We start from the raw sequence: 124808 nt of genomic DNA, 5'->3' as shown, positions 1-124808 counted from the left end.
CATTGTTTTATTATTGTTTCATTGTTGTTTGTAACTTACAGTACCTTATGCCTCTGAATCTATGCCCATGCCTACCCTCATATCAATATCAAATTTATTTCTAGAACACAGTTCCAGTAGTGGGATTGAATATGAGATTGAATAAGTGCACTCAATAACGTTCACAATGGTTTCAGACACCTAAATGGTTGTTCCCTCAAATAGTGCCCTATATTTAAAGTGTTTTGGCTTTTAGTATGAATATGTTACCCTTACTGTTATCTATAAGATAGTGTGCTCCAAAACAATGACAAAATTCACATTTAGAAGACCAAACCCAACCTTGAAAATGAAAATCAGGTTGATGTCATAACGCCAAACGCCATCTCCAATGTTGGACAGACATTATTGAAAACCAACATCAGTCGGGTTCTGACGTCAACCCGACTTTCATTTCCAACCAAAATCTAACGTCTGTCCGACGTAGGATGTTGATGTCAATGAGATGTCGGGTTCTGACTTTATTTTCCAACCAAAATGCAACCTATGCAACCAAAATCATCCCCTGACTGACGTTACTACTTTCTCCTAGTGGAATAAAAAGTGTGACATTTGTCTTTCAAATGTAGTGAAGTTAAAGTAAAACGTTTCAAGAAAAAATAAGACTCAAGTAAAGTACAGATACTCAAAAAGTGTACTAATACTCAAGTAAATGTACTTTGTCACTGCACCTCTGGATATTAAAGGCAAAGGAGACATCTCACATTTCAAACCACCTGTGATTTGAATCAGATTTTGTTTTGTTGTTTTTTGCTGTCCAGACTTTAAAAAATCCATTTGGATAAAATCTGGATATGCAAAAAATCGGATTTTAGCCGGCAGTCGATTTCCATGATGTTTTTGATTACTTTAATAGATAATTTCATATCAACCATGACACAAACCACTAGGTGGCAGTAGGTTGATACAGAACAGATGCATGCTCTCTCTCTCTCTCTCTCTCTCTCTCTCTCTCTCTCTCTCTCTCTCTCTCGTTAAGAATTCTGTAGCTTTAGATGCAGATGTTTGGAAAATGTACCTGATATTTTATACGAATCAAATGAAACAGTTAACCTGGCTTGTATAATTTCTTATTAATGATTAATACATGTTATGGGATTATGTGCTGCTTATTATAAATATGACCTTTGAGGTGCGAAAAGACTAGGAGCAGATATAGTTCCATAAATGAGTAACATCGCAACATATGGTTACTGTTAATTGGTGAGCAAAAAAAAACATATTTTCCAAAGTTCACTAATATTGTTGTTTGGCAGCTTTTTCAACTTTGGACAGTTTAGATTTCCTCTTTGTCCTTTAGAGAGTGCAGCTGGTTAGAGTTCAGATAATTGCCTATTGTTAAGTGATGATGATCCAGCTGTAAGCAGTGCTGTGTGTGATATTATTCTGCAGAACAGAAGGGACACATTAAATTAGGGATCCATAAAAGCAGTGCAGGCATAGAGGGCTGGGAACAGATGTCTGCCTTTTTCCTGAGATAAAAAAAGCGTTGCTGTTCCATTGTGTTGATACTGATGAATGCCACACAGGTGGGTTTATTGTGAGAGCTCTGCACAGAGAAGAGGAGCCAGTAGTTGACTTTCAACAGCTGCAGATAGAATATTTTTGGACATTTTAGCACATAGAGGATTTGAAGTGACGCTCAAGTGCTCTCACTATGTGTTTTGTGTGAAAGTGTGCGCGCGTTTTCATTGACATTAATGACCTCAATGATATAATGGGCGCAGGCAGATAGTTTTGTGAAATTCAATTTTTTAAGGTTTACAAGCGCTTTTATTAGATTATTATATGGGTTCTTTTAAAATGTCTAGTTAAAAGTTCTTGTAGATTTGCTTTTTGTATTCATGTTGGTTTTATGTGTTTTTTTTCTATACCATTTTCAAAAAAATAAAATAAAATTGTAATGACCAAAAATTCCATGTGGTGTAACCGAAGTAAAAAGTATAACATATTTCCTTATATAAATACACATGATTGTACATATTTTAATAACTTTTTTTTAAAAGTAAAACACGTAAATTAAGTTTTAAAATATATTTGCATTTATAATATAAATGCATTTTTAATATATTTTTACCCATATTGTTTAAAATTTACCCATATTGTTAAATGGTTAAAAAAAGTTTTTTTTTTTTGTTTTTTTTGCTCCTAATATACAAAACTGAACTTTGTTGTCAGTTTATCTTGACTAGCCGGGTTCAGATCGTAACTTCTGTTATCTTAAAAGCCCCACATTTCAACCAATTTATCCAATAAAATAGTCTGTTTGTCTTTGATAAACCCGTTAATCCTTCTTTGCATGGATGTGCTCTTTGTTTCCAATTCTTAAAAGAAAAAAAATCCACTAGCATCTTCTTTTACTAAAAGCTGCCTGTGTGAGTCCCATAGGGCTTTTTTTTTGTATCTCCCCCCAGACTTCCAAATGCCTTGGCTTGATTTTATCCTGATAAGTACAAAAGCAGCTTTTGTGAAGAAAGCAGTGCGATAAACAGCGAGCAAGAGAGAGAGAGAGAGAGAGAGAGAGAGAGAGAGAGAGAGAGAGAGAGAGAGAGAGAGAGAGAGAGAGAGAGAGATTTGTCTTCCACCACAAGGCCACCGAAACTTAATCCCAGATTTTTGTTGTTTTTTCCTGAAATGCTTTGGATTATGGAGAAATCGGAATGCAAGAACAGCCGCTGCATGCCACTATCCGGAGAACAAGAGAAGGATTAGGTAAACACATAGAATGAGAGGATAAGGAAAAGAAGGAAGGATGCAGCGATGGAAGAATGAGACAATAGAAGGATGGATGGATGAAAGGGGCAATAACAGGAGCTTAGTCTCTAAATGAAAATCATTTCGGAGTGGAAAGCCTGTGAGATGCAGGGATCATGACTAGGAAAATGTGTCGTTCCAATTGCAGAATCCTAAACCTGCATTTGAGCTAAACAGTCATCTTCATGAGGCTGTTTAACAGTCTCAGATCAATCATTTCAATTTATTACATAACTGAGCCATGTCACTCTCGGATGACCTTTCACATTCCAAGCCTTCTGTAAATTGGGTGTTCACTCAGATTGTAACGCCGCAGAGGAAACCTTTCTTCTCCTCTAATAAGCTGCTGTGCATTTGTTCTGTACAGAGAACTTCTTTTCCAAATACGCCACGGCCTCATTGTCTGCTTTTCTCTCTCTCTCCCTTTCCCTCTCTTACTTCCTGCCTGATTAATACTTCTAAAAAGGTAGAAACATTTGGAAAATGTCTTGAATTTTTAACAGTCCGTCTGTCTGTCTGTCTGTCTTCTTGTTTTCTGATTATCTTTGCCTCTGGTTCTCTGCAGACCACCACAGTAGTGACCCACAGCTCATCTCTGCCACAGCACCACCTACTTACACATTCAGAGTATAACTGCGAGTGTGTGTGTGTGAGAGAAAAAGAGAGAGGCTGGGTGAATATAAAGAGGTCTGTGTTTGACAGTGTTGAGATAGTTGACTGAGAGAGAGTGATTGTGGGTAACGGTGAAGCAGTGCTGCATGGGCAACAGTGTAACAGGGAAGAGAAGAGTGAGTTTGTGTATGCGTGTGTGATGTTTTAAATAGATTTGGAATTTTATAAATAATTTTATAATAATATACATGTATATACAATACCATTCAAAAGTTTGGGGTCAGTAAGAGTTTTTATATGTTTATGAATTAGTCTCTTCTGCTCGCCAAGGCTGCATTTATTTGGTCAAAAACACAGCAAAACAGTAATATTTTGAGTTATACAGTGCTATGCATAAGTTTAGACACCCATGCTAAAGTTGACTAAAAAGAGGAATAAAAAATCATCTTTTGGAAATTGAACTTAATGCCTTAATTTAAAAAAATTAGGAAAAATCCAACCTTTAAGGACACCAATTTTCTTTGTGAATGAATAATGTATCGTAAATAAATAAATGTTCTTCCTTAAAATACAGGGTGCATAAGTTTGGACACCCCTATGTTAAATTCCCATAGAGGCAGGCAGATTTTTATTTTTAAAGGCCAGTTACTTCATGGATCCAGGATACTATGCATCCTGATAAAGTTCCCTCGGCCTTTGGAATTAAAATAGCCCCACATCATCACTTAGCCTTCACCATACTTGGCATGGGGTACTTTCCATAAGATCATCTCTCAATGCAAATCAAACTAGCTATTAGGCTAACTGAAATAAAACCATGCCAATCTCCAGGTATGGTGAAGGCTATGATGTGGGGCTATTTTAATTCCAAAGGCCAAGGGAACTTTATCAGGATGCATAGTATCCTGGATCCATGAAGTAACTGGCCTTTAAAAATAAAAATCTGCCTGCCTCTATGGGAATTTAACATAGGGGTGTCCAAACTTATGCACCCTGTATTTTAAGGAAGAACATTTATTTATTTACGATACATTATTCATTCACAAAGAAAATTGGTGTCCTTAAAGGCATTAAGTTCAGTTTCCAAAAGATGATTTTTTATTCCTCTTTTTAGTCAACTTTAGTATGGGTGTCTAAACTTATGCATAGCACTGTAATTACAATTTAAAATAACTGTTTTTTATTGTAATATATTTTAAAATAATATAGTTTAGTCCTGTGATGGCAAAGCTGAATTTTCAGCATCATTACTCCAGTCTTCAGTGTTACGTGATCCTTCAGAAATCATTATAATATGATGATTTGGTGCTCAAGAAACATTTCTTAATATTATCAGTGTTGAAAACAATTGTGCTGCAATAGATTTTCGAAGGTCTTATGTATATATTTTTTATAATTCCTTGATGAATAGAAAGTTCAAAAGAGCAGCATTTATTTTATTTATTTATTTATTTTAAATAGAAATCTTTTTTTCACATAAATGTCTTTATGTCAATCATTATCAATTTAATGTATCCTTGCTGAATAAAATATATATATTTTTTCTTTTCAAAGTAAACATCTTAATAACCCCAAACTTTTTAGCAGTAGTGTATACATACAATAATAATTAATTTTTTTAGAATACTATATTTACAAAACAATATTTTCTTATAATATAATAAAATATGACACTAACATATGTATTTGATTTTTACCTTTAATATTAAATAATATTCCATAAAACAATTTATCTATAAATATAATTATAATTTATAAAAAAATGTATATATATATGTATGTTTTTGTAATTAGTTAAAAAAAATATTTAAATAAACTTTATGATATTATATTAAATTTGAGACTATGGAATATTTGTGACCTGCCAATGAGCCACTTTAATCCAGAAACACATTTTCAGTCATCCTTTAAAGGACCATTTCTCGCCAACAAGTTGGATTAGAAATAAAGTAATGCAAAGACTGAGACTTTCCTTTTTATTGGTGAATAAAACTCATGTGTTTCTGGGTCAAAGTGACTCAAAATAATGGAGCAGGTCATATTTGTGTATATTTCAAAAATCTATTTGTCACATCGTAACTACAAAAATATGCTTACAACTTTGAAAACATTATGACCAGCTATAACAAAAACCTGAGCACCATGCCAACACTGCAGGCTCCTCCTAGAGAGTTTCAGCACCACTGTACAGAGGACAGCTCCAGCTTCTGACTCAGGAACGCATGAATTGACATGATCCCGATGCCAGAATAATTGGACATAAGCCTGGTTCGCTGATGAATGTCTATCCTCCACAAATGCCCTTTTGTCAGGCAGATGTTGGCATGGTTAATATGTGTGTGTGAGGGAGCGGCTTTTGAGGAGTCCCGGAGGACATCACCTTTAGCTCACTGTGACTCATACGCAGCCATGTTCAGCCCAGAGTAGAATATCACTACACAAATGCTGTGTCTCATACAGCAAACCGCCGTACACAACGCAGACACAAACAGACACGCAGATGCAGCTTTCATATGCTAATGCTGGTATTTTAGCAGTGCCAGTCTCCCCCTCTCGCTCTGTCTGTCTCTCTCTGTATGTGTGTGTAAGAATGCCATTATGTCAGTTTTTGGAGGCGGTTTGTTGAATATCAAACAACGTGAGTCATATAAATGGAGAGAAAGATCTTTTTTCTGTTTGTTAGAGCAGAAAGGAGCCATCATACATACACAATGATAGACTTTCAGACCTCCTTTTAAATTGTCACACCTTGTTGCATCATAACATATAAATGTGCGAAGGCGACGATATGAGATAGGATATCAGCATGAATAAATCTGCTGAAAGCATCATCAGAAACGACGAAATTCATAAATATCCTTACTTTTCTTATTGAGTTATGCTGCTCTGTAAATGTTCTCGTGGATTGGGGTTTATAAAGCTGTGTGTTCATCACTGGGCTTTACACGGCTGTTTTATAATGGTGTGGTTTATCTTGACATGCACATGGTGACTGTCGTCAGGAGCTGGTGAACGTTGCTAATGAGAGATGAGTGAAAGTCAGTGAACTCATAAGTTAAAAATATGCTACCTGTAACTGATTTGATGCATTAATGATCAGTTATCAGACAGAAACACACATAGGCTTTTAATCTCATTCCTGATACAATCTGTGACATTAATGAAACAGTTACAATATCAGACTGTCGGTGTGTGTGTGTGTGTGTGTGCGTGTGTATGTGTGTGTGTGTGTATGATATGCTGTTTATCTTGGCAGGCAACTGGTAAAGTAGATCCGTCGGAGCATCACATCAAATTATTCCTTTATAAAACACCCATCTGCACTTGCCACACGTAGATCTGTTTGGAGAGAACAGAACTGCTTTCAGTGTGTGTGTGTGTGTGTGTGGTTTTGCCCACACTGTGGGTACCAAATATCTGCACAAGTAGAGTTAAGCCTGAAATAACCCGCCATCCTACAGTCCTCAGAGGAAAACTGCTTAATAAGGGCATTAAATAACATCTTAATGAAAATGTACTAGAGCAATAAAGTAGTTTTACATTTAGTAAATAAATAGACCCGATCGTAAAACATCAGATGTGGAAAGGATGCAGAATATTCTGCATGATGGTTGTTGTGTTCTTCTCCATCCCTGAGATATAGCTACAGTATTCTTTATTTCTATATTTCTATAAAATAAAATTAAAAAAATCAATTGTTTTAAAGGCACAATATGTAACTTTTTTGCTTTAAAAATAGCAAAAATCACTATGTTATATATTTTTTTTAGTTGTGTACTTACATTATCCCGACTGTTTTCAACAACTTTCAAACCAGGAGAAATTTTTATTTAATTCGAAGACACGTCCCTTTTCTTTATTTCCGTTTTGTCGCCGTCAATGGCGTCATATCCGCGTTGTCCCTGGTTTCCGCTCGTACTGCCATAGTAACCAGAGCTATGAACCAGAGCCCTCTGATAGTAACCAAAGCGACTGATGTGGACCACTGTGTAGTTCGCAATGTCTATTTGCACGCTGTTGTTGTTTCGTTCAAACATTATGGACCATGGCAAGCAGACTTTGGATAAAAAATGAGAACTAAAACGAGAATCAATATCAGCACTGTGTTTTCGAGATGCCTAGCTCCCATAGACAGTATATAAACGAGAGCTCCACGTCCGAGACTTCGACCGCTCCTACATGTACTTTATTAAACAGGTGAGCACATTTACATAAAACTAATCAATGTTATATAGTTCAACAATGATAAAATGTTATAATATGATCTGTATGTTATTCTAATGTTGATCTAGCTTACTGCTAGTCTCATACAGACAAACTAACACATAGGCCTACATTTCAACACATTTAAATGCAGTTTAGTGTGCTAGTGTAATGTTAGACCAAGTGAAACAGCGCTGCGTTACCTCACAAGTTTGATTTGTCTAATAAACTGACCTGTGAGTTGTAATTCTGCACGTGTAGTTCGGTAGAGTGAAATGTCCATATTCCTTTTATATCCGCGGGACTCGCGTCGCGTGTGGAGCTGAGAGCTGTCTCTTAGCAATCCCGAACTGCTTCATATCACAGTCATGATAAAAACATCGATGTATTCAGTCATCCATAAACATTATTAGATCGGTCGGCTTGACGTTGACGACAACATCCATAATTCTTAGCAAATGTTGCGTCATCAAACTACGCCTTTGTTATTGTAAGAGGTTAGCGACCCCTAGCGGCGAAAAAAATTACATAGTGTACGTTTAAAAGAAAACTTGGCATAATTGCTTTAAAGTTATTTTACATGTTGCTCACAATTGTGTATACCTGCACATAAACGTTATTTCACAATATTTTGTTCTTAAAAAAAAAAAAAAAAAACTGACCCTGACCTTTTAAACAGTTGTGTATCATTTACTCTCCCTCATATTGTTCCAAACCTGCGGAACAACACTGTTTATGTCCATGAAACAATGGAAATCATTGGAGTCCAAAGACAACATTGGACCCAATCATTGTATTGAGAAAAAAAAAAAAAAACTAATAAATCTTATTTTATGTTCCACATAAAGTCATATAGGTTTGGAATTGACATGAGGGCGATTTCTGTTGCCACTCAGCCTATCACACACACACACACACACACACACACACACACACACACACACACACACACACACACACACACACACACACACACACACAATATTCAGATATGAACAGCACCCATAAGTCAAGTTTTATTTCTATAGCACTTTTCACAAGTCATATTGTTTGTAAGCAGCTTTACAGAAAATAGTGCCTTTATCTTCAGTGAGCAAACCAAATGTGGCTGTAGTATGGAAAATAAATCACATGTAAACCACATGGTATGTAAATATTATTATTTATGTTCCAAAATGTCAGTTTCTTTCTTCCACTCTCTCTTTGTGTGTGAGAGGAGGAGGGTAAGACAGATGGCAGAACGGCATGTACTGAGGTTTGTTAAATTGTTCATGTCAACACTGAATTATTTTGGGCTGGAGCTGCTAACACTAACAAAGGTAAATTGCTAAACAATCGCAAACAATCTGTCTCGAAGCTCCTGTTTGAAAATAACTAGGTATTAAAAGAATGTCTAGAATTAAAAACAAAAAAGTCTTGAGCAAGCACAGAAACTTTTCCCTTATCGTGTCTTTTGATATGATTTGAGACATTGAGACACATAACAGCAGGATATTGGAATCTAGAAAACCTTCATTGTGAACAGTTCACTGTTGAACTAAAAGGTAACATTTACAAGATCAAGAGACTTTTCTGCTTTCAGTTTTAGCTTAAAGGGATACTCCACCGTTTTTTCATATTAAACTATGTTATTCCCTTAACTAAGATGAGTTGATACATACCTCTCTCGTCTCTGTGCGTGCACTAAATCGCTCTGTCTTGCGGCGAAACTTTGTTAGCCCAGTTCATTCAATATGTGCCAAGCAGAGAAGCTACCAAACACCTCCACGTTTTTCCTATTTAAATACAGTTACTCGCGTAGTGTAACTCGACCTAGGACGGTGACACAAAACAAAACATTGCGCTTTTCTAAGCGTGTAAAATGGATAACTATATTGTATGGCGGAATACCATAGCAAGTGCTTGGAAGCACTTCGACTTCGGCGCAGTAATATCTTCACTAGAGGGAGCGGGGGCCGGTGAGAGGATTTTTCACGAGTGAAGATATTACTGCGCCGAAGTCGAAGTGCTTCCAAGCACTTGCTATGGTATTCCGCCATACAATATAGTTATCCATTTTACACGCTTAGAAAAGCGCAATGTTTTGTTTTGTGTCACCGTCCTAGGTCGAGTTACACAACTGTATTTAAATAGGAAAAACGTGGAGGTGTTTGGTAGCTTCTCTGCTTGGCACATATTGAATTAACTGGGCTAACAAAGTTTCGCCGCAAGACAGAGCGATTTAGTGCACGCACAGAGACGAGAGAGGTATGTATCAACTCGTCTTAGTTAAGGGAATAACATAGTTTAATATGAAAAAACGGTGGAGTATCCCTTTAAGGGTTGATGCTGCTTGACTGAGGTGATGTTAAAGTAATTACAATCAAAGCTTACAGTTTTTCTACAAAGCAATGCCATTAAAAAGCTATATGGAGCTCTTTTTTGATTGGACACCATCTCCTATTTATACATTATGTTCTTATTTATGTAAATGTGGAACCTTGACTTACTGACAGAACAGCATGCTCATTACTAATGAACAATCCAATGTATGAAGTGCATTATAAATGCAGTATAAAGAATAAAACCATGCATACCAGCCTCCTACTTTTCTGCCGCTGCCTTAAGATTCGCAGGGGTCAGTCCAACTGACAGAGGAACTCTAGTACTGAACCAACTGGGAAGTCAACTGGGTTAAGAGGGTGTTGCTGACACCATGATGGAAATAAATGCCATTTAAGAGCATACAGCTTTCTGGCAGAAGAAGCCCTAGCACTCAGAATGGTATTGATAACTTCAGTAGAGAGACCAGAATCTATGAGCTGGTATCCCCTCAGGAGCCAGACCCACAGTTTCTAAATCTCTGGACGGGGTTGAAAGATTGTTCCCCGAACCTAGGACAGAAGGTCTCTCCTGGTCAGAATCTCCCAAGGAGAGCCTTCCAGGAGAGACACAAGGACAGCAAACCATACTTGGGCCGGCCAGAATGAGGCTACCAATATATATAAAAAAAAAGCCCCAGAGGAGCTGGTGGATAGAGAGAAAACTACAGGGGATAGTGGGTTGACTCCTCAAAAGGGCAAACAAGTCCACTTTCGTTGAACAATTGCTAACAATTGCCGTTGAAACGTGGCGTACTATACTTAAACTGAATCCTTTAAACATGTTCTATTGTTCAACTGAATTAGCTCTATCTCTCTCTCCTCTCCACCTATAGCTGGTGCCATTGTACTGTGGTTGCCGTCGTATCATCCAAGTGGATGCTGCACACTGTTGGTGGTTGAAGGGAGACCCCCTGATTTGATTGTAAAGCACATTAGGTATACAGCTCATTCATTCATCATTCATTCATTCAGTCATTCAATAATTCATTCAAAGTACCCACTGAGAGACATTTGGCAGAAGTTTCCATGCTACCAACTTGTCCGAAAGGGAAACTAATTTTACAAAGGAACAAACTCTGTGCCCTGAAACAGCATGCTAACAGAGACGAAAGAACATTTGTTATGAGCGGAGATGGGCCAGGAACCCCACCAAGAACTCCTGCTCCCCGAAACACCAGGCAAATAGATTCCTGGAAGGGGATGGGGAAGAGAGTTGGCATGATGGAGATAATCCATTCTGACCTCTCCCTTCCCCTAAGGGGTAGGACTGAGAGCGTCACGAGGACTCCCAATCCCTATGAGGAAGGCCATGAGTCGCAGCTGTTGACAACTATTCTGACAGCGTCGCCGAACAGGCCAGATGTCAAGACCGGGGCTTCCAGCAGGAACTATTTTTCTTTTTCCCCAAAAGGTTGAGCAGAGAGACAAATCTGTGGCCCTGTGGAGTTCTTTTACCACTTCAGGGCCAAGGCCCTCGCCACAGTCGAGTTATTAGAGCAGGTCAGGCTACCAGGCTTCACAAACCTTGTTCAACAATGAAAATGTGATCCAGGGTCTCGTGGGCAAAGCTGGCCTCTTTAATGATGAAGCTGAAGCAAGAGAGAGATAGGCCACAAGCATCTCTTCTACCCAAGGCAATGACTTATAATTATGTTCATTGAACCCAATGATGGTCAATTAATCTGATGTCGCTGGGTTATGAACATGCGAGGAATATGGGGCTTTCCACGACTTTCAGAGTGAAGATTGGGAAAGAAGGGGAAGTTACGCTTAGGTGGCTGGGTCCAACTGCTGGTAAGGAAGTGCTCATACAGCTTACTATGAGGCGCTTCCCTTGTTGCCAGATTTATTTAAGCCACCACACAAGTGACAACCTCCAGCAGCTCCTAGTATGATCTAGAGGACGATAGAGACTTCCTCCGGGTCCTCGTCCGGAGAGGAAGAAAACGCAGAGTGAGCTTCCATATCCAGAATGGGACCCTCGGAGTCCATTGACAGAGTGAGAGAAAGGGCTATCTGTGAGCCCCATGGGTAAGTCGATGGGCTGTCTCTATAGCCGTGGGACCCGACCCACGAGGTGCAGAAATAAAAGTCCCCTGATCATCAAAGAGGATGAGGCGGGAGCGGAGCTTTCTCATATTAAAATGCTCGCAGTGCTCACAATCAGCTCCCTCGAGTGCTGATCGAGCATGCTCCGCTCCTAAACAAAGAACACACAGCTCGTGTCCTTCGTCCCCAGGAATGGAACGGGGCACGGCGAAATACATCCCCTAAACTTTGACATTGTTCTTTTTTTTTTCAACTCCTGGTCTAAAGACGAAGAAGAAAATAAGCTGGTGACGCTCTCGCGCAGGTGTTCTTTATAGAATTAATCGTGCACTGCGTTGAGTCACCTGACTTTGTCCTAGACCAATGTTTTGCCGTGTACTACACCTGACCCAGACACCGGCACGCTCTAAAGGCATTCCCATTCCCAACACCATGATGCGGCTTATGAGCTGGAACACAGACCAGGTGGCACTCCTGAACCTGTTAAGCGTATAGTGGGTGGAGCAAAAGGGGAACACAAAGAGAATACACAGACAAGCACCACATCTTACCCCAGCAACAAAAATAAGCATACGTCCCTATGGACATAACAAGAACATGTAAGTCATCAAATTACTGTAATTAAACTTTTTGAAACTGAGATCACAAACACAGCTTTACTCTGATGACCCCTTTCAGACCTGTGAAATATACAAGGGCAGAATGTTGGCTCAGATTAATTGTTTGGTCAATTAATTGTGTGTATAGTTCATGTTTAGAAGTGTGTTAGACACAGAGGTGTTGAGGTTTTTGTGTTGTGGAAGGAGCCATTGACTTGATGAGTGCTGACAGATGAGTTGACACACCACCAACACCACCATCCTTTCCTGTCTCTAGGGCTAAAACTGTCTACTGACATTTTCACTCTCTATTTGCTCTTATGTTTAAATCAGAGGTCTTAAACAGAGTGTCTACCAGTGTTTTCTTTTTTTTTTTTTCTTTTTTGGAAAAATGAAAATATGCTTTAAACAAAAAATTCAATCTAAGCTAAGTTAAGGAGCTAAAATTACACATTTGTTTATTAAAATGTAAATGCAATGTACATTATATAGCATAAGTGTACATCAATAATAATGATTTTAATGGTTTTGCAATATAAGGATCATAACAAAGTTCAGTTAACAGAAAAAATCATTACATAACTCTCTGGAATATTCAGCTGATCAGTCACAATATTCAGCAGGGGGACCAGCCGTGTTTATCTTATACAAAACAATTGGCCTAGCAACATTAAAATGACAGTTTAAGTTAAAATTATTGCACACAATTTTTTTTGTTTGCATTTTTTTACCGAAACACTGAAACTGAAATTAAAGTTTCTGTAATTAAAGGTATAGTGGAGGATTTTTTACTTCCGGGTGGATCATCTATACTATTGGTCCTCCTAATTGTCAATCATTCTGGTGAATCAATCAAACTTATTAAAAAAGTGGAGAGGGCGGGTCTTATCTAAAATTCAGAAAGATCCTCCACTATACCTTTAAATATGGGTAATTAAACTTTTTATGCTGTTCAAGGAAGGTGTCATTTTCTCACATGATAAATTAAACCAGTCATAGTAAAGTTCTTTGGCAACAAGCTGCCTCTAGCTTAATTTTTGGTCACGGTGAAGTGCGTTCACATGTTGATGTTTACCTGTTGTTGCGCATTCACATTGTGTGACACAGTCACTGACACTGTCAAAATGCATCATCGGAGAAGCACTAATTAGTTGCCACTATTTCGGTCAGTGATTATGTCCCTCCAAAAAGTTAGGGTTAGGGTTAGGCTTTACTATTAAAAAAACAAAAAAAAACAAACAATTATAGGCCTAATAATTAAGAAAAAAAGAATTATAAAATAATTTCAACTTTATAATTTCTAATTGTTCATGTCCATGTATACATTAATATAATATAATATAATATAATATAATATAATATAATATAATATAATATAATATAATATAATATAATATAATATAATATAATATAATATAATATAATATAAAATGTAAAATACAAATTAATCTTTGGCCTAGTTTAAATGCTTCTGTATTTTAGATCTGCTTTACATCATTGATCATTATTTTCCTGTTTATCACTGCAAAGCTGCTTTGAAACAATCTGTATTGTATAAAGCGCTATAAAAATAAAGGTGACTTGACAATACATATTTGTACAAATTTTGCTATTTTTTAAACTGCCTTCTTTGCTCATATTACTGCACTGCATTGTTTCAAATCAGCTTTTCAGAAAATGCAAGTTTCAATGTTCCAGTCAGCATGTATTCTGTTATCAGTCTGAGATGAGTGTGTTAATGTCCATACACGTAGCAGTAATATACAGCTATAAGATAGATAACACAAGTAATGTGGTTAGTAAACATACAGTAATGTATTCAGATACAATGAACATTTTAGGCAATGATTACAGCTTTGTCACACGCATTCATTGTTTGTTCTTACTTTCGCCAGTCATCGGTTGCATGGACACTCATTAGATCATCACACATGTTCGTTATCTTGCAACACATTCTCACCCCAAAGCGTCACTTTCAAACATGCTTCAATATCCGACGCACAAAGCACCCTTTAGCGTCCATATGTGACGCTTCGGTTATGGGTAGGTTTAGGCGTCATGTAACTGACGCTTTCGAAAGTTCGTCAATATCCGACGCACAAAGCACCCTTAGCGTCAATATGAGACGCTTCGGTTATGGGTAGGTTTAGGTCTGTGGTAGGGTTATGCGTCTCATATGGACGCTAAAGGGTGCTTTGAGCGTCAGATATTGAAGAAATTTTGAAAGCGTCAGTTTATGACGACTTGGGTATCTTCTCATTATCACTGTGTATTTAAGTTGTTCTGTTTCATCCTTCAGTTGTCGGTTGTGTTGGACACACTGTTACGCCTGATTACCTGCTTACTTATTAAAATATTTGAAAGTTTAGTGTGTCAATCCAAAGATGGCATCAGTCACTCGTCATTTTTATGCTTCTACTGTATGTCTCTCTTTCTGACACAGCTGTTAACCCAGCACGCCCCCCCCCTGTTAGCCTTTAGCCCAGTTGTGTCTGTCTAGTAGCACTCCTGCTGTGAAAGGGTCTAATGCAGAGCAAACAAACATGTCAACAGTACATTGACTCTGTCACACACACGCACACACATATCGGTCTGAATGATAGGAGATGCCACTCACATAAGATATCAGCAGTAAAAATAGAGATCTGTTTTGGTCTGAATCACATGTGGGACATTGCTGAGGTTTATAAGCTTTAAACAATGGCTGACACTCATATTCAGGTATTCTCAGTGGCTCAACATGACAGACCAGCCCATAAAACCCACTTTGACCCAACAGATGGCTTTGATTTTATTGCTGTTCTGAGATCTTCCGGCCTCATCTAATGCTGTTACAGGAAGTGCATGCTCAACTGATCTTAGATCAGACCAAAGACACACTCCACCAAAGACTCTGGGGAAGAGAAAGAGTGAGAGCAGAGATGGTAAGATGTCTCTGAAAAGCTTGGCTTTGAAATGTAATGGAAAGCATTAGTTACTTTCAGGTCTAATAAACTTAAGCCAAATGTATCGACAAAAGCAAATGCCTTCTGAAAGGCTTTTAACAATGTCTACCAATTGTCTTTTTCTCCTTCTCTCTTTCTCAGTTCGTTCTTCTTTCTTTCTGTTCATCTCTTTGCCCCATCTCTTTATCCCTCATAACTCGTTCATTCTCTCACCAAACATCTCTAGTGGCAACTTGTCCACCCTACACACAGTGAGTGTTATAAATCACTTAAGTCCAACACGTATGTATCATTCTTTGTGACTTCTATTGAATTTCAGCTGTGGGAGAGGCACTCAGACGATAGAGCCAAGAGTGCTCAATCTTCATCTACTGAGGGGGGCTCATTTTGTCAAATGCCTCCTTGGTGCCAAAATGAGACCCAGGTGCAATGGACATTTCACTTGATTCAGTGGCAATCATTTCAAATTGTACATTTGGTTGAAGTAATCAATAAGGCAGTCATGTACCTCTGTGACCCTCAATATAGTTTGGGCTTTTATGTTCCCATAATCCCAGTCAATAATGATCTCCAACACAGTATAATGGACTTTTTTTGGATAGCTAAAATAACTTGAATCAGCTGAAAGCTGACCGGAAGTCAAGATACAGTAAAAAAAAATTAAAAAATTGGCTGTGCCCGCTCTTAAATTAAAAATAAGGTGGATACTATGGCTGATCATTTCTGAATTGGTGTTTATTCTTCATTTAGCCCAATTGCGTAATTTTTTATATAGAAATAAATAACAACAATATAATCTTCACTTCATTAAATATTAGAATTGAACAACTGAGGTGTCAGGAGCTTAAAAATATCTTCAGATTTTGCATTTGTGCCACATACTTTTATGTTGATTTACATTTAATTTATCTATGACTTATTTTTTGAAGGCCATGACAAATTTACAAATACTAATTTTCAATAATCAAAACAAAACCAGCCTTGTCTATTTAATATGCTGTACGTTGGACAATGCTAGCAAAAAAATAAGATGAAGTAATTAAAATAAGGGGACACAAACCTGTAATTATGACAGATATGGAATTGTATGTCATTTTAATAAGGATAAGTTACCATTTTAACAGGGTTAACACATCCTGGTCACACAACTTTATGTATTTTTAATCAAATATGTAAACTTAAGTATAAAAATAATAAAAAAAAATGAAATAAAAAAATAAAATTCTCGTGGAGAAATAGTTTCTGAATTTTGGTAACACTTTAGTTTAGAGTCAACACTCACTTTTAACTTGCTTAACATGCATATTACTAGGATATTGGCTTTTTATTAATACTTATAAAGCACATAATAATATGTGCATTCTACATCCCTATTCCTAAACTTAACAACTACCTTACTAACTATTAATAAGCAGTAATTAGGAGTTTACTGAGGCAAAGTCCTAGTTAATAGTGAGAAATGGACCCTAAACTAATGTGTGACCTGAATGTTTGTTAATGTGTTAAGAAAAGTTTCACTATTTAACACATTGTAGTTGATGTCAGCTTTTTCTTGTTAAATGTAGTAGTTGTATGTAGTTATCAGGTGCGTTTAAATAGCAGGTTTAGCTAAGTCTAATGCCACTCAGATGAACCTGTAAAATATTCAAAAAGAACAGATAAAGGAACCGGTTGGCAGGATAGCTGTCACACACGCCGCTGTGTGGCGCTGATTCACTGTGCGTTGGGTTACTTCTGACATCCCTGGAGAGCACGCAGGGATCGAGTCGGCGCAGCACAGCGCTCCAGACCTTTGCCTTCAGCACCGGCAGATCCTGCACAGAGCGTGCACCGTCTCCATGCGCGGACAAACACCGTGAAAACAAGCCCAACAGGACACTACGTGGGGTGATGGCTCCGTTAGAAACATCTCTGTGCTTTTTAAACCAGAAGCTAAAGCTCTGATGTGAAGTTTCACACCGCTCTCCGTTTAGTTGAGATGAAGATCTGAGACGCTGCGAGAGAAGGAACTTTGCGTCTCCGCGCACCCGGACGCCCTGCAGGGACATCGGGCGCTTCTGTGATCAGAGGACTGAACTTCTTTTCTGTATTTGTGGGTTTCTGACACTCTCTGACATAGTAGATATAGGAGGGATCCTTTGGTGCGGATTGTTGAAGCCTCTCCGGTTCGTGGATGGAATAACTCATAATGGAAGGGCAATGAGACCCCTCTCTCCTGCTGGGCAATAATCCGGACCACCGCACTAACAGGTATGCAGCTTTCATTATTTATTTTGTTTTGACAGAAATTGACACTTAGATTTGCTTAAATGTTTTTTTCCCCCTCACAAGATGTCCACAAAGAAGAATAAGGTTGTGTTTAGTATTCCACTGAGTTAAAAATCATTGATCAATTGAGTAAAATAAACGGGTATTGCCTGTTTTAGTGATCCATGACAATTGCTTCAGTGAGTCATGCATTCGGATCGTGACCGGACGCGGGTCACTGAAACTTAATAGGTAGGCTATAGTCTGTGTGTAAACCCGAGAATCGCCCTTGGAGCTTTAAAGCTGGACTATTTTGTGTCAAGCGTGGTTAAGAAGTAATACTATAGAGTAAAAAGGGCAACTCAGCTTGATGAGTTTGCGTGTGCGCGCGCGGGAGAGCGAGGGTGTGTGTGTTGACGGTGCTTGTCTTCTTACCGCATTAACAGTATATGCCATGTAAAAGTCAGGCTTACCCCAGTAAATCAGCTTACCCTGGTTGGGAACAGAGTAAAGGTCTCCGGTCCCAGTACACGGAGCCTGGCAGGGCACGCGCATCTAGATGCGCCGTCACGCACATACGGCCACCAACTCACTCAAGTAATCTACTGATGGCAAGTCCGTATCATTTTGTCCATCATTTCCTTTCAAATAAACAGTTTGAAACGATTCAGCTATCATTAATGACAAAACACGTACACTTCTGTGCAAAAGTCTTAGTCACGTTAGTATTTTCACCCCCACAAAAATGGTTTTAAGTCAGTTATTTATATATTTTGCTGTAGTGTGTCAGTAGGAAATATCAGTTTACATTTTCAAACATTGCTTTTGCCATTAATTGTAATAATCCAGTGAGATTTTTGTATGCACAAGGAGTCTTACAACAGCTGGCACTCCACATTGAGATATGATCTCACCATCATCAAGTCTGTATGGGATTACATGAAGAAACAGAAAAAAACGAGACAGACTAAATCCAGAAGAACTGTGGCAACGTTTCCAAGATGCTTGAACAAACCTACATGCTAAAATACTAACGTGCCTAAGACTTTTGCACAGTACTGTATATCGTATATATAGAGTCGTATTTCCAGTACTTCTTTTTAAATTGTTTTTGCAGTAAATTGCACCAATTAAGATAAAGTGTTTTATAAATCATCCACATCACTTTGGAAAAGATAAAAGAAAGGGGAAAACATGAATACTGCTGAATATGGCCATATGAATTTGTAGTTGGAACTATAATTTGCGCAGTAATTGCATTGCCTTGGCTGATGTGGTTGGCTGATATATCTCCCTTTAGGCCACAGTGCGCATTTATTCTCCTCTAACAGAGCTGGTTATGTGTTTGCTGTGAGGGAGGATGTTGTCGGGAGCAAAAGGCTTAGGAACACACAGATGCCCCGCTGATACTGGCTGCTGAAATAATCCTTTGTGAATCACAGCTGAATGTAGAAGTTTATTTGATTTTGCTCTGTTGTGTGCAGGTCCTGGATCTACTGTTAGTGTGAGAGTGTTTCAACCCGAGCACTTCATGCGGGACAGGCCTTGCTATGCTGATAAACTCATTCTCACTCACAGGATGGATGTGAAAGACGTTGCCAATGGTTGAAAAGGGGCAATGGCGGTGTGTGTCTGTCAAATGCAGTGATCTGCCAGTCCTGACACCCAGAGCAAGTTTAATTAGCCTGTTGATTGACAGGAAAGAGAAAGACATCATAGAGAGGGAGGGGCAGAGAAAGAGAGAGAATGTGCTAATTACATTTGACTTCCATCTGAGGTGGAACATTTGGAGACCTTTAAGAGCCTGGTGTAGTTTTAATGCCCTAAACCTGGTTTGAAATATTTATTTCCATTCATAATCATTCTCTTTTTCTTAATTATGTTTATCTTTCTTGCCAAGAATTTGTTTGTAATGCTAATGTTTTGGTTAGCTGCTAGTTGTTGCTTATTTTTCTCTCATTATCTCATTACTGCACGTGCATTGTGTGTGTGTTTGTGTTTATTAAGATGTCTGGCTGCATTATTGTGTGTGTTTTCACAGGCTATTAACTGTGACAAATAACTGTTACTTGTTGGAATGGCTGATGTCTGGGTCAGAGCGGGAATCTCGGGTTTCTGCAGCTGGTTTGGGTTTCAGTTAAAATGATTTGAGTGTAGTCAGCTGACCAGACCCTTTTCGTTCAGTCCCACTAATTTATCGAGTGAGGTGTGAATAATTCATCAAAGCCTTCACAGAGAACCAGTGTGTGTAATTATATGTTTGTGCCATTGTGCTTGTGTGACTATCCACTCACAGCAGCAGAACACAGTTGTCAGTCCAGTTTTAAAGTGCTAAAATAAGTTACATTTACATTTGTAAAAAATTATATGATCAACAAGTTATGACAACATATTTTCTTACATTGCTTTAACTCATCAAAATAAGTTAAGCAATTTTCAACTTTTTTTCAGAAATTATAATCATTTTTAAAATCAGTTAATCTTGTCATTTAAGTTGAATTACAAGTTGATTGTACTTAAAAAAATTAATGAGTTTTTGCACCTGTTCTCCTCTCATAAAGTGATGAAATACTATATAACATTTCTTTGATGTGTTTGGAGTGCAATGAAAAATGAAGAAAATGATTACTTGATTTTTTACTTTATGGCATCAGCGTCTGAATAGGAAGTTATATAAAATGAATGACTATCAACTATTAAATAAACATGACAATGCTGTCAAAACGTTGGCAGAACAGTCTGTTGTGGATCTGCAGTTACTTGAGTGTGATGACTGTAGGTAGAATTGAGGAAGTGTTCAGTTTATTTGGCAGATATGGTCTATAGTTGTAATGAGGTCAATTTTTTATGCATTAGTTTTCAAATTTTCCGTAAATGGTGAATTTGCAAGTTTATATACATTGATATGCCTTCATAAAATGGGTTGTAAATGGATTGATTAAACAGAATTATTTATACAAAATGTGTTGTTTAGAAGGTAATTTCGCAATTTGGAAGAAAGAATGGAGAAGTTCGAAACTTCTGAATATTTATGCATGAAGGTTTCATGGCTCTCATATTGGGGATTGGTTATTTTCAGTAAATTGCTTTGTGTGCAGCTGAGCCGTCTGCCAAAGTGTTGATTAATGAGAGAATAACAAAACACCAGACAGATGAAATCTGCACCTTTCACAAAAACAAACACTCTCTGCGTCAAACCTCATCCTACATTATGATCCCATCATGTGGAATCACACGGAGATGATTTCCCAATGAGAAACTAAGGGCAGGGATGACCACAGCTTCACTCTTCACCTCAGAGTTTACCAGACCTTGGCTGAGAGACAGAGAGATAGAGAGCACTTTATTACTGCAGTCTCGCCCTCCTTTCTTTCATTCGGTCATCATTTCTGTCTCACAGGACAAGATTAACATTACTGTCATGACACAGCCTCTGCAGGAATCAAGAGATAGAGAGAAAGAAAGTAATAGAGAGTAAGTGACCCCCAGTGTTTCCCGAGGTGAAGCGTATACATTAAATGGATGACTTGCTCAGTCACAGGGTGAGCTGGGTGGAGAGGTTGTGTGTTAGCACGTGTGTGTGTGTTTGTAGGTTGAAGTATTTATTGGTTGAAAGAATCTTTATTTTTTACAGTGAGCGACTGCTAAAATAACTGCCTAAAAAAAAGAACAGGTAAACAAACAAAACAGAAATAACCAAAGGAGAATGCTACTCTTTTATGCTCAGGAGACTTGATGGAGTTATCAGTTATGCTTCATTTAAGTTTCAACTTTATCCAAAGTGTTTCTCCTGAAACAAAAACAAAACTAGACGCAGATGCGGCATACATGTATAGTAAGAGCATAGAACTTTAAAATGAAAGAGTATATAGCATCCCAAAAACATTTGGTCTTGGGAGAATTCAATGATGAATAATTGTGTTCATACTGAAATATCAGACATTTCATTGCAGATTTTGGTATGTTTGGCACAGTGATGTGAAGTTGTGTGAGTCTTTTTCTCGGGAGAGAAATTAGAAGCAGGAGATGTCAGCAAAGTCTGCATTTGATCTCCGCTTAATCACATTGCTGCTGTTTTTTATAGTAAATGTTAATGTTATAAAATTGAAGTCGACTATAAAGTGAATGAGAATCTAATTTAAATTCAACATATAATACATTTTTTAGTATTAACAGGTCATTTTGAGTGGAAATGGACGCTACTTAACATTTAACAAAATAACTGTGCAAATAAATGGACATACAGTGAAAACTTGGAAACTTATTAACTATGCATACCCAGTGCATGCTGGGAACACCAGCATTGTAAACATAATCACTTCATTTTATACCATTAAAATGTATTCAGATATAAATAAATACTACGAGGCATTTCTATTTTGTGATTGATACTTGAAATTTTAACAAACAACTTATTATCTACCTTTAAATATACTTTAATGTTTTTGAAAGAAGTCTCTGTTCTTTATTGTGTTTGAAAGATGTTCACCAAGGCTGCATTTATTTGATCAGCATTACAGTACAGTAAGGTTGTGAAATATTATTACAATTTAAAATAACTGTTTACTATTTTAATATATTTTAAAATGTAATTCATTCTTGTTTTGGCAAAAGCTGAATTCTCAGCTGCCATTACACCAGTCTTTAGTGTCACATGATCCTTCAGAAATCATTCTAATACGCTGATCTTCTGCCCAAGAATCATTCATTATTACTATCAATGTTGAAAACATTTGTTGTGCTGCTTAAGCTTTTTGTGAAAAACATGGAAATTCTTTTCAGGATTCTCTGATGAACAGTATTTATATAAAAAAAAGAAATCTTCTGTAACATTACAAATGTCTTTACTGTAACATTTGATCATTTTAATTCTTGCTGAATAAAGGTACATTTTTTTCTGTAACTGTATAGCGCTCATTTATACGTATGACCTATTTCTATTTATTATTAAGTTAAAGCTTTAACTTACTGTAAACTAAATTATTTATTGTAGAAATCCAAAATAAAATTATTTTTATTTCACAAGGAAAACATTTTTTTTTTTCATTATAGCCATTCACTGTTGCTGTTGCTGTTGCTGTTTGAGTGATGTTCAGATCAGCACACCTTATGTATGGCCGCTCTGTCCCTTTATCTGTCAAGTGTGTTATAACTGGATACATCTATACACTTGTGTTCTAGTTTGAATATCATAGTGGGTTTGTATATGGTGCTTCTGGCTGAGTTTCACTCTATAGGTCCCTGATGCTGTGGCTACTGATCTTGTTTGCCAGAATTCAGGCAAAACAAGCACCTCTGAGCCTAATTACAGCAAACCCACTGTCTGATGTGAATTTTCACTTAAAGGGGTCATAGATTGAGAATTCAAATGTTCCTTGATCCTTTGACAGTTAAAGGGATACTTCACCTCTGGAAAGATGAATGTGTATTTAAAATAGGTCATTTATGTAGAAGAAATGTGAAGAAATTTTTACATTTGGAGCTTTCTAGACTGAGAAAAGCCAGAAAATGTATTTTTGGCTCATGTGGATGAAAGACAACAACTCCCAGAATGCACTTGCTTCGCTGCCCTAGGAGGCCACGCCTACTGGTAAGAGAGCGCAGTTTAAAACAAGGTTAGGCTACCAGTGAGTCTCCGTGACGAATCTGCCTGGGATTTCGGGATTGCCCAAAATGTCCGGGATTCGGCTTTTGCGTTCTACAGTCGCCATTCATCATGTTTACTGTGGCGAGCAGGACGAGGCTGACAGCCGCGGGAGAACGGCGCGAGGCCGGTGGCGTCATTACTGAGACGCGCCGGTCTCGCAACGGAGGTGCGGGAATTTTCTTAGCAATGTTAAAACGCACATCAACCGATCACTTGTTTAGCGTTCATGTAAACACTACATTCAGATTCACCAATCGGAATGAATTCAGTTAGATTGAAACAAGAGGTGTGCATGTATGAATGGCGACCGCAGAAAGCAAAAGCCGAATCCCGGACATTTTGAACCATCTCGCCCGCCGGACAAGTCAGGGAAAAAGAGGATGGTAACCCCTACTTTCTCAGCTTTCTCCTAATACTCAGCTTTCTCCTACTATTCAGCTTTCTCCACAGAACAAGAGCCTGCTAGCTTAGCTTCCAAAGAAAGACGGCTGACTGTGTGTACATTCTGTGAGTGAGATCCCACCCTGTATGGGCGGGCTGAAAACATGCGGAACAGCTCCTTCTACTGGCTGTAGTCTTTAGCCTCTGGACAGAAAATCCTCCGATGACGCAAAATGACGATTTTTGCGTCATCGGAGGATTTTTTCCAGACAAAAAATACATAAATCTCTTGTCTCAGGGGGATATGAGGGTGGAAAGCATGGTAATTCGAAAATACTACAGGTTTTCTACTAATACAAAGCTTAATGCTAAATCCTGAAGTATCCCTTTAAGAGTTCATTATACTATAAAAATACCCTGTAAGTTTCAAAACTCAAAACTTTCTTGTTATTCCAAAAACAATGGTTTTTATTGAAACCATGGCCAGCAAAGGACAGGATCTAAAAAGTGGAGACTTGTGACGTCACACTTCAGCTTTGGCCCCGCCCACTGGAGCGATAGTGAACAGTGACATGAGAACGAGAAAAGATCGATACAGGATCAATAATACCATTCCCTTCCAAACGATCTTAATGCTAGGATATTGGGTTGTTTTTTCCCAACAATGTGAATGTCTCAACAGTGCATTATTTGTTTGTATTCAGTGTATTTCAATGTGGATTATTTGGTAAATTTCGGCGCAGGCTTTGCAATGATATGGATTCGTCATTCACGCTAAACAAGTGATCGGTTGATGTGCGTTTTAACATTGCTAAGAAAATTCCCGCTCCTCCGTGAGAGATACGAGACCGGTGCGTCTCACAGGTGTCGCTCATCAGTAATCACGCCACTGGCCTCTCATCGTTCTCCCACAGCCCTCAGTCTCGTCCTGCTCGCCACAGTAAACATAATGAATGGCGACTGTAGAACACAAAAGCCGAATCCCGGACATTTTGGGCGATCTCAAAATCCCGGGGAGACTCGTCACGGAGACTCACTAGTAGCCTAGCGCTCTCTTACCGGTAGGCGTGCCTTGGGAGTGGCCTCCTAGGGCAGCGAAGCAAGTGCATTCTGGGAGTTGTTGTCTTTCATCCACATGAGCCAAAAATACATTTTCTGGCTTTTCTCAGTCTAGAAAGCTCCAAATTCAAAAATAATTTCACATTTCTTCTACATAAATGACCCATTTTAAATACACATTCATCTTTACAGAGGTGAAGTATCCCTTTAATCTCGATAGCTGTAATAGTAAAAATGTAGTAAAAGTTTTAGAGCGAGTTCCACATGTAATACTAGCTATTTCATATGCAAACATGTCAGCCAATCACAGCAGTGGGCGTTTACACTGAAGTCTCACAACAGACACGCCCCTTAAAACAGAGCTTTCAAATCAGAGGCTAAAATCAGGCTTGTAAAAATGGCTTTTATTTATAAATTATGACATTTTTTGATGTTAAAATCATACTAACATTATAAGGGCACCCCAGGAAACATAAAATAATAAAATAATCCAGTCTATGACCCCTTTAAGGGGTGGTTGATTACTTTTCTATCTTTAGTGTAATGTTGTTGTTTGAGCATAAACAACATCTGCAAAGTTACAATGCTCAAAGTTCAAAGCAAAGAGAGATATTTGCTTTTAAAGAAATAGCTTTTTAAGGACTACAACAAACGGCTGGTAGGGACTACACAACATTCCTCCCGGGTTAGTGACATCACCAACCCTAGAATTTACATAAACCCTGACTCCTGGAACACGATTTATAAATTATCAAGACAGAATATGCTAATCGATGACTAGAAGATAACTGTACATAAGCTACATAAATTCATCAACTAACCATTCAGAAATGTTGTCTACATGTTGTCACTTCTTCTCGAGTCTCTCCATCATTGTCTGACTAAGGTTTGAACATAAAAGGCCAAATGTTTTTGAAATTTTCAGTGCATGTCTGTGTGAGTGCAAGCTGTTGAAGCTCCGCCCTCTGTGATGGGAACAGCAGGTCATTTGCATTTAAAGGAACAGACACAAAACGGTGCGTTTTTGCATTTTTCCATATAAAAATATCTGTGGGGTATTTTGAGCTAAAACTTCACATACACACTCTGGGGACATCAGAGACTTATTTTACATCTTGTGAAAGGGGCATTACACCACCCCTTTAACACACATAAACGGATCAGCCAGAATTAAATCAAACAGTGGTGAAGGCTTGCTGAAGGATGATGCTTAAGAATGGATCCACTTTGAGGTTTATTTTAGGACAAACACGTGTGTGACGGCCATCAATCATTCAGTTTGAGGTTTTCACTGGACTTACCTAGACTCAGTCAAGCTGTAACAAATAGCAAACTAGCTAACAGGGAACAACTCTGAACTCTGAACCCAGCTGAACTCTGGCTTACATTCTGGCAAGGTTCTCTCAAGGTTATGAGCAAACATTCCTCCAGTAACATTAATAGAATATTGATTTATTTGATCTGAGGTTCTAAAAATTTTAAAACATTAAATAAAACATTATTTATACATTGTTCATGGAATGCTTTTTTTCTGAAACATTTTAGTTGCACATTTTGTCTAACATTTTTTTAATGTTACTACTTATCAGAATTAGAGATACACTGATATAAAATTTTTGCCCGATATTGATAACCGATAATTCTTTATATTTGAAAGCTGATAACTGATATATTGGCCAATAAATCTAAATCCAAATTGTATATAGTTTTTGGAAGCTTTACTAAAGCAAAAGACTCACCATTAAAAGCTATGTCCCAAGCACACAATTATAATGTTTTCATTATAATTTTATGTAGCCTATATGGCAGACTTAACTGTATTTTCCGTTTTTGAAGTGATTCCAAATGTTTCAAGCAATTCAAAACCATATGGCTATGTGTTATGGCGCATCTGAAGTCTCTCATCGGAATGAAATAATCCATTATTTATCGGATTTAATATAACAGCCAAATGAACCGATACCGATATGGTGGCTGATAAATCGTGAATCCCTAATCAGAATGCTCAGAGAACATTAAAAAGTAAAGTTCCCATTTTTTTTTTTACATGTTTCAAACTTTTTGAATGTTCAGAGAACATTCAGAAAAATAACATTTCCATAAATAAATGGCAATATCAAAATGTTTTTAGAAATGATTTGTGTCAGCTGCAATTAAGCGTCGCACTGTACCTCTCTTTCTTAATTGTTATTTTGCTATAATACTTCATTGTTTCATTCTGTCTGTTTTCCCTATTTTCTTTCTTATCTTTCTCCCAATCCTTTTCTCTCCTCTCATGTATTTTGGTAAGATGCAGCTTTCATTCAGAACAATTTGTTTTCAGTGAACCACTAGGTTTTTCTCTTTGTCTCTTACTGTGTCTAGTTTTTCATTTTCTCTCTCTCTGTCTTTTCTCTGTTGTGAGGGTGTTATGGGAATTCATGCTGGAAAGACGACTTTCTGCTTCAGGGCTGAAAAAACAATGAATATCATCTTTTTTTTCCCTCACCTTCTTTTTTTCCCCTTTACATTGAGTGTATTTTTCCACTCTTTTTTTCTTGTGTGTGCATAATTCCAAATGAATAATTTGATCATTTTTAGCTATATCAGTAGTAACATCACTGCATGCTTGGGTCATTTTAGTTAAGTGAATTCTGGCATTTCAGTTCATTAATTACAAACACACAATTGCTTTAATCTCATGATCTGGTCTTAATTAACAAATCACTTGATTTATTGTTTGATGCCTGTCTCTTTCAAAGTGACTCACAGTACATCTAATGCCGATGGGGTTAGGGTTCTTACTTAAGGGCATAATGGTGATAAACTTTGGGCTTGAACCCTCATAGATCCTCAACCATTCGGCTTCCAACATCCTTTCCTCAGAACTCAAAGCTCTAGTAATTTAGCTCGTCTATCATTCTGATCTCATAAGAGTTGTAGACGTGACTAAATATTATTAGTATTAGTATGAGTATTATTAGTATATTAGTATTTGAGTTCAGATGACTTCATTATTTCTCATTGAGAGGTCTCTGAATGCATGTAGATGTCCTATAACATTATGGGGTTGAATGACTCAAGCTCTGGGTCGTTCCGCAGAGAGTTCTCATGATTACCAGCCCATAATTACGCTGATGAGAGACCGTTATTAACAGCACATTCGTTCACCCGTCTCATCATTGCGGACCTAACAGATTACACAGTTACCAGCTTGGTGGACGATGCTGGGAATCAAAAGTATCTGCTAATGCCCAGCTGCCTAAAATAATTAAAAGACATTTTATTTTATTTTGCTTCCTTTTTGTGTATTTCATATTTTGCTACTTTTTTGTTTTGTTTTAGCAGTAATTTTGAGGATTTTTTGTGTGTGTGCCATATCTGTTCTCAGTCAGTTTTTTGTTGGTCTTTTGTTATGGTGAAATGATATGGATCTGTAATGTGGGCAAATGCCATTTCCTTTTCAGGCAGTTACTGTATAGAATATTAGTTAACACCTTCGGAATGTCTGTCAACCAATCAGAATCAAGCTTTCAAACATACTGTCACTGTTCTTAAATACTAAGCAAATAGCTTCCAACTTATTTTCCCCCTAAACTCTGTGGTTTAATTTTGTGTGAGAATCAAGTCACAGAGTTGACAGGCTGTTGCAAGATCCCTACAAATCTCCATAGACAATTTCTCATTCTTATTTGACACACCATATTTACTGCCATGGAGTTACATGGTGTGTGTGTGTGTGTGGGTTGTTTAAGCTCTCTGAAATGAATTTGGACAATGCAGTGCTCTGACGTCGCTCAGATCCCCGGGCAGAGTGAGGTGATATCCCATCATCCTCTGCTCTCAGGCTTCGCAGCGCATCTGCAGCCGTTTGATAAAACCTCCATGTATCTTTCCAGTCTTTTCTGATTCTCTGACATGTCACACAGCAAGACTTGCTTTGACTTCACTCTGACTAGAGCGCTCACACACATCAACAGAAAGAGCACCAGAGGAAATGGAGAAACATTTTTTCCCCCCTTTTTCTGTCTTCCGTTCGTCTGGTGTGTCGCTGAGAAGGTTTGTTGGATGGCCTACAGCTACAGTGACATGACAGAATGTGCATCATATAATATCAGCTCTTAAAAATCCGGTCTGCGATTAACCTAGCAGTCAGAATCTGGAAAATGAAAAAGTCTTAATTTGCAGTTGTTAAAAGGCTGTAAAATATTTAGAGGCCAAATTGCTTGCTTATTTTTTTTATTGTGCAGAAGTTCATGTTTTATATATATATATTGAAGTCATGATAAAAAGTTTCCAAGTCAGTTTTAATCCTATAAATATGTGTATAAAGAGTGTAATTTAATGTGTTTTCTGTAAGAGGTTCTCATGTACTGTAGCGTAGTCAGTCTTATGATGAGGATAAATGTTGATGTATTGTCATCTAATGTTGAGCTAGTGTTTCAAGACTAATGCAGATACATTTTTAATTTCCTGTCTACGATGGCCAACTTCCTGCTTCCTTGATTTTAAGGGCACTTAGGGAGTCTTCCTCGTGAAAACACAGAATACCCGTTCATTTCAACTTTTAAAACTTGAATTATTTATATACTACTGTTGGCAGTCGTAACACATTTCATTGCTAACACACACACACACACTCACACACAAACTGCGATGAGCTGCAGATTTGGGTGGACTTGCGGCCAAACTCAACTCATTAATTGATGCATGAATCCCTGCTGGAGACCTGCTATCTCCTCCTTCTTCTCCAGCACTCTCTCTTTCTTCACATTTTTCTTTTGGTGTGTTCGTCAGGGAGGTCGCAGAGGAAAAGATAGAAAATAGGTTTCGGCTGCGCTCAAGAAGGAGAGATTTGAGGAAAGGAAAGGGAGGGTGAAGGCAAGAGTTTTAAGCTTTTAGTGGATTTAGTTCAGGAGTGAGACTGAAAAGGAGAGGACAGTATGTAATGCTTCAGTGCGTTAGCCAACCTCTCTCTCTAACTTTCAGCACTCACGCCATCTCAGTTTTTCAATTCAGTGTTCTTTATGGCCATGGCTGGCTTCCAGACAATATTGTCAAGCACTCAGTCAATACAGGAACAGTGGTTAGGGAAAACAATTGGTTAACTATAAAAAATGGATGGTGGGTGGAGTTCATAGTGTTGAGTAAAAAGAAACTGCAGAAAAAGAAAAAGCATTTTCGTAGATTTAAGTGTACTAAATAAACAAAAAAAGATTTTAGTTAATAATAAATTATTCAAATGCATTGATTGCAAATTAGACTATATAATATTAATATTATAGGGGATATATAATAAATAGCATGCACTGTTCAAAATGCATCGCCCAGTCGTGGTCAGAATTATTGCCACCCTTGATAAATATGATCAAAGAAAGCTGTGAAAATAAATCTGCATTGTTTATGCTTTTGATCTTTCATTCCAAAAAATCACAAAAATCTAACCTTTCATTGAAGTAAAACTAATGAATGTGGGGTGGGGGTGGGGGTGGGGGTGGGGGTATTCATATTCATGGCTCCACGTATACTAAATTAAGCAAGGCTGTAGAGTTACATGCAAGCTATTGTAATGTAATTTTTACGATCAAAGATGAGTTTTAAGGGATCAAATTATTGACTACAGGGGGACTTTAAAGTATTATCTGCAAACATATTTACTTGATTCATTTAACCGTTTTTTCATCTCTTGATTTCATGATTTTTCAGAAGAATGAAATGGTAAAAATTCCAAAATCAACGAATGTGTTAACATTATATTATGTTCGTAAGTTTTAATTAATAGTTAACAACTTGACTACCCTAAAATTACATTTTGTAGGAAAAAGATGTTCAAAAATCCTCCAATTATGCCTTTGCAAACCCCTGGTGGTCTTTGAAAACCCATGGTCTGTTCATCTAGCACAATTATGTCTTTTAAATTATCTTCATTTGGGGACTTTTCTTAGGTAATATGCAGGGGCGTAGCCAGGACATTATTTCTGGGGGGGCCAGCTTGGGCCAGTCTTTTATTTGGGGTGGCACTTGATTGTCAAAAACTACTATTTTAAAACTCACGCACCGCGTCACCCAGAGTAGCGGTTTTCCCGCGGCTCGTCAGGCCATAAACAATGGATTGAACCTCCTTATGGACACTAATAATGTCTTATTGATAATCCATGTTATTGGGATGGGTGCTTGCTTAGATAATGTGCGAGTGCGATGTGTCATGATTATGCAAGGGGTTAGGGACCTTAACATGAGACGGGGATGTTTTAGTGCAAATGTCAGAAAGACACATAATTTGTCATTTAGGCGATAATTTATTTAGGTAAACCATAGCATTTTAAGTGCAATATTCAATTTATTATTATGCGTTGTCGGTGGGGGCGACATTGCAAGTATTGTACATTAATTCAAGTATATTATGTTTACAGAAGAAGGTTTGAATACAATGGCGGGCGAAGAGGAAAAATTATGCGAGCTTATATGTATACATCTAAGTGTGTGTGTGTGTGTGTGTGTATGTGTGTGTGATTTTGGTTGGGTGACAGTTGTATGTTACAGTTTGACAAAAGCACAATGTTGTGTTTTACATAAATATAAGTTTAACGATGTCCTGAACAAAATGACGGAGTAAGGTTTTTTTTTTTGTTTCCACTGTTCGATCGCGCCCGCGCCTCTCTCTCTCTGACACACACATTCTAGCATTGCAATCTTGACATCGCAGCCTGTTATTATGCTGCGTTTACACCAAACGCGAATAGAGCGTCAAATTCGCGTCTAGTTCGATGCTTGAACATTTTGAATCCATTCGCGCGTCCAAAGCGAAAGCGAGCTTTTGAAGCGAAATAGACGGGCGTTCAGTGCTATGACTCTACGGGAGCGGGTTGCTCGCGTTGACTATGTAACGGAATTTAGTTAAGCTAGCTAGCAAGCTAGCGCTAGATAATCATACAAGTTTGCAAAAATAACAGCAGCACGCAGCAGCCCTACTCAACTCACTCTGCCACCCTTCCTCTATGTCGACACATTCTTACACATTAAACTGAGTGAGAAGATAACAATATAATCTTATCATTTCAATTATGCTTTCAAGTATCACCAACTTACTCACGTGTTAGTGGTATCCAGTGCTAGTCTAGCTGCTACTCTCCATTACGCGCTGTCAGAATGCAGGCACGTAATGTCTTGCACTGTTGATGGAGGCGTGGCCCAACATGTTGCTAATATGGGGCTTGTAGCGTAAGTGACAAATGACTTGATAAAAAAATAGTAATGCATACATTTCAGCTTCCTTTCTGTTCAGGAGGGTTTTTTTTAATTAAATTTATTTTACCCCTCCTCAGACTGGGGGTGGGGCCGTGAGGTTGGGGGGGCCGGCAGGGTGGCCGAGCTTTGACCAGTGGTGGCCGTGGCCCCCCCTGGCCACCACGTAGCTACGCCCCTGGTAATATGAACATATGTCATTATTTGTGATTAACTGTGATTAAAAAATGTAATCCAATGAGCCATATATCTAATATGAAATTACACAGACATACATAAACATCTAAAAAATATTCAATCTCTAGCTATCAAAGTAAATTATTATTCCCTCTGCTCCAGGGGATGTATATTATTGTAATATAAATGTACTGCAGTGCTTGCATAAGACTCTCCCCTGGAGGCAATTGCAATTGTTCATTTTAAAGTCATTTAAAAAAATGTAGTATAAGCCTGAAAAGTTTCTCAAAGTATTTCTCATTGTGGATCAGTCTCTCAGTTTTAACAGTCTGGCAGTGACCAACAATTATTTTTCTTTTAGAACTCATGAACACCCCCCCCCCCCAACCCCCCAACCCCCAACACACACACACACATACACATTTTCTCCTCTCCTGTCCTCTTCTTTCTTTTCCTCTCTTCTCATTTTGAAGAAAAGAGAATCTCTTTGAAGAGTTTTCCGTTTGGTGTGATATTTTCTGATCTTGATTTTGATACAGATTCTTTCACGGCAGAAGATCAAGGCATTGACCACTGAAGCAAGGCCTATTGATTAATGAGGTTTATACGCTTAAAAAAATTCTGATGTCCACATCTCTCAGCTAATCTTTCTGATTTAATCAGATTACAAGAATATTTCAGGTTAAACTCAGTCAAGAGTGTTCGTGGCATAATATTGTTTACAACAAAAATCATTTTTATTTGTCCCTCGTTTTCTTTAAAATAACCAGCCAAAATGTAGATTTTAAATGTAAGATGTGAACAATATGGAGGAAAACATGATTTTAGTGTTAAAAAATAATACAGACACAATTGTGACCCTGGATCACAAAACCAGTCACAAGTAGCACGGGTATATTTGTGGCAATAGCCAATCGTATGGGTCAAAAATATCGAATTTTCTTTTATGCCAAAAATTATTAGGATATTAAGTAAAGATCATGTTCCATGAAGATATTTTGTAAATTTACTACCGTAAATATATATAGCATTTATTTTTGTGAGTGAATGCAGCACAATCATAAATGGAAAATTTAAAGGCGATTTTATCAATGTTTTGATTTTTTTTGCACCCTCATATTCCAGATGTTCATATAGTTTTATCTCGGCCAAATATTGTCCTATCCTAACAAATCATACATCAATGGAAAGCATATTCATTCAGCTTTCATATTATGTATAAATCACAATTTCATTAAAATATCTTAATTTGTGTTTCAAAAATTAGCCAAAGTCCTGTAGGTTTGGAATGACATGGGGTGAGTAAATGATGATAGGATTTTAATTTTTGAGTGAACTATCAAGTTACATAGGTCAGGTGAACAAATGATCTTTTGATATCACGTTTCTCTTGCCTTTATTTGCATACAAGACCTTCAGGAAAAATTAGGTCAAATTAGGTTACTTAATTTTCACTTGCCATAATTTTGTATTTGGTTTATAGGCCCATCTCTGTCTAACACATCCTCTCTCTCTCTCTCTCTCTCTCTCTCTCTCTCTCTCTCTCTCTCTCTCTCTCTCTCTCTCTCTCTCTCTCTCTCTCTCTCTGTCTGCCTCTCAAACTCCCCGTCACTCTCTATCTTTCTCTGCAGCTTCACTTGTGTTTTTGCAGTTAACTTTGATTGGACCTAACAGTTTTCAAAAAAGCTCTGAAGGAAAGGCTTCCCAAATCCATAATGTGCTCTAAGCCAAAAGGGGTCATAAAACATTGATTTGGCCACATTTTTCAGAAGAAGGTGTCAAGTGTTTCTTTTTCTCCAACTGCACAGACAGCTTACCATACACAACTGCTCCAGGGGCCATCGCCGAGGAAGAAAAGAGAGGGAGCGAGAGAGAAAGAGGGATGAGAACTGAATGAGCGCATCAGAAAGATTCCATTAGAGGATCATCTGTGATCAAAGACATCTCGCCAACAGATACTTAGTCATGATTGGATTCATTAAAACAGGGCAGACCAGTTAATCAATGCGGATCAGGAGGAGTCCTCATTTATCTGAGGATAGAGCACATGAAATGAGAAAGGCATTAAATTACAATTTGAACTCAAAGTGTCCAATTTACTTACGCATTTGGATGTGTTATAAAGATCACATCACGTTACTCCTCGCTGATAATTACATCATTAAATAAATTGCATTTCTGACAGTAAGTAATAGTATAAATCACGTTTCATTGGTTAAATATGTGCTGTGTCTGCCCATACATTATTTCAAATATAATTACAATTTCTGAAAATGACAAGAAGGTATCTATCTATCTATCTATCTATCTATCTATCTATCTATCTATCTATCTATCTATCTATCTATCTATCTATCTATCTATCTATCTGTCTGTCTGTCTGTCTGTCTGTCTGTCTGTCTGTCTGTCTGTCTGTCTGTCTATCTATCTATCTATCTATCTATCTATCTATCTATCTATCTATGCTTTGGTACATTTCTCGAATCATCCTCGACATTAGCAAAACAGTAAGTGCATTTCTCAAAACAATTTGTACAAATAGCAAAACACCATGTATTACCTGCAAAAGCCAGTCTCTTGCTCAAAATCTTTAGTCCATCTCTCAAAAGTAAATATCTGTGTCAATGAACATGTCAGTGCCATCAGAATGACAAGTCCTTGTGTCATTGTGTACGGATAAGACAGTCAGATTGCTTAGTTGTTGTCAATAAAACACTGCACTCTGTTAGTATTACCTGATGTAAACTATGGCAACAGTTTGGATGACGGTTACTGTATTGAAATGTACAAAGCTGCGGTTCTTCTGTATACCATATATCCATTTCAAAAGTACAAATTTACACACTACTGTACGTGAGTTATTGATTGAAAGAGACTGGATAGGATTCACAGTTACAACTTTATTAGTGGTCTGACAAAAAACAAACAAACAAAAAAAACCTTACAATATTATTGTGATATAGAAAAGAAAAAGAAATAGGGGCACAAAGGCGAAAATACACCATTAGAAAGGCAAGCAGAGGAAAGACCCCTTAGGCAGAACTTTGCTTTTGCATGCAGCACTGTATGCTTGCCAATTGAAGGTTCATGAGATGCAACTTTGAGCTATTTCAGAGAACTGGTTTCTCATTGGTTGATCTCCATTCTCTTCATTGGTGAAAGTCAAGATTCGCCTGCATAATTCATCAATTCATAGCACATTTACAAAAAGTCTAATAGAAATGTGTAGAAAAATATGCTTGACAGTCTATGACAACTAGATCAACCATTTTGCATTTAATGACTTATACGATGAACTAATGACTAGATGTTTTGAGGGGTAAGACTATTGCACAGATAACTATTTAATGCATTTTGAGCAACATGGCATTAGCAACTGATAATGTAGGAAACCGCAGACAATTGTACATAATCAATTGCATGAATGCACCAAAGCAATCGCAACTTGTTCAAAAGAATGAGAAACTGCTTTTATGATGTGCACAAGTGACTAGATGATGTGGAGGTTGAACAAGTAGTTTCGAGAATTTCTTTTCTGATCTGAGAAATGCACCAAAGCGACTGAGAAAAACTGTATTATTTGAATTTGTCCTAAAGCTGCTAACTCCACTTTAAAATGTTATCCCATTCTACAAGGACAATTTTATATATCAGATATTTAGATTGGTAAATGTGATTAAAATAAGTGTTTTACAGTAACAAAAATAAGTCCTAGCTTTAAAACCTTTTGGTCAATATGCCCCATTGGTTTCCATTGTAAGTGCATTGCTATATGCATTTTATCTCTTTTAGGGATGAATTATAATCATTTTCCTGGATAACAGTTTGCCACAGATCTTGAGCTTAAGTTGTATTTAGCTAGGTTTACAAGTTATAAGACAAACATACATATAAGAAAGTATAATATTTTTCTTCCCAGTGTCTTATAATGATGTCTAGGGATAAATGCTTTTCTATTGTATATCACACACATTGTTACAAAACCTTAAAATCCGTGTACATTGGCGTGTCTTTAAATAATATATATATATATATATATGTGTTGTTTTTTTTTTTTTTTTTTTTTTTTTTTTTTTTCTGGAAACAAAAAGTTGCTTTTGTTTGTGAAATAGTGATAAATGCTTGAAACTATATACTTTTAGCCTATATACTTTGCAAGTTTTTTTTTTAACAGTTTATTAGGTTATTATTACAGGTTAACACTGGATTGTGAAGTATAAAGCATTTACCTACATGTACTGTACATGTAGGTTCCATACACAACTAATATTGAAGTGACAAAAGAGTTTAGCTGATATAATTGATATTCTAGATATTGGACCACGAGAGCATGTTAAATAAGCTAAGCAAGCATTACATGATTTAGTCAGTTTGATTAAGCATTAAGGATGTAGGTTTAGCTGGCCGTACAATGTTTATGTGCTTTCTTGTTCCTTTCATAGTGTTTAATATTAATGAGTGAATCAGAGTTATATAAATCTCTGGTCACATCTGAGCAATGTTCATGATGCATTACATTCAACATATATCCCTAAATAACCTTATTGTCTAGAGCTGAGCCCTACAGCAAAATAAGTGTTTGTAGATTACTTCTAATGCTGTTAAAAGTAATACATGTTTGGTGAAAGCAGGACAGCACGTTTTCTCATAAATGAGGAGGGTAAAAATGTAACTGTGGGAAGAGGAGCAGCTCAAACAAGCAAATGAAGAGGCTGGACCAGACCACTGCCCAGCTGTGCGCTGCTGTTTGGGTTGCCAGATTGGGCAGGTGGTGGTGAGAACCCTTTTCTCTGGGTGGATTATGCCCCTGTGTGCCCTCCATGTGTCTGTCTAGAACAGGATACGAGAGCACATGAGCACATGGATAGAACAGCCTCACACAGACATACTCCATTATACCGCTGAAACTTTAAATATTTAATATTTAGCAGAAGGAAAACTGTGCATTACTAATGTAATGATTTTAAGGCAGGACTCTTTTCCCATGCAGTTTTTTGTTCAACCTGTAATTCTGATTGGATACATGAACTGGAACTAGGCTTCGGCCATATAACAAATGAATAATAATTTTTGTGCTTATTGTTCATAAATTCATTCTCATGCAGATGAGAATGAAGCCTAGGGATGTTTCACTAAAAAGAACTGGCTCATAAAAGTTATTTGTTCAGGAATTGGACTGTGCTGGTTGCATTGTATGTTTTGGATTCACTAAATAGAACCTGCATTTACATCCATATTTATGAAAATGGGGTGGCAATGCTTTTTTTAGGGTTGCAACCCCTGTCGCACTGTCTGTGTCATACTGAGTAAATAGTGCAGGAAACTCTTTCAAAGTATTTTCAGTATTGTGTTCCGTTCTCACCTGTGGAGAAACGCACAGGAGAGAGCCGTTAGTGGAACCGAACATAATTGGAACTGGCTCTGAAAATCAAAAGGTTTTCGGTTCGCAACCCTATTGAGGTCCATTGTACTTTGGGTTGTGACTGGTGGTTTTGGTTAGTGATTTGAGTACTTGTTGTGTAGCCGGTGAAACTGAGGGCAAGCCAGATACATTTCTGAATGTTGCATCATCATATCAGCCAGAGGTTATTGCATGAAATGACACTTTGTGTTTCAGGAGGGCAAATGTCTCATTATTTACCGTCATATTTAAACGAAATGAGAGATTCTGTGTCACAGGTGAAGTTTACAATATTCTTTACAATCTTCTCATCAGGGTGCTGATGTGATATACTAGCACATAATGAACTGATAATATTTTAAAAGATGGAGCCCAGGCATAGATTACTGATATTATGCCACCTTCCCAAAAAATGTCATCGCTTCCCATGAGACGTTCCTGCTCTATTCTATTGCCATATGTGATTATATAATACAATAAAGCAGGAAAACTCTCAGCTTCCACGCAGTTTAAAATTGGTTCACTAGTGAAGCTCTATGTGTCATGCTCAGGCATAAAACCTTAACTTTACAGAGAAAACTTTACTGTTCATTCTTCAGGTTTTGTTAACTTTTAATTCTGTTAATTTGTACTGTATGTGTACATGTGTTAGATGTGCAGGGACAAGTTTGGTTTTAGTTTGTGTTATTTGAAAAGGAATTGTTAGCTAAAATTCAGAATTGACTCGCTTTCACTTCATGAGTTGTCATTTGATTCAAATTCACCACATTTTACCGGAAATTAAATTGGAAAAACAGGAGAAATTTTATTTTGTTTACTGTATTGTTATTTTTGTACATTTTATTTTATTTACTTGACATTTTGCTAGACCGATTCATTTTTTTGGTGCCATTTTGAAGACTCTGAGGCAAATAAGACCTTTCTGGGAAGTGTAGAAGTCTTCAATCATCGTTAATGTACCCCATGATGCGTGTTTGATGAGACGCTCATTGGTAGGCTAATGTATTATTTAAAATCACATTTACAGAAATTATATGAATGTCTTTAAATTTCATTCCATAGTCATTCTGCTTTCTTAGAATTACAAAGTCTGCATCCTATTTGCTGCATCTTTCAAATTCAGGAATTTTAAAGCAATTTTAAAGTGCCCCTATTATTATTTTTTCAAATATTACCTTTCATGCAGTGTGTAATAAAAGGTTTGTGAGTGCAAAAAGTCTGCCTATGATCTTCATTTGCTGTCCGCGAACAACGTCTATTTTGACCCACCCTCAAATATTGTAGTTGTAGGGGCACTTTAAAAAGCAATCTTATTAATCTTTTAATGGTTTGTTGTGTTATATCTCATGATTAAACTGTATTGTTTCAGTTGTAATGCTTTTGAGTGGGAGTTATTAGTTTTGGATGGTGATGGTTGGGTTAGTGTGAGAGTTGGTCAATAACAGTGTCGTGCTTGTTGTTGGTTTGATGTGTTTGTTAGCAAAAGCAGCACATCTATAATCCTGTCACCACACACCATGAAGAACATCTGCTCTGCTGAATGCTAAAGTACCATCAACTGGCTTCAGGACAAGTCTTCTGCCATCCTCTCCTGTTACCCTCTTTAAGGACATCTTCTACACACACACACACACACACACACACACACACACACACACACACACACACACACACACACACACACACACACACACACACACACACACACACACACAAACTGTGTGTGAATGGCCTCTCATTCCAATCATTTTAGGAATAAATCTAATGGTTGGAGATCAGAAAGTTCCTGGTTTGTGTTATTCTTTCCTTTAAGACGCCTTGAAGGGAATTGAGTTTATGGTTCCATTGTCAGAATGTTTCCCTTTGGGTTCAGAGTTCTGAAAATGATGAACTCTCTGTTTGATTTAATGTGAGAAGGTTGCTGAAGCATCTAATAACACTATTAAGGGTGGAAATAAGGGGCGCTGCTCTGTGATTTGTTCCATAATTCACCACGTTTAGCTGGCAAGGAAACCATTGCGTTTTTGTGAATATGGGAATTTTGAAAACGCTGTTTTGAGAGAGGTTTGGTTTTGCTCTGTAAGATTGAGGCTGACATGTGGGTTAAACATATGATCAGTAAAAGCATGCCGGCTGATGAAATGGAGATAGGTTTGTGCCCTCAGCTGTGTGAGATCTGTCAGATGTACGTTGAGCAATGTCCTTGAAAAACAATCAGATCTTTTTTCCCATGTGGATGTTACAGGCAGGTCTTGTGGCTTCATTTCCAGCTGATGCTTTGTGTTTTAGAGCTGTTTGTGCAATGACAATGTTCTTGATGTTCTGAGGCGATATTGGCCTACCTCGCAGCATGGAGCACTAAAAAGATAGTCACTGTTTAATTAAAGCTCTTTACAACTAATGGGGTAAAGATGTCACAAACTAAACACACAAAGGAACACAACTGTCTAATAGCATCGTCTTTCTCTCTCATGTGCTGCTTTTCAAGTCTTGCTGCCAGACTTTTGAGGAAAACAGTTGGCAGTTTGTGGAGATTAACTGGCCTTTGCTTTTTGACTCTATTCAATCCTTCTTAGAATAAGTGTAGTTCCGTTTAATTAAATTCTGTTGATTTAGTTAAATTCTGCTCAGTTCAGTTCAGTTAGATTCAATTTAGTGGCTAGTTGCATGAACTGGTTAGACTAGTCTTAAAGGTTAGTTTTTTCTTCAAGACTTGTCTTAACTTTTTAAAGTCAGTTACATAAAAAGGTACTGTAGATCGGTCTAATTTGAATTGGAAAAGTAAAACTGATTAGTCTACCCCTTGGTTAGCTACTAGTTGGTCAAACACAGTCTTAAATGTCCCATATTGTACACCTTTCTGAAGTTTTATTTTAGGTTTTGATGTCCTTAAGAATATATATTTGCGGTATAAGTACCAAAAACCATCTCAATATATTTTTACAGCTCCTTTCTTAGGAGCTCTGCCAAGAACAGGTCGATTTTGCCCTATCTAACACCGGACGCGCAGTCCAAGCGCTCGTGACGCAGGTGTCCGGGCTCACCCAGCAGATCCAACTATTTAACGCTCCCACTGTGCCGCCCACACTGACCGTTCCCCCTGTCATACCTGAGATGGGACATCGTCCAGAACCACGCCTACCTGTTCCTGAGAGTTATGCTGGTGAGCTTAATTTTTGTAGAGCGTTTCTCACCAAATGTTCTATGCATTTTTCGCTACAGCCTAAGACGTTCGAGACTGAGGAATCGAAGGTGGCATTCGTTCTAACATTACTGAAGGGAAGAGTGGCCCTGTGGGGAACGGCGGTGTTGGAGAACCAAGACCAATGCTGCACCTCGTTCCACGCACTAGCCGCCGAGATGAAGAGAGTCTTCGACCGGGCGGTAGCGGGCAAGGAGGCTGCCAGAAGACTCGCCGACCTAAAACAGGGAAGCTCCTCGGTGGCAGACTATTCTATCGAGTTTCGCACTCTGGCGGCTGAGTGCAAGTGGAACGAGGAGGCACAGTGGGATATGTTCCTGCATGGGCTGGCCAACCGTGTTCAGAGAGAAATGTACATGCTGGATCTGCCTCCTCATCTCAACGGGCTCATCGATCTGGCACTGCGGGTGGACGGCCGCATCAACCAGTTGGACCAACACGTTCACTCCGTTTGCACCCCCAGAGACCATTCCCTTCCTCCTCATGGACTCCCCGGTTGCACCTATTGTGTTGGGGCACCCTTGGCTGGTGAAGCACAACCCTTGTGTGGACTGGGGTTCTAATTCTGTGTCTATGTGGAGCGAGTCCTGCCATGGGTCCTGTCTTGTCTCTGCGTGTCCGTCTGTATCTGTTTCTGTGTTACAGGAGAAGGCAGTAGATTTGTCAAACGTGCCCGCGGAGTATCTGGACCTGAAGGAAGTGTTCAGTAAGTCTCGGGCTGCTTCTCTTCCTCTGCATCGTCCCTATGACTGTGCTATAGATCTAGTGACAGGTAAGTCTCCGTCTAAGGGCAAACTTTACTCTCTTTCTGTCCCTGAGAGGAAGGCCATGGAGAAATATATTTCTGATTCTTTAGCGGCCGAATTCATCCAACCGTCCTCTTCTCCTGCGGGGGCGGGGTTCTTTTTTGTGGGTAAGAAGGACGGCTCTCTGCGACCTTGTATTGATTACCGAGAGCTGAACTACATCACGGTAAAGAATACGTATCCTTTGCCGTTGATGTCTTCAGCTTTCGAGAGGTTGCAGGGAGCTTCCAACTTCACAAAATTGGATTTACGTAACGCTTATCATTTGGTTCGCATCAGGAAGGGGGATGAATGGAAAACCGCGTTCAACACCCCCAGGGGGCACTTTGAATACTTGGCTATGCCTTTCGGTCTTTCCAACTCCCCAGCTGTTTTCCAGGCACTCGTCAATGACGTGTTGAGAGACATGGTTGATCAGTTCATATATGTTTACCTGGATGACATATTGATTTTTTCTTCGTCTCTCCAGGAACACGTTTAACACGTCAGGCAAGTGCTTCAGAGGTTGCTAGAGAATGAGGCTGTATTTGCTAACCTCAAGAGCCGCTTCGTTTCGGCTCCCATCTTTATCGCCCCTGATTCCACACGTCAGTTCGTGGTGGAGGTCGATGCGTCAGAGGTGGGGGTAGGTGCAGTTCTTTCGCAACGCGCTTCCTCAGACGACAAGATGCACCCTTGCACGTTTTTCTCCCATCGTTTATCACCTGCCGAATGTAACTATGACATTGGTAACAGAGAGTTGTTGGCCGTCAAGTTAGCGTTGGAGGGGTGGTGTCATTGGTTAGAGGGGTCGGGGGTACCTTTTATCGTTTGGACCGATCATAAGAACCTTGAATATATTATATCTGCCAAAAGACTCAACTCCAGGCAGGCTCAGTGGGCACTTTTTTTCGGATGTTTTGACTTTACTCTCCCTTATCTCTTATTTTTGATCCATCCGAACGCCCGTTTACTCCCGAGTGCATTTTACCAGAGAAAGTAGTTATCTCCACACTCGTATGGGAGGTCGAATCGAAGGTCAAGACGGCCTTAGAAGGGGTAACGCCTCCGCCCGGTTGCCCACCGAATCGGTTGTTTGTTCCGGAGGGATTACGGTCCGACGTCATTCGATGGGGTCATTGCCCCAACGTGGCTTGTCATCCAGGGGTAATTCGCACTAGTCACTTAGTAAAGCAACGGTTTTGGTGGCCATTAATGGCTCGCGACATTCACGATTTTGTTTTGTTTTACTCGGTTTATGCCGTTGGTAAGACGTCTAACCGACCTCCTGATGGGTTACTTCGACCGCTGTCTGTCCCTTCGAGACCCTGGTCCCACATTGCGCTAGATTTTGTCACCGCCCTCCCGCCCTCTAAAGGCATGACGGTTGTTTTAACCGTAGTGGATCGGTTCTCGAAGGCGGCACATTACCCATTAATTTGCCCATTAATTTGGGTAATCCCTTGCCCAAATTACCCTCAGCCAAGGAGACAGCGGTTACTGTAATTGATCACGTCTTTCGGTTACATGGCCTCCCAATGGATGTGGTTTCTGACAGGGGTTCTCAGTTTGTGTCCAAATTCTGGCAAGAGTTTTGTAGATTATTAAGAGCTACAGTCAGTCTGTCTTCGGGTTATCATCCCCAGAGCAATGGTCAGTCCGAGCGAGCCAACCAGGATTTAGAGAGAATGTTGCAATGTTTGGTTTCCAAGAATCCTTCATCCTGGAGCCAACAACTTTCTATGGTGGAATACGCCCATAACTCGTTACCAGTGTCATCTACGGGCCTCTCTCCGTTTAAGTGTAGTTTAGGGTACCAGCCACCTATTTTTCTGAGCCTGGAATCCGAAGTCGCGGTCTCCTCCGCTCACGCCTTCGTCCAGAGGTGTCACCGCACTTGGACTAGAGCCCGCGAGACTCTACTCCAGGTGGGGGCGCGCACCAAGGCTAAAGCCGATCGCCACCGGTCTAGGCCACCCGTATACATCGCTGGTCAAAAAGTGTGGCTTTCTACTAAGAACATTCCTCTCCGCTCCGTTTCTAATAAACTTGCTCCTAAATTTATTGGCCCGTTTACTATCACCAAGATCATTAGTCCGGTGACAGTCCGCCTCAACCTTCCTCCAGCGTACAGGAGAATTCATCCCGCCTTTCACGTTTCTAAAATTAAACCCGTGTTTCATTCTCATCTTAATCCGCTTGCCCCGGCTCCTCCCCCGCTGCGACTCGTAGATGGGGAACCTACATATTCGGTACATCGTATTCTGGACTCGAGACGGAGGGGACGCGGATTCCAGTACTTGGTGGACTGGGAAGGTTATGTTCCGGAGGAGAGGAGTTGGGTGCCTGCTCGAGACATCCTGGATCACTCCCTTATCGACGACTACAATCGGCAGGTAGGGTCATCTGGGAACGCCAGGAGGCGTTTCTAGGGGGGAGGGTACTGTCACGGTTGGTAGATCTGCTGTCTCATTCTAGTCTAGTGTGTTTGTGTGTGTGTGGGTGTGTCTCGTTACGTTCATTGTTTCGGGTGGGCGTGGCCGCCAATCATCCCGATCAGCGGCAGCTGAATGTCATCTAGCAGCCTATTCAATGCCCTCTCTCCTGTCTCATGTTGTCAGATCGTTGTTTGAGTATCCCGTCCTCGTGCCTGTTCCTGTTCCTTTTCATGTTTCCTGTGTACTGGACTTTGGATTACTTCACCTCTGATCTCACCACGGATTCACCATCACCTTCACGCTGCACTTGGGAATTGTCTGTCTCAGTCCCTGCGTCACGCTCTCCTGCTGGCTGTGTTCCTGATCATCGACTCTCCCTAGAGAAGTGCCTGCCTTCCGCGCTGGAACATTTATTGCATCGATCTGTCTTTACCCTTGAGTATTTGTTATCTAATAAATACATCTTGCTCTTGCATTTGCTTCCAGCCAGTTTATCGTTACAATTCATTTCAGTTCTGTTCAGATCAGTTCAGTTTAGTTCATTCAGTTCAGCGTATTGTATCAAACATTTTTAAACTTAAAGGGATACTTTAATCAAAAATAAGATGTCTGTTTTTATTTTTGAATTTTTTTATTACTTTTTCTCTCATTGGTCCAAATTTATATTACTTTCTTTCTTGTATGGAACACCACACAAGGTGTCTAATTATATTAATGGGCAGAGGCTTACAAGCTTCAGAAAGTATATAAGCCTTCATAAAATAAGTATGTTAACTGCCGAATCATCCAAGTTGAATTCAAGAACCGGATTCAGCCGATTCACCTTGTCCCAATTAATCATTCTGGGGTGCGTTTCCCAAAAGGATTGTTGGTCAACTATGATCGCAATTTCCATTGAACTCTATAAGTAACGACGCAACTTGTGACCATAGTTGGCTTTGGGAAACGCACCCCAGAGAGTTTTTGTGCATTGGATCAACTGATTCATTAAAAAAGAGTAAAAGTAAAGTTCTACCAGAAAGACTCGGGAGGCAAAATAACGTAACAAGTATGCATTTATTAACAGCCCAGCAAGCAAGTATTATGATATAAAGTTCTTTGGTGTAGGCCTCGTCCGTAGCTCGTAATCCGAGGGTACGGAATCTGCATTTCCTGCCTGAAGACGAAGGCAGGGGTGCAGCGACCCCCCGGGAGGTATGGGAAGGGACCATCCTGGTGGTGGTGGGGAGGATGGAGGTGAATGTAGGCGTCAGCATCTGCGAACTCAGACATGTGTAAGTACCGATCTTTTATACTACAAGTATTAGAACACGATTGGATAAATGAGAAGGTAATAAGTGACGTAACAATTGAGTCTTCCCGGCAGAACTTACGCTAAAGCTTTCATTTTTGTTCACTTTGTATGATATCAATCTTTTTTTTTTCTTTTTTTTTTGTAAAATTGACAAATCACCCTATCTTTTTATCCTATTCTCCAGTGTGTTGTTTTAATTAGTTTCTTAGAAAAAAAAATCTTAGAAATGAAGGATGCAAACAAGAAAGAAAACATTGTGCTTTCTTCTCTGGCTCCCATTTTGTGCACTGTTTACACTGAGGTGTGATTGTTTTTGAATGCTACGAGAGGTTCTGTCTTCAAGCCAGACTCTTGTGAGATTGTCTTGAATTGCTGTTCTGACAACTGCTGTTGTTTTTGTGTTTCTGCATGATGTTTGAGATTAGATTATACTGAAGAATCAGCCAAACATCCCAACAGTGGAGAAGCTGAGAGGCTGCAGAGAAGCTTTCAAATCACAGGATCAGAAACTCAGAAATGGATAAGCAGCTCAAAAATGAAAACAGAGGCTGGTGTGGAATCCTTCCCCAAGTGTCTCTGCATGACTGTGTGTTTATTTCAGCCTTTTCTCTCGTATGCTTACTGCGTAAAGCTCTTGATTCTCCTGCACAAACACAGGAAATGCAAAAATGTGAGGATATTGGCAGCAGTTTGAATAGAAGCTTTGCAGCTGCCTGCTTCATCTTTCTTCAAGTTTAAAGATGGTTTGTCTGATTCATTTCGGAATTGCTGTTGTTTAGCGGTGAACGTGTGTGTGTGTGTGGACCGAGTAAAATGCTTAGTGTGCGCTCTCTCTCATTTCACTAATTCATGTAGTATTCTTCATCTCTGTAGCTTCACTGATACTGTTGGTGATATAGTTGATATACATGTAGTTTCCTGTTTCCTATAAACTACACTGCATATATGGTCACAGTAACAGATTGATTTTAATGTTATGTGAGTCACTTCACCCTGGCACATCAACACTGTTTGCAAACATCATGTGTGTGTGTGTGTGTGTGTGTGTGTGTGTGTGTGTGTGTGTGTGTGTGTGTGTGTGTGTGTGTGTGTGGGAGAGAGAGAGAGAGAAGGACTGAAGTAATATGTTGAACATGAATGTCCGGATGCTCTCTCTGCAGAAAGTGTGGACAGCTGTACAGAGAGGAAGATGGAGGAGAAACACTATGTAAATTAAACACTATTCCACTTGACTTCCTGCTGTTTAACTGTGGATCGCAGCAATCAATAAACAGGCGCTGAAGACGAAATAATAGCACAACAGGCGCTAATGTTTTGCCGCTGCTGGCGGGACCAACAAGGCATAAGCAAACACATTTTAGACCAAACGTGTTAATTGTGCAGGTGACAGCATTATAGTGCTCTACAGACTTTTTTAACTGCACTAATGTTGCTATGTAAATTCACCTACTGTATGTACAGTTACAGTGTTTAGGGCTCAGTGATACTGAATATTTACAATTATTTTTGTTGGTAATATAAATTTAAGTAATCTTGATTGATGATTACTTGATAATCACAGCCTTTGGTTAAGGTGGCTTTTGGTTTGCCAAAAAGTTTGTGATCCTTCCCTATGAGTATGAAAACATTAAGACTGTCTTTGATTTAAACTTCTGTAGTAAAACTGACGTGGACTTGTGATCAAGACACTGATTCAGTCAGTGTTTCAATTGCACTTGTGTCCTTGTAACTCTTTGCATTGAATATTTAGTTTATTCAAATATTTTAGGACAAATATATGCAGATAAAATATTTAAGTTTAAGCATACCTTTATTATTAACTATTAACTATTTTGTTTTGTGTAGCCTACTTTTTAAAGCTATTTTAGAGCAAAAGCAAAACAAATATGGTGATGAATATTGTCAAATAGGTAAAAATATTGCAATTAGTTGTTTAGCTATATCATGATTACCCTGATTTTCTACTCTACCTTGTGAAAGTGAAAGTAATGTGAAGGCTAAGTAGGTAACCCATACTCAGATTGCATTTAACCCATCCAATTTAGTGCACACACATTAGGAGGAGTAGTGAACACACACAGTGGGCATTCACTGTGGCACCCAGGGAGCAATTGGGGGTTAGGTGCCTTGCTCAAGGCCACCTCAGTCATTTCCTCCCGGTATTGAGAATCGAACCCTCAACCTTTGGGTTACAAGTCTGACTCTAACCATTAGGCCACGACTGCCCCTTGTGTGATGCTGCAGTACGGTACAGTGAAGACTTAGAATAGCATTTTGTCGAACAGCTTAGACTTTTATTTTATTTTTTAACCCCTTTTTGATGTAGTTTCCAATGAGTCCTGCCATAACAGTACATGGTAGAGCCCTAAGCAGATTGTGTTATTGGAGCCTCTGCCCTCGGCCCCTCTGGATCTGACCTGCTGTCACTGCTCTACAGAGGAGCTGCAGTCAGAGAATACTAATATTATGTAGTTTATTGCGCCAAGGGTTTACAACAAATACCAGATTCTCTAGCTGCTGTAATGCCTGTCTTCTCACAGAGGATGAGAGAGAGAGAGATCAGAAGGCAAAATAATAATTATATGCAATATGTAAAAAAAATAAAAATAATAATAATTATTGATCATCTTTATCTTTATCCTTCTTATTTACTCATTTAACTAATATTACGCCAGTAATTTATACTTTAATGTTTTACTTTTTTTATTTAATTTAATTTCATTTACCCCATAATAATAATAATATTAATAATAATTATTATTATTACTATTACTATTATTATATATACTAATCCTTGAATAATAATAATAATAATACAATAAAAAATATTACAAGTAATAATAAACTTTTAAATGTATTAAATTACTAATTATTATTATTAATGAAACAATAATAAAAAATTATAATTATAATGATAAAAAAGAAAATAATTGTGTAGTTTTAATGTGCTTTTCTCATATGCAAAGCACAACAACAGAAAGCGTAACACAAAATAATAAACTGAAACTGAAATTTAATTTGAAATTGAGAAAGATGGAGGGGAGAGGTGGTGGTTTTTCATGTGCTCCACTGGGGTTTTCTAACAGGTCGACAATTTGATTCTCCTCTCTCACTTTCGCCTATAATGCAAACCAGAGTTTAATGAGGTCCAGACACCTTCAGAGATTAATTTACAGAAACTCTTTTTCTGCAGTCACTGCCGCAGTCAAATATCCATGTACGGCTTGTCAGTATACATGTGGTTGTCAGGCCCATCTGGTGATCACCATGTGCTGCTTTTACAGTGAGTTCTGTCACAAATCTGCATCAGTGACCTTGGAGCGCAGGCAATGGTCGAAGCTCTCTTTCTCTATCTGTCTCTCTCTTTGAATAAAGAGGATTAGAGCAGTTCTGGACATAAGCTTCCACTTATGTAAATACATGCAAATAAGCCGGTGCTATGAACGGATTGGCCATGATCCAGAACAACTTGTGTTTTTGAAAGGATAATAAAAAGTGCCGAAGACAAGTCGGGCCACTTCGCTGCTCTTTGCGTGGATAAATGTTTCTATGCTCTCAAATCCGTGATTACAGTTTAAGCTGTAGAGCCGTCAACCTGGAGAAGGACTCTGGAATCGGAACAGCTGTAGAGATTCATTAAAAAAGCACTGCTCGGGTCCTGAAGGCCATTAGGGCATAAAGTGGCAGGTAGACAGTGATGCATACATTTACAGTATTGTCTGTTATTTTAACTTAAGAAGAAAATATACAAACACCAATACATAATCTAAGTATCCTTATTGAGTATATTAATCAAATTTCCTGTTGTCATTCTCATCGACTATTTTCTTCTGGATTATTAACAGTAGTTTTTAATGATTAAAAATATTTTACGTCCGATATTTAAACACAGGAAGTGGGTAATTTTTTTCACCGTAATCACAGTCACATATCCTTTAATTCATATGGTTAAACATATTTTATTATATCTCTATTAATTGCTCTACACTGAACACTGTTTATCAGCAGATATGCCAATAAAGCTTCAGTGAGCTTTGAACTCAAAACAGTCTTTCAACCATTTTTCTCTCTCTTTCTGTTAATTAGTTAAGTTTAATGAGATATGTTAGTGAAAGAGGTCACATCAAAGTATATCTCTTCTGTAAAACAGCTCCAAGGGAAGAGAAAGAACAGACTGTAACTTGTGAGGATGGAGTTTCTAAAGTTAATACTTTTTTACTGGAAATCATTCTTGTTTCCGGAATTAATTAAATAAATAATAAAGGTAATGGTGACTTTTTATCTTACAATTGGATATAAAGATATATTATATATACAGTATGTAAAATAAAAAATATAAAACAGATATAATTGTGAGATGTAAATTTGGAATTGCAAGAAAAAAAAGTCAAAAGTTTGTGATCAGTAAGTTTTTTTTTTAAAATGTTTTTGAAAGCATCTCTTATGCTCACCAACTCTGCATTTATTTGATAAAAAATAAATAAATGGTAAATTCCTAAAACAATAATATTGTGAAATATTATCACAATTTAAAATAACTTTTATAACAACTTATAATAACTTATTTTTAATATATTTTTATCTTAAAGGGGTGATAGAATGATTTTATAGGGTATTTCACACTGTTCCTTAAAGTATCCAAATAGGGTATGTAACATTGGTTGGGCTGAAAATGCCCCGGTGGCTGTTTTAAACGCCCTAATGCAACAATGAGAAATAGCCCCAGAATGAAACGGTTTTCTCCCTTTTATGGTATGCTCATGAATATTTAGATGAGCTGCAGGCTGATTGGTTGGTTTACAACGAGGAATCTCCAAAGCAAAGACGCAACATACCCAATGAAGATTGTATGTAAACTACAATCGAATAAATATTTCAATTAAACCAAACGGTCACACTAACTGTACCTGCTAGATAACAATAGCTACAGGGTGTCTACAGATATGAACAAGTTAAATTTAAGTCTTTTAAAGACCTTTTTAATACCACCTTATATGAAATTTAAGACCAAACATGCAATGGAAATACACACGTACACATATATATAAATCATAACATATCACAAAATATCATTGTTCGATGATGTTGTTGATGGTTAATGAATAGATGCTCAACTTCTCATCTGCGGCGATGCGTGTTGCAGTAGCGTCGTCATATCTAGCTATAACATGACATTATAGCCTATAACACGCTCTCACACGTTTATTTTTTTAGCATTTTTGGGAGGAGTACAATTTACATATGTGGTTTCAACAACCAGATGCACTTACACTCTAGTTTCGTCTGGATTGTGGCCCAGACCTCCTCCTGAAGTGGTTTCAGCGATCGGATTCAAATCCGTCTCGAATGCGTTTCAGAGGGCATTTACACCTGGTCTTTTCACGATCGGATAGCTATCCGATCACAGAAAACGCATGAAGTGGCCAGGTGTAAACAGCCCCCAAGAAATCAAAATTGACAGCAGCCAAAGAGCTAGAGAAATACAGTTATTTCGGCATAATACAGCATTCTCGAGCCATTGTGGCTAAACTGTGTCGGACTGCACGACCACCATTGATATTCCTGGGCCCAGAAAGTGGGCTGTGTGTATGCAAATTTAGGGGTGTAACAAAGGTACAGACCAGATCCAAGTGTTACGTCACAGCTGAGCTGATTTACAGTTTTGAGATTTTCATATTAAGCAGGTGACATTTGAGATTCTGTGTATGGCCATTTTACCCACGAGCTGCTGTTATTCAACTATGCCAAGGTAAACTTGGTTTTGGATTCTATCACCCCTTTAATATATTATAGCCTATGTTTTATTTATTCCTGTAATGGCAAAGCTGAATTTTAAGCAGCCAGTACTCTAGTCTTCATTCTTACTCTATATAGTTTATCATGTGTTTCATAAACACAGTATCCTATGTTTTTTTTTATTTATTCTGTGGCAGAAACAAGCTTCCATACATTTTTACTCTTCATAGTTTATCATGTGTTTCATAAACACAGTATCCTACTTTTGAAGTGACAAGAAATGTGTCTGTCCACACTGAAAGTAAAAATATCAGTTGGAATATATTTGCTTTTTAACACTGTAAACTATTAGTCCAAACTTCAGTCCACTGTAAACTGTATATCCTGTTAAATTTACAGTAAAAAAGGCAGCTGTGGTTTTAACAAAAAGCACTAATGTACATTACTGATAACAAAATGAGAAGAAACAAAGTTATTTCTATACAGTATAATTATAAGTTATGTTACTTTGCTTGTCCTTTTACTGTTTTTACCATAAAGTATACGAGAATGCATAGTTTTTACTTTAAAAATCATAAAATTTACAGTATTTTACGGTAAAATGAAATATAATGCCATGTTAAACCATTTACAGTTTTAGTAAGGCACCTACGGTCAACCAATTAACAGGTTTTGATTGTAGCATTTTTTTCCCCGTTACAGTTGTGTGACATTCTTTCCTCTACTTTTCATTGTAGTTTGACTCTATTTGATCTTGATCAATGGACTGACTTGTTCCAGAGCTCATGTTTCTTTAAGATTACAGTTTTCACACATCCTCTAGAAATATTGATCCTGGCACCTGAAATGACCCCGAAACGCTGCCAATTCCCTCGCGCTCTTCTCTCTCTCTCCTTCAGTCAGGCCTGGTCTATGAGACAGTGTGATGTCAGAGCTTAACTGTGTCTAAAAGTGTTCTCTTGTTCTAGGTGTTGCACATAACAGGGTAAAACGGGCAGATGACATATGAGTAAGCTCCATTAGCCACAAAGACAGATGGAGAGATTGAGGCCAGGCTTTCATATAAGGGGCCTCTGGTGGACATGAGATGTGTTGGTTGAAGTATCAGAAACCCCTTCATTTCTCTGTACACACACTGTTCTCTCTGAAGCGTCTTCCCATCTCTTCACAGATCTTGACAGGCATCATCAGAGTTCGGATCTGTTATGGCTGGATGACCTCTAAGTCTTGTTATGGTACACAGCTGTTAGTCTCTCACACTTTGTGAGTCAGTGGCATGTTCTGCTAAAGTTAGCCGGGGTGTTGAGTGTCCCAGCAGGTAAAGGTTTGGCTGTGAAAATCTGCATGGCCTCCGGAGAGAAGACTCACATGAGCTGGGCCATCACTTTACCGCAGGCTCAAATTTCTCCCCAATATCACCTTCATCACATTCATTTGTATATTTTATGAAGCCCATACACTTAACTAACTGCACAATTATTATTTTTTTAAATACTACCGTTCAAAAGTTTGAGGTCAGTATGATTTTTAAAATGTTTTTTAAAGAATCTCTTAAGCTCAAAGCTGCATTTATTTATTCAAGAATTAACCTAATTAGTAATTACTAAATCAAACAGTTATATTGTGAAATATTATTACAAAATTAAATAACTGTTTTCAAATGTAATTTATTCCTGTGATGGCAAATCTGAATTTTCAGCATCATTACTCCAGTCTTCAGTGTCACATGACACCATGACACTTCAGAATCCATTCTAATATGCTGATTTGGTGCTAAAAAACATTTATCAGTGTTGAAAACTGCTTAATATTTTTTGTGGAAACTGAATTTTTTTTTTTATCTTACCTTTGATCAATAGAAAGTTAAAATATATATTTTTAAATAGAAATCTTTTGTAACATTTAAATGTCTTTACAGTCACTTTTGATTAATTGAATGCATCCTTGTTGAATAAAAGTATATTGATTTATTTTCTGTCTCCAACTTTTCAAAAGTAGTGTAGGTCACAGTAAAAATTCTGGGATTTCATTGCATTTTATGGGTCAATGAGTAACAACAGTGTCCAAAATGATAATCTATTTCAAAACACATGTGTCAAGTTCTTACAAAGGTGCTCTTTGTATTCACATTGGTTTCATTTGGATTAAAAATCCATCAAAAGAAGTTATTATTTATTTATTGACTAAAATAAATGTATTTATTTATTTATCTGTTATAATTGTGAAATTAAGAAGGAGTTGTATCTAATTACATTTTATACCCTGAACTGCCATGGTCATAAGTAGGTCAAATGATCTGCTATTTTAAGAGACTTAGGCTGTGTTAGAAATTGCCTACTCTTTTTGAATAATAATCACTTCTTGACTGCTAAAAAAGTATGTTCTATATAGTATGAATGTGTGTAGTATGAAAGTAATCTGGACATATACTACATTTGCCACACCTGTCATTATCATGTGACCACCAGCATCACTTCCATTCATATATCCTCTCCCGTGGCCTCATGGGATAGTAAATTGTCCATCAATTGCACACTTCAGAATCTCGCCAGAAGTAGTAGGTCATCCGGGTACTTTTTGCCTACTATTATGAGTACTGTGAATTCGGACATACTTATTTTGTCACACACTGTTTTTCGGCTACTAAACACTTTAATTTCGAATGCAGTCCTTTTGACCTTGACACACTCATGAGGGTCTGCAGAGGTCCTCTCTATTATATAAATTTCTTGCTTTGTTTTTTAACCAACTGATTTCAAGTTGACAAAATTGTCAAAACTTAAATGAACAATATGCCATCATGTGTCATTGTCATCAACAGCAGGTTTATCCACTTGTATTAGTAGAGTTTTTCTAATGTTTAGGGTTATATAAAGACCTAGGATGACACAACAAAGCAACTGGCAGAACACTTTTTACACGTTTCCGCCATTAATTCAGCCTTAATGATCAGCACGAATAAATTATACAGCTCAGACACATGCAGACAAAACACTATAAACCTCTCTATGACAATCTAATGCCAATTCCTATTGTTCAATCTGGCAGCTGCAGGGTTTGCACAAAAGTCACATTAATTACAAGATCCCAAATTATTTCATAGAGGGATGTGAGATGTTTCTGATATTGCTGTGACTCTCCTCTGTTCTAATGAGACTCTGGAGTCTGGAACCAGAGAGCCACATCTTCCTTGATCTTAGTTTCCCTCCCTTGTTAACTCACTCCCATATGATAGGATGTGTGTGTGGTAGACAGTGTATCTTAAAAAAACGTGTCTGATTTATCATGCATGGCACAAGTGTGGCAGGAATTATTCAAGAGACTCACGAGGACCCCTGGTTAAGTGTGCGAGTGTGTTATCGTGCGAGTCCTTTGTCTTTTAAAGCGGCCACGCCTGTAAAATTAGCATGAAAGGAGATTTAGTCTCATGCACACTGTTTCATTAAGTATTATAGCAGAGACATTATTAGTGCACCATCCAGCCAGTAATAAAAGCCAGCAGCGTTGGCCCGGGTTCTGAAAGGTGGGGTGAGCGATCTCATAAGCTCTCTGCAGGCAGGAGAGCAGACGGACCAGGCCATAACACAGGTAATTATGCAAACTCTAGTGTTAAAGGTTCACAGTGAACACACAGGAAGAATAGGGGAGAGAAAGAAAGGCACAAAAAGAGTGAGAGGGGCAGAATCACACCTAGTTGACACAGCATGCTAATTAACAGCTAGGGAGTGATATGCAGTGCATGCGGAGAAGGTCGGGTTTATTGAGTCCTTGCAGTCTTAAACGGTTTAATATAACTCGACTCTGCGAGGTGAGAGGTTGCTGAGTTTCTGGCTTTTTGCACATCTGTGCTTTGCATACTTCCTGCTTCGCGAATTCTGAGGCGTGGCATGTGAAAAGAAGCAGGGGGGAATTTGGATCAGGCTGCTGTAACTCCGTGTCCTAACCAGACGTGATGCGATAAGATTCCAGCGGCAAATAATTTGTCTGTCCACACTAGACGAGACTCGACTGCGAGACGCGATGAAATCAATCAAAACCCACAGCCAATCAGAACTGCGTGTGGGCGGAGTCTCGTGGCAAGTGCACAGCACCAGAGAGCAATCTTGACGGCAGTCGTAAGAAAATGCATACGTAAGCTACATAATCATATTCACAAATATTACACCATTTAAACATTATTAAAAATACATAGGCTACTGAGTTACTAAAACAATATTTGTCACACTTGAAAATAGAAACAGTTTCTAAAATAGAACCGTCGCGTGTCGCCGTCGCGGCTGGTTAGGACAAAAACTCTGATTAACATGGAAAAGATACCTTTTATCGAGCGTCGTCGCGTCGCGTGTAGGACACGGTGCGAGATTATCATTACCACACTTTGTGTGTGTTGTTCCAGCCGCGACGTCGCAGAAAAATAGAAACTGTTTCTAAAATAGAATTGTCGCATGTCGCTGTCGCGGCTGGTTAGGACAAAAACTTACTGGAAAAGATACCTTTTATCGCACGCCGCGTCGCGTGTAGTTACACCGTGTCCTAACCAGACGCAATGCGATTCCAGCAACAAATAATTTGTCTGTCCACACTAGACGCAACGCGACTGCGAGATGCGTAAAAATGAATCAAAACCCACAGCCAATCAGAACAGCGTGTGGGCGGGCTCTCAAGGAAACAAGAACAAGGAAACAAGAATGCTCTTCAAACTGTGAACAAACAAGTGTATTATTTGACAAATATTGTTTTAGTAACTCAGTAGCCTATGTATTTTTAATAATTTTTAAATGGTGTAATATTTGTGAATTTGATTATGTAGCCTACTTATCCATTTTCTTGCGATTGCCATCAAGATTACTCTCTGGTGCTGCCGCGAGACTCCGCCCACACGCTGTTCTGATTGGCTGTGGGTTTTGATTGATTTTGACGCATCTCGCAGTCGCGTCGCATCTAGTGTGGACAGAAATTATTTGTTGCTGGAATCTTATCGTATCGCGTCTGGTTAGGACACGGTGTTATGCTGTTGGTAATGTAGGCCTACTGGTGGGAGCAGATGAAAGGATGGATTACGGAGGACAGATTTATAGATGATTATTTACTTAAACACAGAGGCAGATCTGTCGCAGCCATGGTATTAACATGCCACACATTCTGCTCTAAAATTCTGAGACTGCTAGTGACAGTGCTTCTATTTTGCATTTTATTATTTTGTATTTAATTTGAGTAATTAAAATGTGTATAAGATTATATGCATTAGATGATTTGAGTGATAACATGATCACTCAAATAACATCAAAAAGTCATGTTATCTTTTTAATAATAAACATAAACATTTAATTATAAAACAATACAATTTTGAATGATATTGAATTACAGTTTCTGCAAAAAAATATTAAGCAGCAAAAAGTTTTCAACATTGAAAAGAATCATTTAAAAATATATATTCTTGAGCAGCAAATCAGCATATTAGAATGATTTCTGAAGGTCATGTGACACTGAAACTGGAGTAATGATGCTGAAAATTCAGCTTTGAAATTTAGCTTTCAAAAACATTGAAACAATCGTAATTATTCCGAACTTTTGACCTGTAGTTTATGTGTATGCATTTTTAATTTAATTTCAGCATAGCAATTGCATGTATGTGTATATATATATATATATATATATATATATATATATATATATATATATATACAGATTTTCAGCATGATTTTAGACTGTTAATTTCCTTCTACTATGTGCTAATTTGAGTAAGAGAAAGAGAGAGATGTAAAGAGAAGGATGTGTTTTTGTTGTGTATTTTTGTGTAAGTATGTGTGGATAATCTCATGTGCTCATTCTGACCTTTTCCACTCACATTTCCTCTGTAGATGTCATTAGAGTTTTTACTCATTACCATCTATTCCCTGCCCCAGATATTCAGAGCACATATGTATGGAGCCAAATGTGATCTGAATATGTAAATAATATTTAGACCATCGCTACATAAAAGAAAAACATAACTACATACACTTCTAAAGCAGTAATAGAATCTATCATCTCATATACGTTTAAAGCCCTGCTCGTCAAGATAAAATATATGATTGGTAAAAAAAAAAAGGTCACTTAGTCAGGTTTTGTTTAGTTTCATTGTCTTGTTCTTTTTAATTTCTACAGTCATGGTTTTCTGTTACAGTTTTGCCTGTGTTCTAGTTAATTATGAGTTGTCATGGTTCCTGATTAGTGTCTCACCTGTTCCCTGTTCTGTAAATGATCTTTCCTTGTTTATTTAAATGCTCAGTTTTCCTCAGCTCTTTGTTCCGTGTTAACGTTTATAGTTTGTGTGTAGTGTTATTGCTTTTGTGTTTATTGAAGTCTATTTAATTGCTCATTCTGCGTCACGCCTCGTCTCTTTTCGCTCACCTGTGACAGTCCACTTTAGACATTCTACTATATTAACTTTGCAACAACATGTCAACTAACTCTCATTAATTTGCATACATGTCAATTATCTCTCAAGTAAAGTATTACTATACTGGTAGGTTAGGGTTAGTGGAAAGCTGACATGTACTTGCAGAGATAATTATAGTCAGTAGAACTTCTGTTGGGGGACCATCAAAATAAAGAGTTGGCAGATATTGAGCAGACTGTCTACTAATACTTTTAATGACCTCCAACCGTGATTTAAATAACAGTATATTAGCATCTAAGCTGCCTTTAAAGGTAGTGTTGTTTACAACCTTCCAAACACTGAATTTATGAGGCTCATTATATATGCCAATCAAGTCAGCCAGCCAATCAAAAACCTCAAACTGCCTTCTGACCAATTACAATCCTGCAGCTCTCACTACTAAACCAGATGCAGAACTAGAAATCTCATCCTGCAAGATCTTAAGAAATGATATGTACACAAACACACACTGCAAACTGTAAGAGTATTGTAAATCTAAGTGCTTTCTAGTGATGTTGATGTGTATGTTGACATAACCACAATGAAATAGTTATGACTGAATTAGATGAATCCACACACGGAAAATGCTTCTTAAGGACCAGAGCGCCCTTTCACTTGGCACTTCAGCTTCAGTGTTTCCTGTGTGTGTGTGTGTGTGTGTGTGTGTGTGTGTGTGTGTGTGTGTGTGTGTGTGTGTGTGTGTGTGTGTGTGTGTGTGTGTGTGTGTGTGTGTGTGTGTGTGTGTGTGTGTGTGTGTGTGTGTGTGTGTGTGTGTGCGTCTGGTCTGTGTGTGTGTATGTGTTTGTGTTTGCACGCATCATCATAATTTTCTAATTGTTGAGGCTCTGTGCTAGTTATTACTTAGTGATTACTAAGTAATTAATTAATGTAAGTTAATTACTTTTCCATTGAAAAAGTAAAGGAAGGGATTACTCTTAGTTTTTCTTTTCTTTAATCACAGTTAGACTACTTCTGATATAACTGCGTTAAAGGTGCATTGTGTAATATTTAGGAGGATCTGTTGACAGAAATGCAATATCATATAAAAAACTATGTTTTGAGTGGTGTATAAAGACCTTACATAATGAACCGTTATGTTTTTATTACCTTAGAATGAGCCATTTCTATCTTCATTCACCACGGGTCCCCTTACATTGTAATAGCCATTTTGCGCCGACATGTTTCTACAGTAGCCTCATGTTGTTCTTCATGCAACGAAGCTAGCTAATGTCAGTGAATAAAACTCTGACACAATGATGAACAAGTAACAATAATATTCGCAATAACATATCGTTTTACTGAATAATTAAGTAAACATAATTTCTTAATTTATCTTTGTAAAGAAACCTCATTGCTTAACTGGCTACTCTCTGCTGTCTCAGACGACGACAACTTTTCCTGTCGGCCACCGTAACTTCTGTTGGTTGCAATTCGCAACCTCACCACTAGATGCCGCTAAAAATGCTGTTAAACACAGTGCACCTTTAAATACTGTATAGACTATAGATTTTTTTTTTTTATAAAACAATAGTGTCCCAGTTATGTTTTGTTTGTTTTGTTATTCACAGACTTTTAGGATGTTATTATTAGTTTCATGTTTCCTTTGTTCAGTTTTCCCACTTCTCATTTGTTTACATTGGTTCCAGCTGTATTTAATAGTCTTGTTTGTGCTCCTACTTAAGTTGTACACTCACATTCATTCTCTGTTCGGTCACGTTCACATTTGGTGTGTTTTCTCTACCCTGTATTGGATTATTGCATGTTTGGATTGAATTTAGTATTGGAATTATCTTCTTATGAATCTTCGTCTGTCTGTCTCCTATGCACATCCTGGTATTGTGACAACTAGTGTGGCTTTAACTTATCAAATCTAAATTGAATGTCTAATGTTAAAATGTATATTTTTAAATGTAACCTTCTCCCTTTAAATACTTGGTCAATTCAATAATAATGTATGCACTATTCTTTATTTGAAAGAATTAAAAGAGCAGTTTCATATCTATCCTTGTATTGTTTAATTGCTCAAGGTTGATATGGGATTTAGAAAGTTGTAACAAGTAATACAATACTTTTAGAGAGAGTAATTAGTACAGTAATTACACTGTTGAAGATGTAATTAATAGCTAGTAATTAATTACTTTTTTAGAGTAATTTAACCAACGCTGGTGCTATACTTTTTTCTGCTGACTGATATAGTTTTGAGTCAGAATATTAAAATTTCCATTCATAAATGCTTAGATATTCTCAGGATTTGCTAATAGTGTGATGTGTGCAATGTGCATAGTGTGCTGTATGCATGTGTGAGAGGGTTCCACTGAAATATCATATAAAATATTATTACATTATAACTTTTTTAAATTTTTATAAATATACAAAAAAATTGATATTTTATAAGATAAATACTATAAAATGTAATGCTCTGCATTAAAATATTTCACTTTGTGAGTGTTTGTGTAGATGCTCAGGATGTATTTGTCTTATTGAAAATATTACACAAAATACTCACTAATGTACATTAAGTATATAAATAAGAATTCCACCACAGCAAAATGAATGATTCCTTATATATTTGTCATGAATGACTGGAAAAGTAATGGAAAACTCACAGGAAATGCATGGTGTGGGAACTTAATGGGACCTGGGTTTTTTCTTACTGTCACATAAGTAAAGTAAAAACTCATTCAGCTTCGTGGTCTTGCATTGCGCTTTTGGCATCATCCGTGTGTTTTAGTGCTGATGCAGAGCTTATTGAGGAGGAAAAAGTACTGCTTGCTTCTAAACTTGTGCTTGTCAAGGAAAATGGTGCATGAAATCCTCCTGAGGTTGATTAAAGGGAGTGTTGTTAATGCATGAGGATTTGAGAGAGAAATCCCTTCAAAACAGATATAGTTAAAACATCTTTTACACCACTGTTTGATCTCTCATGTTTAACCTGTGTGAATAATTATTTAATAAAAGATGAATTAATGCTATTTAGTCGTAATTTTTCATTAGTCAAATATTGAAAAATAGAAAAATAGTTCAATATGTTTGTCAATCACAGCCATGATTTAGAAAATGTATGCTTCAGTTATGTTCGGTAATGTTTATTTACATCTTCTCTCACTCTTTTCTTTTCTTCCTCATGTGTCCTCTCCACATCACACCTCATCTCATCTTGTCTTCCCTCTTCTTGTCTTGTCTTGTCTCCTCTCTTCTCATATTGTTTACTCTCTTCTCTATTCTCATCTCATCTTGTCTGATTTCTCTCATCTTGTCTCCTCTTATCTCATTTGCTCTCATCTCTTCTCATTCTCTCGTCTCATTACCTATCCTTTCATCTTGTTTCCTCTCATCCTGTCTCATCTCCTCTTTTTCATTGTCTGTTTGTTTCATCTCCTCTCTTCTCATTGTCTCTCATTTGTTCTCATATTGGGTACCCTCCTCATTTCCTCTTATCGTGTCTGCCCTCCTCTCTTCTCATTTACTCTCTTCTTGTCTCCTCTCTTCTCATTTCCACAAATCTTGTCTTCTCCTCTCTTTTCATCTCATTTCCTCTAATCCTGTCTACCCACCTCTCCTCTCAATTCCTCTAGTCTCATTTCCTCTTCTCTCATCTAGTCTCATTTCCTCTCATCTTGTCTCCTCTTGTCTAATTTTCTCATTTTTTTGTTTCCTCTCATCTAATCTCATTTCCTCCCATCTTGTCTCATTTCCTCTCATCTCGTTTCCTCTCATCTAATCTCATTTCCTCCCATCTTGTCTCATTTCCTCTCATCTCGTTTCCTCTCCTCTTGTCTCATTTCCTCTCATCTCGTCTGCCCTCCTCTTCACTCATCTCCTCTTCTCTCACCTCATCTTATTTTCTTTCATTTTGTCTCATTTCTTTTCATTTTGCCCTCCTCTCGACTCCTATCACCATATCTCGTTTCCTCTCCTCGTCTCATTTCCTCTCCGCTCCTCGTCTCATTTCCTGCATCTCCTCTTATCTAGTCTGCCCTCCTCTTAACTCATCTCCTCTCCTCTTACCTCATTTCATCTCCTCTTGTCAAACTTTCTCTCATCTTGTCTCCTCTCCTCTTGTCTCATTTCCTCTCATCTCACTTCCTCTCCTCTTGTCTCCTGTCATCTCGTCTCATTTCTTTTCATCTCACCTCTTCTCTTCTTGTTTAATTTCCTCTTATCTCATCTGCCCTCCTCTAAACTCTCTCATTTCCTCTCATCTCCTCGTCTCATTTCCTCTCATCTTGTCTCATTTCCTCTCATCTCGTCTACCCTCCTCTTCACTCATCTCCTCTTCTCTCACCTCATCTTATTTTCTTTCATTTTGTCTCATTTCTTTTCATTTTGCCCTCCTCTCGACTCCTATCACCATATCTCGTTTCCTCTCCTCGTCTCATTTCCTCTCCGCTCCTCTTGTCTCATTTCCTGCATCTCCTCTTATCTAGTCTGCCCTCCTCTTAACTCATCTCCTCTCCTCTTGTCTCATTTCCTCTCATCTCACCTCCTCTCCTCTTGTCTCCTGTCATCTCGTCTCATTTCTTTTCATCTCGCCTCTTCTCTTCTTGTCTCATTTCCTCTTATCTCATCTGCCCTCCTCTAAACTCTCTCGTTTCCTCTCATCTCCTCGTCTCATTTCCTCTCATCTTGTCTCATTTCCTCCATCTCCTCTCATCTTCTCTGCCCTCCTCTTGACTCCTCTCCTCTAACCTCATCTCGTCTCCTCTTGTCTAATTTTGTCTCATCTTGTCTCGTCTCCTCTAGTCTCATTTCATCTAATCTCGCCTCCTCTCCTGTGTCTTTTCCTCTCATCTCGCCTCCTCTCCTCTTGTGTCATTTCCTCCCATCTCATCAGCACTCTTCTCGACTACTCTTACCTCAACTTGTTTCCTCTCATCTCCCCTCTTCTCATTTCCTCTCCTCTCGTCTCATTTCCTCTCATCTCCTGTCCTCTCCTGTGTGCAGTGAGAGTTGGAATGGTCTCCCATTGGGATGCTCCTTTCTGTTCTCAATAATTCATAACTGCATGCAGAGTATTTTTTCCTCACCAGAAACAGACACTGAGCTGCTCTTGCATAAATGATTCAGCGTGTGTGCACCTAGCCCCACACAGTCTCTCATTAACATTTAAAACTACCCTGAGTCCCATGTTGTTGCTTTTTGGTTCTGCCCTAAATGCTCAGGGTGAATAAGTACCTGCACCAACACTAGTGTAGTGTACTGTATGTTTTATGTCTTATCGTGTGATCTTCATACAACTGGATCGCCCAAAATGGACATTTACCAGGTGTAAACGACTAATGTGAATTTCCCATTGGAAAGTTTTAATGCTAAAGTGTGATAATCAAAAACAGAAGGGGGAAAAAAAGAGTGAGAGAAAGAGAGATGTAAGCGAGAGAAAGCAAGATGCTCCTAAGACATTTGATCATTACTGCCGGAGAATTCCTCTAGGAGGCATTTTGACTTGGGCCAAGACACAGACAGAGTTCAAAGTAGCACTTGGTCAATCCAATTTGAATCCATGGGACTCATTTCGAACAGAGTGTGGATTTAAAGTGGATTAGAGGCTGTTTGGGGCACGCTGAGGGGTTTTCTGAGTAAACCTGATATCGGTGGTCTCTCTCCACCTCTCCCCTCAGTCTCCACACGCTGATTGTTTTTCAAAGACTTTCACGCTGTGCTATTTGCATTTCAGATATATTTCTTAAATTCCCGAACGTGTCCCGGAACCAATCCTGCTTTGGTTCAAAGTGTTTGGGGGACTTTTCTCTCCCTGTAAATCCTGAAAGATGAATATAAAGGCTGCAGATGCACTGTGGTGCTTCACTTTGATCTTGTTTTATATTTTTTATCCTGCACAAAGTCTTCATTTGTGTAAAACTCCTCACACTGGGTTTGAGAATATCAGCGCTTAGCTGTGCTGCATCAGTGAAGCTGCTCCATCACGCATACACACATGCAGTGACAGAGAGAGTAGGGGATAGTTTGAAAACTGCAAACTACTGTGTGTGTGTGTGTGTGTGTGTGTGTGGTCCTGGTAAACCCTTATGGTGCCTCAGTGATCCTCTAGAGGAGCCACGAGATCTTTAATATGTTAAATTAACAAATTAACAAAGCACCAGCTTTCTCGTACTATACTGTGATTGTTTTGGTCCAGCCCAAGCCGTTTGTCATCGCGCTGTGTGAAATAAAGACTGAACAGCGGCTCAGAACACCCAACCATTTCATGAACACAGGATATGCAAAATATATCTCTCAGTTGGATAGAGAAGTCACTAATAAAGTTTTGATGGACAAACAAACGTGTATGTGCGCTCTCTGCTTACTGATCGCTGTAACATCGTATTTCTGCATGAACACAGTTCAATATATATTTGCGTAGTTGTCCAAATTAATGTACTGTCAGTGTTTTATAACGGATGCTCACCGAAGAAGCGTGTTTTGGAGACGTTTGTGAGGATCAGTGGTCAGTTTATGTACACATGGGCATCAGAAAATCAAAATATAGATATGATTGCTTGTTCTGACAGAGATGATGACATCGACCCGCCTTCAGATTGCTGAGTTTCCACACATTCAAAATGTTTCATTTTTGGTGTGTTTAATAATTCTGAAAGGATCCGTATAGTAGCTATATGCAGTCCTTGGCATCTACCTGTAGTCTTGTTAGGCAGGTTTACTTGTGCTTATTTGTTTAAGTTACCGTATAACTGAGCAGAGAAAGTAATTTTAAGTTGTAAAGTATGTTTTCAAAAAAGAACACTGAAGGTTTAAATCTATCTTGAATATATTTTGTTTAAAAAATAATAACATTGGGGGGTTGGGATATTGATTTGTAGTATTGATTCGGAGAGTAGGGGAGCCTTGGAGTAAAAAAGGTTGAGAACCACTGGGTTAGGGGATAGAATATACAGTTTGTACAGTATAAAAAGCATTATCTCTAAGAAAAACAAAAACAAAAAAAAAAACATGAAAAACCAATGTGTGTGTGTGTGTGTGTGTGTGTGTGTGTGTGTGTGTGTGTGTGTGTGTTTACACATACTTTTGAGGATGTGTGGCTTCTCCTTGTGCTGTAAGAAACATGGGAATTGCATATTGTGTGTCTACACTCTTCATGGCTGTGTCATGACAGTTAAACAGGAATCTCATTGCTCATGGTGAGTGTGCAGAACTGTGCATATGTCACATAACAGTACAGTATTGGTGGGTTTTCTGCTGCCTTGTTATACTAAACCGTGTGACTTTTCTTCTGTGGAACACAAGTATAATATAAATTTATTTGCATTTATTTTCATATTTTGGTTAAAACATTTTATTTTTATTTATTTTTTATTTTTAATTTATTCATTTTGTTATGTGATTTTTTGTATTTGGTTTAAATATTCCATTATAACTTTATTTCAATTTTATCTTATTTTAGTTCAGATTTAGTCATTTTACTGCTTAAATGAAAATGAGAAGCATTGCCTTCGCAACTAACTGAAATAAGTTTTTCATCTAATATATTTTATTTGATTTATTTTCAATTACCGATTTTTTAAAATAGTTTTAGTTAACGATAACAACACTGGTACAAAGACCAATTTATGTGAGAATTACGTGTAAGATATTTTCTGTTCTGTAATAAACAATCAGAAAATTTTGAAAATATTTATATTATATTTAGTTATTTTTCACTATATTTTTCCATCCTCTTGCATCCCTCGTGTGTTCCCGGACCCCAATTTGAAAACCTCTGAAGAAACTAATTAGAATAGTATGGCTGTTCTTTTCCATCTTAAACCAGCTTAAACCAGCTTGTACCATTTCTCCACATTTTTGTCTTTCTCAACCAGCTAAAAGTTGTTATTTCTGCATTGATACTCAGGGTATCATTTTAGCGTATTTTCAGTGTTTAGCGTATTTTCAGTGTTCAGAGCATTGTCGTGTTTGTTTTTAAGGATAATGACTGACATTGTAGAGTCCTAATGAGTATTTCTTGAAGCATGACTTCATTAGGACGTCTTCCATTCTGTTATCAAGGAGCTTTTCTTTTTCTCCGGCTCTGCCCTCCTGCCTGTTGTTGGTGTCCTGGCTGCAGTTTTCTCGTTTTTAATTGGTTGTCATTTCTGGTGCCAGTGTCTGATTGAGATCAGGTGTGTGTGGGTGGGATTAAAATGGCTGATGTAAAGCATCATATTTATTTGCTGGCCAGGTCTGACCACCTGTTAGGCCCACTGGCACAGAAAGCGAGTCACCCTTTCTAGCTCAGATCTTCATCAGATGCCCGTTACCTGACAGAATCTGCCACATGACATAGAACGGATGCCAACTCATGGTCATTATTTTCACCAGCACAAATATCCCTGTGTAAAAAATACATCCTCCACCCCCTCTCTCATGATATCTGTCTCTCTCATTCTAGTAAGTTGGTTCAGTCGAAGGCTGATATCTACTGTACCAGTTTGCCGGACATGATTTTTGGCCATTTGAGTAAACTGATACACACTAACTGATCTTATCAACCCACAACCGAGACATTGTGTTTTTGTGTAGGGGTTATACAGATTACACACCCATAAACAGATAAAGACCCAGGACTCTCATAAAAGCTTCATCCTGCTAGGAGAAAACTCAACAGATTATTCTACTATTTTGAGACATGGTCTCTCCTGAATCCTTAATCAGGTTTCAACATAATGGATGGAGCCGTTCTAAGGGAGTTTGGGTCAGTTGACTTGCCCTATCTGGATCAGTATGGTGTTTTATCTTCTATATCTTATGTTCATTGATCAAGTACATGTGTTTTTATGTATCGCAAATGTTTGTGATGTAATGTCAAATTATGCTGATTTAAATTCCACCAAAGGAGCAGTGTCTATAGATGATGAAATTGCGAGAATGACTTTGATAGTCTTCATAAACAATTTTTATATTAGTTTCACACTGGATGCCATTATTTGGGATTGTTGTCAGCAAAAGTGTGTTTACATGCATCTATTCACCTTATTCCGCCCCGCCCACTTTTACTTCTGTCCAGTACTTCCGTTGTAAACCAACTTCCGGTTTAGCGGACCCTCATTCAATTTCGAGGAGAACTGCAGAGAAGTCTCACTGATAAAATGTCACATAAGATAAGCTAATTTGTGCCAAATGTGCTATGTACGTGTGTACCAACAGCACAGCAATGCACTGTTTCTCGGGGTAATTTTTAAACGACTTTTAGGTGTTTATATGACCCGTCTGCCTGTCTGATCGCAGCCCGGCCGATGTGTAGTGTTTAGCCTACATTAGCCACAAACATCTAATGTTGTAATGGTCTCACTACAGGACACATACACATGCTATACCTTGTTTGAAAGCTATGGTCCTCTAGAATTCAGTCGCTGGATTTATTTTACAGCCATTCCTTGTGTTAGAGATCAAACCATAAGAAATTGCAGCTAGCAGTTAGCTAAGCTAACGTTACCCTCTTGTTCATCTAGTTGAGGCTCTACTTTCTTTCTACACCAGTTCGTGGCTATTTTTTTCTCATCTGTTGGCAAATGCAAATGTATCTGGTGATTAAGCAAACAAACTGTGGTGTAATAATGTTTCAAACTTTACATGTAGTAGTGTTTGTGCACATCTTCATAACTAAGTAATAGCTATTAGAAAGACACAGCTATTAAATAATTTGATTGTGGCATTGTTTCAAAAGCTTCAAGTGAAATGTACTTTAGTACGTTGCAGCAGTTGTTAATAACCATAGGCCAACGCATTTGGCTATAATATTATAGTCTATCTACTTATATCAAGACAGATAACAGATTGGACCAGGGCAAACAAAGCGCTAAGTAGCTAAACCAGGAAGTGAGATTACGCGGATGGCGCCACCCAGTGCTACTTCCGGAATAAGGTGAATAGTTATGGCTAATAATGCTAAAAATAGCTATTTAGAATAAACGGTCAATGATTCCTATGATAGACCCTCTTTCCAGAATAGGCAGGTATATATTTTCATGTAATATTGTAATAATATATATACATATATTCTTATGAGTACTGATGCATTAATATATTTAGACATTCTTATGCAGCTTTGCGTTCAGATATGCAGATTATTCCTTTAGGGGGAGAGAGAGAGAAAGAGAGAGAGAGAGAGAGAAAAAGGGACAGTAGAGGGAGAACAGTAGAACTACAAACACATTAATTGTATAGTGCACAAAGCAGCACAGCTACCAGCCTGCAGCATTTGTTACAGGACTGGAAAACCTGTCTGAATAGAAGCAGGAAGGGAAGATGAAAGGGGCTTTAGGTGATGGCTGAATATTCTTTGATGCCTTTTGGTCTGTCGGTCATAATGAGGTCTACAATGCAAAAGTTGTATGGAGGAGATGTGTGTGTGTGTTCATTATTTTATTTATAGATTTTTAGCAAGTGTTTGAACCTAAAATGCTACACGGAATGATGTTAGCTCTCTGACATGGCATGATTGTTTCAGTCTTGGACAAGACCATTAGGGCATGATTTAAAACACTGCATGAGAAAGAGACACAGAGCAAAAGAAACAGCAAGCGCAAGAGAGAGAGGTTTGATGTGGACATATGCTGTATTTGGGGAGAAAATGAAACAAAAATGTCTGCGTGTGATGATGTCACCATCTGCAAAAATTCCAGTGGGACTAATTAAATGAATGGAACAGACACGCCTGCTTCTCTCTCTCTCTCTCTCTCTCTCTCTCTCTCTCTCTCTCTCTCTCTCTCTCTCTCTCTCTCTCTCTCTCTCTCTCTCTCTCTCTCTCTCCAATGTTTAAGATGCGGCTGGTGTACTTTGAAACACTAACTGGGTTAAAAAAACCTGCAAGTGTAGGCTTATTACAGTTACACTTCAGAAACACTCCTTCTCCCTCATACCTCAAATATTGCTATTATGCCTTTAAATGGGTGCCATCTTACCTCTGAAATGCAACTATCTAGCTCAAAATACAACATACAAGTTGAATTTGCTCAGCGAGTTACTCTGGCGTTGAGTAATGATGCTCATTAAATATGCCCTTGTATCCAAGCTTCACCAATCACATCGGGTTTTCTGATATAGGCGGGCCAGAGGCGAGCTAAACAGATGACGACAGCACTGTGACGTCGAAGTCATTAGTAAACATTGCAAGATGGGTATGGATGAACACCAGTTGTTTGAAACGGCTTTGGCCGCTACAATGAACGAGTTAGACTTGGCTTTTTATCTAAAAGAGGAACAGAAGACGCCGCTCGAATCGTTCCTTTGCAAGAAGGGCGTTTTTGCTGTTTTGCCGACCAGATACGGCAAGAGTCTAAACTACCAGTTAGCTCCGCTGGTAGCTAAGCGTGGGACTTGTTGTGATTGGTCGTAGTGTTATCCAATTGCGTGCAGTGAGATTTTCAAATGCATACTTGGTGCCGCCCCTCGAGCTGGCCGATTTTCATTAGTCGATGCCAGACCATTAATCTTTCAGATTTAGGTCTGGATTTCCAGGCTACCACAACGGATCAAGTCCAGACCGAACTTCCCGACCTCAAATGTTGTGGGCGGGGCTAAGTTTGGCTGGCATCCAGGCTATTGTACAGTAGGCCTACTTCTGTTTTTGAAAACAGCTCTGTGCAACTCTATCCCAAACCCTTTTACCCTCAAATACTGCCTTGCAATTTCTGAAATATTGCCCCTTTGCCTCAGAATTACTGAGGTTTTAACTCTAAAATATCATCTATACAGTTTAGTTTATTTGCGATGGCAAAGGAAAGAAGTGAGTGAGATGTTTTTGCTAAATCAATTGATCAAAAAAAAAAAGTTTCCCAATGCACAATTTCAACCATAATCATTCTCTCCCTCTCTCTCTTTTCAGAATTCATTTGGCCTGAAAAATAATGGTACATTTGCTGCAATTGCAGGCCTAAATAATGGTAAATAATACAAATTAAAAATGGGTGGAAAAAACATAACATTAACTCTTTCCCCGCCATTGACGAAAATGTTCATCATTTATGAGGCTTTCCCGCCATTGAAGTAAATTTCCGTTATGCGGTAGGGGGCGCTATAAGGCATCTTCTGAAAGGGTAATGAATCTCCTAATCAAAACACAGATGAAGAAGCAGCAGAAATAAGTGATATCTTATGTAAGCATACGTATATGTAAAATAATGCGATCATCAACATTAAAAATGTTACTGAATGAAATGTCGACCCAGGACGAGCTGTAGGACTGTGCAAGCTTTCCGCAATTGACGTACTCGATCTACTTCATCTGTGTTTTGATCATCATCGTACTAAATCCGATCTGAATGTTGTCTTGGACAAAAACACAATTTTATCAGCTTTTTCCTCAAAATGTTGCTTTTTTTTTTAATTAAACTTACCCACATTCGTTTAAGGGGCTGTTTACACGACACCGTTTTCAACTAAAAACGGAAAACTTTTTATGCGTTTTGGCTGTTCGTTTACACGTCAACAGAGTTTTGGGTGCCTGAAAACGCAAACTTTTGAAAACGGGTTTTGACGATGACGTCATGCACATGCGTATTACGTGCTCAGTCTATAGTGTTTCATCGCCACCTAATGGCCTGGCAGCAGAATACAGGGTTTTTAATACTTTTCCGTGGATCCATGTGAATGGGGCTCGTTTTGACAATGGTGTCGTCTGTACGCGGAAAACTCAAAGGAAAAACTTCTCTGTTTTAAGCATATCGTTGTTGTGTAAACGTACCCTCAGACTCTTTGCTTTTTTCTGACATTGTAAATGAATTGCAAAAAATATCTAGCAATTAAAGTCTTGCTGGAGATTTGCTAGTGATTAAGCTGGACTGTATTAATGCAAAGACATGCTGATGACACTAGCCAGTGGGTGTTTGGCAGTGTTTACTGAGAGTTCCTAAAGAACTAATGAACACACAGCGGAAGTTTAGTACACACACACACACACACACACACACACACACACACACACACACACACACACACACACACACACACACACACACACACACACACACACACACACACAATGCCCTTCTGCTGTGTTCAGTCCGTTGAGATTCCAAAAAGGACAATGTTAATAAGTATAATAAAGCTTGTAATGAAGCTCAGTGGATATTATTTTAAAAATGTTACTGATTAGAAGTCTAATGGAATGAGACTTGACTATAAATTTAATTCCACTTAAATTTGTTAAAATACTAACAGTATATTCCAACTTAATTTGCAGTTTAAGTAAACCCAGGGACTATCTATTTGTGCAGCAATGTGGGGCAGGGAGTGTTTGGAAAACCTGTTTGGAAAAGGTTTTGGTGTCACTAATGGTGCAGAAACTACACTGCAGATTTCTGGGTATGATGTGAGAATATAAGTGACAGTCAGTATCTTTTTGTGTGTTGGTGTCTGTCCACCTGAACACTGTAAAACTCCCCCCCGACAGGGGCTTTCCTCCCCACCCCTTAGCTTTTAACAGAAGAGTTTTCTAGTGAGCTCTGCTGTTAGAAAGATAATTAGTACGCTAAATCTGCATAATCTGACACATTCCCACAGCGACTCATAGACTTTCCTGAGCCAGGAAAAACATTTCCAAATCACCTCTTCATGTTGTTTATCTCTCTCTTTCTTCCCCACACCATTTTCTCTGTCTAACGTTTCTGTTTTTCCCCACACAAAATCTATCTCTTTCAATCTGCTGAATAGCTATTTGTGTCTGGAGTTTCATTAGTTTATGTGTGTATTGTGTACCATAAATACAAAGAGGCAAATTCATTATTAAACACATTGATACTAATCAGGAGCAACTCACAGACCTCCATTACAAAACTGCAGGGGTAATAATGGAGAAGAGTTCGCTAAGAATGAACTCTGCCTATTAATAATGTCATTTATTTTCGCATGCTGTTTGTGTTGTGTTAGCATTTAATACACTAAAGGAATTATGCAAATCAGGTAATGGCGCAAACATGCTCAAAATTAGTGCTGAACGTCATTTGCACAGCACAGTTCCCCATCTTGCAGGCCGATTGTGCATGATTTGAGATTGTGGAGGCTGCAGAAACTACTGTACTACATCGCTCCATTACTGGAGTCCAAACACCTGAATCAGCTCTTTAAAATGCAGATTCTCATCAATGCCATGTTTTTCATTTGTGCCCGGTTATAATGCTTTTCTCCATCATTTGATCATCATTGGATGAATTACTGTTGCCATGATCAATAGAAAATGTACACAAATTTCTCTTTGTAATAAAATTCCGTTAACCGTCCATTTTCCACAGAAGACTTAATGATGAAAGTGTGCTCTCATTGGCTGGCTGATACTATTACTATACTATTAGTCTTCAGACTAAAGCTTACAGTAATAGCATAAGCGCACACAACTGCACGCATGCATAGAGTTTGTTTGCATCTTTTGCATTTTCAGATTTCAATTCTCTCCAAATGAAATGCTTAAATCTGTCTGTAGGATTAAAAGAGTATCAGGATCAGAATGAGGAAGCTGAATAGTGTTTTATATTTTGCAGTTTCCTTTGGAACCAATGGTCTATGTAGTTTTGCGATTTAATTTCACTAAACCCAACATAAATATTCCTCAGAAATGTAAATTATTTTCAGTGAGAGTGTGAAATGTGAGGGGGTTAGAGGGGATCTGACTCTAATAATTAAAGCATAAATAAATCCCCAATCTGCGTCATTAAAAGCACACTTAATTCTACACATAACATTTCAACAACACACACACACACACACACATGCTGTGGTTTCATGTTTTATAGAGACTTTCCATACACTGTAAAAAGTGAATAGTTGGATCAACTTAAAAAAATTACTTCAATTGGTAACACCTAAAGAAATTAAGTTTTCTCAACTTAAATTATCACGTTTTTACAGTGTATTTTCTACCCTAACCCTAAACCTACCCATCACAGAAAACTTTCAGTATTTTTATATTTTCAAAAAACATCACTTTGTTTGATTTATAAGCTGTTTTCCTCACGGGGACCATAAAATGTCCCCACAAGGACAAGGATTTCGGATATTTCCATCTTTATGGGAACAGTTTGTCAACATAATGTAGGGTTTACCAGGCCACACACACACACACACACACACACACACACACATATTTTTTCATCCATATATAGGGGAGCGCGGGGCACAACCTAACGCGGGGTTAGTTGTAACACGCTTGTTTTAAATACTTCCGCACATGCTTGGATGACGAAACTTTGTGTATTTACTAGTTGCCATATCAACACTATATAGAAAAAAAAATTCCGCCAAAATTATTTTATTTTTGGAAGATATCCATAGACATTTATTAAACCATAGCAAAAGTACATTTCTTACTTAAGTTAATTTTTCATCTCTATTTTTTGTGCTTATTTAAAATAAGACAAATCTGATATTATATTAATCTCCAAGATGTTATTTAACAGTTGAGATAGTTATTTAATGCTTCGCTAACTAGCAGAAGACACTAGCCGGGTTTAAATCCCAGTTGTGCAGGCGGGGGCATGTTGTAACAATGCGTTACAATGTGCCCCTATTAGAAATATGCTATTATATTCTATACTTTTATTAATTTTATTGAGAAAACGTGAGAAAAAGGTGACTAAAGACTGAGAGTCAATGTTCAGAAATTACTAATTATTTATTTGTTTTGAACTATTTTGTATAGCTGTGTTTTTATGTGTTCATAGTTAAAACTCAAAAATGAGTTTATATTTAATTATTAAAAATTGCCATTATTTTATATGAAAAAGTTTTTTAATTGTATTTTATTTAGAAAATATTTTAGTTTGTTTTGTATATTTTTTTTATTAGATCAGATAACATTTTAAGCTGTCATATGTTATGTTACAATGTGCCCCACACATGTTACAATGTACCCCACCTATGGGGCATGTTGTCACATTTCACTTCCATTCTTTCGGGGTATATCAAGAAAAAAGTATACACTGTATTAATAAAACAAAAACACATAATTGTACTAGACATGTGGGAAATTAATGTGGGAAAAAAAAATACTCTGAACCATAAGTAGATTTACACAAATTGAGAAAGTCAAAAAGCGTTACTTTGTGCCCCGCTCTCCCCTATATATATATATATATATATGGACATGAAAGTTCACAAAACTACAAACATCAGCCACTATCTGCCAGAACACCCAGACCCAGCCTGAAAGCTTACTCTCTCTGTAAGTAATTGTATATTTCAGTGTTTTGGTGCACTCAGCAGTGTATCAGAACACATTCAGAGAGAGCATGATGACATTTAGATAGCGCTAGAGAAGAGAATGAGATCCCCTCCAGAAACATGCCGTCTAATAGCCTTTCTGATCAGTGTAACGCTCCTGTGCTGATATGGATTGTGTGTGTGTGTGTTTCAGAATGCAAGAGCGGGCGGTACAGAGGGTGTGCGCGTGGTTCTTGCTGGTGTTTTTGACCCTTCTGTCTCTCTGGGGTCACCTGTCTGACGCCTCTTCTCATCGCAGTCACATCGGTAAGTTAAGGTCAAAGTTCATTCAGTCAAGCCTGTTGTTATTGTTTTACTTTCATTTAAACCTACAGCGTTGATCATTTTAATGAGCCATCTCATTTAAAAAACAGCTGATGTGGATTGCATGAAGTCAGATTTGGGGCGATATTACCATAAATATTTTCCGTCTGTTTTTATTTTAAGGATCTGAAGTTTTTGTTTGGTGCTTATATTCGTCTGAACCAGAAATTTGAACAACCCAAAGACAGAAAGCAGTGTGTTTTGTAGACAGCTCAGTGGTAGGTGGATGCTTAGATCAGCTTAAAATAGTCTAGAAGATGTTCTCTATTTATGAGAAGCACTGATGGACCGCGGGACACTGACGTCTTTGGGGTCATGTAGAGGCCACTGCAGAATGTTCCAGTAAAGTTCTGCTGAAATGATTAGAGTTTATTTGTCCTAAGCACTTGTTTCTCTTATAATTATTGAAGATGACATTGATTTTGATTTATATAATTGGTAGACGCTATTAAAGCTTCTGTTTTGTGGCAAGTTACACTACCGATCAAAAATACAGGGTCTGTACGATTTTTTTAATGCTTTTGAAAGAAGTCTCTTATGCTCACCAAGGCAGCATTTATTTAATCAAAATGCAGTAAAAACTAAAAAGTTAAATTGTGAAATATTATTACAACTTAAAATACATTTTTTTTCTAAATAACATTTTTAAAAAGATTTTGTGATGGCAAAGCTGAATTTTCAGCATCATTACTCCAGCCTTCAGTGTTGCATGATCCTTCTAATATCTTTCTAATATTCCGATTTGTTACCCAATTGATTATTAACAATGTTGAAAACAGTTCTGCTGCTTCATATTTTTGTGGAAACTGAAAAATTGTTAAATATTGTTGTCTTTTGATCAACTTAACGAGTCCTTGCTGAATAAAAGTATTAATTTCTTTAAAAAACAAGTCCCCAACTTTTTCCCTAACTATCTTTAATCAGTAGTAAATAAAATGTACGTTTTGTTATTTGTTCATTTTGATAACCATGTTGCAATATCTACCTGAATTTATAGACAAACTTCTGATGCAACACAGTGCAATTCACACTTTTTTCAATAGAGTGTATTTTGTCCGTTAAAGCAAAATGGTAGTTTTTAAGAAATGTTTCTAAGAAATTATTTTGATGTCCTATCTGTCTTTTCCTGACTTGTGCAGTCATTTTAGGCCACTTGCCTGAAACTATTAATAGTTGAACTTAATATGAACTTCTCTCATCTCGCAGCAGAATGGACATTCAGACTTTTTTTCTTTTTTTGTTTGGAGAGGGTGGAAGGAAATATTAAAACAAAGGGAATGATTTGTGAATACATTGCTTTTATTGTCACTTTAAAAATATATATAATTAATTCTACAGCATACTACTGGAATATGATAGGTCCCTATAATAGTGTCACACATAGTGTCTCTGTTTACAGTAAAGTGTGCACCACTGTCCCATTTGTGAATATGAAATCTGCGCGCTTTTGTTGGCCACCATCTTCCCTACAAAGTATTTCTTTTTTTAGATTGGATAAGTAGTCCAGAAGTTGAACGTGTGAGACAGTCAGAGGAAGGAAATAGTTCAGACAATCAGTTAATTACACACTACTGCTAACAGGTCAGAGCAAGGTGACTGAACACACACACACACACACTAAACCACTGGGAGGGAAAAACTAATAACTCTAAACTCTTCTTCCCTTCGAGCAGCAGAGGCTTCAGGGACAATGAGCTAAATGAGAGTGAAGTATTTGTTTCACACACACATACACAGGGAATATAGCCAGAAAGTTTGCTGCTACTGTAGGTCATTCTTTATGAGGCTCATCCTCTCAATAAAACTAATATCCCTGGAGAGCGAGAGAGAGAGTAAATGAGGGAGAAGGGCTGCAGAGATCCATTGAAGGGCAGAAAGAAGAGAAAGAGTCAGAAGTGTGGAAAGAGAGACCGAGACAGATGAGTGTGTCATGAGATGAAACGCAGGAAGAGACACAGCTCTTGTGGACGACTGCAGTCCTGAGCTCTCATGCCCTCTGTGTGTGTGTGTGTGTGTGTTCTGTGCCCTTCTGCCCTGTAAAACATGAGTCTCTCTGACATCTCCTAAACCTGCCCACCCTAAGCAAGACACTGAGACCAGTGACATCAAAACTATGAAGATGAACAGTTGATTTCAGTGGGGACGGTGTGGTGCAAGGACGTAGAGGAGTTTTTTTAATTGTGAAAAAGCTTTATAGCTGAGCAATCTTTGGAGCAAAGTCTGAAAAACTTGTGAATTGGTTCATTGGGAAGATCCATGGAGATTAAATTGTTTAAAAAGAATCAATTCACTGATTCAAGTCGCTGTGTGTTTAGCATCTTTTTTAATAGCGAAATAATTAAATGTTGCTTTTTGTGTTATCTATATTTGTTTTGACTCATTTTATTTATTTATTTAATATGTAGCACTGGTCTAAAGTGCTTTATAGCTGAGCAATCTTTGGAGCAAAGTCTGAAAAACTGAATTGGTTCAATGAGAAGATTCATGGAGATTAACATTTATTCAAAGATTTGAATACAGTTATATACTAAATACTTTCAGAACTATATTAGGAAAGTTTGTTAAACACTGCTGTTTTTGCTACAAACTGCTTTTTTAATAATCTGGTGGGGAATACAAACCAGTTTTTACAGTTTAGTGTAAATTTATATGTCAGATTGCAACATTTGCACCCTAATTGAGTGTCACTCATTCAGAAAGCCTTTTTGAGCCAGATACTAGACACAAACAAATACTATTATGATTAAAATGATATAATCTGATAGTTGACAAATATTTTTGCCCCCTTACATAGCTTCAGTGTAACTGCTATTTGTTGCTTGTAGCATTGCAGACTTCTTTTCCAATAGCAGCTTTTACAGCCCGATCTCATGAAAGTGCGTATCTATACCACAAATTTTATTTCTCGTGCCATTTACAGGCCAAAAATATATATATTTTTTTGCGTGCATATGATACACGCTATATGGCGTGTAATACGTACGTACTCCGCACCCCTAATCCTACCCAAGGGGTTTACAGTGCGTATAGCATATGAACATTTTTGGCGTATAAATGGCACGAGAAATAAAATTTGTGGTATAGATACGCACTTTCATGAGATCGTGTTGGCTTTTACTGAAGTTCAACACTCAAAATGATGAGCTTTGAGTTTTAAAGTTACTTCCCCAACACTGTTTGTGTGTTTGAGAGTGTGACGGTCACATTGTCATTGACCGATGGTGCTGTCATGTGACACAACCGACTTGTTCAGTTTTTATGATTTCTGTCACCCCTGACCTTGTTTTATCCCCAATCTGCCGGCTCCCATATATTCTCTCTGTCTCTTTCTGTGTGGATTTGAACATCAACAATGAAACCAGATATTTCTGAGTCACATTCCTTGCACTGATCTTTGAGATGTCAGTGAGGCCTTTTCAGTTATTAAGGATTATACTGTATGCTTAGAAAATTGTATAAAACATATCAACAGAACTCCACTTTCACTTTAACAACGACAAAGAAATAGCTTTTGCACACTTTTGTTTGTCAGTATGAAACAATGTTTTTCAGTTTTAGATCATTTTAAAAAATTAGATTATATACATAAAATACTTCCACATTTCTCACACACGCACATTCTATTAAATTCAATAGATGTTGTATCGCTACTGATGTATCACATCTCCCTGGTTATTTAACCAGTAGTTTTTCTGTTTATGTCATACGGCTGAAGGTCTTTCTTTTTGTTCTGTAATAACTCTAAAAGCAGGCCATTTCAGACTGTCTGACAAAAAAGAAAAGAAAAAAGATTCACAACTCCTTTTTGCTTGAGTTCTAGCAAGAACTCCGTCCATGATTCTCTGCTGTGTGTGAGCTCTTCCTGTGACTGTTCACAGTCTGTCCAAGACACCCATATGGCCTGTGAAGAGACACAGAAGGAGAATTAAAAATGTGAAACTTTCAAGCACGCTGCTCCGTTTTCATCTGTGGGATAAAACATGTAGGTCACGCCACCATCAAACCCTCCCAGAGCTCCTCAGCCTCATTCAGTTTTATTCACCACTTTCTTTTTTCACCACTTTTGGGCTTTAGAGTCACTATTTTTGAAATCATGTCACTTCAGTAGCAAATCTATTGTATTTAGTTCATTACATATCATATAGTGTTCACAAATGTTATATTTTCTTTACGAATATTTCATCAATCAAGCTGCGTCCAGTATTGTTCAAACTAGCGGTTGGTAAGATTTAAAAAAAGAAATCTCATATGCTCATCAAGGCTGCATTTATTTGAACAACAATACAGTAACAATTGTGAAATTGTATTACAATTTAAAATAACTTTCTGTTTTAGTATGTTTTAAAATGTCATTTATTTCTGTGATGGCAAAGCTGGATTTTCAGCATCATTACTCCAGTGTCACATGATCCTTCAGAAATCATTCTAATATAATGATTTGATTTTCAAATACATCTCTTATTATTATCAATATTAAAAACAGCTATGTGGCTTAATATTTTTGTGGAAACCATGATACATTTTTTTCAGTATTCTCTGATAAATAGAACTTTTAAAAGAAATGCATTTATTTGAAATACATTTTTGTAACATAAATGTTACAGCTCTCAATTTTGATCAATTGAATGTATTAATTTCTCTTTTTTTTAAGTCTTACTGACCAAAGTTTTGAACAGTAGTGTATGTCAGCAGAATTTCCCAAATGAATCACTTATTTGAGTTGTTTTGTTTGATGAATCAGGTGAACAGGCTACAAAATGGAATCAATTCACGATTCACACTGAATCATTTAGAAAACCCGCTCACACACTAAATTGCTTTGGAATGGTTTTTCACTCTGTAAAAGTGATCTACAATCAATTGAAACCACTTACTGTAAATAAGCATGTATTCAATCAAATTACATAATATGAAGTATTTTTGTTTATAGTTAATATTCCTAAAACTATATCAAGTAGCTTAAACTACGTTTGCCATGTAAGGTGTAGTGTAACTAGCAACTTTCCTCTTTCAGCTTAGCTAAGCTAATTTTCACTGCTTTAAAGTATTTTTATGCACCCCTTGTTTCATTAATTATTAGCATTCACGTTCCATTTCATTTAGATTGAGGCACCCTTTTAAGCAACTGGCTCTAGGCTCCATTAGTGTTTGATTATTCAAAACAACATTATTTGGTCTTTTATTTATAATTTGCTGACTATAATTTTAGCGAGACTGTTGCTTTAGAAAAGAAGTGCCTCTGGTCATATTTAGCACTCTACCTCTGACTGGTCAGAATAGTATTCCCTGTGTTTGTGTTTGTGTGTGTGTTAAGAGTGCACTGGAGTAAGTGATTTAAAATGAGTGTTTATGAGTGTCTTAAACAGGCTGTTTTGAGCTTGATGGGTGTTCATGTATTCCATCTGAGCGTGGTGTTTAATCTCTGAGCAGATGGCAGCGAGCTCACACTCTCCATAAACAAAAACAGCTTCCTATCCATCAGGCGTCCTGATTACAGCAGACTCAAACATGTGTTCAGGCAGAATTCTGCATGAGAAAAGGTGCTGACACATTATTCTTTTAAAATTTCTTTTAAAAAGTGTGATTCCTGTGCTCACATTGTGGAGGTGTTATGTTGAGAGAGCTGTTGAAAGGGAACTTTTATATAACTATGCAAAATATTATCATACCCAACCTGTGAACCTGCTAATAGATTAATGTTTTTGATGTTAGTGCCTCTAGTGCTGAGAAACAGTACTGAAAAGCTAATACCTTTCTGGCATGAAACTCTAGATGTCTGTGAATTTATTCGCAGTAGCAAGTCTCAGTTGCTCTGTAGCAGCAGCGTAGCAGATCTATACCGTCAACACCAAATTATTATTAACATACCAATCTCCCGAGAGTTGTCTTGACAGAACTTCTTTTTTAGAGAATATGGAAAAACAGATTGACTAGAAATATTCTCTCCTAACTTAAAGGGATAGTTCACCCAGAAATGAACATTAATTTACTTACCCTCACGTTGTTCCAAACTTTTGTGGCTTTTTTTCTTCTTCTGTGAAACACAAAAGATGTATGTATGATGAAGTATGTTCAACTGATTTTGTCTACATTATGAAAATCATGGGGGTCCAAAACACTCCAAAAAGTCAGTGTTATTTTGGTATTATGTTTACACTATAGTATTTATTATTTTGAATGAGCTTTTTTACATATATCTATAGCTATTTTTATATTTTAAGTTTTCATTTTACTTTTAGTTAGTTTTAATAATTTTGTTATGTGCTTATTTTTTATTCCTTTTTGTTTTTTTCTATTTCTATTTCTATTTATTTCCATTTTAGTTATTTTAGTACTTTAACTTAAATTTCAGTTAGTTGTTAAGGCAACATTTCTAATTTTCATTCGAGTTTAATCTTAAATAACAAGTTTTCTTATAATATTTATATTTTATTTATTATATATTAATGTATGTTTTATTTCAATTCATGATTTTTTTTTTATATAGTTTAAGTTTTAGTTAACAATAACAACACTGCAAAATTAACCGATACGACTCATCTAGTATATTATTTTGCATCAAATATGGAAACATGAACCATGAAGTTTGGTCATGTGATGTGCGAGAACCAATGAGGTTTGACTTTGAGGTTCAAATTGCATATTTAATGTAGTTTGCCTATGCGTGCATTGATCAGTGTTTTGATTTGATTTGAAAGTGAATAAAAGTTTAATTATTCTGACACAATCACATTCAAAGTGATCGTTTACATCAGAAGTATATCGTAAAACAGACACCATATATTGACACTAAACCCATAGACCTTTCAAAAGATGTATAATTTGTTAACATTATTCATATTTGTAGACAGTATATATAGTAAATGTAAACAAAGGTGAACAAAACCCAAGGGCGGACCAGTGAGGTTAATTACCTTTATGTCCTTTTTGCAGCTTGAAACTTTTGGACCCCATTGACTTTCATTATATGGACAAAAACAGCTCAAACATTCTCCAAAATATCTTCTTATGTGTTCCACATTAGAAAGAAAGTCACACAGGTCTGGAACGACATAAGGGAGACCAAATTATGATAGAATTGTCAAATAAAAGCAAAGCAGCTTATGATTCTATTGCACATACCAGTCTGTGAAGGTTGTTTTGTGAAGAGCAGTGTAAAATACAAGAGATGGTGAGAGAGAGTGGCATCTCCTGGGACATTTCCATCATATTCTTACTAGGTGGTCTCATCAGGGTTCTGTATAAAAGTGCTGACCCCTTCCACTGGACCTGAGGGAGATCGGCCACACCACAAATATGTATTTGAAGATGCAGATGGAGCCAGCACTCTGGGACAGCATGCTGTCCTCTGACATTTGATGAGACTCTGGATGACAAGACGGAAATGAGGAAGAGATGATTGCGAAAGGAAAGAAGGAAACACAGAAGCACTGGATGACAGGAAAGGGGAAAGGTTCCGTTCCTCTCAAATTGGAGCGAAAGAATAACATCTTCAGCTTCAACGGGATTGGACAGCTGTCAAAATGCCACTTTTTTTCTCTTTACCCCTCCTTTTGTCTCTCTCGAGGGTCTGAAGTGTATTGGATAAAATTTGTTTGAGAGTTGGCTGTTTGCACTGGGAGTTTGACTGAGGTGTGTAAATGTAGGTCGGGCTGAGAAGGAAGGAACACTGACCTCTGGATTATTGGAAGAGGCCTGACCACAGCAGACAGGATGTGTGATACTCATGTCTGGCCATGTTCTCTTCTCGTTTATCCCCACAGGCATCTGTCTGACATTTCAGAATATTTTAGAAAGCCAAAGCCTATATGTATTCTGTTAACAGGACAAGAAAAACACAAACATATGTAAGGTTGCATGGCATATAATATATTAAAACGACAACGGAATCAAAACTTCAACAGTATTATATCAGCATTTTGTTTCAGGCACTCTGACATGAAACAAAAATGTATGCAATGACACGTGAGATTCATTAAATGTTTTTGTTTTTAATACTATGTACTAAATTTGCCGTTATTAATGTTTAATGATGTATTTAATCTATTATTGTGAGTAATACTAATTTGCCAAGTTAGTGATGTGAAATTATTATTTAGTTTTGTGAAAATGTAAGTACACCCCATGATTTCCCTTTTTCCAACTGGCACTGAATTTGAAATATTTAATTCTACTAAAGACCTACAGCAACTGAATTTCTTATGTGGAATCCTTTTTTCGTTTGGCTCGAGGTCATGGTGCAAAGGACCCTAGGTTGAAATTACTCCGAATCATCCCTTTAAAACACTGAATGGGTTAATGTATTAACTCCAAAAGAAAATACGAAACTAATTGTAAATAAATGATAAGTAATTATTAAATTTATTGATCATCATACAGTACCTGAGGCAAGTTATTTACTATTTAAAGTCACAATGAATTTTCCACTGTGACGTGACGTACATCTGAGTGAAGTGTATTATCGAAAAGGGCGGGGATTCAGTTCTATGCATCAGTTGTTGATTGAATGGAAGCAGATGCAAATGTGAGCTTGCAGTCAATTGTAAGAAAGGGGCGGAGTTTAAGTAGAATAAATCATTGGAGAAGTCCTGCATACATCACAGAGAGAAGTCTGTTTATTTAGATTAGGTAAAAAGAAAAAGAAAAAAAAAAGAAAGAAACCTACATGGGTGAATTATTCACAATAAGATCAAAACGTTTGTTTTTTTCATTTAAAGAACTTTAAGATTAAGGGCCCTATCTTGCACCCAGCGCAATTAACTTTGTACACCGACGCATGTATCATTCCTATTTTGCACCCGACGCACAGCAGACTTTTCCCTCGACAGACGCACGTCGGTAAATTAGGGAATGAACTTGCGCTCCCGGGGGCGGTTCAGCGAAAAGAGGAGGCGTGTTCCGGCGCAAACGTTCCCTGGTGCTATTTTGCAGTTCCAGAAAACAATTCCGGAAAAACCTAGTCTAAAGTCAGTGGCGCGTTTTCAGTGGCGCTTTCAGATGCTATGTTAAGGGCGCATGCTTGGCCATAATGTAGCGCATGCACAATGCGCATACACTTTGCTTCTCTCAACTACACACAGACGCAGCAGTTGCCATTTTTGCAAACCATACATAATTACAAGGAAAAATATTCCACATGAGGGAAATCATTGTGGTGTCCATGAAGATGTGAAAAAATAGGCATAAATCTAGCTTACGCATTTACCAAAATTATTATACGCCTGTTTAACCGAAGCTAATTTGGGTGAGTTTCTCCCATCCCCAATGTCACTTCTCTGTGTTTTACGGCCCTGACGAGAATGTCGGTCTCCTCGGCTGTGAATAGCAATCCTCTTAAAGGGAATGTGAGATGATGCTCTGATTGGTTTATTTCACGTTACGCCCAAACCACACCTAGTAATCCAACCCATTTTAGATTTCCGAGATCCCCCCACAAAGTTACTTGTGTTTCGCATTTGATACTTGCGTTTCAGATCGTTAAATTAGGGCCCTGAGTATCAATACTGAGGTTTCAGAGGATGGCATCGTAGCGAAGAAAAAAATGTGTTTCCATTGCAACCCTATGAATCTTGTACTCTGTCTCTTCTCTCAGTCAATGAAAATCTCAGTGTGGGATTTAAGTGTTTATATTTTATATCCTTACCATGTCTCACACTCTCAATAAGTCTCACGTCTTGAGTGTGTCTGTCTTTGATGGATGGAGCTTTTTACCTCCATTCGATGGTCTGTAATTAACGTCAATGCTGCCGATGCCCTAATAGAGACTGAGAGCGGGGGAAAAAACGGGTTAGAGAAAAGTGCTTGCTGGGCAGATTTTGCGCTCGGCCGTCATTTTACATGAACCTCTCCATTTCACAGTTATCAGGAAGGGATGATCTCCTGTCTCCTGCTACAGTGGGGGCTTAAATAATCTAACACCACACTGTCCCAAAGAGAGCGTATGCTGGAGGACAGCATGTTTTAACAGATTAGCAGATTAGAGGGCAGTAGAGCAGATCTCTCCACCTGCAATGCCACACGCAGACCTCTCGCTGCCAGATGCTCAGGAAGGAGACAAGACACAAACCAGATCAGAAGTGAGAATAAATATCCCCAACATGGCAGTGATCTGAAATGTGTGAGAGAAATATGCTTAAGCTGGGTTTATATTTGCTAGTCCTTTAATATTAGAACTTTAAATATAACACAAATGCTACTAAAATACTAATCCGCTTTTTTTGCCCTAATCCGACTTTAATATTACATACTCTTTCTGGGCAGAGAGAGGGAGAGCGTAAGTGTGTGTGTGTGTGTGTGAGAGAGAGAGAGAGAGAGAGAGTCAGAGAAAGACAGAGCCAAAAGAGACTTTTTTGCCATATTTTGATATTTAATGATGCTTCGATATATCTGCACAGGAAGTGATGTCATTAACAGCACATTCTCGCCATCTGCCAGAGTTATATTTGTGACACATTCTGGGAACAGGATGTCTAAACGCTTACTTTCTGTGCAAGAGAGGTCACTATTGCTCCCAGCCGTACAGATTTTCAAAAGTGATGCATAATCACACATGACAGAAATCTGCTTAGGGAAAACAGTAAACAACAACAACTGTTCAGGCTGGTTCAATTGCCTGATGTCGCCTGACAGATTCAAGCTTTAGTCTTATGGAATTTTTGTGTGTGTTTTCAGGTACGTCTCTGTCAATGGCACACAGATGACACATTAGCTCTGTTCCTAAAGCTAGTGAGCTGCCTTGAAAATATAATCGAATAATTTGCAATTAATGCATATTGAATGTTAAAATGCCTTTCAAATATACATTAATTATTGTGATTGCACTTGTCTGTCTGTTGTGTTTTTCTTTAACCTACATATATTTTAAGAAATGGTTATGGGTAGGTTTAGTGGTAGGACTGGGATTAGTGGGATTAGTTATATTGTTACTAAAATGTTCATTTTCCTACACATTTCTGTCAATTTTTTATATATATATGCTTTTTATATCCTCTATAAAATGGCTATGTTTGGGTTTGGAGATGGGTATGATATATAAGATTTGTAAATATCTTTAGCTGATGTTTACGTTTGAATGTTGTCAATATGTCCATGTTGTACATTTCAGCATCCATCCAAACATACAAAAATTTACGTTTTGTACCTGTAAATGTTATGTGTTAATATACCTACATATTAACAATGAGACCAGGCTGGTAATTTCTGATAGTGAATGCAGTATACAGTGTTATTTTACTATTATTTATATACTGTTATATAAATAAATTCTAAAACGCTGTCTAGGTAGCCAGCTCACTAAGTGTTGATACAGAGCTATCATATCTGTGGAACTCATTAGGGAAAGCAGGATTCATAAGAACCATCCCGCTTTAATCGGGTTTATACATGCTCCAATAGACACTACAACAAAGGAGCAATGGTCTTGTACTTTAATAGAGAAACAATCTCTTAATGACTGAAGAGAAAGCGAGAGAGAGAATGATAGGGAGAGAGAGAAAGAGAGAGAGTGCACTGGTGCAGGTGTAATTCCATTATCCCTCTCAGTAGTGTAACTGCTCCAGGTGTCTTCAGTGCTCGAGAGCAGCAGGGCGTTTCCTCTCATCAAGGCTTCATAATCATCTGCGCTAATGAATATAATAACTGCACAAGTGCAGACTGTGATTGGATGATGGCCTGAGATCAGCCCCTCCCACAGATTAAAAGCCTCTTAAAGTGACTCATCCTTTCTTGGTTAATGGGCCGTCCAGAAGTGTCTGTCATGATAGCCAGGATACACACTTAAACACATACATACGCAATGCACTTTCCACAAGAAAAATAAACATGAATACGGTACACTTTGGTCTATTTAATGCATTTTTTTTTCCTATGAGAAATACAAAGTTCTGCCATGAAGCTCTAGATGGCACAGTTGATAGGTCCTTAACTCAATCTACTTGCAATTACATCATTATGTATAGGGCACAGCTGATTGGTTCCTGCTGTATCAGTAGCCAGTGAGCTCACTGCTCAACCTTCAAATACTGTAAGCATTTTCTGTAGCAGTTGCAACGTGCTTTCAGAAACCCTCCACCTTCCCCAGCTCCACCTGCATAGATCAGCTACGGGTAATTCATGTACAGTATGCTATATTGTACAGCAACAGCATGTCTTACTTGCTCACAGCTGCGTGTTGGGTGTGTATTGGCATCTATTCCTCCATGACCAAACATATCAACATTGTCAATCCATTACCGTGCCAAACTACCACGACAGAACTATTAGATAAACTGTAACTTTAATAAGTTATCGTTTTCATATTGTTTTTGTTGTTTTTTACAGTGTTATCTGTATTTAAACGTCTCAGACTTTGTCAAATTTTTGCAAAAATTTTCATTTCGCAGCTCACTACCTCGGAAAAACTAAATAAAAGACAGAGATAAAACCACTCTGGTTCTCCATGTGGAGAGAGCTATAGCTGTTACAGTAGAGCATGGTATTGTATAGTGGACAACACTAGAGAGCAGGTTAAAAGGGTTTTTAATGGGACGCCCATATTCCCAATCTATCTAGCCTTTATTTTTAATACATGCCTCCACTGATGCAGACTGCAATAAAGCACACGGCTGGTGAAACTTGCTCCGGCAGACACATATACACACACGTTTAACTGAAAAAAACAAACCAAATCAAAACTACATCATTAAAAGAGCATTATCAGCATCCACCTGATAATGATGATGAACTCTACATTATGTAACACAAAATGTCCCCACAAAGATATCCTAAAATATTCAAAATCCTTATCCTTGTGGGGACATTTGTTGGTCCCCATGAGGAAAACAGCTTATAAATCATAAACCATACTTTAAATCATACAAGTTTTTTTTTTTGAACATGTAAAAATGCAGAAAGTTTTCTGTGAGAGGGGTAGGGTTAGTGTAAGGGGATACAATATACAGTATAAAAACATTGTACACTACAGTATACACATTTTTATGTCTATGGAATGTCCCCATAAAACATGAAAACCAAACATGTGTGTCTTTGTGTGTGTGATGGTAAACTATCTGTATGAATTGTGATGTGTGTGGTGATCTGGTGAACCCTGATGTGGGGTGGAGCTCAATTCGTCCTCTGAAATAGAGCCTGATTGAAATGGCCATAAAATGACACAGGCTTTAATAGCCATGTCATGAAACTCCCCCTCACAAAGTGGGAGGAAAAATCCGCTTGTAAAAGTGAAATATGTTTCTGGGGATGTTTATATGGTTGAATCTCCAGAGGAGATCAGATGTCATCAGACTCACTTTTCAGTCCATCTCGACCAATCAAAGCAAATATTAGACAACAGATACATCAATTATATTATATTATATTATATTATATTATATTATATTATATTATATTATATTATATTATATTATATTATATTATATTATTACATTACATTACATTACATTACATTACATTACAGTTTTTCTCGATTGCTTAAACACATTTCTTGAAACTATGCCTCGTATTCTCAAAACTATAAACACAAATCCATAACGTCTCACCCAATTCCCCAAACATCCTATTTTCAGGTCAAAATGAAGCTCTACACTCAAAACCATTCACTCTTGCTGAAAAAAACAAACTTTGCCCTCAGACAGGACACACAAGCCCTCAAAATCACACACACTACAACATAGTCTAAGACACAGGTGCAATAAATTCAAAACAACATTTCCAAAACTGGTAAGTTATGTTGCTTGTGGTTCCCCCCCCCCCTCACAAACCTTTTCACATGATGGACACAAAAGACACAACCAGTGGATACACTGGCACATTTTTATTCATACACAGAAAACACACATACACAAAAACATTATTTTTTTTCCTGTTTTACTCTTTTTTTTACTTTTTTTTTTTTACTCTCTCCTCTAATTTTTTTTTTTTATATTTACTTACAGTAAGATGTGTGTGACCAACATATGACAGTAAAAGAGCACACACAAACCATATTCTAATATGGAATTCGAATCGTATTGGAATGGTAAAGAGTGTTGGGACGTAACAGGAGGGCCTCCACTCAAGGATACAATATGATGGACACGTCTAAGAATGTTCCACATATGGTTGAAATACCTAGAGAGATAACATTCTGGGAGTCAAGACTATAAAGGAGAAAGGAAGCCCTCCCTTCACTGTCACACTCTGTAGCCACACTGTCTGACTATATGACTGCTGGCCTTTTCTTGCAAGAAAATAAACCTCATCAAAGACTATTGGAAATGTTTGTCTCTTATTCAGTGATAGAATTTTGTTTGCCACCACTCCTCCCTGAAGGTTCTCGAGGTGATGGTAAAGCGACTCAAATTTGGCCTTACTCGTAGCCCAGCCTCCCTCATAGTCATACCATTGATAAAGACATGGGCAACTAGAGTGGCTTGAATTTCATCTGAGACTGCTTGTCTTCTTGTCCTTGCCCTTCCTCCTCCTCATTCTTATCCCTCTTCCTTCATGTCTTTCTGGATCCATTGTTCCAAAACACAATAAACTGATTTGGGCCCTTTTATATATCTATTGAAGGTTCTGATTGATGTGTGTTAAATTTTGACTCTTAGTGTTTCCACTTGGGTAATTGTGTGCTAACTGAGCTGAAGCTGTGCTGACTTGAGTGAACAATTTTGAATGCTAGTGCTTTCTAAATGACAACATGGTCTAAGCAATGAGAAATGAAGGGATTTGTGTGTAAAGTTTTGCAGTGACAGTTCAACAAATCTGACTCATGTGTCAAAACAGGGAATAGTGTTTATAGTTTAGTGAAATGGGTGTGCTTTTTGATAAATGGCGTTATGGTTTTGAAATTTTAGTTCAAAAGCCTGGTTATAGTGTTTAAGCAATCGAGAAAAACTGTAATCAAAACCAGCATAAGACCACAAAATCACGCCAAGTCTCTGTCAAGTCTGTATAACATGTCTGAATAATGTATAGGATTGCATGTACAGAATATGCTAGTGCCATTCGGGGAGATATTTATAGTTACAGTACTGTATGAATGACGTACGTTTGTGTGATCGCTGTGCTCAACATACATAATACAACACAGATGTTAGCAGTAAGCACGCTAACATAAGTTACCAGTCCACAAGTTAACAAGTGGATGCATTTATAGTACCAATAAGCACATTATTTATTCCTTTTGAGACTGTGTTGGAGGAGTGTGTACCTTTCATACCACCAATGTATTTTGTTGAACAATATTCTGTGTTGAAATTATATTTGAAACTTTTTGGGAAATAAAATTGCAGGCTCTTTTGTTTTGCTAGGATTTAATGTGTCCTAAAACGCAAAAATACAACTTCATGTATTATTATTATTATCTTTTTTTCATAATTTGACAAAGTTACAGCTTTTGGAAAATTATGCACAATAAAAGTATTCTGTTCATATATGATATTTATCCTGATTTTTCTTCACACGTCACATCTCACATTTCATGCTCTTCAGGGACATTACTGTCTCCTTGGTAAGCATGTACTGTACATTAAGAAAAAATTTAATTAGTTTAATGTGGCCTTCATATAACAAAAATACAGTTCAACTCCTGGGACATTTCTTGGACTTCTTGAAATTTTTGCTCTCTGCCTCAGTGCAGTCTAAGTGTTATTGCTGAGATATATTTTCAATTTGAATGTTTTCAAACCTACTGACAAAGGGAGATTCTCATAAAACCCATTACCAACAGCAATGCGTCTCTTTATGCATTGGGTCTTATGAAAAGTCAAACAGGTTAATAGTACTGTATATGAGAACATGTGTCTGTGTTCACTGCATTGTTTTATAATACCTGCCAGCAATCTGCTTACAGTGTATTACAGTGCAGTGCACAAACAATTGAGTGCGCACCTACACACACACACACACAAGCACAGTGAATACAGTGATATATTAAAGCCATCCAAAAGATCGATAACGAAATGAAAGCTTTAGAACTGCTAGTATAACACAGTAAGTTCAACAATAGCGTTGTGCTTTTCTCACTACATTTCTCTATTGGTAGAATATCTCTTTTATATCCCTCTGTCTCTCTATCTGTATAGGATACTTCCATGTGTGATTAAATACTATTCAGTCCACAAGTTAACAATACTATCAGTCAATACTATTCCTTCCTCCAGAGTTTAGATTCAGCCATGCACTATAACACGTGATTTTCAAATGAACCCAAAGACTGTGATTAATGCTTCAGGTTTGTTTGATTAGAGAAGAAACCCAAGTTACATTTAGATTCCTGTACCAACCCTGACACAATTTATTATGAAGTTAAACACTGAGTTTCTTTCTTCCTTGTCTTTTTTTATTTTTATTATTGCTGTTGTATATTTCATGTTGCCTCTGCTGGTTTTGTGTGAACCTCCTTTTAAAGCATCTGTGCCCATGTTTGAAAAATGATTTAGCTCATCTTTGTGCATGTATGAATATGTTTATGCATTTGAGGGCTCTTCTTCTAAAGAGTCAATTTTAAAGCTACGCCACAGGGGATGCGCCTTCAGAGACATAATGACTGTCAGTTTCCCCACAGACATTTGAACGAGAAACTGTTTGATATATCAGTGTGGGATTGTATAATTATACAGATAAACTGGTTCTTGAAGGCTGCATGTTTTTTGTTGGCATATCAGAAATTTCCCATCATCATCATCATAATGACCAACAGAAATTACAGTAATGTATAGTGTTATGTTATTCAGAATTGAATTAAGAATGGCTTTTAAATTCTAATTCCCAAATTTGAATTGAATTTTCATCAAGGTTGCATTTAAAATTGCTGTAATCTCTGTAAGTGTAGTAATTTTTCATTATTCATGTTATCATATACATAATACAAAGGGCATCTCCAGAAACATTATATGATATAAATAATAAATGTCTGAAAAGCCAACTATGAAAATGTGTTCATATTTTCATTTTAGGGCCCATGATAGAAGAAAACTTCATTTCCCAGAATGCCACTTCACCAAAAGTCAAATGAAGCAGATTATCAACATAAAACCAATAGATTCAAATTTTGCCAGTATTTATTTTAGAAATTTACGTGAAAACAATTTGGTGGACATTTTGATGTAGTGCAAAAATAATTGTAAAACTTTTAGTTAATAAAAATATTCCTGTCATGACAACTCTCAGATTGTTTGGCATGGTAATGGATATGACAATGTTTTATGATATGTTTGGTCATGGTGGAATAGATAGCATATACGGGACTTGCTGCCAAAACACACACGACACGCAGCTGTGAGCAGTAAGACATGCTGCTGCTGTACAATATAGCGTACATGAATTACCCGTAGCTGATCTATACAGGTGGAGCTGGGGAAGGTGGAGGGTTTCTGAAAGTGCACTGCACTGCTACAACAAATGCTGACCAGTGTTTGAAGGTTGAGCAGTGAGCTCATTGGCTACTGATACAGCAGGAACCAATCAGCTGTGCCCTTTAGATAATGATGTGATTGTAAGCAGATTGAGTTAAGGACCTATCAACTGTGCCATCTAGAGCTTCATGACAGAACTTTGTATATTCAACATCAGGAAATAGAGAAAATTAATGTTGACATATTCATGTTTTGTTAAAAAAAAAATGTCAGAGCCCAAGATAGACAGAGTTTCTGGAAACTAAGTGAGCTGTCTAAGTAAAGCCGCCAAACACCATGAAGATATCATTAACATACTGAGCAATTAACAGCATCTCTTGTGGCTAGTAAGGTGCAGAATACAAATCTTTTTCTTTCCATCCTGATGATTTCTGATGCATCAAGCCTGTCTCCCTGCCGTCTTGTGGTCCCACGATACAGGAAAGCCATCTCCCTCTCATTCCGATTACACAAATATTTGCATTTGGCATTTACAGCTGATTTCGGCTGCACTCCCTCTGAGCTGTGCAACGTTTCCCACACGAATTGAAGGTTTTCACTCTGTAATGACTGAGTAATAAAATTCACCCTTCTGAGAGGATCCAACACTCACAATATTTACACCTTGACATTTCAATCAGCGGAGTTTGATAAGTTGGTATTAAAACAGGCAGAGGGGAGACCTCACAGAATCCGCCACTGAAAGAGAAAATATCTCACTACAAAATAGATTCAAAATTGAACGTGAAAAAAAATAAATATATATATATATATACACTCACCTAAAGGATTATTAGGAACACCATACTAATACTGTGTTTGACCCCCTTTCGCCTTCAGAACTGCCTTAATTCTACGTGGCATTGATTCAACAAGGTGCTGAAAGCATTCTTTAGAAATGTTGGCCCATATTGATAGGATAGCATCTTGCAGTTGATGGAGATTTGTGGGATGCACATCTAGGGCACGAAGCTCCCGTTCCACCACATCCCAAAGATGCTCTATTGGGTTGAGATCTGGTGACTGTGGGGGCCATTTTAGTACAGTGAACTCATTGTCATGTTCAAGAAACAAATGATTCGAGCTTTGTGACATGGTGCATTATCCTGCTGGAAGTAGCCATCAGAGGATGGGTACATGGTGGTCATAAAGGGATGGACATGGTCAGAAACAATGCTCAGGTAGGCCGTGGCATTTAAACGATGCCCAATTGGCACTAAGGGGCCTAAAGTGTGCCAAGAAAACATCCCCCACACCATTACACCACCACCACCAGCCTACACAGTGGTAACAAGGCATGATGGATCCATGTTCTCATTCTGTTTACGCCAAATTCTGACTCTACCACATGAATGTCTCAACAGAAATCGAGACTCATCAGACCAGGCAACATTTTTCCAGTATTCAACTGTCCAATTTTGGTGAGCTCGTGCAAATTGTAGCCTCTTTTTCCTATTTGTAGTGGAGATGAGTGGTACCCGGTGGGGTCTTCTAGTGTTGTAGCTCATCCGCCTCAAGGTTGTGCGTGTTGTGGCTTCACAAATGCTTTGCTGCATACCTCGGTTGTAACGAGTGGTTATTTCAGTCAAAGTTGCTCTTCTATCAGCTTGAATCAGTCGGCCCATTCTCCTCTGACCTCTAGCATCAACAAGGCATTTTCGCCCACAGGACTGCCACATACTGGATGTTTTTCCCTTTTCACACCATTCTTTGTAAACCCTAGAAATGGTTGTGTGTGAAAATCCCAGTAACTGAGCAGATTGTGAAATACTCAGACCGGCCGTCTGGCACCAACAACCATGCCACGCTCAAAATTGCTTAAATCACCTTTCTTTCCCATTCTGACATTCAGTTTGGAGTTCAGGAGATTGTCTTGACCAGGACCATACCCCTAAATGCATTGAAGCAACTGCCATGTGATTGGTTGATTAGATAATTGCATTAATGAGAAATTGAACAGGTGTTCCTAATAATCCTTTAGGTGAGTGTATATATATATATATATATACAGTACCAGTCAAAAGTTTGGAAACATTACTATTTTTAATGTTTTTGAAAGAAGTCTCTTATGCTCATCAAGCCTGCAGTTAAAAAAAAAAAAAAAAAAAAAAAAAAAAAAACAGTAATATTATGAAATATTATTACAATTTAAAATAATGGTTCTCTTTTTTAATATACTTTAAAATGTAATTTATTTTTGTGATGCAAAGCTGAATTTTCATCAGCAAGTACTCCAGTCTTTGGTGTCTTATGATCCTTCAGAAATCATTCTAATATGCTGATTTATGATCAATGTTGGAAACCGTTGTGCTGCTTAATATTTTTTTTATAACCTGAGATACTTTTTTCAGGATTATTTGATGAATAAAAAGTTAAAAAGAACTGTATTTATTTAGAAAAGAAATCTTTTGTAACAATATACACTACCGTTCAAAAGTTTGGGAACAATAACTATTTTTTTTTTAAGAAATTAGTACTTTAATTCAACAAGGATGCGTTAAATTGATAAAAGGTGATGGTAACGATTTATATTGTCAGAAATGTTTTTATTTTGAATAAATGCTGTTTTTATGAATAAATGCTGTTAACGTTTTACTCATCAATGAATCCTGAAAAAAGTATTCCAAAAAAATATATTAAACAGCACAACTGTTTCCATCATTGATAATAACTGAGTATCAAATCATCATATTAGAATGATTTCTGAAGGATCATAAGACACCAAAGACTGGAGTACTTGCTGATGAAAATTCAGCTTTGCATCACAAAAATAAATTACATTTTAAAATGTATTAAAAAAGAGAACCATTATTTTAAATTGTAATAATATTTCATAATATTACTGTTTTTTTTTTTTTTTTTTTTTTTTTTTTAACTGCAGGCTTGATGAGCATAAGATACTTCTTTCAAAAACATTAAAAATAGTAATGTTTCCAAACTTTTGACTGGTACTGTATATATATTATAACAATAAATATATTATTACATAAATATTTATTTATATTATTAAATAAAATATTTAAAAATGTATTTACTATTCAATAATATATTACATATAAATTTTTTAATAAAATTTGTATTAAATATGTCTATTCATGATAGATAGATAGATAGATAGATAGATAGATAGATAGATAGATAGATAGATAGATAGATAGATAGATAGATTGATTTTGCGGGACAGATAGAAATAAAAAAAAGGGGACCAGAGAGACGGAGAAGAAAGAGATAGTGGGAGGTGAGAAAGTGAGAAATGAAGAGAAAGAAAGAAATAAGAGAAAGAAAGAAATAAAGAAACAAAACTCCCCTAGGACAAACACAAGCTCTCAGACCCCTGACCCAAACTCCTCTCAGGCGCTGTATGTCAGTGTGTGTGTGTGTGTGAGAGAGAGAGAACAACACCCTCGTTCAAACCTTCAGGGGCCATATTGTGGAATCCCATCATGTTGGGAACACAGAAATGAAATGCCCTGTCACTGCAGATAGTGAGATGCATGATGAGAAAGAATATGGTTGAAAGAGCCGTTTCTCAGCTGAGAAGTCGATCTCTCGGGACGTTTGACATTTTCACATTTTGTGCACACACACACAGCACAGACTGTTGACCAGCAGCGTCAGCCCCTGTTTTGACCCAGTCAGGATGGATTAATCTGGTGTGAGGTAATGTGTGCAGAGATTGAATTGATTGGCTGTTTCACCCTGTGCTGCCCATCCACTGAAGGACAGAGCCATTCCTTAAAGCAACATAAAGCATGCTCTGTTCTGAAGGATATTCCATTCCAGCACTTTCATGTTTCAACTAGATAAAGGTCATTCCATTCTAACACTTATGTAACATTTGATCATGTTGGTTGGTTCATCTTAGTCCTTTACAACACAGTGGTTCCATTGCTTAGACTGTTCCTCATGCTCTACTGTTGGTTAAGGTCTTTTCACACCAAGTCTGATGCAATTAAATTTCACAAAAGTATAGTTCAGAATTTATGTACAATATATATATATATATATATATATATATATATATGTTTTTATTTTTTTTTTATTTTTTTTACTTAATCAGTATTTTTACTTGTTTTCTAGAAAAATATATATAAACATCCTGAAAACAAGACACAAAACTGCATAAGATATGAAGACTTGTTTTATACAATATATCTTAAAGTAAGTTGATCTATTTTGTACTTCATTTTTTCAAAGTAAATTAAAAAAAAAAAAGATTTGAGATGTATTTGCCTTTAGCTAAAGAAACCTTTTCAATGGGGAAGGAACAATAAACTTACTTTAAAGATATATTGTTTTGAAACTAATTCTAAGTCTTATTATACCCAATTTTGCTAATCTTGTTTATGTTTACAAAGCTTTACTGCACTAAAATGAGAAAAATGTTTTTTTCCACTGTGTAATTCTCTTACTACCCCAGGTTCCATAGACGTGGCTTAAGTCTAGTCCCAGACTAAAATGTTTGAGCTGTTTTAAATTAAAGCAACTTGCCCTGACAAATCTTAAAATATGTCAGTGCCATTGTTTTGTCTCAAGATGCCAACACGTGTTAAAGCACGTTTATAAAAGCTACTTAAAAGCCCTAATTGAACTAAGGCTTAATCCTGGCTTAATCTAAGCCCTGTCTGTGAAACTGGACACTAATGCTTTGCTTAAAATGTCATCAAATATTTGGACTTGTTGTAGGCCTTTACTTGTACACTAATTTGCGTCTCTCTGCGCTTGTCTGTCCTGTATCTCTATTATTAGTTATAGAGGAAGTGCAGCAGCAGAACTATCATGTCATGTTATCCATATCCAAAACCTACATATGATTTGACTGGAACAAACAGCTTGCTTTAGAACATGGCTGTTTCGTTTTTCTTAGAAACTAAAGCCAAAAACTAAGGCACAACTTGCTTTTATGGCCAATAAATCTGGAACGAGCAAGTGAGATTTGGAATAGAAGGCCCAGCACAGATTTAGAGGTTTTATTTTGGGCGCTATTAAAAAAAGCACCCCAAAGCTGCAGTATCGATCTGTGTGCAAGTCCGCATAACTGTCCCTGTACTAAAACTCCCTCCACAAACAGGGATCAGAAGCTTTATACTACCTGACAGTTAGAAGAGTATCCCCCTGTAAACATGATGGCTGATACTAAGACCACTCCAAACATTAAGGGGCATGTTCAATAGCTCAGGCTAAATTTCATCTGAAGCCTTTGGTGTTTTTTTAGGGTGAAACCCACTAAGCTGTACTGATCCACAATAAACTGTTTTGAATGCTCCAGACAAGGTGGGTGGATTGAGAAAGATCAGGAGAGATCTTTGAAAAAAATGAATTCAGACATTTGTTTTTTACTCATTATCAGCATTTTTCGCCTTTCTCTAATAGAACTCTGTGTTTTTCTGCTTTGCAATTTCAGCTTTAACGTTTCAAAGGCATGTCTACAAATTTCAAACACTTGGAAAGAGAAAAACACTTTTCATTGATGTGATATTGTGATAGTGAGATGGTGAAGATCTCTGTTAGAATTTCAATCATTTTGATGGCCTAGCAAGTAGCCGTCAGGCACCCAGAGCAGTTCTGTTATAAATTTTTTGGTTATGTCTTCTTTTCATCTCTATGCCCCTTAGAGCTTTAATTAAAGTTCGCAAAAATACCGGGAAGCTTATGTATGTTTCCTGCATAAGAAAAACAGACCTAGATTATTTGAGTAGGCTGAAGTTTTGCTATAAAAAATAGCTATACATTATTGCTATCATTTTAACTTTTCAATTTAGTACAATTAAATATACATGAAAAATTACAGAACACATAATGTGTGCAATTAATCATGCCCCCTGACCTGTATGTAAATTCCATAATAAAAATGTTCTTACAACAACCATTTAAGTTAAACTTTTGAACTCAAGGGATTTTGGTAACACTTTACAATAAGGTTTCATTAGTTAACATTAGTAAACTTCTATAGTTAACATGAACTAAGAATGAACTTTCATTTATTAATCTTATTTAATGTTAATTTCAACATTTACTAATACATCATTAAAATCAAATGTTGTGTTTGTTAACATTAGTTAGTGAACTGTGAACTAACATGAACAAATGAACAGCTGGATTTTTATTAACTAACATTAACAAAGATGAATAAATACTGTTAAAAAAATATATTTCTCATTGTCAGTTCATGTTAGTTAATACATTAACTAATGTTAAAGCTACACTGTGTAATTTTTTAAGTTGATTCTTAGCAAAAAAACACTTTGTTCTTTCAAAATGATATGTGCTCATTAATGTGTAATTACTTCTACCAACTAATCAAGTATTCTCGTAAGCGTAGAATCTGCCATTTAGAATACATACGAGCGAGTCGCTCGAATGTCGGCAGCCATGTTGCGCCTCCATCTTGAAAATACATTCGCCAAAGAGGGACATACCTGGGAATTCAAGCTTCGCCTTTCGCGTTTTTACACTCAGTGGCACCGTGACGAATGCGAGGGGGAGATTACTCGCGACTGCCGGCAGATTTGAAATAATATGGCCACCGTAGGAGTTAAAATGCCCTCGGAATGGGAGGGGCTAGAAAGTAATATTCAGTTGGTAGTCATAAACAATTTCACCGCTAGACGGGACACAGTGTAGCTTTAACAAAGTGTTACTGAGATTTAAAAAAAAAAAAAAAAAAAAAAAAACATGGCGCTGAGATACTAAAAAACATTGAGAAAAGATGATACAGCCAAATATGTCATTCAAAAAATATGTAAAAAATCCATGAAATTATTTTTTTTGTTATTAATGTAAATATAATTAAAATAAAATGTGTTTCACGTAATTAATTAGATTTAAAAGTAAAATGTCAAATTAACTACATGACAAAATTAAAATTCAAATATATTTAAATTATTTATGTATACAATTAATTGATTGATGGCTGAACTATAAATATTGCATAAAACATAGCTGTACCTATAGCATGGTAACAGACTGTGGTGAAATGACTGACTGCAGGTGTGCCTGTTTAAATGAGATGCTGACTGCAATGTCATTCAGTGACAAATATTCTTATGAAATGTGCGTGTGTGTTCTTTGTTGCAGTGCACGTGAAGGCTGGCACATGTGAGGTGATTGCAGCCCACCGCTGCTGTAACAGAAATAAGATTGAGGAGCGATCACAGACGGTTAAGTGTTCCTGCTTCCCGGGACAAGTCGCTGGAACAACAAGGGCTGCACCCTCCTGTGTGGATGGTAAAACAGATCTTCAGATCATTTCAATTCTATTCAGGCAAATGGCACTGGGTTTCAATAATAGCCTAATTCACAAATAGTGTTTGTGCTTAAAATGAATAACGACTAAATTGAAATACTCATTGACAGAGCTTCAGTGCATTCAATGTCTGGATGAACTAGAATGTTGGTGCAACTAGCAAATTCGCCCCTATATGTATGATGATAAAGATCCAATTGCGCCCCCGTCTCTTTTCCTCTCATTCTCTGTCTTTCGGTCTCTTTGTCTCCCTCAGCTGTCTGGCTGTTTCATTTAATATTGTGTCAACACTGTCCACTTGACAGAGAAATCGATCGTTATCTTATTTTGCCTGACTGTAAGCTCAGGAAAAAATAGCTCAAGTGTCTCTACACACAGTGCTCTGCGTGAGAGGAAATGCCAAATAAGCCAAGTTTCACCCCATCTCATGCTTCATTCTTTCTCTCTGAATCATCTCAAATAACTCCTCATCTGTTTGCCATTTTCTTGCTCCTGAGCTGATCCATGATCCACTGTGTTTAAAGGGGTCATATCCTATTTTCCTCTTTCTTTTTTCATTTTAAGTCTTTCCCTGGAGTCCACTTAGCTCAAGTCTTAATTTATGGGGCTTGAATTTTAATGGAATTAATTATAATTAATTACTAGATGGTTGTTGTGTCACATCTTGCATTATAATTGGCACGTTTTTTAAGATGATGTGCCAAACAGTTCAAATTTCAAAAATGCATTTCGGGACCCCTGCTGTCCTGTCACATCCCATTTAAGTACTCATTCTGTACTGCCTGCTCTCTATAAGTGTGACTTTTGTAGTAGTGTACAGTACGTGTCAGGGAGCATGATTAAATTCATTAATGCTTTTTAATTAAGTGTTCTAAATTAACATGTTAAATCGACAGCACTAGTAATTTAGTTTTTCAGGTCAATTTTCCACCCTTTCTCCAACCATACGAAATTAACAGGCTGCTTTTGCTATGACCTCTAATGCCCTCTTTTACGATTGGCTAACCTTTGTGCATATGAAATAAGGCAGTTACTTTGCAAAGCCTGCACTACATTGTGACAAATTCACAAAACTGGTTGGTTTGGGACCTATACATTTGTAATGTTGGGTTTCTTCAAAATGATGCAGAGTTGTAGGTGCTACACCCCAGCCAGGAACAACACAACATTTTGCCTGATTTGTTCCCCCCCCCATTCCATGATATGACCCCTATACTCACTGGAAGTGACTGTGTCTGTAATGTATGTACTAACCTAAGTGGTCTTGTCCATGTTCCCTGTGATGTGTGTGTGTGTGTGTAGCATCTATAGTAGCTCAGAAGTGGTGGTGTCAGATGCAGCCGTGTGTGGATGGTGAGGAGTGTAAAGTCCTGCCCGACCTCACAGGCTGGAGCTGCAGCACAGGCAACAAGGTGAAGACCACCAAGGTTAGTATACACACCCACCCAACCCACACACACACATACATACATGCACATACACTTCAAAACATGAGGACTGTCCTTTAGGCCTGGGGATGCCATGACTTTGAAAGCTGTCAGGGTCTTTTAAACTCCAATTTCTGAATGAATAAACAGAAAACCCACAAGAGATTGATTTTATTAGATTAACATTTTGCCATTAGCATATTGCTAAGCTAATACTGCAACACTCCAGCATAAAATACGTATCACACACAAATATTAGAATCAGAAGCACATGACCCCTCAGGTTTTTGAGCGCAGCTCATTTGAATGCAGCTTCCAGAAGACAAAAAAATGTATATTTTTACATTTGATAATAAAGACTTTGAGACGTACTTTCACACCGGTGTGATTAGAATGTTCAATGCGTCACGCCATAATCTGCTAAATTCAAATTGCGTTCGCGCTTTGGTTTGCAGCGCTCATCATATATCACAACTGTTCAGTGTTTTCAACCATATAATGCTTATTTTATGTTTCTGTCTGACATTTAAATACACAGAAGTAGCCTACTTGGAAAAAAACATTCATAGTTTGTAAAGTATACACTGATGTCTATGGATGCGGCAATAATCCTTTTAAATAGCCTAATTTGACAACATGTTTAATTGATATCATATTCTACACATTGCATATGTAACTATAAAGGTTACTTTAATCTTAGAATATTGTAGGTAGAAAATGAACAGTGCCCCAACTAATTTCTTAGTTTTGAAGCCACAGCCTGGCACTAGGCGATTCGTGCAGATCCATCGATTTTTCGGGTGCAGCTGCAGGTAGTTGGGGGAATTCATCCAACATTAGACCAAAAAAAAATTTTTAGTCTACTGTTAAAATGACTTGTACTTATTGGCCGAACACAGCGTAGTGCGCTAGGTAATGGAAGACATTAGGTTTGCCTCTGGTTCACAAAAAGCTCTGTACAGCGCCGAGATAAGGTGCAGTTTGCCCTGCGGTGTCAATGCTTAATGCTTTAATTGAATTAATATCTATAAACTACAGAATACAAGGAAGGTCGATGCAGGACTTATAGTCCTAATCAAGCCCAGATTACCCAATGGGCATTGCACGGGCCCAAGCGAGGGGAAGAATTTTCTTTACATTTCAGATAATGACACCATGTATAACCACCAACAAAAAGCATGCTGATATTTGTATTCATTTAAATAGAATTATATAATTGGTCAAGCGCAGGTGTGGAAAGCACTGACGTAACAACCCGCCCCAGCGCATTCTTCAAATAACCCCGCGCTGAATCGAATTTTGAAATTCAAAAGCTTGATTGTGTGGGTGGGGTGGGGGGCCCTACAAGACATTGTGACCAGGGGCTTCTGAATTCTTAATCCGGGCCTGGTCCTAATATTCCTAATAATTTGGAATAGCGCCAGTAAATGCGTTAATAATGTATGCCCCTCTCTCCAAGTGGTGCGCTCTTTAAAAATACTAAGTGCATGACGACCCTGATTAGAACTGATAATTGACATTATCTCACTTTGTTCATCATCTATGTTTTTTTTTTCCACTCAGCTTGTTACAGTGTTTTTGCATTGATTGCCCTCTCTGTGAAAAATTCAAGCAATGATGCCTTATAATGTGGCTAAAAGAAGGTGTTTGTCAGTATTTAAAATATTGTCTAGGTAGGCAACTCACTAGATTTTGGAACAAAGCCTCTGTCTTTCTTTCTCTCAGTGACCTAATTCTTCTTGTTGTGAACACGCTCTGTACCATACCTTAGGAGTTCATGTGGAGAGAGCCTGAAGTTTGTTGGAACTGACATCAAACACAGTAGAGCCTGATTTAGGAAAAAAAAGAAGAACAAAACAGAGAAAGAGAGACAACCCTTTTTTACCCTGCCAATAAAACTTCTTGAATCTTGACAAAGAGAGACAGAGACAAAGAAAGAGAGAGACAAGCTAAGCAACAAACACACAAGCACTTATGTTATGAGTGACAGATGTGAAGTGACTGACTCAGACTCTTCTCAACAGAAAAAGTCAAAGGCAGAACAAAGCAGTAAATAAAATGAAGTGACCAGAAGACATGATTTCAAGATTTATTGTGATCTTTATAGTCACTGAAGATCAGGGTAAAACGAACTCTTGCCAAGCGGAAAAAGTGAAAACCTTAGGAATACCAGAATAACCTATATATATATATATATATATATTAGGGCCAGAAATTATGGTAGTCATTATATTTATTTATGGTAGATTTTGTCACTTCACCTGAAATTGGTGTGACAGAAAGTTATTTTGCTGGAGAGGAAGTATCTGGGACTGGCAATCAAATTATGCACACACAACTACAATTATTATTATAATTAATATATTAAATGCTAGAAGAGGCCTATGTATTTTTCATACTCTGCAGTTAGAAATACTGAAAACTTCTCCAATTAAAAGTTTCAACAGAAATAAATTCTCTAGACTTCCTTAGTCTCTTGATTTTTTTTCAACGTTGTGAACAACACATGGAGACGTTTTCATACATTGCCTCAAAAAAGAGAGTCATGGTGATTTAATTATTATTATTTTTTTTCATGGCAAAAAATAAAACAGGGGAGGAGAACAGAAGTGAAGGAGAGGGTCTGGTTTGATCAAAGACTGATAAGCTATGGTGTGCCTCCCTCTATAAAACACACACATAAGACTGATCCATATTTCATCACAGTGAATTCATGTGAATTTGGACCATCCACACACATAGCCCTCTGTCAGATCTCTCTTTTTCTCTCTCTCTCTCTTTCTCTCTCTCTCTTTCTCTATCTCTCTCTCTCTCTCTCTCTCTTCTCTCTCTCTCTCTCTCTCTCTCTCTCTCTCTCTCTCTCTCTCTCTCTCTCTCTCTCTCTCTCTCTCTCTCTCTCTCTCTCTCTCACACACACACACACACACACACACACTTTCTCTATGGGTATATTTTGGTCCCACAAAATCTGGATCAAAGCTTATTGTTTGTAGTTCCTGCTTACAATAATCTGTGCAAAAAAAACAACAAAAAAAAAAACCATAAAGACTTTTGCCTCTTTTGGCTTAGGTGCGCAAGCAAGCACCTAGTATGTTCTGACAAGAACACCCTAACTGCATAGCAACAAGCCGAAAACCACCAAATTCAATTTATATTACAGCACTTATATATTCTTCTTTATTTACTTTATAAATAATTGTATAGGTCTGTGAAAATATAAGAGAGGAGAACAGAAGAGTTGCTTTGATCAATTATGGATGTTTAAAATGATTGATCAGCATGGTAACTGCACGTTCTATGCCAGCACACCTCTCGCAACATAAAACTTGCCAAATCTGAAAGAGACACCAGGACAGAAAGAGGAAGAGTGAGAGGGTGGATCAAGTATCGGGCATTGTGCCATGGCACTCTCTTCAGTCGTCCCTCTGTGCCAACTTGGAAGGCAAGGTGCCAGGCTCTAAATGAATGAGTTTGCTTGGGCGCCAACTGTTTCACCCACTGCTCCAGCGGACCATGCCCATCAGCAGCCAGGACAACAAGTCAGCGCAGATAAATGTCAAGCATTAATTAAATCTGTACTAACAGAGACGGAGAATCAGACGACTTCTTCCTCTGTACAAAATAGGGCAGTATAGTTCATAATGATTCATATTTTATAGGGTTATTGGAGTCAGATGTGCTGGTAAACAAAGTTGCAGGTGTGTCTAATGGGAAAACACCAAAGTGTCAAACCTAAATTCTTTCTCGTTCTCTATTTCAGGTGACCCGATAGTTCTACGCTCCATGGAACCATCGGACCCAACTTAATGGGACAAAAGTGCTGAAAGTGAAGACTAACTATAGACACCATTGAGCTTCAGCTAACAGGATCGATCAGTATTAGTCATACGAAGATTATTTGAAATCAAAACGTCTGAGGAACAGACTGATCTCCAGAAATATATCCACCATAAACATTAGGACCATCCTAAAAAGTTAATGTGTCCTCCTCAATGGACCCCCTGGCCTTCCGGACGCTTGATCTTCTGGGTGTGGATCTATAGCTGCTGGAATGTATTGGCTGGGGGGTCTCGATGTACGTATGCAGTTGTTTTTTTTTTGTTTGTTTTTGTTTTATACAAAAGATGTTTGGATCATCTACACCAGTGCAACCCAATGGAGTTTAAGCTCTTCAGCAACATGCTCTCCTTCCTTGCCCTTCAATTCTTCCCAAAGTTCCATGATCATTCCTGCGCTACCTAATCAGAAGGTCCAATCATTCCTTGCGGAATCTTCGAAACAGCATTTAAACATGTAAAATCGATCTGGACCTCTAACGGACTTCTGTATATTGTTTGTTTCTAAATTAAAGCTTTTCAGCCCCACAGTCTGAAATAACAGAATAGATGTACCAGTATATTCTAGAACATGTAAAAGTGTAAAAGATCAAAGTGTTATTCTCAAAACAAGCAGAATAAAGTTTATTAAGGTTATCATTTTTATTATCAATGTTTTTATCCAGCCTGGTAACTGCTATTGAGTACATGTGTCAGTATTATATTCAATAATTAAAAATGTCGAAAATATTTGTTCTCCATACTCTGATTTCAGAGGCTGCAAGCTAGTGAAACCTAATGGTTTACTGTGCCACAAATAACATGATTTATTTATTCACTTCTCCTCCACTGGTACTGATACACAGAAAAATAACATAATCAGCATTATATTTTTTTTTTGTTTGTTTGTTTTCTGACCTTTACGCCTGAAGACAAAACCGCAGTCACTCCAAATGCACACCCTCATGTTTCAAAAGGAACTAAAATAATTATTTGCAGTGTAAACATTATGCTCTCTCTGTCTTTGCCTTTCTGACAACAAATTGCATTTTGTATTTGTCTAATCGAGTGCTTGAATCTGTTCAATGCACATGCAATTTAGCTTCGAGGAAATCCTGAGAATGTTGTTGCGCATGTCATCAAGAGATTAGAGAAATTAACCCAAAATAAAAATTCAGAAATACCAACCACAATGGCAGCATAGAGAGAGGCATAAAGATAGATATTTGAAAGTGAAATGATGCATAGGCCGTGTATGGAGATGCATGCTGATATCATAATACATGATATCATGAAACACACACCCACAGGCGCACGTACACTGAAGCTCACCACGGCAGAAATCCCCCCGCACAACAGCGAGACTGTGAGTTTTAAAATTCCAACAGGAACACTGTGGAATAATAATAGGCGCAGCTCACTTCTGAAGCATATGGGATGGTTGGGCTACCTTGAATCAGTAGGAATCTGGCAAAATACAAACAGGTGAACAAAGCTGCACGCATATATTGTCAGACGCTGCCACTGTACTGTCTATCTCTCACTCGCACACACCAGGAAATTACACGTCACCCTGGGATGTAGGTGTTGAGACTTGGTGTCGCTTATGCAAATACAACTTGCAGATTTAATGAAGTCTGACGGCAGAGGGAAAAGGCCAGGAGAGATACCATACACACTCTGACAGCACTGACGAAAATAAAATATGAGCTATATGAATAAATGAGAAAGAAAGAAGACGAGAGAAAGGGGGGAGAATCGTCGTACAGTTGCTTGACTGTGCGTGTGAATGAAGCAACATTGCATTCGTGTATGAAAGTGCGCATGTTGCATGTATAAATGTGCTGAGATGTGACCACTGTATGATGGGTGTGCAAAAAAATTATGTAGGCTAATGCTGTCGGTGAAGTATATGTTTACCTGCAGCCATTTGCAAAATATACAATAATAGTATAGAGGCGTTCCAAGAGTACCCGATTTTTACTGACTCTGCAGGTTATGCCAGACAAGCTGCCGCCTTTAAGAAAAAGTCATTGAGTCATTCAGTCAACCGATTTGTTCTCGGACGAAACAAGCAACTGTCATTATCAGTGAGTCTTTGTATCATTCACTAAACCGATTTGTTCAAAAACACATGGGTCAGAACTAAACACTGCTACTGTGTGTTGCTAGATAATTCAGTTTTGACTTCGTTTGGAACAATTTTCATGGAACTTTAAATACTGTTGTATTGTGTAATATTAACCTATTGTTTATTGGACTGTTATACTGTAAGCAATATCACACTCAAAGTTATTTTGTTGATCTGAATTCAGCAGGGATTTGATTATCTAAAGCCGAATCACATCCATGGTGATGTTCAGAACTGCATTCTTGCTTTTTGAGATATAGCTAAATGAATATGCTTTTTATATTATGTTTTACTTTTAAAATGCAAATATTATTGAATAAATCAGCATATAATTACAAGTGGGTAGATAATCAAAAACATCTGTAGATTATAAATTAGCATTATCATCATCACACACACATAGCAACAAAAAGAGGCAGATGAATGCATACTAATCATGCTTTATCTGGCTGTATCATGTAAGTGTGTCTCCCACCATTCTGAAGTTTAACATCGATGCCCTACATAACTGTTTGCTGATAAAAACACATAATTCCTCATTATTTTCATATCAGGCAGGCAGATGAACAATAATGGAGGAAAGATTAGATAGAGATTGAAAATGTTGTCTTTTGCACCAAAACACTGGTTGGGGCTTTAATGCAGTTCGGCTAAATTGTGATGCATTAATAGCAATTTCCCAGCACACAAGCACATACACACACAATTATATGTACGTGTGTGTGTGAGGGAGGGAGAGAGAGTTTGTCACATACAGTATCCTGAAATCTGAAAGGACATTCATTTTCCAAGTGAAGCAGAAATGGAAGGTTTCAGCCCAAAATCGCAGTGACGATAAATGTTTGTGACCTGCAGTTGGCTCTCAACATGCTCACAGAAGAGTCCTTCCCTCCAGAGACCCGAGAGGGTTGTGGTGTTCAGAACAACAGAGACGAGCCAATAGGTGAATTGGGTGTATGCCACTGACAACAAGGATAAAAGAAACATCAAGTAATACTGAGGAGAAATCCTTCTGTCTGCTCGTGGGTACAAGCCCCTGAAGCATAATAATGTGAGAGGACACCAAGATCTTTTTGAGGAGGGAAACGCTGCAAAGCTAAATCTAGCAGATCTTAATAATTCAGTTGGCATCATGGTAACATTTATCTGACCCCTCTGTCATTCTACTGTTCCATATTCTACTAGACACAAACATCCCCATCAAACTAACATGTTTGTGAACATTAATTATTCATTAATAGTAGTACTAAATCTTGTACTACGGTGGTCTGAAAGAATGTTGTTCGTTTTTTTCTTTGGGGTCATACTCTGGTGAAAACAATAATGTACCTTGGTTCAGGTTTTGCCTACATTGTGGGGACCGAATGGCTCCACAAGTATAGTAAAACCTGAAATAACCTACATTATGACGGCCAAACAACAATCCTCACAAGGAAATTGTTGTAACAAACATATTAAATAATGTCCTAATGCAGAAAGGTTATGTGAGGGTTAAATTGAAGGTGAGGGGATATAAAATATCATTAGCTCAGCATTAGAAATCAATGGAAAGTCGCACTATAGAAAAAAAAAACATTTGTTAATTGTGAACTAACAATGAGCAACAGCATCTTTTAAAGTATTTATCAATCTAGGTTAATGTTAATTTGCAGTGTTCATTGTTAATTTACGTTTGTTTATAATACATAATAACTACTGTTAATTTATATAGTTTGATGTTCAAATGTATCAAATAGTACATTTGAATATATAGTGAGAGCATTTTTACTTACATTTCTGCTGCACTGCAGGACTGTTATGGCCCTTGGCCAAAATAACTTTGAAATATTTGCTATATATGTTGTAAACAGCATGGCACAGAAATTTTTTTTTTTTTTTTTTTTTTTTTTCAAAATGAACATATATTTATATTAAACCTAAAGACACTACCAAACTAAAAGATTTTACAAAATACATTTCCAATCTTAAAATACATTTTGGTTAAATGCAAAATGTGTGTTTTGTTAATAAACATTTCGGTTAAAAATATAATATAAGAAAAAAATTATTTAAAATTAAATTACTACAACATATTGAAGATACATAAAATATATTGTGTTTCCTCTAATTTTTTATTATTTTGTTATTCATAATACATGATATTTCCTCTTATTTTTCTGCTCACATTATTATATACAATTTTTCATTTAATCATGACTGGCGATACAATTTTCAGCAATGCCAGATGAAAAAACAATATTATAAACTTAAGGGTAAAAAAAAAGTCAATGAAAAGAAGCTTAGACTCTTTAAAAAGTCGCATTTGGTCTAAATTTGGTCATGTGCTCAATTACATTACAACTATATACTGTATATATATATATGTTGTTGATTCAGTGACAGACATAAAATATTAACAGCACAAGAGGCTTAAAATGGCAAGTCTAAAATAAACAGCCTCTATCTGAGTCACATCTACGGGTTTATAGGCCAGACTGCTGCTGGCACACATGAAGCTTCCCTTCACTCATCTTTAAGTACCTGAGTCTGTACTCAGATTCCTTGACGTTTGCCGAATATGTGCCACATGGCATGCAGAAAATAGTTCAGTATGTGAGGGTTTGTAGTTTCTGATGTTCTAATCTGGTCCTGTAGGACTCGCTAAGCTAATACGACTCCAGTGGTCACACTCCTTCAGATGCTGCCAACAATCTCCTCTGCTGTGATCCAGAGCTGGAGTTTAATCCTGTGGTCTAATCGCCTAATTAATACTGTGGTTTACGCTGGACTTTATGCTATGGTATTATGTTGCACTTTTAAGTTTTATGATGCATTAAATGGAGTTCAGTGGTGCATCTTGGTCTGCAGTTGATGTCGTTTAGTGCTGTCTTGTGCTCTAGTTTATTCATGCAGTCCATTGCTCCAGTCTAACCATGCAGTGTAATGTTATAGAATAATCTCATTTGCCCAGTGCTAACACATTTACACACCCTATTTAAATTTGTTGTGATTATCATATACCAGGACACTAGTGCCATTTAGCATCACACAGTCCAGTGTGCGTGTGAACAGATGGCCCCGTCACAGAGCCATTAGCACTGAAGAGGATAAGTACAGAGCAACAACAGATGAACAGAATGACTGAAAGAGAGAGAAAAGGGGGAAAAAGTGAGATACAAAGATTTAACTTTGCAACTCTAAATTTGGTCCAGAGTATATAGACCTTAGTGTGTTGCCAAAGTTTTCTGCATTCATCTTTTTACTTACCCAAAAAGCTCATTGTGGTTTATGGCAACCGGCGTCTGCGGACCCCCAGGGGTATCTGTGGAAAATTTCAGAGAATATTTCATTTAATAATTAAACGGTTAGTTTGACCAAAAAGGAAAATTCTGTCATTATTTACTCACTCTCATGTCATTCCAATCCTGTAAGAATTTCATCTTTGCAACACAAATGAAGATCTTTTTAATGAAATCTGAGAGATTTCTGTCTGACACTTTGAAAAGTTCATAAAGAGATCGTAAAACTAATCCATATGAATTGAGAGGTTTAGTTGAAATATTCTGAAGAGACACGATTGCTTTATATGCTGAATAGATTTAATTTAGGCTTTTATTTACTTGAACATTCAACAATGCACACATCAGTTGTGGTAAATGGAAACTCAGGCATGCTAGTTTGACGTGCGAGAACCAATGAGGTTCATTCTCGTGTGTTACGCAGCACATTTGAGCTTCTGCAAGAACCAATGAGGTTTGTTCTCACGCGTCAAGCAGGTACAGTTGAGCTATTCGAGTTTGCTGATCAATGTTTATATGTGATTAAAATCCTATCTGTTCATCAAACAATCGTGTCTCTTCAGAAAATTTCGACTAAACCGCTCAATTCATATGGATTAGTTCTACGATCTCTTTAAAAACATTTCAGCGTCAAATGGTTTGTTGCGTAGCTGACAACAGAGGGACAGTGTTACAGTATGTATGAATAAAATAATAAAATAAAATAATATTTTTATAATATTGCATATTTATCTTTTTTTTTTTTTTTTAAATACAGTATAAATGGGCTTTTATACATGAAAAATATGTATATTTATATTTTAGGAAAGGGGTCCCTTAAAAGGGAATCATCATATTCATATTAAGGTCTAAACTAAACAAAAAACTAAAGGATAAACGGTACATTCTCATACATGTATATACAAAATGTAATGAATATGATAATTCCACATACAGATCATCCTGACAGACGTCACTCTGGGCAGAAGGATTTTGACAAATGGCTTATGTGAGTGTACAAGTGTGTGTGTTGTGCAGAATTAAGCAGTGCTAAAACCACAGCCATTCGGTTCAAATTTAGAACTGCACTGACAAAGGCGATCCAAACACAGTGGGAGAAACCAAGGGGAGGTTTTTATTTGAAATGAAATAACAAAAATGTCATGCTGTGCAGGAGCCGGTAGGTCCAGAGGTACAGGACCAGGCGGTCATTGTCTCTGCAGGGTCAGGGTATGTCACTCCCCTCCCAGGACCTTGAGGACACCTTGTTTATGCACGTGGGAGACCCGTGTCCTGTTAGAGAGACGTGCGGGAGCCTTTATGGCATTGGTGATGAGGCACTATTAAGTTCAGGTGCGCCTCATCACACACGGTCAGAAGTACACAGAAACAGTCCCCCTCTTAGCCACCTGCTCCTGTGAATCTGCCGAGACCATCATGATGTGAGGGGAGGCAGACACTCTGTTGTATTTATGGTTTTGTGCTGCTATTATTATAATTTGTTTGTTTGTCTTGGATGAAGAGTACAGAAACCAAACTTATGGTTAGACATATGCGCAACTTAATATTGTCCATCAACAAAAACCTTCAGTTTAGATGGATAGCAGGATTAACCTCAATTTCAAAAATATTACTTTCAGTCCTCTCTTCCCTCTTCCTGTGTGTGCCAGCCCAGTGTGAATCCTGTTGTGAGAGCTTGCGACCTGTATTTGAGTGAGAAGAGGGGAGAAAATGAGTCCCATGGTGCCGGTGCTTAATTAGTACGCCAGAACAGTGAAGGGAAAAAAAGAAAAACATGAGAACAGAGGATGGAGACAGCAAGACAAATGGCTAGAGAACAGAATGATAAAATGGCAGCAATTATATCAGTTCACTGGCTGTATGGATCCTCAAAACACATTTATACTCCATTTCTGGATTTTTGTAAAGAATGCACACTGAGAACACAAGAAAAAAGGAATATTTCAGAGCTGGCCGTGACAGTAACAGCACACCAAGTGACTGCCATCAGAGAGAGAGAGAGATAAGACTAAACTTACTGGAACTCATTCATTTTCAATGAGAATCGGCGATTTGCGGCGACACAAGAGACTGAGACCATTGTAGATGTGATGTGGGTAAGTCCAGCTACAGTATTCAACAAATTTGAGAAGTGTGATTCCTGTTATGCAGTATGTTTTCAATTCATCATATATTTTAATCTAATCAATAAATATTTTAACCTAAAGAAAAAAAAAAAAAAAAAAAATATATATATATATATATATATATATATATATATATAGAGAGAGAGAGAGAGAGAGAGAGAGAGAGAGAGAGAGAGAGAGAGAGAGAGAGAGATTTTTAATAATATTTATAATCAAAAATATTTCTTGAACAGCAAATCAGCAGCAATGATGCTGAAAATTCAGCTTTGCCATCACAGGAATAAATTACATTTTTAAAATATATTAATAATACAAAACAGTTATTTTAAATTGTAATCATAATTCACAGTATTACTGTTTTTACTCTGTATTTGTATACTGTAAATCTTACCGACCCCAAACTTTTGAATGTGGTAGTGTAAGCTAGGTCTTAAACATAAGGATGTTGAGGGTTGTGTCACTGTGAATGATTTCACTGTTCTCTATGATTTATCTCTACCCACATACCGCGATTTAATAAAAAATGACGTGTTAAAAACCATGTCAGAAATACTTTGATAATCATTCATCTTGTTCATGATATGACACATTATGCACTGCTGCAATTTATAAACAAACGCTTTTCCATGCAGAATGGCAATTTTTACGGTAGCAGCACTAAAACTGATTCCTTGTCAAAATAGAATGGCATCTTATTTTTACCAGCATTTTGAGATCATATTTTCAAAAGCTATTGTCAGTAAAGCAGCCCACTAATCCAGCACTTCAAGCAACTACTAGTGACAAACAGTACAGGGACCTGACAACCTACAGCAATTAAACTGTGCTCAGTGTGAAAGGGGAATAAAGTCTGTATACAGTAAATTTATTAAGATTATTTTATTAAGGACACCTACTGTGACTCGAGGTAAACTATGCAGAGCAGTTCAAGCGTGGTTTAAAAGACCAATCTTTCCTCCACTCTCAACCAAAACACCCCACGAAGCACTAAGAGACACTACAGTGTGAAGAAGATACTGCAGCACAGTAATTTCATTTCTTTTTTATCGGCAGTATAAAATGATGCAGCCTCTAATGGCTTATAGCCCATCAAATTAATGTCTGTCATAAAGCTGCATTCACTGAAGGATTTGGGCTAAAACTGACAGTAACAGCTGCAGTAATTGTACCACGAGTGAACATTGCCCTTCACTCTCCTTAATAAAACCGAAAATTGCTCATTTTTTAAACATCTATTTGAGCATGATTCAGTGAATAGAAACTGGCATAGAGAATTAGTTCTACAATAATTTACTTTGGCAAAAGCATAATAATATCAATGTTGCATTTTTTTAAGGACAACTTTAATAGGGCCATTTAATCTTGTCTCTGAAGGAAAATGGAATCAGCCACATCTTTTCTTTCAAATTTGTTAACGTACATCTGAGAAAAAATAAAAAATGTAGGGCAGGGACTTGGTTCTATCCATCGGTTGTTGATTGGATGGAGGCAGATCCAAATGCATGCTTGCAGTAGATTGTGAGAAAGGGGCGGGGTTTGAGCAGACTAAATGATTGGAGAAGTCCTGCATACATCACCAGAGAGAGAAGTCTGTTGTTTTAAAAAAATGAGGTAAAAATAAAAAAAGACAAATGATTGAATTGTGCACAATAACACACAGCAAGCAATTTTGCATTTAAAAGACGTCCAAACACAGCCTAGGTTAAAACAAGGCAAAATTTGGGCTGTCAGTTTTAGTCTATCCATAGCAAGAATAGACGCACAGGCTACACATAGAACGTCAAAGAAGTTAAACCAAACACCTTGTAATCACTGTTGACTTTGCTTACATGATAGAATATCATACATCTCGGCTATTGCTTGCTGAGCACGTATAACATGCATTTAGAAATTAGATGTATGCATTTTCAGTTCATGCTGACTTTAGGTCTGTGTGAACTCATACTGAAAAAAGCAAAATATCATCCGAAACAGGTGAAACACCCTTTTATTTTTGCGTAGGGCTTCAAATTGATATGTTTTAAAGGGGTCATATAATGCCATTTTTGTACAAGCTAATATGATTCTTTAGGGTCTAAATTAAAAGTTTGTAATATACTTTAATTAAAAATTCTCATTAGTATTGTAAGAAAACACTAATTTTACCTGGTCAAAAACAGCTCTGTTTTCAGCACGCCGTTTAAGTGCATGTGTCTTTAAATGATAATGAGCTTTGCTCACCCCGCCCCTCTGTTCTGTGGGGCGTTTTGCCACAACAACACACGTGGAGTGTTGCCTTGACAACAGTTGAGGGTATATTTTGAAGAATGGCAGCGGGAGTCTCTGATGACACTGTGCAACCGTATCAATTTGAATCGGAGTCGGAAAACAGGACGTTTTTGAATGGTTGGTTAAAGTAATGTCACTTTGATCTATCTTTGTGTGTACTGGCAGGGTAGAGTAGAGAAATATGAACGCTATGTGTTTACTGATGTATATGTTAGTTCATTGACAGATTGATGTTACAGCTAATGGTCATGAAAAACTTTTTTTCGGTAAATGTAGGCTTGTCAGTGATGCGTAACGTTATATGTGCAGTGTTAGGTACAACTGTCAGGGCTGAAGCACTAACATTTTACTGATCTGTTTAAAAAATAAGCAGTCTGTGAGACTATGACAGTCATTAGGCACATAAACAACACATACTCAGACAGGAGCTAATACCTTTTTCAATGTTCTTGTTTATAAAGCAGTCTGGTGAAATGATTCGCGCAAACATGAGAGCAGTGATGTTGATCGTGGGGAATATTCCCTTGGAAAACAAACTCAGCCACTGCATCTACAGCGGTTCGGATTTAGGAACATCAAAATGACTGCTGTGTTCGTTATTACACCCAAGAACAGAACACCACAACTGCTCATAGACAGTGCTCCAGCGTATCAACAATGACGCGTGGACTATGATTGACAGCTCGCTCACGAGCGAGGGCGGGTCTGTGTTGAAACGCTGCTGTCAATCAACAATCGTGGGAGGGGTGTCCGACCGTGCAACGTCACACGGTCGAACGGCTTGATTTGAGAGAGGGGAAAACATATAAGAAGATTTAAAAAAAAACACTGGATGGATTTTTATCATTTTATGATGGTTGTGTACAGGCACTGCCAACACACATTTCAGTACAATCAACTTGTAAAAGTGCATGTACCATTATATGACCCCTTTAAGGTTAAGAAGGTAACCTATCTATTGTAATCTCCTCAGCTAACACCAATGATTGTAAATAAATTTCACCTTAAAACCACACCCACAATTGGGTTTATTAAATTAACACTTTTTGACTAGTCAAGTTAACCTACAGAAATATCACCAAAAAAACATTTTTGCAATTTTTAGACAAAATAAAAATGAATGTGCCCAAGAAGCACTTAGAATCCTTACTTTTGTGTTTTTAGAAGGCTAGGTTGATTTACATTGTCAGAACAAGCGCCACCAACAGATTGTAACAGGAATGATTGTTTTCAAACAGGTTTCCAAAACATTTCTCTATGAATGCCATTGGTCGGACAAACAGGTACCCCATTGGTTGATCAAATGTTGCTATGGGCTGGTCAGAAATGGTGATGTTTTTACAGTGCCATTGGGCCTCAGTGTTAGAATTTTCAGGGGAAGTCACCCCACAAACTGCTACAGTAGGCTACTTATAGTTGTCTCTGTATAGTAGGCTGTAATAAAAGAAAGTATTTTAACATGCCAAATAATTTAAAAGCAAATCTATAGCTTTAGTGCTTAATTTTGATTACTATGCAGCAAAGAAACATATTCCAGATGGTCTCCAGTTCATTAAAAGGCCTAAATCTTCGATGTGACAGCTGTGGAAAATAACTCAGGCGCTGAATTTCACTTGACGTTTTGAAAGATTAGATTAATTTATAGGTGCCTCCCCCCAGCATTAATCCACACTTCTATCAGACTCTATCTCTCCTTGTGCTCCTTGTGTGTTTGACGGAAGGTGAAACTATCAGTCAGCGTCCGTGCCGATCAATCGCTTCGATCGAGCAGCTGCAGTCGGGCCTATTCATCACCTCAACCTTGTTTTTTTCTTCCTTTTCATCCCTCCTTCCCTTCATTGTCCATCTCTCTGCTCCTCTGGGGATAGTTGTGCAGGTGTTTGACCCCTGTGAAACCAGAATAAAAGCTACTTATTATCTCTCTCTCTCTCGGGATGTGAGTGGAATGGTTGTGAGGATGCGTGTCAGGTGTCACAGGGAAGCTGGCAGACATGTTGGCACAAGATTCTAATGTTTGTCCTCTATGTGTCCTGAAGGCAACAAAACCTGTTCGGGATGCTGTAACTTGTCATGAGTTTTGCGAGCAGGGCAGGTGTCCTCTTTCAGGGTTGAAGCCATCCATCTCACTTAAGCACGCGCACACGAACACACACAATTGCGCGCACACACACAGGTTCTGCTGATGGTTGTGGTCGGAGTTGGTGAACTGTGCAGAGATTCATCCAGCATAACCCTGCTGATTTCAGAGCTTTTCTGAATTAATGCTGCCACCCCCTCATGCCTGCATGCTTTGAGCATCAGGCGCTCAGGTAATTTTACAGTTGCTTGCAAATTGAGGCCGATCAGCATCAAACTGCATCATAATGGCATTAACTAGAACTACAGATTTATTTGCAAGCCAATCTCTCTGGAGCTTAGTAGACTAGTTTTGCTCGCTGAATCAGCTTTGACATTTAACTCATATCTCAAAAACAATGCTCCCCCCCCCCACCCCCACCACCCGCACCACACACTTCTCCAGCAGTTTGAGAACTACTAGTAACTTTACAAGACATCCTCTTTAGAAACTCCCCAAAAGAAGCTTGCAAATACTCAAAAATCCACTTGAAAATCCACTTGAAAAATGTAAATAATTAATGCTATCTTCAACACATAGCTGTCCCATATGAATAGAGCTGTGTGATACATGTTAATAGTTAAAGGGGTGGTTGATTATGATTTCACTTTTCTAACTTTAGTTAGTGTGTAATGTTGCTGTTTGAGCATAAACAACATCTGCAAAGTTACAACGCTCAAAGTTTAAAGCAAAAGGAGATATTTGCTTTTAAAGAAATCTCTTTTTAAGGACTACAAGAAACGGCTGGTAGGGACTACATGACATTCCTCCTGGGTTAGTGACATCACCAACCCTAAAATGTACATAAACCCCGCCCCCGGAACATGATTTATAGATTATCATGACAGAATATGCTAATCAATGACTTGAAGATAACTACACATAAGCTACATATATTCATCAACTAACCATTCAGAAATGCCCTGTTGCTTCTACATGTTGTCACTTCTTCTTGAGTCTCTCCATCATTGCCTGACTCCGGTTTGAACATAAAAGGCTAAAAGTTTTTGAAATTGGCTGTGTGAGGTAAAACGACACAAGCTGTTGAAACTCCGCCCTCTGTGCAGCGAGCAGCAGCTCATTTGCATTTAAAGGGACAGACACAAAAATGGTGTATTTTTGCTCACCCTCAAAAAGTGACAACTTTAACATGCTATATAAAATTATCTGTGGGGTATTTTGAGCTAAAACTTCACATACACACTCTGGGGGCATCAAAGACTTATTTTACGTTTTGTGAAAAGGGCATTATACCACCCCTTTAAGGTGTTAAATGGAGTTAAAGTATGTATATATACATTTAATAATAACTCTCTTATGAAAACCCTTATGCTCGCCAAAGCTGCATTTATTTGATTGAAAATACAGTAAAAGCAGTAATATTGTGAAATATCATTACGATTTAAAATAACTGTTTTGTATTTTAACATATTTTAACATGTAATTTATTCCTGTGATGGCAAAGCTGAATTTTCAGCAATCATTAGTCCAGTCTTCAGTGTCACATGATCCAGAAATCATTCTAATATGTTGTTCCCTTTCAAAAGCTACACTTAATGCTGCGTTGCCGGTGTTGGTGGACACTCTTTCTAGGGGCGGCTGGCCCTGAGAAAGGTCGGATCACGGGCTGAGGGTTTGGCGGCAGGCCATGGTGATTGTCACATGGAGCGTGCTGCTCTGCCACGGTCACCCCGCGACTCGGCCGTGAAGCCATGCAGTGCTGAAGCGGTCTTCATATGGAGGAAGCCGTTCTATTGTGGCTGTGTCTGCCTTATGCCCAGGAGCCTCTGAAAAGTTTCAGTGGGACCCTTTCTCACTTCTGTATAGCACCGACCGGACACGTTCCTCTTGAGAGACGTGTTGGACCGAGTCCATCTCCATACCGGAAAAAGAGATCCTCAGCCCGTGGGCGAGTTTACTCTTTTCCTAGTTGACCCGAAGACCCAACTGGCTGTGGAGCACTCGAAGGGTAGGACTTTGTACTGACTTCAAACCCTTGAACGCAAAAACACAGGCATAGCCTGCGTTGCGGAAGGATAGAGATCTGAAGTACGTGTCCTTCAGGTCGAACACTGCAGACCAGTCTCTGGGACGGAGCATTTGAAAATGCGTCTCTGCGTTAGCCACTTGAACGGAAGCTTATAAAGGGCACGATTCAAGAGTCGCAGGTCCAGGTCAGGACATTACATAGGTCTCATGGCAGCTGCGTCCACAGTGATCCCTCTGGGCCTTTTGCTAACGAAAGATGCCTCCCTGTCGGGCTGGTAGCGGTCTGAAGTGGTCGTCCAGCCCAAGGGATCTGGGAGGCATCATCTTGATTGGCACATCAATTGCCTCGAATGGATGGCTGTATTTTTGGCCCTGAAATACTTCCTCCACCAGTTAAGTGGCTATCATGTCCTAGCGCAGGTGGACAATACTATGGTAGTCGCCTTCAAAAATCGTCAGGCGGACTGTGTTCACGCCTTCTAACAGGCGAATGCAGCAGGCTCTGCTTTAGGGTCAGGACAAGTTCCTGTCCCTTAGGACGATTTACACCCTTAGGAGTCCTGGCCAAGGTTCGTCATCAAGGGTCCTTGCCTCTTACTGATAGCGCCTTGTTGGCTGAACAGAGTTTGGTTCTCGGAAATAATATCTCTCCTCGACGGATCACACTGGGTAATACCGAACAGCAGGGACCATCAGTCTCAAACGCAGGGGACAATATCCCCAGCCCGAGTAGTGGAACCTTCATGCTTGGCCCCAGAAGGGTACCAACTGAGGGACACTGGGTTTTCAGCTGATATCATAGAGACCATTCTCAGTGCTAGGGCTCCCTCCACTAGAGGAAGTTATGCCAATAAATGGGGTGTCTTTGAAAGGTGGTGCACTGCACGTAATGCAGATCCAGTTAACTGACAGATTGCTTCAGTTCTGGACTTCCTGCTGAAAAAATTATCAGCATGCACATGCCCCGCCACTCTCAGGGTTTATGTGGCCGCTTTATCTGCTTGCCACACCTTGATCGATGGGGTGCCATTTGAGAAACATCCTCTGCTTGTCCGCTTCGTTTGTGGAGCCAGGCGGCTGAGGCATCCCGTTAAAACCAAGATTCCTTCATGGGACTTAGCTATAGTCCTTGAAGGGTCTGGTTGAGACCCCCTTGGAACCTCTTGGGTCAGTGTCAGATAAATTTCTGACTTTTAAGATGGTTTTCTTATGGCTATCACTTCTTTAAAAAGAATCCTGCATCCTCATCCTGACTGCCTGCCTAAGGTCCCCCTCTCGACCGTACATCCGGTCACTCTTGAGGCCTTCTGCCCTCTGCCGTTCACAAAGTGGGATCAGGAGAGACTCAGTCCGTGCTCTTCAGCCCTATGTCCACCGCACTAGCCAGTGGCGCAAGTCAGAGCAACTATTTGTTTGTTATGGTGGCCGTAACAGAGGCGGCCGCCACAAAATGGACAATTTCACATTGGGTGAGGGATGCAATTGCCCTTGCCTATGAGGCGCTCGGTCTAGCTTCATCAGTAGGCATCAGGGTTCATTCTACTAGGGGGGTCACTTCTTCCCAAGCCTTGGCGGGGTGTGGGTCACTTCTTCCCAAGCCTTGGCGGGGTGTTGCCCCCCTGTAGCATGTTTGTGATGTGGCAGGCTGGTCCTCTCCGCACACATTCATAAGATTTATAGTTTGGATATTCATGCCACTCTGGGCTCTCACGTCCTTGAGACGACATCACAAGCTCATGTCTGAGACCTTCTTTGCATTCTTGTGAGCACACACTACACAACCGTAAGGGGTCCAGACACCCACAGTGCGGCGGCGTAGGTATTCACGTTCCCATAGCGCTTAAATCAAGCACAGCATTGAGTGTAGCTTTTGAAAGGGAACGTCTCGGGTTATTTGACTGTAACCCTGTTCCCTGAAAAAGCAGGAACGAGATGCTGCGCTTTATTGCCGGACTATGGACTCCCAGGACTGCTCTTCAGACAAAATTATACCTGCCGATGCACCTGTGGCACATCTAATTATAGCCTCTGACGTGCGTGCATTCCAATGACGTCACTGTCAAGTCAATTCTATTGACGTGTTGCACACATATATTCACAGCTGTTCACACACAAAAACGCTCCCATAGCGCTTAAATCAAGCACAGCATCTCGTTCCTGCTTTTTCAGGGAACAGGGTTACAGTCAAGTAACCCGAGACAATTTGCTGAGAAATATTTTTGTAGCAAAGTTGAATAGAAAGTTCAAAAGTACACCATTGTTTGGAAACAGGAATTTTTGAAAATGTTATAATTGTCTCTACTGTCACTTTTGATCAATTGAGTGTGCTCCCTTGTAAAAAAAATCTAAATCTTAATTATAAATATGAAACTATAAAAATAATAACTATTCTTTTGGCCTGCTTACTCATTAGAGACTTACTGAAAAAAAATGTTTCAACTTACAAAAAAGTAAGTGTTCGTGCTGCCTTAAAATTTTAAGTTTAGTCAACTTGAAATGTGAAGCTGTACTACTGTAAGTGACAACTTGGATATTTGAGTTGACTAAACTTACCATTTTAAAGCAGCATGAACATTTTTTTTTTTACAGTAATGAATAAGGTCAAATTGACCCGCAATACCTCCCATTGTTTAATGATAAGTTCATTTTAAAATTTGTTATGTTTAAATCACCTCTGTGGATGATATCATAAGTTTCAGGCTGAAAAAGAAAAAACTGAAGTTAAACTCTTTGACAGAGAAGCATGCCATTTATATCTATACCCTCTCTGTTGTTCATCGGTCATAACCACGATTGCTGCAAGAGCAATAACTATTATTTTATTAGAGCTATTATGGTTAAATCAGTAAGTATTAATCTCAAGGTTGTTTAACTTGAGGGTCAGAGTGTCACAGTTTTTAATAAAATAAAGGAGAAGTGGCTGAATGGTTAACAGCCTTCATAAATACTACAGAAGCAGTGTAGACCTTATTAAATAAATGGTCTACTAACTTCACAGAACTCTCTCTGCTTTATCTCCTCATTTAAATACGAAGCTAAACCCTAAGGGCTCCTCTCTCGCTCACTCTTTAATTTCACTCATCCCTTTTTTTTTAAATCAATTTTATTTTATCTTGGGAAAGTTATTTTAATATGTCTACATATTATTTCTTTCTCAGCAAGACTGTGTAACATCAATTATTCAATGACTACAGAACTGTAAAATAGGTTAACATTCATTATGCGCACACTTCATCTAAGAAAATTAAATTTAAACAAAAGCAGGGACAGAAATTTTGAAAGTACCCCACCCAGGCAGTCATGTTCATTTGCGAACGCTAAAACACCTGTTTTCACTGAGATGAGAATGAATGGGGCAGCTCTGGCCACCTGACTTCATTAGGCGCTTTATTTTCTGGAACATGTTTAAAAGTTCCCTTAGCCTTTTGGCATTTTAGACAGCTAGGTTAGTGTAACTGCTAATTAGCGTGCTAGCAAAGTTGAGCCATGAAAGCTGAGGTTCATGTTGCCAAAACAACCGTAATATGTAATGTGAGTTTTACCACTGGAGTCTCAGGCGGACACACTCGCTCTGCAAGGGTGGACACAGTGGAGAATCACAGGCAAAGGCCAGGCTAATCACAAATGCTGGCGCATGAAGAAGAAAGCACCAAGGAAATGGAAAAAGAGATGACTGTAACTGGAGGGTTAACACATCAACACTGGAGCACCTCTGATTTCCCGGCGTCTGATAATTTACAGCTGTGTCTGGCTGGCTGATATACCGAGTGGAAGCATAATTCTGTCCGATCAGGCTGAAAAGCCATGGCTGACAGCTTATTGCTGTTGGCCAATAGGGGATGTACATCACTCTCTTACTTTCGCTCGTTTACGCTACTGTTTGGGTTTCTGTGCGCTCTATTGATAGCTTTACCAGCTTTTCCTAAGACTGTATACAATCATTCTCATATTCTCAGTATCCCTGTCATTGTCCATAAATTACTTCTCAGTGTTTACATGACATTAATGCATTTTACACATTTAATATGTTTAAACATAACGGGTGTTTTCTCAACTCTGAGCACTTTTTGGGCCCTATTTTAATTATCTAAGCGCATGGTCTAAAGCGCACGGCGCAATTTCAGTTAGGGCGTGTCCGAATCCACGCTCATTAAATAACAAATAAAATATTGCGCCATTGACTTTAGACCAGGTTTCAGTTGGTCAATGGTTCAGTCTATTTATGTTGCCTCAAAATAGCAACACGCCAACAATACGCCTGAACACACCTCGTTTTCAGACCAGCACGCCCATGGGCGCACAAATGAGCGCAAATGCATTTGCTATTTAAACAACGTGGCACAGGACATGAAAAGGATAACTGCGTCCGACTGAAACTTGCGTTGCGCCTGGCGCTGCATTGCTCCGGGTGTAAGATAGGGCCCTAAATGTCCAAGGGGTTGATTTTTATTAAAACAACCAATTTAAAATTGCAGCTTGCAAAATGAATATCCCATTAAATTTTTGGAAGTCTTTGAAACTTTTACCCATGCCACCACCAAAATCATCATTTATTTTTTACAATTTTTCAAATGCTATTTAAGGCATGATTTTATTGTTTTACCCTTCTCCCATACCAAGACATTAAACATTAAAAGTCCTTTATAAAAATATAGATCATTTAAAACTATGATTTTTGTTTCAGATTTCATGTTTGTTTGTTTGTTTGTTTGTTTGTTTGTTTGTTTGTTTTGCAGTCCAGACTTTCAAAACCCCATCTGGATAAAATCTGTATATGCAAAAAAATTAGATTTTTGCGGGTAGTCTGAACATAGCCTTGGACGAGAGTACACAGCAGCCATAACCCTTTATGGTACAGAGTTGCCATATGGCAACAATTAATTTCTACTCATTTCCTTGTTATTCAGAAAAAAATACAATATATTGCACTATGGGAATTAAAAGGGCAGGCCTTAAGGTAGCCAATGATGTGCTGTTTTTAAGTCAAATGACATTTGAATGTCTCTTTCCTACTGTCACCCTCACACGGAAAACGCCTGATGAAGTGCTCCAGTAATTGCATTTTCACAAATCAACTTTTTCTAGCATAGTTTTACTGTAAAATGAGAAAATATCAATGTTTCCATATGGCAATGCTACCACTATGGAAAAATAGGTATGTTGCCATATGGCAACGCTGTACCACAGTGGAATTGCAGTAATGTATTTTCCCATTGGGATTTTTATACATAGTAGCATCAACAATATGATAGCAGTTATTTATTTATTTGAAGTGTTTATTGTAGTATAGTTCACAAATTGATTTCTTCATTGTGAAAAATGAATATAGCAATATTTTATGGAAAGGGCAATAGGAAGAGTGCAGATTTAGCTCTTCCATGTGATGAGAGTGAGGATGATTTAGCCAAATGATAGGGAAGGATAGGGACTAAATGATAGAGTTCCATATAAATGTATAAATTTCTAAATGAAAAACATTAAAAAAAAAAATTAAACGAAACAATATTTAGAACATAATGCATACCATAGATGGATAATAGTAAAACAATACAATATAAAGTATACATAGTATAAAGAATATAACAAAATAAAATAAAAGTTGATCATTTTAGATGTGGTGAAAATTACTCATGTCATTTGTCACGTCAAATGTTCATGATTTTTAGAAAATGACATTTCAAAAATGACTGAATTTTCCTATCATGTACTGTATGTATATGCACTGTCTGACATTGTTAGTGAACAAATTAAACTAGTTAGTGTTTTAAGTTAATTTTTCTAAAAGTTTAATGCCAAAAGTGCCCAGAGGCAAAGAAACTATTTCCCCAAGCAGATATTTCTCTCCATATTTTTGTAAGAGAGATCCAAACATCAATAGCAGTTAGAGCAGTGCCAGCCAGATCTAGCTTTTTCAATATGTGAGTACAAGCTAGAAAGCCTGAGTTAGATGCAGCATCTATCAAACACCTGCAAAGATGAAATCAGCCCAGAATTGTTCATTTTCAAAACAATATCAAAATATCCACTAGATCCAAAGCCTTGTCTGCTTAGTTGACCGCGGGTGCATGGAAACCCACCGCAGCTCAGCTTAGAGGTGTATAGCTGCACACATTCGAGTCTTACAACTACAGTAATGGTTCTTGGCAGGCAGGGTTGGCAGATGTTCATCAGACATTCACATACTGCAATATTGAGATTAGTGCTGAATGCCTGTTAAGCACAAGATCTATTGATAATCTGAGCAACTGATCTTTGACTAATGGAGTCTTACTATGTTCTCTATCCAGCCACACTCATTAAGTCAGTAACACTGTTGTAAACATAGAAGCACAAGCGGATATGAACATCCAAGAATGATGTTTAAACTGCACCAGAGAGACTGCTGCTATATACAGTATAGGAGAGAAAGTCTCTTTGTATGTAGATGAACATGGGCTGCTTGTATCGTGGAGGATTTATTTTATGATGTTTTGCCTTGTCTTTTAAATTGTGTTTTGCAGAGTCAAATGTAGGCCCTAGGCAGAGAGCGAGAGAGAGTGAGGGAATATGAATGGAGTGTTTGTTAGTCAGTACGAGCTCTCTCTCCTCAGAGATCAGACATCATTTGTACGTGGTGCAGCAGTTCATTCATCATTAATTAGCAGAGCCGTGTGAAACAATGTTTCTCTGTATTACTTACCTGAGCAGATGCAAGTGTGTGTGTGTGTGTGTGTGCGTGAATATCAATCTATGCCTAATTTACCCAACATGTTTTTGTTGTCAGTGTAAGTGTTCAGACAGGCCTCTTACAATTAAACATGCTTGGGTGATTTTTTTTGTTTTTTTTTAACACAGAAGTAGTATGTTCGCATTCACACATGCACACACACATAAAGCCTTCCTAACAAAATATGTAAAGAGATTTTTCACTCAAAAATTAAAATTCAGTAGTCATTTACTCACCTTCATGTTG

The 124808-nt window shown here is 37.8% G+C and overlaps 1 protein-coding gene across 1 annotated transcript; it reads left to right on the top strand.

Annotated features, from left to right (window-relative positions):
- Window positions 1–17217: 17217 nt before the first annotated feature.
- On the top strand, window positions 17218–104692 carry tafa3b (TAFA chemokine like family member 3b). The gene is made up of 5 exons (XM_079897685.1): window positions 17218–17814; window positions 73916–74028; window positions 98538–98687; window positions 100009–100133; window positions 103894–104692. Exons 2-5 carry the CDS (start codon window positions 73917–73919, stop codon window positions 103903–103905), a joined length of 399 nt encoding a protein of 132 aa, XP_079753811.1. The 5' UTR covers window positions 17218–17814; window position 73916; the 3' UTR covers window positions 103906–104692.
- Window positions 104693–124808: the final 20116 nt, after the last annotated feature.

The sequence above is a fragment of the Squalius cephalus genome, assembly GCF_949319135.1.
Source record: "Squalius cephalus genome assembly, chromosome: 16".
Lineage (NCBI taxonomy): Eukaryota > Metazoa > Chordata > Actinopteri > Cypriniformes > Leuciscidae > Squalius > Squalius cephalus.
This window is presented reverse-complemented; position numbering and strand designations above follow the sequence as displayed.

Coding starts and splice junctions, on each gene's coding strand:
- tafa3b (XM_079897685.1), top strand. CDS start 73,917: ATGCAAGAGCGGGCGGTACAGAGGGTGTGCGCGTGGTTCTTGCTGGTG. Junction 74,029..98,537: donor TTCTCATCGCAGTCACATCG/GTAAGTTAAGGT, acceptor TCTTTGTTGCAG/TGCACGTGAAGGCTGGCACA. Junction 98,688..100,008: donor TGCACCCTCCTGTGTGGATG/GTAAAACAGATC, acceptor GTGTGTGTGTAG/CATCTATAGTAGCTCAGAAG.